This window comes from Telmatherina bonti (genome assembly GCF_933228915.1).
Source record: "Telmatherina bonti genome assembly, chromosome: 13".
NCBI lineage: Eukaryota > Metazoa > Chordata > Actinopteri > Atheriniformes > Telmatherinidae > Telmatherina > Telmatherina bonti.
Window position 1 is genome coordinate 16,550,272 of NC_136611.1, and position 106,038 is coordinate 16,656,309.

The following is a 106,038-nucleotide window of genomic DNA, read 5'->3' on the forward strand; positions in this document are numbered from 1 at the left end:
TAAATGTGTGGAGTGTCTTATAGGCAGTTTTTTTTTTTTATGTCTGTTTGGATAGTTAGGCTTCTCTCCCAACAGGTTGAGAAGGTAAAAGAGAAGGAAATCAGGTCATGGATAGGTACAGTAATATTTATGCAAAGTGCTACAATTAGAGGGATTAATGAAAAGGAGAGACGCTGTACAGAGGAAAGACCCATGAGTCACTTAATGTAATGAACTGGGTGTTATGTTGTTATTGTCATTTGTCCATGAGAAAATTAGTGAATGGTTACAGGGTTTTGGGTTTTTTTTTTTTTATAGTTTGTCTGTAATTTTTGCCGTGGATTTTTTTTTTTTTTTACCTGGTAGTCCCATGGGCTCAAATATCCTATTTTATGAGACACCTGGACCAAGGAGCAGCATTACAAACTCACTGCACATACCTGGGAACAATAATAATAGTCTATATGTACATAATATGCTTTAATTCACATCAAAATGAAACCAAAACAACTGCAGGCATTGATCCCCAGTCTTTATTATGTCCTTACACACTAGCTATGCTCCTGGTTTAAGATTTTTTCTCCAAAGCTAACACTTGCACATTTACTAGTAAGCACTTGGAGGGGTGTAGCTGGTAAATTTGTAAACATTGTATCACTTTATAGACCAAAAATACAACATTTCATTAGTCTGAAAAAGTTAATGACATCCTATAAAGCAGTTAACGAAGAAGATTGTGTTGAGTAAAACATTTGGAGTTTCTAGAGATATGAGAGAGATGAAACTATATAGAGCTGTGGTTGTGAATTACATGCAGACAGCGGGCCTACACATTAGTTTTTGATAAAGGACAACCCAAATATTAGCGTTAAATATGTCCCTCTGATGCCTCCACTAAAATGTATTTGAAACATAAATATTGTGATTACAAACATGATCATTAGGTCTTTGTGGTCACAACTTTTACTTTTTATTATTCTGATTTATAGGAAACCTTTTTTGCTTAACGTGTGCCACACTGACCTGATGAATAATTTGCTAAATGCTTGCCTGTATGTGATGGGTCAGTGGGTTCTTTGTTGAAGGCAGAGGGGAGAAGTGAAATCAGAGAACTGGTGCTGGAGCAGAAATGAGTGAGGCAGAGACCTGTTCAGCCTTTTACAAACAACAACTGTAGCTCTTGAATACTCTTCTCAAACCAAGGCTTGCCAGATCAAACGAGTTTTTCAAATCCACATTTTACAGGTGTATACCTTCCCCTGGTCTTGTGTGTTGGCAGGATAACACAAGATCGGTTTACAATAGGAATGTAGTGGAAAAATTGCCAATAGCTTTTTACTGCAATTGGTCCTGACTCAGATGTTGTTTTGCAACAAAAAAATCCACCAAGAAAAAAAAAAAAAAGAAAAAAAAAATTGATAATCCAAGATTATCTAAGTTATATTTCTTTTGGCATTGTCTGAATTATTTATTGATTCAGTGTTTATTTGCTGATTCATAGATTTAAGAAAAGAAGAGCTCCTTTAAAGGTTTGCTCAACTCCCCAGACAATCACAGTGCTGTGCTTCAAAAGTTCTGTGTACTTTAAAAGACTTGAAACATTTTCGACTGTCTTGTACATCTTTTTATTTTATCGCACCAGCACAGTCTTCCTTCCTTTACAGCTGAGGATAAACCGAGCAGGAATTCAAATTGTGATGTATCACCGAAGTGAAACACAATATTTGTTCAGCCTTTAGAGCCCTCTGAGAAGTCTTGAGTGTTTCAAAGCAATGACAGACAGAAGTGCAGAAATAAACTGGTTGACACTGGAGTTCAGACAAAAACTGGATCTACATGGTAACTTTATATAACAGCATTTCAAAAGCAATGCAAATGTTGCAAAAAAAAAAAAAAAAAAAAGATAAAGCAAAAAGAAAAACAAAAGGGAGAGAAAAGAAGCACAAAGTGTGACACAAGCATCTCTTACGTGGAGATTAAGTTTGGACTTTAATAGATAAATGGAAAATGCTGTAATACTGCTGCTCATGTGGTCCATTTCAGTCTTTCAGTGTCTGTGATGTATTTATGGTCCTGTTTTCTGGCTGTCCTTTCTAATTAACACTGATAGTGTCTGACAAATGGAGACATCACAGTTTCAGCTGCTATTTTCAGCAGCAGTCATTGTATATTACCAGAGGCACCTGCTCCCAGTCTTGACAATGCATGATCATTACTTTGCTGAGTGCTCAAAAAGGTTAAGGTGATGTAATTCACATAAATCTTTACACCATATTTATTCACTTTATTTTCTTCAGTTTTGTTTTTTTTAAAGCACCCTTTTCATCAATGTTCTCTACAATGTGATCCTCTGCTATGGAGAGCTCATGGTGACCTGTTTGATGTCAAGCTGGCAGATAAGCAACAAAACCAGCAGTTATGAAAGTAATACAGAGGAGACACTTTATATACTTGTGCATGTTATGAAGGAATTCTCTGAGAAAGCATACTCAGATCCATCATCCTGCCCCTTTGTCCAGCTCTCTTCAGTACAAAGTGAGCAGCAGCACAGTGTGTGTGCCCTCCTCAGGTTACCTCCCTTCAGAGAATCCCAGTCTAAGTAAGAAGGGAAATAAATAAATTAGAGATCATTGATGGCATCTGGCTTAGTCAGCCCACCCTGCGTGTGTTTATGATGAGTAGTTTTCCAGTAAGCTGATGGTCCATAGATGAGGAAGAGAGAGAGACATGGGGCACATCTGTACTATCTGTATAGGTGTACAAAAATTATTCATGGAAGAATAGAAAATGTTTTATTGCCATATAAACAATTTCAGCATGTCTGTAACTTGTGTACAGGCAACTGTTGCCTTAATGCATAACTTTTTTTTTTTGTTTCTGTCTTTGATGTGTAGAAATGGAAGACTGGACATTATCAATCCTCATTATATCAAAGTTTTGTGATTTCCTGCATAAGACTGCAATGGTTCACTGTTTTCAGGCATCAGAAAAATGTTTAGATGAAAACTGAGAGAAGACAAGACAAGAGAAGAGCTTCAAGAAATAATATAGTTGCGTTTTGGGAAATGCAGGATCCAGTGTCCTTAAAATTTGACCCTACTGCACCACCTGCAACTGTTAGTCTGAGTGATCAATGGCAAGCTGCCAATGTTTAAGCTTTTTAATAAAAAGCAGAAAAACGTCTAGTTTTTGCCATTGTGATATGTATGACTTGCCATACAGCTGTATGAGTGAGAAATGACACTTGGTGGAAGGAATGAGAGATGCAACCATGACAAGAAAAGAAAAACACGCAGAGAATGAACTGACAGTACCGTCAAAGCATGACAGGAGAAAAGGACAGTTTGAACAACAAGTCAGAAAAGCAGGTCTCATAGTTGACAAGGTTATCAGGCTGTGTCTGTGCCAACAGTTGTCTCTGTAAGAGGACAGTCTGTTTAAATGTCAACACAGCCTGGGGGCAGCACGGATGTGCACTGAATAAGATATGCAGTCAGGAGATATGAGACAGGAACTGATGCAGGGCAGCGGGGTCATTTACATCATTAATATGGCAGCATATGCAGAAATACTTCTGTCACATGGAGAGAGATACAGTGCAACTCCAATACAAGTAACAAGTGATGCCATAGTTTTGCAAATAAAGAGATACATTACTGTAAATAAATTATTTCAGTGCATCCCTTTGAGGTAAACAATGTTTGGGAATTATCTTCATAATGTTCCCAAAGTTTAATGAATTAGTTTTCCACTTAATTTAACCCATTTGCTTGAAAAAAGTTTTTTTAAATGCACAAATAAATATTATTAATTTAATTGTGTCCTGATATTTAAAATGTATGTGTGTCAAATGGATTACATTTACATATATAGAAATCTACTTGTTGCAGACAGCTGTAACTTTTTCTATCACAAACACTCCTACACTGATGGCATACAGTTGTGGATTTAAGCATCATGCCCAGGTACACGTGCACAATCCGTAACTACAGGCCCAAAATATAAACTCATACATTTTGCTGTCTGTGGCAAACACACAATTTGGGTTGTTTGTATCTCGTCGCCGTATGATTGGTTCAAGGGGTTTTTTGCGCCCCCTGCTGGATTTTCATTGATACTACAACTAAACGCTCAACGAGCAAAATGAATAATCTAATCTTGCAGCTGAACATTTATGTTGACAGTTTGAAGTTTATTGCAAAGACTAGGAATAGGTATAAGTGATGCAAAAACGTCATGACTATTATTTTGTGACATTAAGTGACAATTAATCGTTAAATTCAATTTGAAATAAATTTGGCTGATTTCTCTTCCATCTTACGACCTCATTTATGGGTGAACTTAATCATTCCATCTGTGCTTTCTTGTGATGGAAGGCCACACACACACATATGAAGATACGAGGTTGTGTTTTTATTTATCTTTTCAAACATTGACAGAGCTTATGCAAGATGAATAGTCCTATCATCTGTATGTGCCACACTAGGGCCTCTTTATCAGCAGTCAGGAGGGAACAGATAACCACAGTGGGTCACATTTCAATAAGATGCCAAGACTGTACACACTGTCACAGTGGCCTCATTTTTTTCTTTTCTTCAATAAGAGGAAACTAATACAGCACATAAATTACAACAGGAAATGACCTAAAATAAATGTCCGTTTTCCATGTCATTTCATACTTTAGCAACACATTATGATTTGTGTAAGATTGTGTACTCCATACCAACATAGAATGGTTTGATGGTATGACCTCAAAACGAAAGCAACAAAAAGGTGTTAGATAACAGCCCCAAAATCAATATGATTGTGAAATAATCACAATTTTAACAGAGAAATATAATGAAACACAAACACCAAACTAGAAGTGAAATTTGATAGAATAAAAGCAACTGACCATAAAATGACACGTCATTTGTGCAGCTTGCTATAAATACTCACCCCCAAATAAGGCCATATAATACTGTCCTTTTTGTTCACACTCACAAACAACTTAAAATATTATTTGAAGTAATTCATTAAAGTACACTTAGAGTATGACATCCTTTAAAAAGGGTTTCTAAATGATGCAGCAGTGTGAGAAAGTTCAGAAAGAATAAAATATAGATGTTTTTCCCAGTGGTATTTCTCTCCTTTGACGTAAACGTAACTGGACTCAGATCACTACACTGAAAAAAAAAAAAAGCTTCATCAGAAGAATAAGGTTTTCAGCAAACACAATCCAAGCAGGATCAACATTTGAGACCATTTTATTACTTTGGTCTTTGATGTTATCCCAAGGTAAGGCCATAGCTTACAGAAACTTTGTAAACTGCATAATAAAAGTTTGAAAGGCAGAAAATTTACACAGCATCTAAAAACTGAAAGTCCTGGCCGATTTCACAAAGATAATATACCAAAGTAAGAGGTACAGTTAGAATGATTACATCTGTGGATTCATGCTACAATATGATTTAAATAAACCTTTGATTACTACGATGAATGAAAGCTTCTTTACATTGCAGAGTAAACACATCCAAAATGATGGGGAGGGCGTGGAGGTGTTTCAAGCATAGAGAGGCTGGTAGCCGCTCCTTTGGCTGCCAGATTTACAGGTTATCACACATACGCTCAGCATCCCAAAGAACTGCAAAAGGAGAAATGAAAGTCAGACACAAGCTTTGAAATGTGCTTCTTCTGCGATCTTGCGTTCCATGAAGAGATTATCTCCAGGACTTAAGTAACCAGAAACGCTAAATGCCACAAGCATGTTTTGCTATAATTTGAAGAGTAGACCACTGGACAACTAGAAAACCATGTCATTCAGAAATGTTTCTGTCTTTAAACCCATCTGAGTTCAGCTTTCTTAGAAAAAATTCTTTGAAACCCTTAATTGAATAAGTGGAGTGAGTAAATGCTGACATGTCTGAGAGGATGCTACACTGACCCTCTTTTGTTTCTTTAGGCAGAACTATGTCTACACATGAATGGATACATTACACATGCAACCCTGCAGTGCTTCAAGTTGGTTTTCCACACTTACAGGCTGACATATAACAGTTAGGCTTAGAAAGCACTTAGGAGTGACTAGATTGTATACATAGGACTACATCCTATCCTTTCTCTTACAGTATGAACCATCTGGTACACTGGCTAATGTGTTTTGTAATGTGTTTCAGGATAAACAGTGAAGCTTATTCAGCAGCTTGACTGTACCTTGATGATGGCAAAACCAAGAATGACCAGCATGCCATAAGTCATCACATCCCGTAGGAGGTGGTCCAGCTTGGCCTCACAACCCTAAAATACAAATAGATTGAAAGTCATTGTGCATTTTTGTTCCCATGAAGAGATTCTTTGAGGCACACCAGCAATTTTATGTAGTAAAGATAAATAAAAAGAATATTCAGTCTAACATCATGGCTTAAAATGAGTGTTCTCAACACAGCATTTCTATAAAATTATGAAATGAAAAAGTTTTTAAAGCTGAAAGAAGAAAGAATATACAAATTTAACCAGAATATGTCAAAAAGGGCAAGATTCTGTATGTTTTACCTCTACATTCAGCAGGCTCAGCTGATCCAGTCTGCCAGTGCACAGGGTTGTATTTTTACAGCAGGATGAAGGCACTGTGTTGTTGTGGGTTTTGAACCAGGTAGTGTTGGTCCAGCTGGTGTAATTGGAGACACCACAACACTGCAACTGTATAGACACAAACAAAATGACACGTTAAATATGTTTTGATGACATATTTATATTAAACATAAAAAATTGAACAAAAAGATGAACAACAACAACAAACACTTCATTTGTCTGTAACTGAATTTATAAACATCCTTTGGATATAACATAACTTTTGTCACGAATGAGCAAAGTTAGCAGTGTGCATGAGGGTGGACCAATCATATTTTGAGCTTGTGTTGCAGCCAGTGGTGCAAGGAATATTTTACAGTAAGAGGAATGGATCTGGTGACCTGTCCAGGCTGTACCCTGCCTCTCACCTCCTAATTGCTGGTATACGCTTCAGTTTCCCTGCAACCCCTAAACTGGACTAAGTGGTATAGAAAGTGAATGAATGAACAAATCCAGTTTCAATACAATCAAATTCAATATCAAACCATGCGTAAAGAGGCTTAAGAACAGAAGAGAAAGTGGCCTGCTGGGTCAATGATCTGAGACACACCTCAAGATCAAGATCAACATATGAAGTCACAAGATGGCAACATTACAATAGCCATTCCAGTCCCCAGACACCACCAAAAATCTATTGACAGAGCAGAGCTTGCAAAACAACCCAATCATTTCACAGAGCTAGAGGAATGAGGGTGATAAAATTACTCCCCAACAAGAACCAAGATACCTGTCTGTTTGGTTCAGATATTTTTTTTTACATCTGGTGGTGCTAGCCAAAGTTAAATGAAGTACATCAGAGTTTTGATGTAGGCTCTCTTTTGTGTTAGTCATTTTGCACCAGAAAAACTAAGAAAAAAGTCATCTTATTTGAAACATATTTGAAACAAGAAGCACTCATGGGGTCATCATTCAAATAATCATATCAATCAACACATAAACTAATATCACTATGTTTCCATCATCAGGATAGATACCACATCTTATGTAGTCCTTCACCATGGAAATATACTCTAAAACGCCAAGATGAAGCAAATGACTATATTAGTCTGGAAGTTATTAATGTAAATTGAATTTTCTGTAATTGCGGCTGTCCAGGTTAGGTGTTAGAGTATTTAACATCAACCATGATGTCATCTTGTATTTTTTTTTGTCATTGATTCTGTGCACTGTCTGTTGAGTTAGACACCATAATGGCAAAATTTTTCCAATCTGATAGTAATAAAAATTCATTTTAAATCCAGTCAGTGATGTGGCTCACTCCCAAAATATAAGACAGACAGTTCATAAAAATCTGAACAAAATCCATCCACTTTTTTTTTTTTTTTTTTAAGATATGTTGCCAACAGACAGACAGACAAACAGAAAGACCAACATTGCTGAAAACATAACCTCTGCTTTGGTGGAGATAATGAGTTATCTTTTACATTGAGAGTCAAAGTTTAAAGTAACGGGAATTGTGTCCAACTTGCTCAAACTTTTGCATGGCAGCTATCTAAGCAGGATGTAAATGACTGAACAACAATACAAAGGTTTTTCTGGGCTGAGTGAAGTCATGTTTATTGTTTGACCCATGGACATTGACTGTGATTCACATTTGACTAAAGTAAGTAAGTTCTGCATTCCTGACACCTACTACTGACAGACTCGGAGGAGGAAACGTGAGACATTCTGGTCATATACTCATGAAGAGCAGGGTAGTTTTTTAATGGACATGATTTAACTTGATACTATCAGACTGAAGAGTTAAACTAATAAAAAAAAAAAAATCAAGACGAGGAACTGCAACCAGGCAGGTGAGAGAGTGCAGGAAAAGCAGAAGAAGTTGATAAGTGTGAAAGTAGAAGTGAGAAACAAAGGTATCTATACACAGTAAACACACCACCAACCTGAGTCTGCAGCAGGTCCACAGCTGAGGCGTCAGCATCCTGTCCATCATACTTTGAAAATATTTTATTCATAGGGTCACTCAGGCTTGCATTTACCTGCACAGGTTCATGGTCACAGAAAAAAAACAAAAAACAATTACAATCGTTCATGTTTTTGTTATCAAATATAAAGCATAGCAAAATGTTGACGTCTAGCTGTGACTCACCTTGCCCTGGTAGATGAAGGTAAAAACCAAAGCAGCCACTTCAGCTGCAAAGATCACCATGATAATCAGGAAGAACTGAAAAAAAAAAAGGATGAAAAATCAGAGCTAGCTAGAAACAAAAATGATGCAAATGTATTAACTTCCTTTTTCATCATAAAGCAGACCATACCCTATTCCTCCACACAGATACACACACACAGACACACATATACACACACATATGCTTACAAAGCTGAGGCCAAATTTGGACTCGCGGAGTGTGGCACAACATCCCACCAGACCGAAAATGAACATCACCACACTGATGCCAATGATGATAGCTGCTGGGATGAGCGTGTGTTTGTCCTGAATGAAACTTTCAAAGGTGTCATAGCTCTTGATCATATAAGCACCAACGTAGGCCAATGCTGCTCCCGCCGCCTGCACAGGGAAAAGACATCATGTCAAATATCCAAGCGTTTTAATGTGTCAAGTCAGTGTATAATGTTGCTGACCATAAGTGATGGAAATCAGAAATGGAGGAGGAAATTCTCTAAATGGAGGATAAAAATGAACAAACAAAAAAACAGAAACATTGTCAACGGGAGCAGGCCTCCTTTTAAAACCGGATGTGTATTTCAGAGCAATCGAAGCATCAAAGCTCATTCTGTCATTAAATATTCATGTGATAAATGTGCAACAAAGACAAAACAGAAAACGGTATATACAGCCTGTACATATGGAAGTCGACAGCGTGTTAATGCACAGCCTGGAAGATCAGCAGCTGATTCAGTAACTTTATTCCTTTGTTTACATCATTGTTTGGCAACAACACCACCCAACCTACACTGTGGTCAAGGTGGGATTATAAGATCCTGCAACCGAACAGGAAATAAGGTACATGTACCTACTGATATACCATAAAACTACAGTTGTGATGTCATGGCAACAGTCTGAAACATACCAAACTAGCCACCAGGCCAGTGTTTCTCAATCAAGGTCCACAGGACCCCTCCTCGTCCTGCATATTTTATAGGTAACCCTACTTTACCACACCTGAATGAAATAAGGGGCTGCAAAGAACTTGATATGGAAATAATCTGACTGAGGTGATTTAGAGGAGGATCATGGGTAAAACATACAGGTCCTGGGGGTCCTGAAGACCTGGATGATGAAATACTGCAAAAGGTAGACATACCAACGTACAGAATATTAAGTGAACAAGTGACGAAAGAAAAAGCTGGTAGATCGGGAGCAATCTAGCAGAATAACCGTATTGGACATGGACTCTGGACTTTGTAACTTGATAGACTGTTTACATACACTAAAAGCTTTATAACAGAGTTAATGAAAGGGGAAAAACCCAGACAGTACAATATGACCTCTTTAAAATCATAGGGAAATATAATGTTATTTCCTTTTTTTCTGTCTGACAGAGATCCTGTATCAAACCTAAAACAAAAATAAAGATACAGATACAGATACAATGGAAACAACAAAAGAGTAAAAACTTTCTTTATGAGGAAATTTAATTGAAGTGGGTTCTAAGTAATTATCCAAATGGAACATTTTTTATATCATAAGGTTAAAGCCATTTGTTTAATTATAAAAAGGGAACGAAGTTGACTGTTTAAACACTACAAGATAAATCACAAACAGAATTTCTTTTATCGTATTATCTGATGTGCTCTCATGTGATTACCTCAAGGTGTGAAGGTAGATCGAGTCACACCCTCATCATGACTTTTCTGCAAGTCATTCTTCAGTAGTGACATCACTAATCATAAGACCGCATGCATATGAACCAGCCCAGTGCAAATTTACAATTATTCCGATTGTTAAACCACAGCTCTGCTTCTCTATGTTCTGTATTTCTTCAGCCAAGTCAAGAGAACATGAGCTGAATTTCCAAAACAGGGACAGCTGTTGATAAAACTAAGTCTGTCAAGTATTCATCCAACTATCAGCAGTCCTGACTTCCCTTTGCCCTTTGAAACTCACTGCATAGGACTTGATTTGAACTCCAATCTGTGTTTAAAAAAAAAACAAACAAAAAAAAAAAAAAACAGAAGCCAAACAGTAAAAAGCAGAAAAACAAACACTATAAACACCTCTGCAATGTTGTGTAAGTAAATCCTGGTCTGTTTTTTAAGTTTTTGGTAGCACACTGTGAGCACAGCAATGACTAAACTTGTCACAACAGATGGAATACTTTTGTCAAAAACATAACACAGCTATCTTCTTAGAAAAAACCCCCCAGAGAAATCCCCCTATCTTCTGTTCCTGCAGATTGGGTTTTCTGTATCACTTCCCCTGTAGCTGTAAGAGATATATATGATTGGCTTGGTCTTGTTCATATGTAAAGATGTGTGTTATGTGAGGGTTAATCATTTGCCCTGCAGTTCAGCCTCATGACTCCCTTCTCTAATCACTCCACAGTCACGGGATCCCTGTGGGGTTGTCCTTCTACACCTCCTCCACAGCTCACCCCCTAATCTTACCAGAAAATCTGGTTTTGTGCCTCGGAGGCAGCACAAAGAAGCTTACACAACATATAGTGTTCACATACACACTGCCACTTCTCTGGAATGTGATTAAACCCCCTGAGGTCATGTATCTTCATCTCTGGGAATGATTTGTGTTAGCGCTGTGTCTTTGACTGTGGTCCAGACCCAGAGATGTGCCAAGTTGTGCAAACTTGAGAGAAAGTGATAATGACGTTTTCTTTTTTTTTTTTTTTTTTTTGCTCATGTGCTTTGAAGCCTTCAGAGCAAATTAAATGTTTAACTTCTGATTTCCCCGTTGATTTACCCAATTTATTTAAATTAAAAAAACACACAAACATACAGCCAACAATCAACTCATAATAGAGATGATTCATTATATTCATGGCATGCAACACTTGGCTTGTTAGGTGGATTGTTTAATTAACACTTTTAATACAAACAAATTCAACTTTTGGAGGTTTACGGTAATTTTTATATTTTGGGTGAACATTTGGTGGTACTTGACAACTTGGCTAAACTAAACAACACCAGTAACCCTCCTTAATATATTTAAGAACAGTGAAACTAAAAACTCAGCTTCTCCTGTCATTTGTTAAGAAAGTCCCAATTGTTTGATGCTCTAGTTATAATAAATTTGCACAAAAGCAGAGATAAGCAAACTTGGACACTTTATACAGCCATGATACTCAATCAGAAAGTTTGACGGACATCACTGACCTGGAAAACAATAAATCCAAATAACAAAACTTTCTATGTTATTTGCTTAACACACCAGGTGAAAAGTAGGCTGCCTCTAATGCCTGTCAGGAAAACAAGCAGATTGTGAAATATATAGTGGGAGGCCGAAAGCTTTAAGACTGAACAATTTCCTCAGCATGGACTCAGAAGTTACTTATATCTATCAAAAATGAAAGATTATCAGAACAAAAAGCATTACACTAGGGCAGAGAGAAAAAAGGAAGAGCTAAAAAAAAAAAAATGGGGATGTGGATATTCAGATTTAACATTTGTGTTTTGTGTTCCCCACCCTCTTCTTTCCAGTGTTTACACAGACAATATTTCTAACAAACTGTAATGTAATTATACAGCCATCAGTCATAGACGGGGAGTAGAATTTATTTTGTCCCTTAAAAACCCATTTCCTCATACAAACACTTGGGTCATACACTGACCTCAAGCAGTGTGGCTGACAACGCTGCAACAGAGTTTAAATAAATACATAAATAAATAAATGAATGAATAAATAAATAGACTATACATGGTCTATACAAACTATACAATGGTACAGTGAAAATAAGGAGGTAGCAGGCTGGCCAGTAAACTGGGGCAAGAAGGATGTTTATCAAGTCCCAATTTTGATTTGTATGATCTCAATATTAACGCTCAAGCACAATAAAGATCCTTTTTTTTTTTTTTTTTTTTACTGATTATTTAGAAAAAATAAAAGATTGCTATCGTGTTGTCTCCAGGCACGGAATTAGATCTCAGTTCTACTTCCTATAAAGCAGTCCGTCGCAATACAAATCTCTGCAGGTGAAATATAAACAACAACACGGCGACTTACCCAAAATGTCAAGCTGAGGAAAAGAAGGATGGACTTAGACGTGGCGATCCCGCAGTCCATGTTGTCAGACGGAGCTAAAGAGATTGAAGGAAATTGTGGGATAACTGCAGTCCAGCTTATATCTCGCAGATCGCCGAGCTCCTACTGTCTCCAGTCACAAGTTTCCTCTATCTGTCTGTCTGACTGACTGCATGGACTGTGATCACATGGTCACGTGCTTTTTTTTTTTTTTTTTTTTTTTTTTTTTTTTGGGAGGGGGCGGGGGTGATGGGAGCATTACGAGCAGAACAGGTCCCGGCTTCCTCCACCCTGACCTAGAGGCAGGCTGACTGACCTCTTTTATACAATCTCACTGTTTTTACCCCTTTTTAAAAAAAAAAAAAAAAAAAAACCAAGCTGATCCAGTAGTTTCTGTGTCATCGTATTTCCTTTTTTCCCCCACTAAGGAAGCCTACACATGTAATATCATCAGAAAAAAAGCCTCACTCAAAATATACCTCCCCCAGCAATTAGTTTTGAAATACTCTTTGTACCTGATTGGTTCCGACAAACAATCTGAATACCAGGACGCCACGAATTCAGATAGATTATTTAAAACTTAAAGTTAAACACCTCAATGGGTTTCACCCACTCCTCTGATGGTAAGATGAATGACATCACCAACATTTCAGACCAGAAGTGAGTAGAGCCTGAGAGGATTTCTTCCAAGTGCTACATGTCTCTTTACAGTAGAATAAGACTAGCTCAAAATGCCACAAGGTTAAGTGAATAGAGGACTGATAGATCCTAAGAACACATCAGATACAACAACAGAACCCAAATTGTGTGATGATAAAGAAGGAACTCTGAAATATTTATAGTTTTCTTTTAACTAATGCAGGAATCTTTTTCAATTATATACAATTTGAATTGATCCTAAAGTAATCATCCATAGAGTCTTATTTGATTTTCAATTTCACTGCTTGCTTTAACTAACTAAAGGTCAACTTTCAAACAATAAAGTTTTCAGTTGGCTATTAACTTTTAATGTGTATTAGAAAACCAAGAATATCGCTGACTGTGCAATTTTGCAAGCGTTGTCTTGAATTTAGTAACCCACCCAAGCAGCAACGCCCCATGACACATTTCCTGTAGTTGCATTTTAGACTTGCACAGTCATAAAGAAGAATTGTGGACTGTTTCAGTAAAACATTCATTCTAATGAAATTTTTATCAAACAGCTCACAACCAGGAAGGATAAGACAAATATTTCTGTTGACAAATAGGGGAAGTGAACAGATTAGGAGGATGTACCTAAATCTGGATTCAAACTATGAGTGATGATAGAGAAGGAACTAAAAATCGGAGGTTCCTTCTCTAGCACAGAACATAAGAGCTTCATCTGACTGATGGAGGAACTTTCAGGAATTTCTTGAAATTCCGAATTACAGACAGCACAACCCAACTAGACAAAAAGCATCCATCTATTTTTCCATTTTCTGTAATAGCTTAGTCCAAGTCACTGTTGTGGGCATTAACAATGTTAATTATAGACTGAATAATTAAAGCTTTCGTGGCTATGAGGCACCAAAATGAGTATTCACAGCACAGACTGGAAACATTTGGAATACTCTTAGTAAACCCTTGAGATGCAGCTGAAAAGCAACACTTCATGAGACATTTCCTTTCATTGCTTATGAGACTCACACAATCATATTGAATCAGATAATCATTGCTTAACAGCCCTCAACTGGGAGAGATCAAAACTCTGACCTGACCTTACAGGGAAAAAAAACATTTTCTTAGTTACAGTTCTGCTGTTATTGGCCCATTTCACAAGCTTGTGAAGCCTTTGTAACTTCTAATGCTGGATTATTGACTGTAGATCTGACTTCTAACCATAAAATTTCACGATTCAAGAATGAATCTACTGTTTTCACAGCGATCGCCCTGAGCTGCTAAAATGGTACCAAAGCGTGCTTTCTCCACAGTGCTCCACAGGTGGGATGATGCTTTGCTGTTGGAGCCATTAGTTTATCATTGTGCATGTGTGAGAAAAAACCTAAACTTTTTCCCATAAAACATTTTTCCAAGACTAAAGAAGAAGAAAAAGAGGAAGAATAGAAGAAGAGAAGGAAAGAAGGCATTGTCAGTACGACTCTTCCATGATTACATTTCCCAGTTTGTACACTTTTGATTCTTAAACTCAACTCCTTTATGTGTGTCTCTTTCCCTATCAGCCCAGATGTAGGCAGAGGAGTGGAGGACAAACATGAGGAGAGGAGAGGTGAGGTAACAAGTACTCAAAGCAAAGTAAAATACAGGAAACAAAGCAAAACAAGTTTATTTATAAAGTGCATTTCCTACACAAAGGCAATTCAATGTGCTTAACATAAATAACAGAAATAATACAAAGAAAAATAAAAAAAGAGACAATTAAAATTTGATCAAAAGCCTTACCATACTTACTGTGCATAAAATATCAGTTGAGTGGAAGAAATATGTTTTTAAACCTGATTTGAAATCTTTACTTAACCACTATTAGGAGTTTGTTCCAGTCTTTACAGCATAACAGGTAAATGCTATGTATTCTGGTTACTCTGGGTTCTACCTGCTGACCTAAACCAATAGATCTGAGCGTTCACCTCTCACTGTAGTTTAGCAAATATTCTTGACCAAAACCATTTAGTGATTTGTAGATGAGTAGCAGCACCTTAAAATCAATTCTGTAGTTAACTGGAAACCAGTGTGGAGACTTCAGGACTGGGGTAATTCACTCTCTCCTCTTTGTCTGTTAAAACTCTTACAGCAGCATATTGAATAAGCTGAAGTTGTTTAATGCTCTTTTTGGGAAGTTCCACAAAACCACAAAACAAATTGTTGAGCCACTAGAGAAAAACATGTTAATAAGCTTCTCTTGGTCTTTTTCAGACACAAACCGTTTGACTCAACTGATGTTGTTTCACTGATACAAGGATGTTTTTGTAATTGAAAGAGTATAACTTCAAACAAATGTCAGCTATGTAGATATGGCATAAATGCATAACTGAACAACCAATCAGAAAGTTTGACAGACATCACTGACCTGGAGAAAATAAATCCAAATAACAAAAATCTTAAGGTTATTTGCTCAACACACCGGGTGATAAGTCGGCTGCCTCTAATGCCTGTTAGAAAAACAAGCCATTACAGATAATATATGATGGAAGGGCCCAAAGCTGTTTCCTCAGCATGGACTCAGAAGTTACTCATGTCTATCAAAGATGAAGAATTATCAGACAAGAAGCATTAGACTAGCGCAGAGAGAACAAAGGAAGAGCTAAAAGAAAAGGGGATGTGGATATTCAGATTTAACAACAAACATGGATGCTTATGTCTTGTCCCCCATCCTCTTCTTTCCAATGTTTACACAGACAATATTTCTAACAAACTGTCATGTGATTATACAGCCGTCAGTCATAGATGAGGAGTAGAATTTATTTAGTCCCTTAAAAACCCATTTCCTGGCTGACAATACTGCAACAGAGTTTAGATGAATAAATAAATAAATAAGTAAATATGAATAAAAATATCAAATATACTCTGCATGGTTTATACAAACTATACAATGGTAGAGTAAAAATAAGGAAGTAGCAGAACGGCCAGTGAACTGGGGAAGAAGGATGTTTATCAAGTCCCAATTTTGATTTGTATGATCTCAATATTAATGCTCAAGCACAGTAAAGATCCATTTTTTTACTGATCATTTAGAGAAAATCCAAGTAAGATTGCTACCATGTTGCCTCGAGACACATAGACAGCTGGAGCTGACTTTTGAGAATAGAAAGCTGCATGAGATGCTGAATATAATGGACGATGTTCACATCCTCTACACACCGAGACAGAGACAGAGACAGAGAGGTACTGGACATTATTCCTGCAAGCAGCCGTTGACCTTCAGCATAGGGCCTTATAATTTTCTTTTAACTAGTTATTAGGGCCCGAGCTATACAAAGCTATTTTTTGGCCAGACTGAGTGCATGTGTTCATGGGGTGGGAAAGGAGCACCAATGAGCTTTGGTAAAGTGATCCGCTTCAGGTCCTGAACCAAACTGAGGGCCAAATGTCTGAACCTTCAGTGCTCTGTCAACCATGCTGTCTTTCTAAATCAGTTGTTGAAGTTACAGCATGGAGATCTGCTCTGTACAGAGGAACTTTTTGATGGGTTGGTGCCAATGGTCAAGGAGGGAATGCAACAGACAGAGCTTTGGCTGATTTAGGAAAGTCTCATCTCTCCGGGCAGAATTACAAAAGTTGTCACACCCAAAGACACATTGCTGCAGTCTTCTTAAAGTCAAACACCTGACTCCTCGAAGCTTTTTCAAAACATATTATGCACAGTAATCCAGTCTGGACTAAGTGACATGAAAGTTCCCTGATAAAACAAATTTTCAAGGTAAAAAAGTAAAACGTTATTGCTCACATTTGTAGTTTGGGCAAGAAACACACTGGTGTGACCTTATGTGGCCACTTTTACAAGCAGTCACAGAAGACACTGGCTCACCGCTGCAGGCTTTAAACAGAACTACAGTTCTTTTAAAAGTAAACACAATGTTGTAATTTTTGTGTTTGTATCTGCAAGCAACTGGAGAAGCCGCTATCAGTGCACCACAGAGGGCAAGACTGCATCGTTTGGCAGTCTTCTCCCTTACACACAGAATAATTAATTTTATATATATATATATATATATATATATAAATGCCCACACAGCATTTGGTGAAGAAGGTGAAGAAAAGTTACTGAATACCTTTCTTGTAAGAGCTTGCAAGCATAATAACAGCAAATGTGTAAATTGTGTCAAGTAACAGAAAAGCTTTACAGATGATTTAAACTAAATACTTGTTTTTTATCAATCTGAAATGAGATATAATGTACCTGTTTGCTTATGTTGTTTATGAGTGTTCCATCGTGTAAGGCAGTGGATGAATAATTGGAGAAATATGTTGCCTATATCATTCTTTCACATTTGATCAGTGCACATTTGTATGTAATTTATAAACATCCAAAGTTACATAAAAGTTGATAAAAGAACTTTGATGTTTTAAATAATTCTAAGTTTGTTTTTTTTCCACACACCCCTCCTTACTGGCTGATAACTCTCATTCTGGCTCAGGTCCATCTCTTTGGAAACTTTGGGTATACTCAGTGTTGTGGCTTCTGTGCAAAATTTTATTATATAAACCCTCATTTACTGACAGCAATTTTTTTTCACATGACACACTTGAAAATCGCCTTTGGTCATTCTTTTCCTCGGTACTCTCAGTCTATAAATAATACTCACTACTTTAACTTTGCAAGAGGACAACTGTGTTTCTTCGTGGGGTTTGTAAGAAAATTATTAAGCATAAATGGCTGAAATAGATCTAAATTTTGACCTCAGTTTATTATAAACTTTTCTCTGTTTAACTTTGTTTAATTATAAGTCTATACACTCGATTACTTAGACGATGTAACCTTTTAAGATGTCCAAAACACACATCTCAAATTACATTCGGCATCTGCCAACTTGTAAGTAAGCAATATACTTTTATATATTTGATAAATCCTTAAATAAGAAATGTAAATATAGGCAGGGGAGATTGTAAGTATTTTTATTATGAGGTTTTTATGTAAATATTGCACTTTTTACGCAGAATTTTCACGGTTTGATCCATTTGGAGAAAACACAAACGTATTTGTGATAAGGGAGAAGAGGCGCACTTTGGTGTTGGGGCTGCCTCTACACGGTTCTCATGGGGGTTTCATAAAGCCTGACCCTGTCAAGAAGGACAAGCAGAGACATCACTCTGTCCTGTCTGTGACCTTCTCTGACCTGACCCTGCTCTTCCAACTTGACCATGTCTTCTGCTGCGATTGCGTTGCCCTCCGCACCTGCGGCTAAATCACCCAAAAAGAAAGCTAAGAGGAAGACAGCTCCTGCGGTGTCCAGCCTGATCCTCAAAGCTGTGGCCGGGTCCCAGCAGCGCGGTGGAGTGTCCTCGGCTGCCCTCAAAAAGATTCTGAAGGCTGGAGGATATGATGTGGAGAAGAACAAAGCCAGAATCCGCATCGCCCTCAGGCGTTTGGTGGCCAAAAAAGCTCTGGTCAAGACCAAGGGTGCTGGGGCGTCTGGGTCCTTCAAACTTAACAAAAAGCCCCCTAAACCCCGAAAGAGGAAGGTGGTGAAAAAGAAGAAGCCAAAGGCAAAAAAGGTGAAGAAGGCCAAGAAGAAGGCAGCCGCAAAAGCCAAGAAATCACCCAAGAAGAAGAGAAAGACAAAGAGCCCCAAAAAAGCCAAGAAAGCTGTTGCGGCCAAGAAGCCCAAAAAGCCAAAGAGCCCCAGGAAGACCAAACGCAAGGTGGCCAGGTCTGCCAAAACCAGGGCAGCCAAGAAGTGAGGACTGCTCTTCCACGAAACCCTGAATGCAACTCAAAGGTGTTTGTTCAGGCCTTTGACTTTGTGTGGACTATTATGAGCTGAGTTGCTTTATTTATTTGATTTTAGTAGAAAAGTCTCAACCTGCTGTTTTACTGCACTCCCTTTCTCCTTTTGTTGTGGACTGTGATCGACAGAAATGCATTGTTGGAAATAAAATCATTTTAATTTCCAGAGAGTGAGATGTTGCCTTTTTTTTATTTTATTTATTCGTCTATTTATTTATTTATTTATTTATTTATCTATTAATTTATTTGAGACACTGACAACTTAATGATGTCTTATAGGCTAGCCAACTTCTCGGTTTCTTTGCGCGTCTGTGTGTAAAAGCCCTCCAAAAAGTTATCTGCGCCATTGTAAGATCTTGTTAAAAGAATCGATAGTTTAGATGAAAAGTCAGTGATGCAGGATTCAAAGTTATCCTTTAGCCTGGGTTTTTTGTCGGTGTTTAACAGTTACGACTCCACCTAAAAAATGTATTTATGGATAAAGTATACGCTTTTGGATGCTTTATTTATGCATATGCGACAGATTTATGCTCGTTTACATTTGGTTTCCAGTTTGGTTCAGCTGTTTGGTTCTTTGGATTGTTCTAATTTTTAGCAAATGACAAGCAACAAGAGATATTCTTAATTTGGCTGATACTGTAATTCAAGAGAATTACGCACACCATTTGCCAGTAACTGAGTAGTTTTGTCATGAGAAATGTCATGACTCCACGCAGAGGAATGACTTGATGTTGATCTTTAAGCATAAACAAATGTTTATTTAACAAAAGAATTATACTTAACAAAAGAATTATATTTAACAAAAGAATTATACTGACTAAAGTCCAAAAATACAGATAACTCACCACAAGAACAGTTGTTATAGCGGACTGGAGAAGAATGACGGGAAAAACCAACGTAGCTTTAAATAAAAACGTCAACCAATAGACTGTAGAAGTAAAAACAGGATTTTATTCCCATACCGCAGGTGTGCAATAATCCCATTAAGTGTTGAGTACAGAGGACCCAACAGAGGAAGGAGAAACAGAAAAACCAGGAAGAGCAGGAGAAGTCAGGCAAGGAATGCCATTAAATAGCCTATATCAGGTGAACTAGATGATAAATAAAATTATTAAATAAATATAGTATCCTTATTAATGTAATCTTTGTGTAATGCTGTTGCTTTAAAACGCTGAATAAAAATTAATTTAAACCAGCTTTAGTGGTTCACCTGGTGTCGTGGCGCCATCTACTGGTAAGAAAAATAATTGTCGCTAGATGGCAAACAATGTCGATGAAGATCCTGTCATCCAGTTCAGTTTCTTAGAAGAGTTATAAAACAAGGCAACTGGACTTGTAGAGTTTTGTTGTACTTGTCTTTTCTTGTGTTATAATAATAACGCTGTCGCTTTAAGAGAGTGTGTTTCTGGTGAGAAAGGCAGGATGGCAGACGTGTCGAAACCTATAGTTTATGGGCTTTACGCACGAGAGTGAGCTGCTAACTTTGGTAGAGTGTAACGTTTTGGGAAAAACTGTTCGGTTTTGTACCTCATCTGGATAATAAACACTAAAGTTTCAAGTTACAAGCTGTGGCCAGTACGTGAGCCGGGGGGGGGGGGGGGGGGGGGGGGGGAGCTTCATCGTCCGGAGACCGTTCAGGAAGGGTGAACACTTGTATAGCGGGCATCCAAACACTAAGCCTTAGTGTTTAGTGACTAAGGTCTTCAAGCAGAGGAAGCGCAAAAAATGTGGAACCTATGCGAATCTGTGACGTCAGAGTTAGTCTACATTTCTCTGCATAAAAGCCTATGTGTGTTAGAAGAAGAGCGAAGTATTATAAACACTGTTTATGAAAACAATGACTAGAAAAAGAAAACCTTTATCAGACAAACGATTTGTAGGCTACAACATGCTTCCAACGAACTTCCCCAACAACACGTTTGATATAACTCCTTTACATGTTTGATTAAGTTCTACTTCTGTACTTCCCCCATAACAAAATGTTTTTACCCGACTGCGTGTTTGTGCAGAATGTACAAGGGCAGACTTGAATGTTGGACAGGGACATGAATATCTAGATATTTCAAATGACACACACTCATGTGATGATGCTTCATACACAGCTGGAAAAACAAAGCCACTTCCTCCAATCAGAAACCCTACACGTTTACTTTCAGTTCCTTTGGGAGAATCTAATGGGGCTTTTCTTGATCAACAGGTTTTAGATAAACTGTAAATTCCCCTTTTAATTACCCACCCATCCTTTAAAGTAAATTCAAGAACCCATTCTTTGACTTATTAGTTTATTTTAAATAGTTTCAGTATGTTTGGTGGGTAGATTTCTAAACAGATTTATGACATGGTGTAGGCACTGTTTACTGCATACACCCAGATATGTTTTTATAGAAATAGCTGAAATGTTTACACAGATGATCAGGGTTTGTTTTTCATTTAACTAGATGTCTTAGAAAATATAAAGTGAAGAAAAAGGCAGAAAGGAAAGTGAAAGCAAAATACCTCTTCTGTTTCTGTTCTGTCATGTGATGGCAAGCTGGTATAAAAGGAGGTGTGATGTGATGCAGTTCTCATTTATGACAAAGCCATCATGAAGACAGAGCTTGTATTACTGGCTCTCCTTTCTTTTCCTGTCTGTTTCTCTGTCCCTCTGAGCCGCCCAACCAACTGGCTCAGACAATGCCGTGCCTCCACCAACTTCTCCCTCACAGCACTGGAGGTGCTGCCAGGTGGAGGCTGGGATAATCTCCGGAACATGGATATGGGTCGAGTCATGAATCTCAGCTACTTCCAGTGCCAGACCACTGAGGATGGGCTCTACCTCATCCCAGATGAGGTGTTTGTCATCCCCAACAAGGAGACGGGTGTGGAGACCAACTCAGAGATCATCAGTACTTGGCTGGAACAGAAAAGTTCCACATCTCAAACCATAAATGCTGATGTATCCTTCCTATCAGTGCTGAATGCTAAGTTTTCTTCTGAGAACACAAGGATGAAAACTCATCAGGTCAAAGACTCATCAACTACAGCCAGAGTGCAGGTAAAGTTTTTCTTTTTAAATAATTGTTTCAATAGTTTTTCATGTAAAACATATAAATAAGGTTTTTTGCAATCAAAAGAGAAAATATTTTCTGATTTTTTTGTCCATGCAAATAGAAAAAAATCCTTCTCTCCTATAGACTAAGCAAAATATAGTAGATAAAAAATGTTATTTAGACTCAAATATCCTTAACTCTTTAAAGGTCTTTTATGCAATGTGTGTTTTTATATACTGTCCTAGAGTTTAATTTGAGCCAAGAAGAACATAAAAAGAAGTTTTCTGTAAATATGTAAAAAGAAGAGTTTAAACATTTATAACATTATAATCCCTTTTCTTCAAAAGGTTCGTAACTTCATCTACTCAGTGAAGGCGTACCCAGACTTCAATCTGGATTCACGCTTTGCTCAGCAAGTCAAAGAAATAGCTGATGCAGTGGAAAACAACCAGACAAGGAATGCTGCATATCTGTCCGAGAAGATGGTGCTGGACTATGGGACTCATGTTATAACTAGTATCGATGCTGGGGCTTCTTTGGTGCAGGAAGACTACCTTCGTTCTTCATATGTGTCAACCAGTGCATCAGACACCTCCACCATCAAAGCGCAAGCTGGACTAAACTTTTTTGATAAACTCAAGTTTGACATAAGTAGTCAAAACACCCAACAGAGTTCATCGCTTCAAACTTATCAGTCCAACATTCAGTATTCCCTCATACAAAGCCATGGAGGTGTACCTTTCTATCCTGGCATCGGTTTGCAAAAGTGGCAGGAAAGTACCAGAAATAATCTGGTTGCTATCGACCGATCCGGATTTCCGCTCCACAACTTCATAAACACCAACACTTTGCCTGATCTGCCGCCACCCACAATTGGCAAAGTGGCTCTGTCAGTGAGTCAGGCCATAGATCGCTACTACAAGATAAATACCCGCCCTGGCTGTGTAGACGTCGGCTCTAAAAACTTTAATTTCCAAGCAAACGTTGATGATAACTCGTGTGAGGGCCCTGCCACAAATCTTAGCTTTGGGGGTGTGTACCAGGCGTGTGAAAAACTCACCCCAGATGCAGATCCACTTTGTGCTGCAATGGAGCAGAAAAACCCTGACACAGGAGATTTCTCCTGCCGTTCACCTTATTATCCAACTTTACTGCGATCAGAAGTGAGACAAAAAGATTACACAACATATGACTGTTATGAGGAAAGTTATTCCTGTTGGCTGATTTTAACTTGCCACAGAACACAGTGTCAGCATAACTATCACGTTCGCTCTGCTCGCATTAATACCTACTGGTGTTCTGTGAATGGAAAAGCCCCCGACAACTCAGGATATCTGTTTGGAGGCATTTATAGCCCTTCCTCCCAGAACCCCATCACGAGAGCCAAAAGTTGCCCCCCAAACTTCATTCCAGTGAAGTTTCTCTCAGATGGCGAAATGATTTGTATTAGTAACGACTATGAGACTAGCACCAGATACTCGGTACCATTTGGAGGCCTTTTTAGCTGTCAGTCAAACAACCCGTTGGCTGGGCAGCAACGCAGGTGCCCTCCCAAGTTCAGTCAGCACCTTGCTACAGTCAGCGACGGTTGTGAAATCCTTTACTGTGTCCAGTCTGGACTCTTCACAGGTGGGCAGCTGCTTCCAATCCATCTGCCTCCCTTCACTAAACGTCCACTGGTCAGCATGCAAGCCACTAACACAGTGATGGTGATGACTGAAGGAGAGATGAGCTGGGTCAGAGTTGGGCAGACTAAAGCATGGAAACTTGCCAAACCAGAGGAAATCAAGGAAATTGTTCGAAAGCTTAACCCAGACTTGAATTCGATGTCTGGTGGGGAAAAGGCAGGGGTTGCGTTTGGTGTGATGGGTTTGATGCTGCTGGTGATTGTTGTGGCAGTTATCCTGGTGAAGAAGAGGAGGAGGATGTCTGGGTTTAGGGAAAGAAGAGGCTATGAAGAAATACGTCATGAGGCTGAGAGGCAGACAGAACAAGGCGAGGAATGATAAAGGTAGAACTTAGAGGATTAGCACGTGAAAACAAGATATGAAAGGTTTTGGTTTTAACTTCCTTGTTTGTCTCAGACGTACTGATGCTTAAAATGGTTAATTACTGATCTCGGGAAAAATGACTGGTTACAAATAAACACTTCTTGTACTTTCTCCCGCTCGGAAGAACGGAGAGGTAGAAGGCTTCTAATGAAATAAAAAAAAAAAAAAAGAAAACTAAGAAAGGAAAAATAGGGAGCGTGAAAAACAGAGGGAAGCAGACAAAGGAAAAACTAAAAGAAAAAAATGAACAAAAAGGAGTGAACCGAAAAAGGAATGAGGAAGTCAGGCTGCAAGTTTAATTTAAACAGACCCGCCTTTCGAACTTCCAGCCAATCACGAGTTGCTTCTGTCAGAGGCTGACCAACCTTATCCAATCAGGTCAGCTTTGGTTCCTTCCCTCTGCGCCTCATTAATGTGAACATGATACTCAAATTCTTTACTTTGTTTCGACTCCAATACACATCAAATCACATTCTTAAGAGTTATGCAGACTCCTCGTTTGCTGGGAAGAAAAGCATTAATTTATAGTATTACTTTCACACATGAAAACAAGATTGGCTACATGTATTTCTTATTAAAGGTGATTTAATTAATTGTACTCAGTCTTATTGGGTGATGAATCCTGAAAAGGAAACATATTTTATTCGTTCACATTAGTAGCTTAAGAGAGGTCTGAAGCTTTGAAAACATAATCAACAATTATTTAATACAGTATTCATGATTATTAGTGGTGGGTGATCAGTTCAAAGAATTAAATTACATATCAAGATAAAATAATGAAAAAGAAGAAATTCAATAAAAACAATTAACCAAAGTCATTTAGACTAAGTTAAATCGGTTACAGACAAACTTTAAAATAAGATCAATGAAGTTGAGCATCTGAAGTTTTCCTTTAATTGGGAGGAGAAGTTTGAAGCTCTTTCCAGTCCCCTCTCAGTCAGGGGAGGGGGTTGTTCTGGCATCATGAAGTCTGGTATTTTGATGAAAGGTGTAATTTTTGACAAGAACCAGCATTTGGTCAGATGTGACTCTCAGTATCTCGTGCCCTGTAAAACTATAAGTTGCGTTAGGTGTTTCACATAGAAAATATCGTTTGTTGATCCAGCTGTATTCTGTGGAGAGGAGCTGGTTGTAAATCTCTGAGTTTGTCATCCTCCTTTGGGTCAAATGGTCACCCTTCTGTCCTGTGTGGACCAGTCTTACTGCAGAGAGAGGGAGAGAGGAACTATTGTTTAATCCAGTTCAAATGTCTTTTAATCCTGGAAGACCAAGATCATTACACATTTTAGCATCCATCTTTCGTCTGGGTCCTTCAAACTTAACAAAAAGCCTCTTAAACCGCGAAAGAGGAAGGTGGTGAAAAGAAACAAGCCAACGACGAAAAAGGTGAAGGCCAAGTATACTTCTATATACTTGGCCTTCTATAGAAGGCAACAGCAACCTCAAAAGCCAAAAATTCAGCCAAGAAGAAGAGAAAGACAAAGATCCCCAAAAGATTCAAGAAAGCCGTTGCGGCCAAGAAGCCCAACAAGCCAAAGAGCTCCAGGAAGACCAAACGCAAGGTGGCCAGGTCTGCCAAAACCAAGGCAGCCAAGAAGTGAGGATTGCTCTTCCAAGAAACCTTGAATCCGACTCAAACGTGCTTATTCAGGCCTTTGACTTTGAGGAGACTGTTATGACCTGAGTTTGCTTCATTTATTTGTTTTGAGTAGGAAAGTCTCAACCTGCTGTTTTAATGCACTCCCTTTCTCCTTTTGTTATGGACTGTGAGTAGACAGAAATGCATTGTTGAAAATAATAAAATCATTTGATTTTCCAGAGAATGAGATGTTGTCTGTTTTAAGATGTCCTAATATGTCCTTTATTTATTTATGTATTTATTTGATCAGAATAATGACAACATATTTATGTCTTATAGGCTGAAGGACAACTCATAATTCCGCATTACTGCATTTTTATCTCAACTCTTAATTCATTTGGCAAAGTGTTATATGCACATATGTGCACAGAAACCAAGAAGAAGCCAACATGAGATATTTTTTTAACCTTTTTTTTAATCATAATAACTAGGGCTGTGACAATATGCTTTTGTCTCAATTCGATTCGATTCAATTCCGATTTTTTTGGGTGCAGATTCGATTTGAATTGCGATTCTCACAATTCTTTGATATCGCCGATCTTTTTAAATTAAAAACAAAATAATGTACAAAACCTTTTTTTGCTCTTTATTTTTCTTGACTTCAATGAGGAGAAACAACACAGTAGACAGACCATCATTCTGTTGCTATAATGCCCAAGATGACCAGTAAAATAATCAATAAAAACAATAAAAATGACAAAAATTTTATAATGGATTATGTTTTATTTTTTGAAAAAAAAAAAAAAAAAACCAAAAAAAACCCCCAACAATTTCTTAACAAAAAAAAAAAATCGATTTTAAAATTGTGAAGTAAAAAAATCCAGATTTTTGATTTTTTGATTTGATTTTCCCACCCCTATAACACACCTTCAATAGGTTATCTTTTTCATGATAAGGATTTGAATGCTTTATTTATGCATATGACACAGAGATTTATACTCATTTACACTTGGTTTCCAGTTTGGTTTAACTGTTGGTTCCTTAGGCTCTTCTCATTCCCAGCAAATGAAAAACAACAAGGGATATTTGTAATTTGGCTGATATTGTAATTCAAGGGAATGGCATACACCACTTGCCAATAGAGTATTTTTGTTGTAAGAAATGCCATTGTTCCATGAAGAGGAAGGACTGGGGGGGTCACGTGATGCAGCGGAGCTAGGTGGACGCTGGTTTGGAGCGCTCTCCTGTAATTTATCCTTGGAATCACTCTTAAACTCGCTGAAGCAATAAAATCTGCAGATATTCTGATTAATAACCTGCACCATGGACTTACGATCTAAAAATAAGCAAGGCAACTCGACAAATGAGCATGTTTTGTCGTGTCAAGAAGAGAGCTCACAGGAAGAAGCTAGCAAGATGGCGCTCGAACATTTAGATGTGGACATGGCCCTTGTACTTCGAGAGATACGAGCTGGAAACCAAGCCCTCTCCAATAAGATGGACACACGAATGGCAGAGGTTCACAAGTCAATTTCTGGACTGAGGGGCTTGCTTGATGGTCTGACATCCCGTGTCACGGAAACGGAGGAGCGCATCGGGTTAGCGGAGGACCACCTTGCTACTATGAGCACTCAGCTAGCCCAGCTAACGAAAGATAACAAGTTTTTACTGGACAAAGTTGAGTCACTAGAGAATTACAGCAGGCGTAACAACATTCGTATTGTGAATCTACGTGAAGGCTGTGAAGGAAATGATCCAGTAACATTTTTTGCTGAGTGGCTGCCAAATATGCTGGGGCGTGAGCACTTCGCCGAGCCTTTGGTGATAGAACGAGCTCATAGGGCACTTGCCGCGAGACCATCCGCTCAGGAGAGGCCGAGAGCCGTCTTGATACGCCTGCTGAAATACCAGGACCGGGAGAAGATTCTGCGGATCGCCGCTAAGCTGTCCAGGGCAAACAAAGGTTCAATCATGTTTGAGAATAAGCCAGTGATGTTTTTCCCTGACCTCAGCGCCACTCTGGTAAAAAGACGCAAGGAATACGACCAGGTGAAAAAGAAACTACGCTCCATGGGCATCGAATACTCACTACTGCACCCTGCTACTTTGAGAATAATGCTCCCGGATGGAAAAGGCAAATTCTTCAAAACACCGAAGGATGCCGAAGTGTTTGTGGACAACACACTTGGAAAATGAAAAAAAAAAACTGTGGCTCGAGTTTGCACTTAATCAGCGCAGTGAGTTATTATTGTTCTAAGCCCTGCTTTTCATATGTTTAATGTTTCTATTGATATTTTTCCATTCATTAGGGCATTATCCTTTTATTTGTGCCCCCATAACTCCCACACTAGAATTGATTTATTTTTATTATCCAGACAGTTATTTCATAGAGTGCTGGAATCTGAGTATTTATCTAGAATTTTGTCTGACCACTCACCATTAACCTTATCTATTTCTTTCCCTAATGTACTCAGAGGGCCCTACAGATGGCGCCTGAACCCTACTTTGCTTCACAGAGCTGATTTTTGTATATTTATAAGAGACCAAATTAGGTTTTTCTGTGAAACAAACAGTGCTTCCTCTCCCAATTGTTTTATCTTATGGGACACCCTAAAAGCTTATTTAAGAGGGCAAATTATTTCCTATACAAAGGGTCTTAAAAAGAAATACTAATAGGATATTGAAAAACTAGAAAAAGAAATTCTACAATTAGAAAAGGATTTTCAAAGAAATGGTTCTAATGACACTTATCAATCTTTAGTTAAGAAAAAACTTCAATACAATACACTAAATACTTATAAAACTGAAAGAGACATTTTGAAAACTAAAAAGAGGTACTAGGAGTTGGGAGAGAAAGCACACAAAATTTTGTCATGGCAACTGAAGACTGAGGAAAGTAATAGGACGATTAATGCTATCCACACCGAAAAAGGTACAGTTTCATATAACCCAACAGAGATAAATGACACTTTTAAAACCTTTTATACCAAGTTATATAAATCAGAACTTCCAGATGATTCTACCCACATTGACAATTTTTTTATCTACAATCGAATTATTAACAATTAATGAAGAAGACAGAAAGAACCTTGATCTCCCTTTTAGTCAAGTAGAAATTATTAAAGCATTATATTCACTTCAATCGAACAAAGCACCAGGACAGGATGGTTTCCCTCCTGAATTTTATAAAGAATTCAAAGATCTTCTCATCCCTCTAATCACTGATGTAATAAATTTATCTGCTAAAACACATACATTACCGGAATCCTTTACAACTGCCATAATTACAGTTATACATAAGAAGAATAAAGACCCACTGAAATGTGCCTCATACCGGCCAATTTCATTACTGAACACGGATTATAAATTGATTTCTAAATTACTAGCAAATAGACTTAGTGCCGTACTTCCAAAAATAATAAATCCCGACCAAAGTGGATTTATTCAAAAACGTGTATCTGCCAATAACTTGTGTAGACTATTTAATGTAATCCACTTGGCAAAGTCAAGGTCTGACCCATCCATAGCAGTGGCGTTAGACGCTGAGAAAGCTTTTGATAGGCTGGAATGGCTCTATTTATTTAAGGTCTTGACAAAATTTGGTTTTGGTCAAAATTTCATTGATTGGGTAAGAACTCTGTACTACAAGCCTAAAGCAAGGATCACTACTAATGGGCAGATGTCCTCCACATTCCCTCTTGAGTAGATCGTCCCGCCAAGGTTGTCCACTCTCGCCAAGTCTATTTGTACTGGCTATTGAGCCTCTGGCGGAGGCGATTCGACGAGATTCTGACATCAAGGGCTTTGTGGTTGGTCAGACAGCTCATAAAATTAATTTATTTGCCGACGATGTTATGTTATATATAACAGATCCTTCAAAATCCCTTACTCGACTACAACATCTGCTTGATTTATATGGTACTGTCTCTGGCTATAAAGTAAATTATGATAAAAGTGAAATAATTCCACTTACAACATTTAATCACTCTGGATATCAAAACACTTTTGCATTTAAATGGACTACAACAGGTGTAAAATATCTTGGCATAACTGTGGATAATAATCTTAAAAATCTTTATAAATTGAATTACAGCCCACTAATTAAAAATATTGAGGAAGACTTGCACAAGTGGTCTAGTCTACCCATTACTTTGATTGGAAGAATCAACTGCATCAAAATGAACATTCTGCCAAGGTTGCAATATCTCTTTCAATCACTTCCTATACCTCTTCCTCAAGATTTTTTTAAATCTCTAAATAAAACTGTAAGGAAATTCATTTGGAATGGTAAAGTGGCAAGGAGGTCTTTAGAAATGTTATCATGGGATTATAAGTCAGGAGGGCTCCAGCTGCCTCATTTCAAAAAATATTATTTTGCAGCTCAAATGCGATTTATTTTTTCCATGTTTGAGGGTGACACAGTTCCATCCTGGATATGCATCGCTTTTCATTCCTTGAGAGATAATGGTTATAAAGATTTTATATACAAGTACAACTCTATAATATTGTCTAAACTAACAGGTAATCCAATTCTATTTCACCTCAGTAAGTTATGGTATGAAATACATAAAAGCATTGGACAAAAAATCGAACTGTCATCGAAGTCTCCTTTAAAGCAAAACCATCTCATCCCATTGACTCTAAACAATAAGATTCTGGAAACTTGGAATCAACATGGAATTCATAAACTGGAGGACTGCTTTGAGAAAGGATCTTTGATGACTTTTGAACAACTGAAAGGAAAATTCAGTTTGCCAAACAAAACCTTTTTTTGTTACCTTCAGTTACGATCATTTTTAAGTAGCAAACTGGGCAAGAACTTTGTTTTACCTATTCTAACGGATCTTGAAAAATTATTGCATAATGGTGACCCATGTAAATTTGTTTCCAAAGTGTACTCTGTTTTGATAAAAGAATGTCCTAAACCAAAAATCTATAAATCCAAAGAGAGGTGGGAATCAGACTTAAATATCACAATTGACGACACCCTTTGGTCTGATTTGTGTAAGGACAGCATATCTGCCACTATAAACTCACGATACAGACTTATCCATTATAATTTTCTACATCAGTTGTATCTGACTCCAGAAAAAATCCATAGATCTAAGCCAGAACTCTCTGATGTATGTTTTCGATGTTCAATAGAAGTTGGCTCATTTGTACATTGTACTTGGTCATGTGTAAAATTCAGAGATTTTTGGCTGGACTTGTGTAACACTTTATCCAAAATTATAAAGATCTCTATACCCTTGGATCCTGAAATTTTTCTAATCGGAAATTTTATAAAAATTAATGAACCATTAAACAAATACCAAACAAAATTCCTAGTAATTGCCCTGGCAGTGGCTAGAAAGATTATTGCTGTTACATGGAAGTCTGTTTCCCCCCTTCTTCTTACCAAATGGTACGCAGAAATGAACAGTTGTGTTCCTTTAGAAAAGATTACATACAGCCTAAGACAATCATATAAAACTTTTGTTAAAATTTGGCAAGCTTACTTAGACTATGTAGGTGCAATCGCACTTTAATCGGCTTTATCGTGGTATATATATACATATATATTTTGTTCCTTTGAACAATATGCAATTATAACAGGAGCAATTTTTTTTTTTTCTCTTTGAGTGAGCATGGGAGGGAGGGAGGGAGGGGGGCAATATTTTTTGTTGCAATTGTTTTGACCCATTGGGCTATTTCTTCATTTGTAAAATTAAAATTTGAAAATTAAAATAAAATATTTCAAAAAAGAGGAAGGACTGGGAGGCTAATCTTCAAGCATAAATACATGTTTATTTAACATAAAAGTAACAGTGATGAAGGCAAAGTTAAAAAAATACAAATGACTAGAGTGAGCTCAATATCACAGGAGAGTTGTTATGGACTGGTGAAGAATGACTGGAAAACCACTCATGTTATTCATTACTTGTCATTTGTCAGTCGCTTTGGATAAAAGTGTCTGGAAAAGGACTGTAAGTAACCAGATTTTATGCCCATCCCACAGGTGTGCAATAATCCCATTAAGTGCAGAGGAATAAAGAAGAGCCATATATATATATATATATATATATACATACACTACTCACAAAAAGTTAGGGATATTTGGCTTTCAGGTGAAATTTATGGAAAATGCAATATGTTCATGCTACAGTGATATAATATTATAAAAGTAAGACATTTAAGTAGAAGGATGCACTACTGATTTCCTCATCTCAAAAAATTCATTCAACACAAAAGGTAACAACAATGGTAGTTACACCACAACAAAAAATTTGAACGTCTCAATATCTCGTCATGTGCCCTTGAGCATCAATTACAGCTTGACAATGACGTCTCATGCTGTTCACAAGACAACTTATTGCCTGCTGAGGCATGGCATCCCACTCTTCTTGAAGGGCAGCTCTCAGGTCATTGAGGTTCTGGGGTGCAGGGTCTCGAGCCTCTACACGACGGCTCAGCTGATCCCACAGGTTTTCAATGGGATTCAGGTCTGGAGAGAGTGCAGGCCATTCCATTTGAGGTACACCAGTCTCCAACAGCCGTTCCCTGATGATGCGGCCTCGATGAGCAGGAGCATTGTCGTCCATGAAGATGAAATTAGGCCTGTGCTGTTCATGTAGGGGCACAATCACTGGATTAATGATGTTATTCAGGTAGTATGGACTTGTCACTGTACCATTCACAAAGTGTAGGGCAGTTCTGTACCAAGTGGACACCCCTGCCCACACTGTAACACCGCCACCACCAAAAGCTCGCCTGGTGACAACAGTGGCTGATGCATAGCGCTCTCCCTGACGTCTCCAACATCGTTGCCGGCCATCATTTCTGCTCAGTGTGAATCGACTTTCATCAGAGAACAGCACTGAGGCCCACTGGTTCCTCGTCCAGCGTAAATGCTCCCTGGCCCATGCAAGACGATGATGCCTGTGCCTGGTGGTGTGGTCAGGTACCCGTGCAGGTCGTCTAGCACGCAGACCACGCTGATGGAAACGGTTTGGAATGGTCTGACGTGACACTTGGGTGCCTCTCACCTCTCTTAAACGTGCCTGGAGTTGAGTGGCATTCATCATCCGGTTTCTCAGGGCCGTGTTCACAATGTAGCGGTCATCAGCACGGGATGTGACCAAAGGACGTCCACTTCTAGGCCTTTCTGTGACTCTTCCAGTCTATCGATATCTCTGTTGCAACCTGCTGATGACACTCTGTGACACTCCAAGCTCAGTGGCCACTTCTGTCTGAGAACGTCCTGTTTGAAGCATCGCAATGGCAAGGGACTGTTGTTCCATTGTTAGGTGTCGTCTTGGTCTCATGATGTCAAAATGTGAACAGCATGATGAGGACAACTGTTTAAACACCAGCTCTAATTGAACCAGGACATTTATTGGTCAATTCAAGGATCACACACCTGCCGTGATTTTTGCTGTTAAGCTCCTTGTTAGAGAACAGCAACTTGTGCAAAATTTATTGAAACATTTAACAGTTGGACATGTGCATTTAAAAGCTTAGAGAAGATCACATTAAGTTCACCTGTACAGGTTTGAATGCATTTTAGGCTTGTTGTGAAATTTCACCCAAAAGCTGAATATCCCTAACTTTTTGTGAATAGTGTATATACATATATATATATATATATATATATATATATATATATATATATATATATATATATATATATATATATATATATATATATATATATATATATACATACATACATACATACATACATAGATATAGATATATATATATACATACATACATACATACATACATACATACATACATACATACATATATATATATATATATATATATATATATATATATATATATATATATATATATATATATATATATATATATATATATATATATATATATATATATATATATATATATCCATCCATCCATCTTCTGCCGCTTATCCGGGGTCGGGTCGCAGGGGCAGCAGCCTAAACAGGGAAGCCCAGACTTCCCTCTCCCCAGCCACATTTGCCAACTCTGCGGGGGGGATCCCGAGGCGTTCCCAGGCCAGCCGAGAGATGTAATCCCTCCAGCGTTTCCTGGAGAGCACAGAGCCCGCATTACTGCAGACGCCGGACCAATCCGTCTGTTGATCTCGCGCTCCATCCTTCCCTCACTCGTGAACAAGACCCCGAGATATTTAAACTCCTCCACTTGAGGCAGGACCTCACTCCCGACCCGGAGAGGGCAATTCACCCTATCCCGGCTGAGGACCATGGTCTCATCCCAGCCGCTTCACACTCGGCCGCGAATCGCTCAAGCGAGAGCTGGAGATCACGACCAGATGAAGCCAACAGGACCACGTCATCCGCAAAAAGCAGGGACCCAATCCTGAGGCCACCAAGTCGGATCCCCTCAACACCTCGGCTGCGCCTAGAAATTCTGTCCATATAAGTTATGAACAGAATCGGTGATAAAGGGCAGCCTTAGCTGAGTCCAACCCTCACCAGAAACGAATCCAACTTACTACTGGCAATGCGGCCAAGCTCTGACACCTGTCGTACAGGGACCTGACAGCTCATAAAAGGGGGTCCGGTACCCCATACTCCTGGAGTACCCCCCACAGGAGCCCCCGGGGGACACGGTCTAATGCATTCTCCAGGTCCACAAAGCACATGTAGACTGGTTTGGCAAACTCCCATGCCCCCTCCAGGACCCCAAAGAGGGTATAGAGCTGGTCCACTGTTCCGCGACCAGGACGAAAACCACAGTGCTCCTCCTCAATCCGGGATTCGACTATCCGGCAGACCCTCCTCTCCAGGACCCCTGAATAGACCTTACCAGGGAGGCTGAGGAGTGTGATTCCCCTGTAATTGGAACACACCCTCCGGTCCCCTTTCTTAAAAAGGGGGACCACCACCCCAGTCAATCCAGCGGTACTGCCCCCGATGTCCACGCGATGCTGCAGAGGCGTGTCAGCCAGGACAGCCCCACAGCATCCAGAGCCTTAAGGAACTCCGGGCGGATCTCATCCACCCCCGGGGCTTTGCCGCCAAGGAGCTTTTTGACCACCTCAGCGACTTCAGCCCCAGAGATAGGAGAGTCCACCCCTGAGTCCACCAGCTCTGCTTCCTCATCAGAAGACGTGTTGGTAGGATTGAGGAGGTCTTCGAAGTATTCCCTCTACCGACCCACAACGTCCCGAGTGGAGGTCAGCAGCTCCCCATCTCCACTGTACACAGTATTGATGGAGCACTGCTTCCCCCTCCTGAGCCGCCGGATGGTGGACCAGAATCTCCTCGAAGCCGTCCGGAAGTCTTTCTCCATGGCCTCACCAAACTCCTCCCATGCCCGAGTTTTTGCCTCGGCAACAGCTGAAGCCGCATGCCGCTTAGCCCGCCGGTACCCATCAGCTGCCTCCAGAGTCCCAAAGGCCAAGAAGGCCAGATAGGACTCCTTCTTCAGCTTGACGGCATCCCTCACTGCTGGTGTCCACCAACGAGTCCTGGGATTATCGCCACGACAGGCACCAACGACCTTACAGCCACAGCTCTGGCTGGCTGCCTCAGCAATAGAGGCATGGAACACAGCCCATTCGGACTCAATGTCCCCCGCCTCACTCGGGACATGTTCGAAGCTCTGCTGAAGGTGGGAGTTGAAGCTCGCTCTGACAGGGGACTCAGCCAGACGTTCCCAGCAGACCCTCACAACACGTTTGGGCCTGCCAGATCTGACCGGCTTCCTCCCCCACCATCTGAGCCAACTCACCACCAGGTGGTGATCAGTTGACAGCTCCGCCCCCCTCTTCACCCGAGTGTCCAAGGCATGTGGCCGCAGGTCCGACGATACAACTACAAAATCGATCATCAAACTGCGGCCCAGGGAATCCTGATGCCAGGTGTACATATGGACACTCTTATGCTGGAACATGGTGTTCGTTATGGACAATCCATGACAAGCACAGAAGTCCAATAACAAAACACCATTTGAGTTCAGAGGGGGGGGGACCATGTCTCCCAATCACTCCCCTCCAGGTCTCACTGTCATTGCCCATGTGAGCATTGAAGTCCCCCAGCAGAACAATGGAGTCCCCAGAAGGAGCACCCTCCAGCACTCCTTCCAAGGACCCCAGAAAGGATGGGTACTCTGAACTGCTGTTCGGCGCATAAGCACAGACAACAGTCAGGATCCGTCCCCCCACCCGGAGGCGGAGGGAAACTACCCTTTCATCCACCGGGGTAAACCCCAACGTGCAGGCACCAAGCTGGAGGCTGATGAGAATGCCCACACCTGCTCGGCGCCTCTCACCATGAGCAACTCCAGAGTGGAAGGAGGTCCAGCCCCTCTCGAGGGTACTGGTTCCAGAGCCCAAGCCATGCGTCGAGGTGAGTCCAACTATATCTAGTCGGAACCACTCAACCTCGCGCACAAGCTCAGGCTCCTTCCCCACCAGAGAGGTGACGTTCCACGTCCCTAGAGCCAGCTTCTGCAGCCGGGGATCGGACCGCCAGAGTCCCCGCCCCTTGCTGCCGCCCAGCTCACATTGCACCCGACCCCTACGGCTCCTCCCGCAGATGGTGAGCCCACGGGAGGTGGGGCCCATGTAACCCTTTCGGGCTGAGCCCGACCGGGCCCCATGGGCGAAGGCCCGGCCACCAGATGCTCGCTCTCGTACCCCACCTCCAGGCCTGGCTCCAGAGGGGGGTCCCGGTAACCCACGTCCGGGCAAGGGAACATTCATGCCCAGATTGGTCGTCATCATAGAAGTCGATGAGCCGTGCTTGGCCTGGTCCCTCCCCTAGACACCTGTTTGCCATGGGTGACCCTACCAGGGCCATAAAGCCCCCGACAACATAGCTGCTAGGATCTTCGGGACGCACAAACCGCTCCACCACGATAAGGTGACGGCTCAGGGAGGGGTATATATACAACATATATATATATATATATATATATATATATATATATATATATATATATATATATATATATATATATATATATATATATATTTATATATATATATTGTAGTAAAACTATGCCTCTATCAATTACTACTTATTAAATTTTAATTACCTCGGAGCACCACTCATCACTTTTACTTAACTTAAGATTCAGGAGGATGAGAAAAACCTGAAATATACTTAATTCAATAAACACAGTCTCACTTAAAGTAGTAAATTCTCAGAACGAATGAACCAGAAATTGTACATTCAGAAATTATGACAAGAACGGATGAATTGATTATACCTATTTATTACAATGATGGTAAACATACAGCAGTGAAAATGAGCAATGATGGAGAGGTTATTGGTGAGATGGTCAAGTGAATTTGTTTACAGGGATTTTCATTTATGATAGTAATAATGAGAGGTAAAAATGAATTGAATGAAATGGGGCAGAAAGGAACTGGTTGGAATTGAAGCAATTAAATCGGTATCGTTATTTCACTTAAATCTTTGTTAAAATTATACTTAGTGTTTGGATGAGAATTCAAATTTATACTTTGGTTAAATTTGATGTACTGTTGAACACCACAAGTGATATCAAAGCGCTATGAAGATCCTACTTTTTCCCGCTGGGTCAGTTGATGGAGCCGGCGGACCGGGTGGTTCTGTCCTGGACTGCAAGTCTCCGGGAAATGGACCTTCTGGCGTTGGGAGAAGTAGGTCTGGAGCTGCTCTGATGAACGGGTTGGGATCTCTGTCCAGCAGAATCCCAGAGCCAAGGGCGGTGTTTCTCGTACTCAAATTATTCCAAAGGTTGTGTTCCACGCGTACTGTCTGAGGGTAGGCAGTACTTGTACAGACGCAAAAATTAGTGGAACTGCTGTTCTGGTGAATTACTGATCTCAAAAAGGAAAAATAAAAATATTCGCTGGGTAAACTTAAACAAGGCTTGTTTCGCCTTCAACACAAATATTACTTTTCTGTTCGAACTTATCTCGTTAAGATCTTACGCGCACAAAAGAAGAGAGATGGAGTAAACTTCTGAGAACAAAGAAACAGCTGCGTACAGCGGAAAGTTGCGAGAGGGCAACGAAATTAAGTCAAAGTACAAGAATCACGGCGATCGAGAGTCAAGGGCCGAGACAGAAGAACAAGCTAGGACAAACAAAAAGAAGAGAAGACTAAGTCCAGAGCGCGGGTCCATTTAACTGGACCCTTCCTCCTAGGTCCTGACCAATCGCAAACCACTAATAGTCAGAAGGCTGGTCAGTCTTACCCAATCAGGTCAGCTTTGATTGTTAACCAAGAGGGTAGGAGTGATTCAGGTCTTATTTCACTGCGGGCCCTGGTTCCTTTCTCCCATTTCATTAACATGATCATGATAATCAAATTATTAACTTTGTTTCTTAGCTTTAAGCATGGCAATCAACATTCTGGGGACTCATGCAGATGTTTTGTTTGCTTGAAAAGGGAACATTTACCAATAGTAATACTTTTACACATGAGACCCAATTGTTGTATATTTCACATATTTCTTATCAAGTGTGGATTAATCCATTGGCATGACTTGTCTTCCTCAGCCGATGAATCCTGAAAGAGAGTTACATTCTTATCCATTCCTATTATTTGCTTAACAGGGGTTCCAAACTTGGAAAGATATATCCAACATTATGTAGTAAAGTGTTCATGATTGATTCTGATATGTGATCAGTTCAAGGATTTAAATCACATATGAGAATGAATAAAAAGGGAAACTTCAGTCAAATCTATCAACAAAAATCATGTAGGCTACATTAAACCAGTTAGTGAAAGGAGATTTAAGACACAAAGAAGTGCATCTGGAGTTTCTTCCTGTGGGAAGAGGGGTGGATCTGTCACCCAGAATGTATATTCGGGGAGGATCAAAGCAGAGTTGCCGGGTCTCTCTCCTGGCGCCGTTGAGTCTTATCTGGAGGTGTAAAGGTGTCATTTTGACAAGAGCCAGTTGCTTAGTTCGATGTGACATTCTGTATCTATTGACCTAAGGGACTGTAAATTGTGTTAGAGGTTTTGTTCAGACCATCTGGTTTGGGGTCTGCAGGAGGTCCTGAAAGAGAAATCTGGAGGTAAATGTGAATTGTGTGTTTATCTGGGGGGAAAAAGAAAAGAAAACTAATACACCCAAAGCCGTCCTCCTCTTTCGGGTCACAAAAGGTCATTTTCTCCAGTCCTCTAGGATGACACCCCCCTGACTGCAAGGGGAGATCAAGAGCCCATAATTTAATCCTGTCAAGGAGAAAAAGAAAGGAAAATAAAAGTTGTTTTATTCCTCCTGGAAGAGCTATATGTGATAATTGGATGGTTTATTTCCAAAGTAACCAGCAGGCTTTTCTTTGTGTTCAAGATGAAATGTCCTCAATTGGTGTTCTTACTTGTTTAGCTTCATACTTCATAATATCAGATGATTATATTGTAATACAATCTTCATTAACCACCATTGATTAATACTATTACTTAATCATTACCTATTCAAGCCCAGAGGCAGATATGCTCCATCAGATTTTCTTTGCTTTACTTTTAGTACTTGAAGTTTGTTTTGTTGATTCATCTTTGTTTCCCATTGATACTTTCACAAATTTGTCATGTGCCGAAACCTCAAGTTTTATTTAGCCTTGCTTCCCATCCGTCATAACTTGGAGACCTCTCTGGTGGTGCCCCCTAGTTTGGGAACCACTGGATAAAACAAATGTGTTCAGTTTTAGTGAGTTTTAAGCATTTATTGGTGCATAGACCTAATTAGTTTTTTTTTTTAAAATTAAAATGGAAATAGCTAAAGAATTTACACAGATGATCTGGGTTCTTTTACATTTAAATAGAGTAGATGTCTTGTAAAATGAAGTAAAAATAAACAGTAGAAACGCAAGTGAAAATAAATTACCTCTGTTGATCAAAATGTTTCTGTTCTGTCATGTGATGGCAAGCTGGTATAAGAGGAGGATGTGAGGCAATTCTCATTTATGACAAAGCCATCATGAAGACAGAGGTTATATTTCTGGCTCTCCTTTCTTTTCCTGTCTGTTTCTCTGTCCCTCTGAGCCGCCCAACCAACTGGCTCAGACAATGCCGTGCCTCCACCAACTTCTCCCTCACAGCACTGGAGGTGCTGCCAGGTGGAGGCTGGGATAATCTCCGGAACATGGATATGGGTCGAGTCATGAATCTCAGCTACTTCCAGTGCCAGACCACTGAGGATGGGCTCTACCTCATCCCAGATGAGGTGTTTGTCATCCCCAACAAGGAGACGGGTGTGGAGACCAACTCAGAGATCATCAGTACTTGGCTGGAACAGAAAAGTTCCACATCTCAAACCATAAATGCTGATGTATCCTTCCTATCAGTGCTGAATGCTAAGTTTTCTTCTGAGAACACAAGGATGAAAACTCATCAGGTCAAAGACTCATCAACTACAGCCAGAGTGCAGGTAAAGTTTTTCTTTTTAAATAATTGTTTCAATAGTTTTTCATGTAAAACATATAAATAAGGTTTTTTGCAATCAAAAGAGAAAATATTTTCAGATTTTTTTGTCCATGCAAATAGAAAAAAATCCTTCTCTCCTATAGACTAAGCAAAATATAGTAGATAAAAAATGTTATTTAGACTCAAATATCCTTAACTCTTTAAAGGTCTTTTATGCAATGTGTGTTTTTATATACTGTCCTAGAGTTTAATTTGAGCCAAGAAGAACATAAAAAGAAGTTTTCTGTAAATATGTAAAAAGAAGAGTTTAAACATTTATAACATTATAATCCCTTTTCTTCAAAAGGTTCGTAACTTCATCTACTCAGTGAAGGCGTACCCAGACTTCAATCTGGATTCACGCTTTGCTCAGCAAGTCAAAGAAATAGCTGATGCAGTGGAAAACAACCAGACAAGGAATGCTGCATATCTGTCCGAGAAGATGGTGCTGGACTATGGGACTCATGTTATAACTAGTATCGATGCTGGGGCTTCTTTGGTGCAGGAAGACTACCTTCGTTCTTCATATGTGTCAACCAGTGCATCAGACACCTCCACCATCAAAGCGCAAGCTGGACTAAACTTTTTTGATAAACTCAAGTTTGACATAAGTAGTCAAAACACCCAACAGAGTTCATCGCTTCAAACTTATCAGTCCAACATTCAGTATTCCCTCATACAAAGCCATGGAGGTGTACCTTTCTATCCTGGCATCGGTTTGCAAAAGTGGCAGGAAAGTACCAGAAATAATCTGGTTGCTATCGACCGATCCGGATTTCCGCTCCACAACTTCATAAACACCAACACTTTGCCTGATCTGCCGCCACCCACAATTGGCAAAGTGGCTCTGTCAGTGAGTCAGGCCATAGATCGCTACTACAAGATAAATACCCGCCCTGGCTGTGTAGACGTCGGCTCTAAAAACTTTAATTTCCAAGCAAACGTTGATGATAACTCGTGTGAGGGCCCTGCCACAAATCTTAGCTTTGGGGGTGTGTACCAGGCGTGTGAAAAACTCACCCCAGATGCAGATCCACTTTGTGCTGCAATGGAGCAGAAAAACCCTGACACAGGAGATTTCTCCTGCCGTTCACCTTATTATCCAACTTTACTGCGATCAGAAGTGAGACAAAAAGATTACACAACATATGACTGTTATGAGGAAAGTTATTCCTGTTGGCTGATTTTAACTTGCCACAGAACACAGTGTCAGCATAACTATCACGTTCGCTCTGCTCGCATTAATACCTACTGGTGTTCTGTGAATGGAAAAGCCCCTGACAACTCAGGATATCTGTTTGGAGGCATTTATAGCCCTTCCTCCCAGAACCCCATCACGAGAGCCAAAAGTTGCCCCCCAAACTTCATTCCAGTGAAGTTTCTCTCAGATGGCGAAATGATTTGTATTAGTAACGACTATGAGACTAGCACCAGATACTCGGTACCATTTGGAGGCCTTTTTAGCTGTCAGTCAAACAACCCGTTGGCTGGGCAGCAACGCAGGTGCCCTCCCAAGTTCAGTCAGCACCTTGCTACAGTCAGCGACGGTTGTGAAATCCTTTACTGTGTCCAGTCTGGACTCTTCACAGGTGGGCAGCTGCTTCCAATCCATCTGCCTCCCTTCACTAAACGTCCACTGGTCAGCATGCAAGCCACTAACACAGTGATGGTGATGACTGAAGGAGAGATGAGCTGGGTCAGAGTTGGGCAGACTAAAGCATGGAAACTTGCCAAACCAGAGGAAATCAAGGAAATTGTTCGAAAGCTTAACCCAGACTTGAATTCGATGTCTGGTGGGGAAAAGGCAGGGGTTGCGTTTGGTGTGATGGGTTTGATGCTGCTGGTGATTGTTGTGGCAGTTATCCTGGTGAAGAAGAGGAGGAGGATGTCTGGGTTTAGGGAAAGAAGAGGCTATGAAGAAATACGTCATGAGGCTGAGAGGCAGACAGAACAAGGCGAGGAATGATAAAGGTAGAACTTAGAGGATTAGCACGTGAAAACAAGATATGAAAGGTTTTGGTTTTAACTTCCTTGTTTGTCTCAGACGTACTGATGCTTAAAATGGAACCGCTTTCACACGTCTAACAGCTTTAGTTATGAATCATTAAATGCATTATTAACACTAATAATTCTGCATTATGTAACCAAAAATATTTTACTATATTTAGTAGTTTATTAGAAGTGGGACATAAGACATTACACACACCTGCGTGTTACAACACAGAGGACTTAGAAGGAATTTTCAGTGTGGAGCAAACCTCTACTGCCCTCGTGAAGACAAGATGCACAGGACTATGCACAATATGCTGTTTATTTTTAATGATGTCTGATTTGAAAAACTGTGTATTGATTTAAATTAGAAAAAATGACATTAAAATGATTCTTTAGATAATGAGTATTTTTTTCTATGAGCATAAAAAGCATCAGATTGAGAATTTGTGATATTTTTTTTTTGCAATCTTTTATACAAATAAAAATTTGTAAGTGTACTTCAGTTATTTGGTCATGTAAAATACAGAAATAAATAAACCTGATTTTTTTCAAACATCTGACTGATTGTTGTTGAAATGGGATCCTTTGGCCTCATTGAAGGATTGTTCTCTACACTTTAGCATCCCTCTTTCCCTCCATCCTGACTTGTTATGTAGACCTTTGTGCAGTAAAACAATCCCCCATAGAATGACACTGCCGTATGCAGGTTCTTGTCTCTTGGCAAGGGCGAAGATGGCACTAGGCAGTGTTGTGGTCCAGGGTATATGCAGGTATACGGAGTATACCCACTTCTTTTTTAATCAGCATTGAGTATATCCACTTCTAAACTTCTAGAGTCATTTCATAACTCTTCCTCCCTGAAACTGAAGAGCAGAAATTATGTGAAAATGAGTAAACATCCTGATGGATTTTAGGGGTGAACTAAATAGAGTTGTCTTACATGTCACTTTTTATCAAACAGCTGGGCTATTTTTTTTATTTTTATTTTTTTTGTTTTTAAAACAAGGGCAAAAAGTTTAGAGTATACCTACTTTTCCAGGGACCACTACACCACTGGCACTAGGGATGGGTGGACTGGGACACATCTCACTCAGATTCACAGTGACACCTATCCATCCCCCCACTTTCCCAGGGTAAGACGGCAAACTTTGCTGGTAAAACAGGGGATCAACGTCATTGCAGCCCACACTGAGAGCCTGGCATTTTTTGACTAATAGGGCCTTTATTTAGTTCCACAGGGACAACCCTAAAAACAGACCAACAAAGCCTAAGTTTTACTGGCGAGTAAACGAGTGAAAACACACATTGCGAGAAGCTATTTTTGCACTGTGAGGGAATTACAGTATTTGCAAGCAGACAATCATCCTCATGAGGGCCAGTTAGTCCACTGTGGACAGATGTGTACCAATATCCCAGCAGCAGAGACTAGCATGCTCTCAGCTCTGCCTGTTTGCTGGACTGCTGGAGTTGTGAGACTCTGGTGAAGACTGTGGCTGATGTGTCATCTTCTCTGATTGGTCTTCAAATGACAACAGAACTAAAGTTTGTAATTGATAATGAAATTGAGGAGACAACAGATTTATCCTGAATGAATTATAAATTATATAGAAATAAACTTGGACCAAACAGGATGCTTTCATTATATACAGAGCTACAGCATTTACTACAGGTAAAACTGTAGTGCATCTAATTTATAGATGCACTTGGATACAAAAGAAGCTGCTATTTAATTGGAGTGAAGACGGTCTGGACACAGATGGAGGTCAGGAATGAGCAGGATAGGAAGAGCCGGTGCTGAAGTAATGGAACACATTAATAGGAAGATAAGTCAGGGGACAGACATGCACAAAAAATATGAAGATGGATATCAAGTACAGACCAAATTATCTCCAGATAAAAAATAAAAACCTTTATAGGAATCTGAATTGAAATATGTTTGGTCTGAAACAGGTGATACTACAGGCTCCGGAGGAGAAAAGCAGCAAGACATGGCTGTGGCAGGTTGACCAGAGGCAGATAGAAACTACATTACAGGAAAAAATAGTCATGATTTCTGGAAAAAACTTAATTACAAGATAAAAACATTTATGAGAAACTTAAAGAAGTGGAACTGGAAAAGATTTTCCATCCGTGAAAAACCAGAGGGTCAAAAACTAGCTGTTACAACTGTTGCATGTGAAAAGAGGCCAGTTTCTGCACATCTGAGCAGGAAAGTCTGCACACAACAGGCAGAAAACAGAGCTTGCTGTAAATCCGTGATTTCCAAATAAGAATTTACGGATAGTTTTTTAGTGCATCTACTTGCCCATAGACTATTACAAAAATAACTGCTTAAGCACAAGTTAAAGCCCAAATACACAAAAACACAAAAACAAATAAATATATTTGCTGACATCTTCATCAGCATCCCTGTCTCTTAGTAATTTCCCAGCAGATTTTCATGCATCTTTTTAGTGATAAGTAGCTTTAGTTTCACTTAAACAAGAAAATCTGCTTCAGAATGCTACATTAATACCCACCCTTGCATAAGATTGTATTTTCTTCAAGAACTGTGGATCTCTTTCATTTCTTTGATCAGCCTGTTGCTTACAAATCTGAACAGCATATAATATAACCTTTTATTCACTTTGTCTGGAAAACCATATTCATGACCTCTGTGTAGCAGGGCTGACCTACTTGCTTTGGACCTCTGACTTCTTTGCACTCAACACATGCATGTCAGCAAGCAAAAGGCTTGAAACCAATTCTTCTTTTGGTGTTTTAATAGTGAAAAAAAAAATAAAACCAAAAGTCACACAAAAAAGAAACTTAAATTGAGACTTTTCTATAAAACTAACTGAAATGTGGCGTACGTCAATAGACTGTGTTGCTCCGAGGTTCTGTGGCTTCTGATCATCTTCTCATGTGATATTTGCATCTCAGTTCAATAACCAATCAAAAATCAACAGTCGCTTCGCATCATCAGTCACTGGTAAAGAGATTTACATTTCTACTGCAACACAGAACTATACCGACATATGAAAATAAAATATCAGGAAAAAAAAGGATAGATGAAAATTAAATTCCAGGAATAGATAAAGGACTACAACAACTCAAAACTTTTCCCAATGGAGATGGAACTTTGCAGACATGTAAAGTGAGATATTTTAGCCAGAAATACACAAAACACAGCAGAAATGAGACTTTGCTTTGTCACTATGAGTAGATAGTAGAACAAATGAAAGGATAAAAGTACATATGTTTCTAACTTTATAAAATGTGGAAAACACTTTAAATGACAAGTTTTGTATGCAAAGCAGTTGTAGCCACTTTAGCTTAGCAGACCGTGAAGGGTATTCATTCGGAAATGCAGCTCTAAAGTACACGGTGGTTTTGTTGTTGTTTCAATGTTATGATAAAAACTAGGACAGAATATTGAATGTCTTGGTGCTGGATTTGAAGAAAGTTTCTTGTGCCAAAAGACACTTCTTTTCCTTGCTCTTGCTGAGAAAACCACTAACATTCCACCCACAGACATAAATAGACTAAGGCAAAGCTGACCTCATGGTTTTGTAAGGCTATCAGCATAGAGACAAGCCAGCTCAGATGTTATATAGACATAAATACACATCAGTCTGACAGACATGAACTGTACACGCATGCATCTACACAAAGACACACACTTCCCATAAAAGTGCCCAGACCACTGTCTTTTTTTCCTTGTGACTACACAAAAACCTCCCTCCCCCACATATACACGTGAATAAACACATACTGTAAAGAGCTGTGAGGGATTTACAGAACTGGGACTCGAGCGTTAAAAACAAAACCACTCAGGCTGAGGAAATGGTATCAGGCCTGAGGGAGAGGGAGGAGAGAGAGAGAGAGAGAGAGAGAGAGAGAGAGAGAGAGAGAGAGAGAGGCAGAGAGAAGGAGAGAGAGAGGGCTGTGGATACACAGCTTCAAAACAGGAAAACTCCTTCCTTTTCAAAAGGCGGAGGACAGACCAAAGAGTGCACCCTGCAGGCTTTCCAGCACAGCGTGCCAGCTAGGCCAAAAGCTTTCTCAACCGTCACTTCATTTCCAGCAGGACCAAGAGTTCTGTCCGTTTTCACTTTGTCTACAATCAGCAGTGCCATTGATGGGGAACATACAAAGCAAGACATAAAATCAAGAGTGCCAGTCTAATCAGAAAACACGGTAACTGCTTGAGAAATCCAGAAAGAAGAGAATCTGAAGGGCAAAAAAAATCCTTTTGAAGGTAAGAGTGCATGTATTTTAGTAGTGCATCTCTTGTTGCATCCCATTTGTAGCAGGATTACACAGTACAGAGGATTAAAACTAATCTGCATTTACAGTCTGACAAACAAAACTAAAGCATGTTTGGAAAATATTCCAAACTGACACGTCTGACAAGGAGTCGGCTGCTTGAAGGGAAAATATGTAATTTTTCCCAGCTCCCTGTCTGTGTTTTCATTTAGGTAACCATGCAAGCAGGATACCAATGGAGAAGCTTGCTACCATTTCTAGTGGCTTTTGTAGTTGTGCTGGAGGTCTGCAGGGTCCGTGGCTGTCGAACTGGCACAGGAGCAGAGTGTGAGAAAGCTCCTTTCGTCCCAGGCCACAACCTGGCAGGGGAGGGTTTTGATGTGGTGCGCCTGCATCGGACAGGAGCATATGTCATCAATGTTAAAGCTCACCTGGCGAACAACCACACCTGTACACTGTGTCCAAACCGCTTCCAGAAAGGACAGGTGAAAACTGTACAACTGCTGCAAAGTCTTCATAGTTTTCTCCTCAAATTTTCATTTTCATTTCAAAACTGTTTTAATTTGTTCTTCCCTCTGTTATTTCCAACTCTTTACCTCTTTTCTTCCCACCACCTGACTCCCACTCAACATCCTGCCTTTCCTCTCCTCACCAGACCCAGAAGCTTCCAGCTGCTGTGCTCGACTGGCGTCCCTTCAGCCGGTGCAGCAAGCAGCTTTCCAGCGCACTCCACCACTCTGTGGACTCCCTTCTGCGCAGCTCCAGCTCACTTGTTAACAACAACTGGGGACTGGGTTTGAGCCTCGACAACGTTGGCCAGGCAGTGCTGGGGGGAAGCCGCTCAGATTTGGCCAAGTTTGCTCGTTCGCAACACAGTGTAGACAAAGCCACGTTCGCCATTCATGAAATCAGTTGCACGCATTACAGGTAAAAGGAAGTGGAATGATAAAATAAGAGTTTGATTTTGATGTAGTGCATTAATATATACCATCATGACATAGTGAAGCATTGTTAGACAAAACTATGCACCTACATATAAGAGCTCGACAATAGGAGTCACATGTAACCCAGCTGCCAAAGCTGTTGCGAGATTGCTTTTTAAGGATGCAAGTGTACAACTAAATAAATAGAAAATTACATTTTATTACATGGTTTAACATTTAACAGCTGGCAAGGGTGCTGTGTTTCCAAAGCAGGCATAATTTTTAACTTTTAAAATCTGTTTTAAGGAACAAGTTCATAAGATTTCAAAGAAAATACAAGATAACTTTTTCAGGGAACAAAGTATATGGGTAAAATGTTTCCTGTGGTTCATATCTGTCATCTGTCGTCACACTCACACACTTTGCCACATATTTATCTTGATAAGCAGCTATCTATTATCAATGTTACAAAAATGTCTAAATTATGTGGTTGGACTCTACATGCCTTCTGTTTTTGTAGCTACAGGCTGGCCGATCATCCCCAGCTGAGTGCAGAGTTCACAAAGCATTTGAAGAGACTCCCACAGAGTTTGACCACAGCCCAGAACAGAGCCTTATACAGACGGCTGATAGACACCTATGGAACGCATTATATCCACCAGGTCAGAGAAAGTTTCTTGGTCCTTTATATTGCACAAGAGATGGAGCAGAATATATATATATATATATATATATATATATATATATATATATATACACTACTCACAAAAAGTTAGGGATATTTGGCTTTCAGGTGAAATTTATGGAAAATGCAATATGTTCATGCTACAGTGATATAATATCATAAAAGTAAGACATTTAAGTAGAAGGATGCACTACTGATTTCCTCATCTCAAAAAATTCATTCAACACAAAAGGTAACAACAATGGTAGTTACACCACAACAAAAAATTTGAACGTCTCAATATCTCGTCATGTGCCCTTGAGCATCAATTACAGCTTGACAACGACGTCTCATGCTGTTCACAAGGCAACTTATTGCCTGCTGAGGCATGGCATCCCACACTTCTTGAAGGGCAGCCCTCAGGTCATTGAGGTTCTGGGGTGCAGGGTCTCGAGCCTCTACACGACGGCTCAGCTGATCCCACAGGTTTTCAATGGGATTCAGGTCTGGAGAGAGTGCAGGCCATTCCATTTGAGGTACACCAGTCTCCAACAGCCGTTCCCTGATGATGCGGCCTCGATGAGCAGGAGCATTGTCGTCCATGAAGATGAAATTAGGCCTGTGCTGTTCATGTAGGGGCACAATCACTGGATTAATGATGTTATTCAGGTAGTATGGGCTTGTCACTGTACCATTCACAAAGTGTAGGGCAGTTCTGTACCAAGTGGACACCCCTGCCCACACTGTAACACCGCCACCACCAAAAGCTCGCCTGGTGACAACAGTGGCTGATGCATAGCGCTCTCCCTGACGTCTCCAACATCGTTGCCGGCCATCATTTCTGCTCAGTGTGAATCGACTTTCATCAGAGAACAGCACTGAGGCCCACTGGTTCCTCGTCCAGCGTAAATGCTCCCTGGCCCATGTAAGACGATGATGCCTGTGCCTGGTGGTGTGGTCAGGTACCCGTGCAGGTCGTCTAGCACGCAGACCACGCTGATGGAAACGGTTTCGAATGGTCTGACGTGACACTTGGGTGCCTCTCACCTCTCTTAAACGTGCCTGGAGTTGAGTGGCATTCATCATCCGGTTTCTCAGGGCAGTGTTCACAATGTAGCGGTCATCAGCACGGGATGTGGCCAAAGGACGTCCACTTCTAGGCCTTTCTGTGACTCTTCCAGTCTCTCCATATCTCTGTTGCAACCTGCTGATGACACTCTGTGACACTCCAAGCTCAGTGGCCACTTCCGTCTGAGAACGTCCTGTTTGAAGCATCGCAATGGCAAGGGACTGTTGTTCCATTGTTAGGTGTCGTCTTGGTCTCATGATGTCAAAATGTGAACAGCATGATGAGGACAACTGTTTAAACACCAGCTCTAATTGAACCAGGACATTTATTGGTCAATTCAAGGATCACACACCTGCCGTTATTTTTTTGGCGTTAAGCTCCTTGTTAGAGAACAGCAACTTGTGCAAAATTTATTGAAACATTTAACAGTTGGACATGTGCATTTAAAAGCTTAGAGAAGATCACATTAAGTTCACCTGTACAGGTTTGAATGCATTTTAGGCTTGTTGTGAAATTTCACCCAAAAGCTGAATATCCCTAACTTTTTGTGAATAGTGTATATAAAATATGGTACACTTAAGATGAACTAATTTCTATAATTTGTGTTTGCTAGGTACAGCTTGGTGGCAAGGTGAGGCGAATTACTGCCTTTAGGACCTGCCTGGCCACACTGAAGGGATATTCAGAGTCAGAGATCAAGAATTGTCTAAATCTTGAACTCCGTATGGCCCTGGGCTTCGTCCCTTCCAATGCATCCTTCTCTAACAAGTGTGATAACTTTTTGAAGGGCAATATGAGCATGGGCTTCTATCAGGGCTTTATGACACATAAGATTGAGATAATTGGAGGAGAGAGGTACTTCCCTGACATCCTCTACCAGCAGGACCCTGCAGAAGCATACCAAAGCTGGCTCAGCAGCCTATATGACAACCCCGATGTGGTCTCATATGCCATCTTTCCTTTGCATCATTTGGTAGAGGATCCACAGATCAGCGATAATCTGAGAACAACAGTCACAGAGTATATCAAAGAGAATCAGCTGAAAGAGGACCACCTGGGATTAAAGAACTGCTCCCCAGGTCCCAACCTGGATCATAATTGCTGTCCTTTAAGGGCTGGCAGAGGAACTCTGACTGTCGAGATCCACAGAGCAGCAGGGCTGAGGGCTGATACTTTCACAAAAACTGATGCTTACGTAAAAATCTTCTACGGTGGCATGTATGAGGAGACTGACACGGTGATGGATAACAACGACCCAGAGTGGAACGCGACTTATGATTTTGGCTCAGTGGAGCTGGGTCAAGTGCTGAGGCTTGAAGTCTGGGATAGGGATGTGCTCTACAACGATGTCGCAGGAATGTGCGTCATCTACCCTGAGAGAGGAGCACATTCTCTTAGCTGCCAGCTGCGCAAAGGAGTTCTCTACTTGACCTATGCCATTAGATGTGATGCGCATTTGACAGGGTTCCGGTGTGGACGGTACTCCCCACACGCTGAGTAGACTTTCCCAATACATTATGAATGACTTTTGATTTTTTTTTTTTTTGTTTTGTTTTTAAAGTACTTGCCATCTGTAATTTTCCTTGCAGTGTCGGCATTGCTTTTCACATTTTCTTATGTAGTATTTTACATTCCCATGACACTAATACAACTGCAGAACGCTACAGAAAAATTGTCACTTTTTTATGTACGTCTTGTAATGGCTCCATATTATCGAACCAATGTCAAAGATGTTGTGCATTCTTGGTACATACTGGAATAAAGACATTAAGATTCAGGATCCTAATGTTTTGGTTTTATTTCAGTGGCCACGTGTTCTCTTAAGGCCATATGTAGATAAATAAGTGGAACAGGATGCAGATGAAAGACCTGAAGAAGAACTAATAAATGCATCCCACAGGATGCTGACTCTGCAGTGAGCGGTTTTTATGGTAGCAGTGGCTAAAAGCAGGTGATATTAAGGATTATTTAAATAGTCTTAAGCCTTCCCAGGATATTGTATAAAGATTAAACCTTTATTCCAAAGAAAGAAGTATGCATACACTTTTTGAAATGGCACATATCTGATTAGAGAACTGAAGGTACTTCAAATATTTTGAGTCACATTACTGATATGTAATTTTACAGGTTAGACATTTAGATCTTTAGAATATTTGGTCAATCTATGTGAGAATTATCAATTAAATATAATGTATGAATAGTTATATGAATAAAGAGATGTTTTCTTTTGAGAAGCTTTTGCAGCTGAATCACGAGGCACAACAGAATTCATTCCAACATTTATTTAAGTTTAAAACTTGAATCTGAAAAACGTACAAAGACCTTAATAAAACCATTAACGATACCACCTAAACACTTGTAACACATTGGCCACATACAGTTTACTCAGGCAGCTGCCTTCTAAATGAATGCATTTCTTGGCTCAAGGTATTTAAAAGAGTACAAAAGGACTATGAAGCAAGCACCATAGTTTCAAATTTTTCTGTTCTACATTTTATTTTCTTGTTTTATACTCTGGAAAAGAGAAAAAGTATAGAATATTTCTAAATGAAATGAAATACATCGACTACACCTATAAAGCCATAGCCAGATAAAGTTGACCGGTTTTTGTGGATAAACTCACTTAAAATATGACACCAGGATGAAACTAAACATCAAGTACATGGGATGCTTTCTGATGCAACAAGCTTTGAAAAATATTTTCTTCGAAATTAAATGCATTTCTGATGATGCAACAGATTATAAGTAGGCCAAAACTATTTGATGGAAGCAAATATTTGTATTTAATAACTGGAACGAATGAGTGGCAAGATGCAATGCTGAAATGGATAGCCCAAGAACAATAACTGTTGAAACTATACCTTAATGACTAAATGTTAAAGAATTTGTGGGATTAAATTTATTTAGGACTTGCAGGAGGGCATAATTTTCCTTGGCAGGATAGGCCACCTTCATCTTAGTGAGTGAAATAGAATTGCACGGATTCTGTCAACTTCACAAAGTACATTACAAGACATTTGCTCCAAGTATCCAAACAGCTGCTTTTTCATATTTCCACAACTTGTAAATCTCATACAACTTCTGGGCCAAATAAACTTTAGAAGGCAGGCTCTCTTTATTTGGTCATTGGATTCCTACTACTTTTTTATCTGAAGACTGTCAGCATGTGAAAATGGTTTTAGGCACAGTTGCCATGCTAGTTTTTTCTTTTTTCTTCATGGCAGTGTATGGTTTGCAGCAGTCCTCCAGTAAAGCTACACAGATTCAGTCAGAACACTCAAAGAACACTGCCCAGAATGAAGTGAGTGCCATTTAAACCCCGTCTATCCAGCTTCAGGTTTGATGAATCACAGTCCCAATGAAGCTTTGAGTAAAGATGCCATGTCTTCAGGTATGGTCCCCTCTCCACCTACAGAGCAATTCATGAACAAATCAGTAACTTTTCTAATTATCTGGTTTAGACAAAGCAAAACTACTGATAGGCGCCCCTGCCATTGAAATTCTTCATTCTTAAATCTTGATATGCTGTTTTGTTGAGGCAACTCTTTTGAATTATTTTCCATATTTTTTTATCTGTATACAAAACCTACTCCCAATTGACTGTTCTTTCTGAACTGATGATGAAAAGTATCTATTATAACCTCCCTCTTTTGCTCCATTTTCTATTCACCATCCTGAATAAAAGATAAAGAATTTTGTGATCAAATTGTTTGAGTTTTGCTATAGTTTTTTAAAATTAGGAGCCATTTCAAGTAAGAGAGTAATCATTGTGTTATAATAAATACCAAAAACAACCAGACTGACAGAAAAATACTATAAAAGAAGAAAAAAACAAAAAAGACCAGAGAAGTTACAGAATTCACACGTACACATCTCCTCACCTTGTTCAGCAGTAGTCATGTCCTGCTCTAGTTTCAGCTTTTTGTGGCCAAGGCGCAGGATGCAGTCCTCAATACTGTCCTTACTGATCAGCTTAATCACATTCACAGTCCTGATACACACAACAACACACATCATCACTGACATCAAACCATTTTAATAGGCACTGAAAATGGGGTGAAGGTTATGAAAATGAACAGTTTTGATTGAGATATCCTGTAATTGAAATGAACACTAGCTGTGTTAAACTAAGTTTTATGTGCATTCACATCCTACATGCATTTAGTTGCAATGGCTCCCATTAAACCACTGACACAAAAGAGCAAATTACAATTCCAAGCCCTCGCCATGTACAAGGGAAATCCATTAACATCACATCTAACCTTGTCTGGCCCACACGGTGACATCTGTCCTCTGCCTGCTTGTCGTTGTAGGGATTGCAGTCAATGTCGTGAAGGATAACAACATTTGCTGAGGTGAGGTTGATACCGAGCCCCCCAGCACGAGTTGATAACAGGAACACAAATATGTCCGGATCTGTGTTGTACTCATCAATTAACACAATCCTGAAAAGCAAATGTGAAAGCTTTGAAGACATGACATATGAAGGTAAGCTGAACAACAAACTGCATTTTTTTGGTTTGATATCTTTTGTTGTATCCTAATGCATGCAAAATGAAACATTTGTGTAATACTCATATCACCATAAACTTCACTATTATATGACCTGATGTTGAGACAAATCCCTGTTTATGGTCATTTTTTTATGTTAGGTCATGGACAAACCCATAAAATACTGAAAGTTTATTTCTGGGAATGACTAATCAGTTTCCAGTGTGTGAATTAAACAAGAAGCTGACCTGTCAGCTATTGGTGTTGATCCATCCAGCCTGACATAACGATGACCAAGATGTTTCAGCAGCACTTCCACAATGTCAAGCATCATGGTGAACTGACTGAACAACACGACTCGATCTCCCTGCAGAATCAAAGCTAAGTTAGAATCTTCAGTATAAATATGAGGTAATATGTACTTCTTGATACACCATAAAAATGTTTTTAGGATCATTATTTACTTTATTTTTAAGTGAGGCCAGAAGTTCTGTAAGGTGGTGGAACTTCCCAGAGTCAAGCAGAAGATCCTTATCAAGCTGATAGGAATTTATGGAGGAGTACTGCTGACAGAGACGATGCAGCTCGAAGTCAGACATAACCTCCATGTCCTCTTGAATGAGAACAGGATCTGCATCAAAGTGTGTTGGTTCCTGCCGGGGTGCGAGAAGGAATCAAGAATTTAACATGGTACCATGAAAAAAAATCTACTCTTAAATTTTACAAAAGTAAAATCTGCAGAGCAAAGTAATGAAAAGTTGGTCCAGCAGACTTTAGGGCACTTAGGAAGACAACATTGAATAGTTTCTTAGTAAGAAGATTTAGGGTGCATTCATATCAGGATAGTCCGCTGGACTCGGTCCGATTGGGGACTTGGCTCAGACCAAGATCGTGATCACACGGCACTTCGGTCAAATGAGCCAATCCCTTAAAATAATATATCCCCATTCTCACCAAAGGTGGCGCTGCACTAATATTTTGCAAAGAGGACAAGACCCATGTGAAGAAGAAAACTGTTTCCTCCACTTACATGGAGATGAAACTTACCTGTTTTGGGTTTTTTATTTTGTCTTATGCAAATACTGCATAAGATACTATCCTGAAATACACTGCAACAATGGCCGCAGTCTGAACAACAGACGAGGCAGAAGACAACGCGGTGGCTGTGTACCCACAGTGCAATGCTATGCTAAACGCAGGAAGTGAGTTTTTTTTTTTTAACGTCTGCTTCCTGTATTTGGTCCGTTTAAAACGGGCCAAGACCTGCGGACCAGGTCTACTTCTTTGGTTTGAATCAGAATTTCTTTGGCGTATTCACAGTTCCCCAAATGAAGCGGACTTTCTTAGCAGGATTCGAATCCAAAAGGCTGATGTGAACATGCCCTTAAAATAAAAATTCAATTCAATTCAGCTTTGTTTTCATAGCACTACTTCACAACAACGTCATCTCAGGGCACTTTACATATACATCAGCTCCAGCCTAGTTCAAGAAAACCAGCAGCACGTCTTGACTTTGATAAAACCCCACACCCTAAATGCGGACGAGGTGAAATGAAAAAGAAAATTTAAAAAAAGAGCTGGAGAGGAAGTAGAAGTAACCTTGAGCATGAGCTTGCTCATGGCTTTGAGCTTCTCTGTGGTATAGTACTGTCGATGAAGCAGAGGATGGTTTGCCATCTTCCTCAGCTGCATCATCACATTACACAACTCGCGCTCTGAAGAGGAGCACATGAAAGAAATGTCAGCACTGCATCATATGCAAATATGTACTGTGAAACGGATCAAAGATTTTAGCCATTTAAATGAGGCTTACTTTCAGCATTTTTGGCAGTCTTGAACTTTTTAAAGAGGTTTTGGTAGAGAACCTGTTGTTTCTCACTCATGGGGCAGAACTCTATCTTCTCTTCTTTTTCTGGCAGCTGTTTGAGAACCTGAAAAAAAGAAACACCATTACTTATCTAAGACACACTGTGTTCACTCTTTTTCATTATTCAAAGGTTTATGATAATACACTGAATTTATAGTTATGTAAGACTTCTTCGGCATTATACTAAGTTATTCCCAACTGGGAAGCATGGACAAGTTTGTGAAAGTAGCTGGCAGACAAATGATAAAAAAATCAACAACAGACATTTTGACAACCAAATGGGGTTGCTGGACATTATTGTTGTCAATGAAAAGGGGGCTCTGCAGAAAAAAAATAAGAACCACTACTGTAACAAATTCAGAAATTTGTTCAGTATTTTTATGGAAACAGATTATTAAATGAATCATTATAATTGTGCCTCATACTTTTACACAACTTCTGCAGTATCATGCAAAGAAAGAAGTTGCTTTAAAGGTACTAAGAGCACTGAGTGCAAAAGGTCTGTCTCTCCTTCAGTGCAACTCACCTCACTCTTGATTCTTCGCAGAATAAAAGGCTTCATGATGAGTTTGGCCTGAGAAATGCGATCCCTCTCAAAACGGCTTTGCTCCTCATGGGATTTCTGAAATAAAAAAGTGGCATTAAACACTTGAGTCAGATAAAAAAAAAGATCACTTTAATGCAACTGCTTGGAGGCGTTTGAGCTAAAGTAAGTAATTTTTCTTTCAAAATCAAGGAATTTGAAATAAACCCACAATGATTTAAACTGGTTTTGTCATAAAACAATAAAATACAAACAAGCTGCATAGTTTTATATCTAAATATGCTTTTATGTTAATTATGGTATTTATTAACCTTGTGAAAGGGGTCTGTAGAAGTTGACTGTCAAAAAACAAGAAGTGAAACAAAGGTATAAATAAAACAAGAAGTGAAATAAAGTTGTAAAACACTGCCACAAGTTTGCAAAGCCCCAATGAAAAGAGGTCATAGAAGTTCAATGCATTGGGCCAAGTCAATATTAGGATGCCCTCTGCTGGATAACAAAGCAAACAGCCGTTTACAAGCTGACAAATTCATCTTTACAGCCTATGATCTCAAGCACTTGTAGATCTTTTTTTTCCTTTTTTTTTTCTAAAATTAAGCAACTTATTGATGCGTCTTTCCCCACATTGGAACGTATGTCTGAACTTTGGAAAAATATACTGTTTACACTGCTTGCCTTTTTATCATGTCTTTATAAAAGATCAGAATATTTTTTTCCAGAAAAAAATGAACAGATGTGGATAATAATGATCAGAGTAATCCTGCAAATCAGATTCAAGATGTTTTTCCACAACATGTTATTTCATAAGGCAACAGTAGTGCATTTCTGTTTTTCTGAATGAACATAAAAAGGAAGAGGATTTAGTTATTTGTTGCTGTCCAGATTAGAAAGGCATTGCTGTCCAAAGAATTCTGAAATGAACCAAAGACAAACTTACCATCGAAAACATTTTGGAGAGCTGTGTTGTAGAGCTGGAAAACATAGAAGGCATGATGAAGTTCAGGAGAGACATCAACTCCAGGAGGTTGTTCTGTAACGGAGTTCCAGTCAGCAGCAGGCGATGCTCTGCCTGATGGGAAAGATGACATACTGTAAACTGATACATGCAATTTGTCACAATGTAAAGAACAGGAAAGAAAGAATTCATGAATGTCTTTATACGTGGATCTCTGTAGGGATTACCTATAGGGCAAGCTAATTCCAACCAACCTATCAATCTATATCTATTCATGCAACACATAACTGAGAAGATGTGGAAGAATGTCTACATATGAATAAGTGGGTCAACTAACATTAATAGACATAAGGTGGCGGTAGCGCAGAGAATTCATGTTCTTCAACATGTGGCCTTCGTCAAACACGGCGTACTTCAGATGTAGTTTCCGAAAAAGGCTGCGATCATTATCGTTGCCTATGGCCAGGTTATACCTGCAAATTAAAAAACACAAGTTTTGTCCCAATGAGAAGTTGTTTAAGGTTCTACCATGCATTTGTACTCAACACTCCTTTAGTTTCCCAGCGTTTGAAGAACAGTAGAATATGAATAGTTTTAGGTGTCTGCGTTTGCTTACGTGGTCACAATCACGTTGAAATCAACAGCTTTATTAAGGATGTCGTGTTTGAGGTAGCAACGCTCTTCCACAGATCCTACAGAAAGAGAACACATTTACATGTACACACATTTACATTGAAAACAAATATGTGTTGTTAAAAACTAAAACAGTCACCATTAACACTATAAATCAATCATATCTAAAACAATCCTAAGAAGCATCTTGGAGGATTTCTCTGTAAAGCTGTAAAGCTAATGATAGCTACTGTAGATGAAGGTAGTCTTACCGTAATAGATTAGAACCTTTAAGCTTGGACACCACAGTTTGAGCTCTCTAACCCAGTTATCTACAACAGAAGGAGGAAACAGCATGAATTACAAAGAATGATGTATTTTGGGACAAATTTGAAAAATCAAGACAAAATTTAAGCTTGAAAGGTATGGGGGGAAAAATATAATTACAATTTTACAATCCAAATACTTCATAGTTATTTGGAGTAAGATTTAATCTTTTAAATTCCAACTTCTGTTCAATGTTCAAAACAATATATTCTATATAGAGAGATTGAGTATAAGCATTTGATAGGACATCAATAGATGAACCGCTCCATATTCTATGTTGAGATATGAATAGTTTAACTTGCCGAGTACAAAATGCCAAAACCCTGAACTTTGAAAGTTACATTTCCTCTTGAACACATGTATTTGCAGTCTTTGCAGTAAAAACTAAATGGTCTTCATGATTTTTGTACTGCATAAAAGTTTAATCCAAATACCACACGGACAGATGCAGGCAGGCATGCTCCAGCCGGCAGAGATGCAAAATAGACAATAACTCTATGGCTTCAGTCACATAGTATCAGACAGAAATCATCATTTTCAAACTTTCCAAGGAAAGTAAAGATGGAAACACTCATGTTTTAAGGACTGCATGTGATTAAGGGAGATGAAGTGTAACAATTTTAATCTAATGTCACTGCAACCATTATTGAGTTGGCTTAAGATGGATCCAATATTCTTTTGAGGTTTTTTTTAAGGTCAACACAATTTCAGATATCTGAACTTTATGAATATTTAGAGGAACTCCACTCAGTATTCGTTTCATCAGAAGCTTGTTTTCTGTTCTGAGTGTTTTTTCTAAAACATAGTGCCTGATGAGACATAAAAATAAGATGTGACTTTACGGCGGAGTGTAACTGGGATCTAGGAGTCACTTGCACTTTCTCCCAGTGTTTTTTGCAAATATTCACTTTGTCCTGTCTGTACTGCTGCCGCCTCCCCTCCCTGACACTGGCTGTAAAAGGTGGATAACTACCGTATTTTCACGACCATAAGGCGCACATAAAAGTCTTAGATTTTCTTCAAAATGTGCAGCGCGCCCTATAGTGCAGTGCGCCCCTTGTGTGCGTGTTGTTGTTGTTGTTGTAATCGGACATTTTAGAGAACACCATGAGAACGTTAAAGGGTGAGGCGTGGGCGTTGATCGCATATAAAAGAACAGGTATGTGCGTTATGCAGAACACCTTTTTCTAACAACCCTGAAAATGGCAAAAAGACACGCTTATGAAGCACAGTTTAAACTGAAGGCCATCAACTACGCCAAGCAACATGGAAATCGAGCAGCCGAGAGAGAATTTAAGATTAATGAATCGATGGTTCGCAAGTGGAGGAAGATGGAAAACGCGCTCCGACAGGTAAAGAAGACGCAGCTGAGTTTCCGTGGACATAAGGCAAGGTGGCCCGAGTTGGAGGAAAGACGCTTGGGAAACAACGTGTCTGCTGGCACTGTTGTCCGCGCTTTCGCAAAAGCCGGCATCATTTCCGAGGAGCCGCACGGCACGGAAAGTGACTCTGACAGTGAAGAAAGTGAAGCTCGCATGTTTGCTGGAGATTTAGCGCAGCCGTTCAATTCAGAAACAGAGGATGAGGACTTTGATGGGTTTGACTGATGACGATTACCGGTAAAAAAAATGTGAGTACCAAACTCAGTTTTGGTCCCGGCTTATTGTTAAATACGCACACTTGTGTGCTTGTTTTATCCGTGTGTTTTACCATGCCCGCGCCTATTGATGATTGATGATTAAAAAATGTTAGTACTTTGTAATCAATACTCAAATAAAGCACAACCAAACTCGGTTTTGCTCCCGCTCTATTTTTAAAAAGGCATACTTGTATGTAAGGGGGAAGTGTGGGCGTGGATTGTACCGGTATATAAAACCCGCGCCCTATGGTCAGGTGCGCCTTATGTATGTGTTAAATACAGAAAGGACGCACATAACTGAAACTGCGCCTTTTAGTACGGTGCGCCTTATGGTCGTGAAAATACGGTAAGTAAAAGTGGCTAATGAATGACAATGTCAATCTGACAAACATCTGAGGCTGTAATTAACAAAAAATCCAGATTTTTTAAAAAACCAAAGCCAAATCCTTTTGTTAACTCTAAAAAAAAAAAAAAAAACAGGACTTTTGCTTATCCTTGTTTAAATAATTGTTGCACCAAAAATATGACAGGAATTATGACTGAAGCAGTGGTTTGTAAAACTGTGACCCCGCCTTAATGATATGATTATCGCAAAGTCTTAATTTGCGATTTCTATTTAAAAACTTTGTTTTTCTTTTTAGCCCTTACAAAAATAAATTTGAAAACGTTCATAGACAACAGATACATATATTTTATATGTTAATATTCCTGCTATTCATGAAGAAAAAGTGGTAGAGTGTTATTTGTGAAGATACCATACCAAGTGTAGATGAAGGCACAACGATGAGGTGAGGACCATCTATTCCATTCTCGAATAGCTGGGCCAAAAATGCTATTGCCTGGATAGTTTTCCCCAAACCCTAAAGAACAGGTGGATTACAGAACATAAGAAGGGCCACAAACTAAATAGAGGATAAAGTGATTTATAACACATACACACACACAAGAACAAAAACATTAGAATGTCAGCTTTTAGATGACATGTCTTATGAATAAATCCTAAAAACATAATGGCATAAAACAAATTTACATCAGTGTTCATGTCAAATTCTAAGAATGATGTGAAAAAATTAATTGGACTATTTTATGTCGACTGGGCATCTTGTTACCAATTTAAGGACTCACCTGCAAGATTGCAGCTCACACAAACTATACCATGTTTTAATGCGGAAACAGTGACAATTAGTAAACGAACTAATTTAGACTTGATGCAAATAATGATCATAAAACTAATATTTACCAAAAAGCTTCATCTCCAATATATTTTATCTGGGGCGTCTCATTTTGTCAGAGACTCTGACATCAAGTGGTTCAATGGACATTTTAGAAGGATTCTTTTTTTTTTTTAACACATTGTGTCTGAAGAAGTTAAGGAAGCTTCAGGGTAATTTATGTTTTTCACAAGTGGATTGTCAACTTCTTCCAAAAGCTGGAAGTGCAGTATTTCACCCAAGTCCTCAGCTGGTTGTCTCACCATTTCATCAGCAAGGATGCCACTCAGTTTGTGTTCATGCAGAAGCAGCAACCACTTTAGACCAATCAGCTGATAGGGTTTGAGCTCGAACCTGAAAGCAAGAGGAATAGTTGGATTCCTTTATTTCCTTCATAGGAAAATGGAATTTGTCCTTAAACATAAAGACAGGTTTTCCTCCAACTCCTGGTATTTGTATCAATAAACTAATTCAACCAACCTGCCTGTCATTTATGGAGTTGTGGTGAGGAATGAAACCAGGCAGCGTTCTGGTAGAAATGTTTTTAGTTGTCCTCTTAAATAAGATTAAGCTGAATAAATTTAAAAGCTTCTTGTAGCATTAAAATTGTCTCAGCAGGTAACTAAAGAAAAATAAATAAGCATAAGGGTGTGTATTTAATATGGAAAGTAAAAAAATGTTTTGTTTGAATATCCCCGAATTTACACACTTTGCATATGCCCTAATGACCGGCTCCACCAACCACTATGACACTGCAACCCTCACCGGCACCAGTAGAGCACCACCAGCTGCTACCTGGTCTGTGGGAAACTGTACAATATACAGTAAATGTGCAGCAGAGTATTTTACTTACTGGTTGTTGAGCACACTGGGTGGTTTCATGGAACCTGTTCCAGTATCCATCACCTCTGTGACCTGCTTGACCATTTTTGAAGAAATTTTCTCACATTTGGACATCAACCCCAGGACAACCTTCCGCTCTTTGAGAACAACTTTGCAGCCAATCACCAAGTCATCTGAAAGTCCGTTTCCCTTATGGAAGACATCCCACTGAGAGAAACCAACAAAATGTTACAATTCATACATTATTCGCTATGCAGCTATTTCTGTTTTATCTACTGGTGAATATTATACATGTGTCTACAGAAGACATGGCAGTACACAGAAGTACACACGATAACCTTAGCAAATAACTCCCATTGGTGGCATCAAAGCACACACAAAAAATCACCACCTTGCCTTGACAAGTTTTCTATGTTTAGTAAGTGAAAAATGATTAAAAACTGTTTTAAAGGCATCCTGAAAATAAGTAGCAAAAGCCAATAACAATGCCATATTATTGTGCAATATTAAAAATATTTCTCTGACCAATAATTGCAACATCTTTATAATTGTTAAGCTCCATTGCCATATGTATCCATCTTATTTAGTAGATCAAATATACCAGACAGTTAAAAAGCTGCTGTTCAGTAACTGCAGGGTGCTTCATTGTCCTACAGAGGATTTACTGTATATACTGCATGAAAATGGATAAAATATTGTCACTTTGGTGACATTTCTTTCCTCAAAATTTAAGAAATGTATAAACAGATATTCTCTCACCAGGCTTGACCAGGTATCAAAGGGTCTCAGCTCCACAATCTTCAGGGCCTTCTTAACGGAACACCCAGCAATCAATGACAGCTCATCTATCGATGCATTCTGGAAGAAATCTACTATCTCCTTCTTTGACTCCGTCATGCCATCTTCACGATCCAACTCCTCGTCTGAATCGTCAAACTCACTTGTTATGGAGTCTTCCTCGTCGTCGGTTTCACCTTCAGAACTGACAACTTCTTCTGAGGCACGCGCCTTCATCTTCCTCTCAGCTGCCTGTTTCTTAGCTAAGCTAGTCTCACTGGTAAATCTGGATAAAGTCTGGGATATTGAGGATGTAGAGGCTGTCTTAGGCGAGCAAGAGGTAGTTGTCAGTTTCACAGAGGATGAAGACACGGAAACAGGTTTTTTTGTAATCCATGAAGAAAGAGTGGAGCTAACATCTTTTGTTTTGGAATGTTTTTTCTCAGATTCTGACTCGTCTTCACTGTCAATGGTACAATCTGTGTCTTCTGAGCTGTCCTCTGCTGATTCACTTACATTTCTATGGTCTTCAGAATCCTTAGGATTTCTGCTATTCCCACCTTCTTCATGACTTTTGTGGTCTTGACTTAATTTATTTTTTTCTAACTCAGCTGAGCTGAAACTTGAATTATCTGATGACAGATATAAAAAATAAATTAGTGAATTTGTTCTAGTAAACATATTTTACGGGTTGTGTATTCAAATACATGTGCACAAACCTGTGTCTGAGAACATCTGTAGAACCTGCAAAGCTTCTTTGACATTCCAGTCATGTTCCTGTAGCACAGACCGCAGCTCCTACAGCAAACGAATCACATCAGCATCAGAACTAAATTTAAATACCCTCGTTTACAAGAAACATACTTAAATATTGCAATAATCTTTGTCTCATTCTTTACTTATTTAGTCCGTGTGCAATTTTGTTAAAACCAATAAATATATTCCATCTTATATGTATCTTTTCCTTTTTTTTTTTTTTATTTAACATGTTGAAACAGCTTATATAATAGATAAGTTACCTTCAACAAAGTTATACAATATAAACGCTTTTTTTCCCCCTTCTTTTGACTACCGTTTCTTTTTTGTTTTTTTTTTTAAAGAAAAGAGTAATACCCCATTACTACCAACAGTTCCAGTTTGAGTCAGTATGCAATTTTTTTTTACATTTCTAATCGACAAAAACTGGGAAGGAAGGTTACCAGATTTTTCATCTCAAACCGTCCTCCTATTTTGTTCAATCTGAACAAATAGTTTGATCAATCAGACTAAGCGGTACAGAAAAAGAGAGACACACAGACAGAGAGAGACAGAGACAGAGAGAGAGAGAGAGAGAGAGAGAAAGACAGAAAAAAAAGAGTCCCACCCCTAAAATGTACCAAACCAACCAGGACACGCTGGTTAAAAAGGGGCTTATAACACTTTGCTTTTTCTGGGTGAAAGACAATTATATTATATTAAATGTGACAACACAAACGCAGACTCTCTCATTATGTTATAGAGAATTAACTGAACCAGTTTAGCCACAAATTACCCACATAAAAAGATTACAGACTCTTCTTATCCTCACCTCCTTATCCTGGTCAGGAAACCTTTTTTGTAGTTTTCCGACCATGGTTTCTTGCTTCTCCCAACTAGGTGCTGTCCCCTCATTTTCTTCCTCATCATCAGATACCTTTCAATTTCAATGAAAGAGTCAAGATCGCCTTAATTCACAATTTCCTGCTAAGATTAGCATTTAAAAAAACATTAAATAAAACCATTTAAAACCATTAAAGTAGAATTGGCGATCTTACCGCTGATGGCCTTCTCTTTTTGCTCAATTGAATGTCACCGCTATCTTGCGAACAGCTGGATTCATCCTGCTTTCTTTTTCTGCCATTGTTTGGAGCTGAGTGGACAAAAACAGGGACAATTCTCAAAAGACACTAAGAAATTAGTCTGAGAACATACACAGTTAGCATAGTCATTATGTGCTTTAAAAAACTGTATTATGTACGTACCTTCTTTATCATCAAATTGTATAAGAATGGCAGCTATAGCTCCTTCCAGTGTACTAGTTCTCCCAATGACCTGGCAGCAGAGAACTCAGTGTCTTGAACAAGACAATATCAGGAGCTAAAAATACCAACGTCTACCAGAATGATAGGTTAATTATATGATCTATTGTCACAAGACATTTAATCTACAGTGGAATCAATTCACATTTCACAATGGCCAACATTTTAAAGTAAATCTCACCAAATGGCTAGTGTAATCTTTTGTGGTCATTTTCTTGGTCTCTTTGCTAAGTTGCACAGCATTTGTATTATCACATCTCACCTCTACTAGCTCAGTTCTTGTCAAAAGAGGAAACATCTCCAATAGCCTGTTAACTTTGTCTTCAAGTTCATTTTCATCCTCTGTACAGGCTGATGCTCTGTGTTTGGATGCCTTTTGTGGTGGACTCCTTCAAGAGAAAAAAAACATGAAAAAAATAAGTCTGTAAGAAAGTCTTAATCTGCATGAAAATAAAAACAAGTTAAGATGTTATGTCATTAAGATGTTATATCGTTCATCATAATAAACATAATACCAAATGCTTAAAAGATAAAATATTAGGTATTAGCATGTTTTGTATGACTGACAATTTACACATGAAAATACCTACTTGGACTTCTTAGTTAATAATACTTTGGTGTTTGGTTCAGACAGGACGTCATCCTCATCCAAATCGATAGACGAGACATCTTCAAAAACCACTCCCCGTGTATGAGACTTTGATAAGGCCTTTACAGGATTCATCTTGGCTGGAAAATATGTTAGAAGACACGTCAATATAAGAGAGGAAGATTTTTGTCAAGACATGTTGTCTAGCATACATACAAACGTTAATTTAACTTGCTTAATACATTTTGAATAAATATTTAGTTGTTTGGCTCTAGTATATAATACAAAGCATATTGACATACAGAGCAGGACCACTTTGAGTCTCAGTATTGATTTTTCTTTTGGAGTTATAGGAAGTTTTCTGTGCCCCAAGGGCTGCAGGTAAAATCACTATGGCCTCTTCAAAACATAAAGAGATTTCAGAGGACAGGTGTGCAATGGTACAAGACCATAAAAGCAGGTGGCTTTTTGTCTCCATTTAAACAGACTAGGTCTGCAGAGACCCCAAGTCGCATTACATTATTAACTGTAATCCTGGATTGATGTAAAGCGAAGACTACATAAAAAATATTGCTGCTGACAGACTGCCAGTGGTTTCTTTGTGTAATTTAGATGAACCACCGAAGCATAATTTTACTACTGAAATATTTTAATGTCACCGCTTTTCTCAGTTGTGGGGAGTAGTCACACTCAGCTGCACCAAAGTTCAGCATGTAAACATCACCTTTGCTCCCGCACAAACGACACAGCCTGTCTGACACCTGGCTAAAAGCAAAGCAAGTTAGCTTACATTGTTGCTACTTATTACCTGGTTTGTTCTCCTTTTCAGACTCGGGACTTTTGGACCCGCAAACCTGGTCTTTGTTCACGGTTTTCTTCTCGAAACGAAAACGGTCTAAATTAAACAGACTCATTTCAGCTAGTGCTCTTTGTGACAAACAAAAGGCAGTCCTTTGTCTGCCTTAGCCGGTAGTATTTTTTCCTGTATTATGTAGTCGCATGCCTGTTAGCCAACGTGACAATCCAGCTAACTAACGTAACGTCAGATGTTAGCATAGGGGCCGGGAACACAATGCTGCACACAGACGTCAGTTCTAATATATATCACTGGTCCGTTTTAAATAGAAGTAGCGTAAAACAGGACTGACATCTCACAACTTCAACGAAGAAGGAGAGGATTATTACATGCCCAATTGTATGTTCGGTTTATCCCGACAGCGGGCCGGTTTCCCGCTAACTCTAGCAACCCCCGAGAGTATGCTTTCCTAGGTGTTGTGTCAAGAATGGATGGTATGCTAGAAACGAAAAGGCTGCGGGAGCGCGCCCGTTGCACACGCTCAACCCTCTTTTTTTTTTATATACAGTGTTACTAAATGGCACTTATACAGTCTATGGCCCGACATGAAGCTCTCTCGGTGTCACCGGGCTGCAGTTTATCCCCTCGGTAATCAAAGCAACGTGAGAGATAAATAACAGTTGAAATTAGGTCCGATGTAACGTAAAGAAAAAAGTTAATTTTGAAGGATTTATTACAAATGCAGGCGAAGAGGTGCACTGCAATACGAGACGATTTATGGTTTTGTCAATATGTACAGTTCAGTTTATCTAAACTAAACAAAGTCTAATTTCCATTGATGTTTATGACTTTGAACTATTAAAAAATATTATTGTATGATTTTTGTTATGGAGACGTTGAATCTACTTTAAAGTGACCTGACTCCATTCAAAAGTCATACTGTACAGAGTGTAGGCTACCTTACATCACTCCAGTGATGTGGAATAACGTATTTACTGACAAAAAAACAAAATACGTATTGCCTCTGTATTTGTCAATATTTCAATGTCACTTTTTCTAAACAAAATGTATAGCGTGCATTCTATATAATCTTAATATTCAGAAGTAGTTGTACCTTGGTAACATGCATCTAAGATAGATTGCCAATAATTCCTTGAATGAACTGCAGCCATTAGCCATTTAGAGATATTTTTTGTTGTATTTATTGACTATTAAACTGTTATTGACAGGGGCCATAACTAGTTTTTGGCAAGTTTCAACGATACCAAACTGAGGCTTAATTCCACTTTAAGAGTACCGTTGTGGATGTAATATAGTTGATCAGTTATTTGTACAATATGCCTTTTGAAAGAAACCAGGCCACTTAAAGGAATATTTAACATTTCTAACAAGAAGCATAAATTACTAAATCCAGTAATTTATTCAAAGTCATCAACACTAACCAGAAACACTTTGTTTAGTAAACATAAACCAAATTAATTTACCATTACATTCTAATCATAAACAAGCATAGGCCTACGGCAAATACATCAAAACCGTAAAACAGGAACATGCCTGATTATAATTTTGGATTACAGCGCTTTAACAGACTGCGAGCGCTCCCGTGGCTGTTTAGTTTCTGGCAGAGGATCAGTTCTTGGCACAACACCTGTGCTGCTGATTGGTCAGAAGAAGAAGTGGGCGGGAACTTCTCCGCATCAGACAAGATAGTAAACTGTGGAGTACTTCCGTTTTCGCTCACTTAGTAGCAATCAGATTAATTGCTTCTAAACAAAAACTCAAGATACCCACGTGATACATTAAACATGATACACTGTCTAGTACTAAATCTTAAAGTTGGTATAGACAAGAGAATGTTGTGCTGCAGGGTGAAAAACAGTGATAATTAGCTTACGTTAAAAATAATAGGAGGGCATTTATCTTGACCGTAGTATTGCTTATGAAAGCAGTGAGTGATGTAAAGCTATTGCTTCGGTACAATGATGTAACCACATAGTTTCAGTATTTGAATGAACTTTTCGTTTCCAAACGATCTTTTAACATTTGAGAGCTAAGAAAATAGTTTGTGTCATTTCCGTCCTTTCTATTATTGTCAAAAACTTTCATTGTGTCATGGGTCTGCTGCCACCTATCATTTCTTCATATTTTGCTTTAGATGACCCTGACTTCTGTTAAATAATTTAAAGTGGTACTTAAAAGACATTTTGCCAGGCTTTCTGAAGGTTTTTCTTTTTTTTAATTTATTTTGTTTTCCCCGTTTGGACTGGATATTGTAGCTTTGCAAATTAACAGCGACCTCTTGAGAAAGTGCTCTTCAAGATCATTCCTGCCAGCAGCCATCAGCCTCCGGAACAAGACCTCCTCAAGTTAATTATATACTACAGTATTGAATTTCCCTTTGGGGATTAATAAAGTATTTTTTATTTTATTTAATTTCACTCAAAATGAACAAGTTCTGTGTCGTTTTAATTGGTTGTCACCATAGACCGTATATGTATATATTTCTATATACAGTCTCTGGTTGTCACACAACTGACAAATTAGCATAGAGAATGTTTTAAATATTATATTTTGGCATTGTTACCAGCAGCTAGTCATACAGATTCATAATGTCTAGATGCATTTTATTTATTTATTTTTAAATTTTATTTATTAAAAGAATCTTATTTTTCTCCAATACTTGTAATTTAAATTTCACTTTTAGCTCTCTCTGTGTACCTCAGGGGTGTACAATTTCAGTCCTTGGGGGCCAGTGTCCTGCAGGTTTTCCATGTATCTCTTTTCCAACAGACCTGTCTCACATTAAATGGATCCAGCAGCCTGTAAAGTTCTGCACAATGACTGATTAATTTGAGTCAGTTGTATTAGAGCAGAGATACATGGAAAACCTGCAGGACACTGGCCCTTGAGGATCAAATCAGGAGACTGCTGGTGTACCCAATCTGTACCACTACACCTCCTGTCTTCAAAGAGGCCCTTTCTTCTTTACATAATGACAGAAGAAAACAGGCTTAAAAAAAGAACAGGAACAAATGGCACTCAAAATCCAAAGAGGAACTTTGAAATATACTTTAAGAAGGGTGGAAAACTATTCCTGTCTAGACCACTTAAATAAATAAAAAAAAAAAAAACAGCTTTCTATTTCAGGGTTCAGGCTGTATTGAAGAATAAAAGTATTCATTTCAAATAAAGACTATTAAGCTTGTTAAAATGGTCAAACTCAATTTCCCCCCCTTTTTGTGTTTACTTATATTACTTTTATTGATTTTCTTTTTCAGCTTCATAAATATATTATGTATCTTTACATTGCAACAATGCACTTATCTATATTGTGTCAGTAAGATTCTCCTGTTGCACTGCTGCTCGCTAGATGCCAGACAAGACAGCCATAAGGAAGATACTGCTATACATTGTCTCGTCAAAAGGGGGCATCAGATTGAATCTGATGGGATGAAGTGCAGTTATTCAGTTTACCTGCAAATGTGTGTGACTACCACTTTTACATCTGGAGAGTCCGTTTTAGGACAAACAGTGTAATTTTTACTTAAAAGTTTGAAGTGATAACCTGAACTCATGGAGAAGTTCATCTGTATGAATTCTTTGTGCCATAAAATTAAATTCACTGTAATATAGAGAATAACACTTAAACCATTCTCTCTGGAAAATAACAGTAGACATGCAAAGCTAAAATTAAACATAAACAAACAAACAAACAAAATATAGAACTGACATGAACTAAACTGATGCACTTGTAAAATAGAAAAGATAGAGAATTGGTTTAAGACTATTTTAATTGTAATGCAGGAAAATGAGACAATAACTGCTAGACAGTGATCAAACATAATTTTCAGTACAATGAAAAAATATGTTTAACAATTTTTTTCACCTACTAAGCTAGTTTAACCTTGTGCTGTTCATATTTACTTTGAGGAACTGTAGAATGAATTCTGTTTTCTGAAAATGCACACTGTACAATCTGAAGTTGAACTTTTACTACAGATGCTTTCCTCAGTGACCATTAAAGAAGTGGTAAAACTCACCCTCATTTACTCTTGATGGTCAAAGTCAATGGCAACCCCCCCTCCCGTCTTCCCAAACACACACCCATTCACACAAAACTTAAAACAACAATAATAACAATGAACTGTATGCATGCTTTTGATTGTGTTAGTAGATAAAGCTGAACCCCTACCCGACACATTGAGTCTGTTATGATTATTAGGTTATGCTGTTTAATCAGAACACCTAAACAGCCAATACAGCGCCATACAGCCGTCTTACTGTCGCCCCCACCATCGTCATGGAGACCATGTAAGTTATAGCATTGCGTGTGTGTGTTTGTGCTCAACCCAGTGCACAATAGGCAGACTGACACAGAGTCTGATAGGGGTCATGACCCCTCACAGCAGGAATCACAAACTGTGGCTCCTTGCCTCTCCTGTCTCCTGGTTAAGTTTTGTGTGTGTGTTTGCATTTATGTGCATGTACACGCACATTTTACATCTGAATTTGAAGTGCTTTTTTCCCCTTTTGATAGACTTGCCTAGCATGTGTTTGTCTGACATGTTCTGTAGGTGTCTCTGTTTAGACACATCCACATGCACATAGGCAAGTATTGTTGGTGTGTATCCAACAATACAGATGTGTAAATCAGCAGACTGTCCCAGAACCACAGCAAGTCATTAACATGCACTTACACACACATGCATGCATCCACATCCTTAGAGTTTCAACAAAATTAGATGAGCACTGTGTGTGTTTTGACTGGTGGTGAAATCTTTGATAGAATGATTAAATCTTTTATTTAATTCAGAAGTGAAGTGAGGGTGATGCCTCGCTGATTTAGAAAACTGTCAGTGTAATATAAACTTGAAATCCCTTGACATACAGTATGCACTTGCATACATGAGCAAAAGCAAATCCAGACTTGGAGCTGTGTGTGGATGCTGCATGTATGTCTATATTTGGCACTTTTCATGTAGATATGGTACGTATATGCACATTCTTTAAAAAGAAAAAAAAAATGCTTGTGCAAATCAAGTCAATACTTTCGTGCTTACATTTTGAATACTTGTTGCCCGTGTCACGTGCACATGCCAATGTCTGCACTGCATTCATGTCAGTGCATGCATGCATTTTTAACTTTGACCCATCCATGGTGTCTCAGTGGACTCGTCACAAAGTCTGTCACCACGCAGCCACCATGGCGCCCAACTTGGCCGAGACCCGACGGCGGCAGGGAGCACCTTGTCACCGTGGTAACAAGTCTGGGATGTAGCATCCCTCCCACTTCCCCTTCCCCATCATAAGAAATGCACAGAGACATACATACACTATCTCAAAGAAAGGCTTCTTTTAAGAATAGAGGTCATTTATGTTTAAAATGAAGAAAAGAGTTAAAAATAATCAAACCTGACTGATTTGACTAAAAGCAGGTCAAGATATTAACAGTACGATTAAAAAGACAAGTATTTTGTTGCATTAAACCCTGAAATTATTTTGAATACTATTGGGGTGTCATCGGGTTGGGACGGCGTGTTTCAACCAAGCAAAAAGTGACAAAAAGAGAAAAAAGAATGCAACCAATTTTAGCATGTGTACTGTAGGTTTTCACCTGCCAAAATGAGCACTTTCGTGTGCTTTATTTTGAGGCAATTACAGTTGAAGTATCTTGGGATATGTCACAATAAATTTGACACACCTAACCTCTGAGATTTTTGCCCATTCCTCAAGAGACGACCAGCACTGTTGCACAGCCGTGCTGTAGACATTTAATCAGACTGATGCTTTGACAGTGATCGTATCTTTCTAAGACAGTTAAATCCTCATCCAAACCAGTGGATAGCTTTAATATCATTCAATCTCATGCTGATGGGTAGACCTCCATACCTGTATCAATTCTCTGTAAGATAGAAACAAGATTTTCTGAAGAATTTGCTTGATGCTATTTATTAAACCTTGCTAATGAGAACATCTTCACAGTATGGTGCTTCTACCACCATGCTTTACTGTGGTCTTTGTGTTATTGTGGTGAGTTGAAGTTTAGTTTTAATTTCATCTGAAATTTACAATAATTAGTAATATGTTTGAGGAGCCTCCCAAATGCCTCTTTACTAAGTCAATAAACATTTTCTTTTCTTTTTTCCCTTTTTTTTTTTAGACACAATGTTGCAACAGACCAACTGCAGTTACTTCAGATCACAGCTCTGCTCCCACAGGCTGCACTGTAGCCACAAGGTATGATGACTGCAACGCTTCATCCACCTCTCTCTTCTGACCCTAATGTGCCCATCATTCTGGCACAGGGCAAATCTGGAGTCATCAGACCACATAATCGTCTTCCATCACTTCCATCGAGTTTAGTCTTTATGCTCCTTGTCAAACTGAAGCCTTTTTCTCCGGTTAGCTTCACTGAATAATGGTTTTCTTGTGACTACACAGCTCTTCACTCCCAATCCCTTGAGTTCCCCTCACACTGTACATGCGGACATGCTCTTACATTCACTATTAAATATAGCCTGAGTTCTGCTGTTGTTTTTCTTTGATTTCTTTAAATGTTTAAGTGATTGCTGATCTAGAATTATTATTATTATTATTATCTGATTTAGAATTTTTTTTTTTTTTTACCACATTTCTTAAAGATGATGATTCCCCAGTATCCTCCCAATTATGTGATGGACAGTTCTTAACCCAATTTTGGTAGTTTCTGCGATCTACATAAAAGTTATCTCTGCCTGATGTATGCGAATGTGTTCACCCTTTATAACCAGACTAAGATCTTTTTCACAACAGTGGGATGTGTCTCTTTACATGATTGTTGAAAAAATAAAAAGTCACTGAAAGCATCAGTTGGGATAAAATAACTTGTTGGAAACGGAAAGATAATCAACTATACAGTAATTAGGCAATGGTAATAGTAATTTGTTTACTTAGTTCCAGGTGGCTAATCTTTGTTTGGCCAGACAGTGTATAAGAATTATTTTATCCACCCATGTAACTTCAGTCTGTTCACTTTTACAAACATGATCTGTTTCAGTTACATGTAAATAAACACATTAGCATCAGGATCATAGACTGTAAACCGACCTGAAGATAATATCCAATAGTTTGTCATCAGTAATACATCGAACAGGAACAAGTTAACATAGAAAGCTTGACATTTTATGGGGGCTATCTTCATGTTAATTATCTGAAACCCTACAATTCCACTTTAAATCCTGCTCTTAGAAAACTTATCAAACACTCGTTTGAATTCTTTTGTGCTGCTTTTGTTTAGTCATCACTCATATATCCACACTCTCTCTCTACAAGCAAAGAGGAACAGCAGCAGGGGAGAATTCCCTTGTTGCTGGAGGTGATGGCACAGAGCAGCCCAGACAACACACCAATCACGGGTAGACAATGACCGATCCTCCTGGCTGCCTCACAGAACATCGGTCAAATGGAGCTTTGTTGATGCTGCATTCCACTGTGTTTTCCTCCTATTTATACTCCTTAATCAAACAAAGTTAATTGCATTTATATTAGCTGTGGCACTTTCACTTTCTTTCATGCTGTTATATTTTGCTGCTGTTTATTTTTCATCCTCATCTCTAATTGTAGCTCGTCATTGTTTACAGTCACAGCAGAAGAAAAGGTTTGCATTTGCTTCTAGTCGTTTTCAACATGAAGGTTTTTGATTTGTACTGCAGTCCACTGTGCTGGATTTGTCACAGTATTTCAGTATTTTAATTAAGCTGAAGGAGACATGCAGAAAGACAGCGAGACAATGACTGATCTCCAGGCTGCCGTATAGAACGTTAGTCAGACACAGCTTTGTTGGCTCTGCATGCCTTTGCATTGTCCTCCTGTCTGCAACTTTTTGAATGAATTAATGTCAATAATATCTTTGTCATTTACACACTTAATATTATCATTTCTATATGATTTATTATTCTAATTTATTACTTTAGCTAAGCAATCATCTTGTCTGGATTCATGGTAAATAATACATCATAAATAGTACAACATTTTTCAATGTTTTATTACTTCATCACTTTTAATATGCCTTTAGACTTAGATGTGCATAATTTCTTTGAAAAATATGGAGTCAAGGACTGTGTTAAGGTACCTGCTGTTGTATATTTTTGTTAGTTATTTATCTTGGTTTAATTTTAAGGTTTTTTTGAGGCATCATAACCGTTTTACATTTGCTTGCAGCTGCATTTAAGACATAAGCTTGAGATAATTCTCTCAGATACACTTGAGCTTCATTTGGCAAATGCATTTAAAAAGTTTACAAAACTTTTTGAGTATTTGAAAACTTTTTTTGAGGAAAAAATACTCTGAACAGGAAAAGAAAAAAATCAAAACCGTTAAGCTGTTTTTTTCTTTGACAGATTACTTTTGATAACTCTGATGAAGTGTGTTTAGTGTGTGTGTGTGTGTGTTGGGTGTGTGCATGTCCGTGTGTGTGTCTTGGCCTCTCCATTCTGTGAAGTGGTAGGGAAGATGAAGCGACTGAGATGGGAATGTCAGCAGAGGATCAGCACCCCTGCTGGTGGACACCAGTTGGGGGTCGGATCCTCTGTGTGTGTGTTTGATGAAGCTTATGTGTGTATTCTTACGTGTGTGTGCATCATAAATATGTTTGTGTCTGTATAAATGTTAGAGGCCAGAGTCTGGGCCTTTTCGGGGGGAAGGGAGGTTAGTGCGGTGACAGCCTCAGCTGTGTTGAACTGTGGGAGAAAAAGAGCTGACGCGACGGGAGCTGATGTCTGACATGACCTCTCTCAGTAGGCACGCTGCAGGGAGCTGGGAGCTGCCACTGATTGTGTCCGCTTGTGTCTCTCTGTCTTAAAGTGAGAGAAATTTGGTTGGAAAGTGAAGAACGAAAACAGCAGCTATATAAAAGAAGTACTTTTCTTTCACTGTCCACACGGTTTCTCTCAAGATAGACTTATTCTTTGGGAAATGCTAGCTTGATATACAAGGGTCTGGACATGTCCTGCTGTGTAACTGTATCTCCTCTGGTTCCTTCCTACCTCAGCTTTCCTTTTTCTCTCTGCATATTGTATACCTGCCTTGACCTTCACTCTGGTGTCACCAAGCTCCCTTCTTCTTGCATCCCTTCCTTGCTCTGTCTTCCCTGTTGTGTGTCAACCTGCTTTGCTCCTCACAGTTTTCACGTGTCATCTCTATTTTGGATCATCCCTCTAATCTTTCGTTGCTCATTCTGGTCCGTATCCCCAGTCCAACAAGCACACACAGAAACACACTAACACTCACACACCTATGTTCCTTTCTATTCACAGTCTCCCCTCTCTGGGTCCAGTGCTTTGCCATCAGTCTGATAAGTGCCAACAAAGCCCCCACTGTCTAATGTGACCCTCTATTCTTCCCCCAATCTACTCTCTCTCCTTCTCCCTCCATCCTGGAGCAGCCAAGCGTGAGGGAAAGAGGAGGGGAGATTTATCTTATGCATACACCCCAACTTGTTTTACTCTTACCCCCTCTTTTTTCCAGTCTTCTGCCCCTTTGTACTTTTTGTTTGTTAAGTAGTTTATGAACCAGTCACATTCTCTTTCTCTTTTCTCCTCCTATAACTTGTTTGGACCCTTTGCCCTATTTGCTCTCACAATGAATGCTGATGAATCTCGTATCAAACATTGAAAGACAAATTAACATTTAGCAAGCAAAGACTCTTCCTCAGGAGCTGGTGTGTCTTCTTTTCATAGACATGTATGCCTGCTTGTACTTTCTTCATGCCTTATTAATCCTTCTATTATTTTGAAATTCCCATTTCAAATGTTTAGACTAGTTTAACTGTTTTAGGGACAACATGTATTTAAGGATCAAAACTAAGAGATATTAAGTCAACATGAGCTTGCATAATAGCAGTACTTCTATCTTCTAGTTGGAATAACTGCCTTTGTTAGACTGAAGACCAAAAGACTATTTTAAAACATTAAAAGGTTGAACTAAGTACATCTTTTGCTGTACAAGTGAATTAATCTGGGAATAGCACAAGCAAATACACACAGAGACATTCTTAGTTAATTAACAGGTTAATATACGGTCATAGTATATCTCATAACTAATCACAATCCTGTTGAGCATCTTATGTTACATAAAACTCATAAAACAAAAGAAGAAAAGATATTGCCATCGGATAGGTAGTATATGCATTTAAAATGGAAACATAAATGTTATCCTAAATGTCCACAATGTCGGTCACAATGAAAGCTGCGTGGTGAGACAGGGAAACAGAAATATATTAAAAAAAAAAAAAAAATCAAATTTTCACAAAACTTTTCCTCAAATAAATTCCAAATATTTCTCGTTTCAATATGCACATTAACTCCCAGAAAAATCTGGGAGTTAATGTTTTTCCCCTTAATGACAGTTAAGGGGAAAAACAGTTTGACCCTCTTGCATAGCTGGAGAAGTAGATGTGAGAATCACTTTCAGAAAGGGGCAATTAAAAGTTGTTTTTTAAGTTCTGTATATCAGTGTTCTTTTGTCTGACACTTTAACAATCACCAAAATACAAATCTGAAACACAAACAACAAGAAGATATCTGACAGTGCACTACAAACAAAGAACATGTTCAGTTTCCAGGGAAACACATTTCCATTAAAGGCTTCTGGAAACCAGAATCATCTCAACGTAAGCCCAGTCAGTGGAGAATGCCACTTTTCTTACAGAATGAGACATAACAGAAAACTTCGTATTTATACTTATGAAGAAAGCATTTGTATAATTATTATAATTTTTTATTTTATTTTAATGCCATTCAACATAAGTATTTAAGTAGGCAGTTCAAAACCAGAAGTTCATGTTTCCAACACATTCCCTATGTTCCAGCAGAGGTGAGGATAATACTTTCTGGTAGACTGGCGAGCTGTCCAGGGTGTACCATGCCTTTAGCCCAAAGACCACTGGGATAGGCTCCAGCTACCCTGCGACCCATCACTGGATTAAGCATTTAGGATAATGAATGAATGAATGAATGAATGGTACTTGCCTAAATATCTTTATTACCAGTCTATTACCCCTTCATTCTTTAATTAGGCTATAATGTAAAATGTTACAATGAGTTTCTAAAGCGGACTGCCTTCCAGATTTTATCCTGCAGAAAATTAGGTCTATAAATGTCTATAAAGACTGCAGTATAAATTTCCTTTATAGGCACATTAAGTTGGGAATTCAGATTAAACCATGTGCTTGAATTACTCATTTCATCTGTGTCATTTCTCTCCCACACTTCTCATTTCTCTCCCACACTTCCACCATTCTTGTCAATCAGCAAGCTAGTCAGTCACTCAGCCTGTCTGCCAACCACCACTCAGAAAGTCAGAGTTGTACTAATGACTCTCGTTAGCCACTTAACTGCTTACCCTGCTCTCCCTCTTTCCAAGTATGAATAGAATGACTCTTATGGTGCTTGTTTGCCACTCCACCGCTCCCCCTTATCCTCATATGGCTTTATCTCAGCTGATCAGTGTGTCTACAGATGAGTCTCTGTGTGACTGTTCCATATCCTCTTCCTTGAGCTTTTATCAGTCCTGATCAGTGTATCTAGGGTTCTCTCTGTCTGAGAAAGGTCATGTTTTCATTCAGCCCCAATCGGCTTGCTGACCGATAAGACAATTTGTAAGGTTGAAATCAGAGAGGACTTTTTTTTTGTGATCAGGAGAAAACAGATGGAAGAAGGAGCCCCTACTAATGTATTTCAAGAATTTGTTTGGCATCTATATATGACTCAAAATATTTTAAAACTGACATACTGAGACAGTTTGTAAATTTTTTGCAAGTCTAAATGGGCTATAAACCTCACAACAACCAAAAATGTTGATGTCTACAATTGATGGGCATGTTTTGGACTTGAAGTTCTTTGGAAAAACTAGTGTATTGTTTGAGGATTATTTCACTTGACGTTTAACTTACTACTCAACCCTCCATCAGTTAATAGGTTGTCCAGTTATAGCTCAGCTTTACATTTTTTCACATCTCAAGCAAATGTGGCAGTGAAAATGGGACTTTGCAAATCAGACTTAGATTTTTATTTTCTCTTTTCTGAAAGCTTAAGATAAGACATCAGCCATAGACATGAGACATAAACAGCTGACAATGAAAAAGCCAGGGTTTCTTTCAGATATTATCCTTAAAAAAATAAGTCTGAAAAAGTCTCAAATTAGTCATTTTTACTCTCTGATGATTTAAAAATTAAATACATGGCAAAAAGTGCTTCTTTTCAGCCAGCTTCTTCTGGACCTTCTCATCAGCATTCACTGCCCTTCTCACACTAGTGCTCTCAAATATAATCATCTTCTCTGCAGTCTCACATAAAGCCTCCAACAGCCCAGCCAAGGCTCCCTAATCGACATGTTATTGCCCACAATCACATTTACTGCACAGAGGCAAATCTGCACAGATGTGATTGTGTCGGTTGCTAATCCAATCCGCCCTCCCTCATTTTTTCTTTCACTCGGCATCTTTCATCTTCGAAAGCAAGTTGACAGTGTTTTAATTTTCATTCTTAGGTTACTCTCCATCAATTTACCTCACAGTATGTGGAGGTGTTTATGGACTGGGACACATGTAGGTGCTGGTTATTGTACAAACTCTTATTTCTCTCCTGAGGGAAAACAAAATGCAGGCTTTTTGGTTTAGATGTCATTTAAACCAAAGCTCTCTGTTATTGTTTATTCAGAGGTGTAGTGTCTATTAGATCAGACTGTGAAGATTTGTTCCAGCTTGGTGGTTGTGTGCTGATTATTTGACACTGATAACCTGTTTTGTTCAGTGGGGTCAGTGTTGTGATTTTCGCACATCAAATACAAAAGGATAATATAAAACCTCAAACATCAAAGCACAAAGCACGGAGAACATACTGGGCACTGAAAACATAATGCCTTTTGGATTTGTAATTCTCATGAAATACAATATTCATACAGTGCATACTGGGTCAGTTAACCAGCCACCAGAACATCTTACACAGTGTTTTACGTAGTCTTATGTTCTGCTCCCCGACTCCACTGGTCTGACAGACAGGACCTGAGAAATTGTGTTTTCCTCAAGGCATCATTTGCCTCTTCCTCTACATGCATCAGACTAGGACCCCATCTTATTTTGCAAGCTACATAAATCGAACTAAAGCCCACATTCAAAACACATCTAGTCGTAAAATTTATTCTTGTGTTTGTAAATTAATCCAATGCATAAATAGGATTGAAGAAGAAAGCTTTATTATCTAGATCTCTCAGTACAGCCCATGTATTTTAAACATAGTTGTAGATCAAGTGGCATACCAATTTGTGTGATAGATGAAAATGGGTAATTTAGCTGACAACATCTTTGAAGTTAAGAGCAAAATGTACACTCCTGCCCCACTCTGGTTTTGAGAAAGTTTTCTCAAAGAGTCATACAAAAGTGAAATAGTGAGAATGAGCATGCATTTGTTCTGAGCCACAATGCAGCATGATAGATTGGATATAGTATTTAGAAAACTTTAAGATACATACAAGACTTCTCTAACAGACTGTCAAAATAGCTTTTAAAAGTAGGCTTAAAATCATATAAGTAACACTTTATATACATACAATATTAATTTTCAAAACAGAAGAATCATCTTGGTAAAGTCAGGTGGCAAATGGAGCATCCTGTATGGAGCTCTTTACTCTCAGGGAGAATATGTGTGTGCATGTGTGTGTGTGTCTGTGTGTTTGACTCAACCCCAGCTCTCCAGGTCAGAGTTCCTGACACAGACTCACACCCAGCGGGGTGACAAAATAATTAACTTCGTCTAAGATTGACAGACAGTTCATCACACTGACGCATGCACACAGAAACTGAGAGTTTTACTTTCCCATAATCAGCAGAAGTGACAAGACAGATTACTTTTTTGTGTTTCAAACAAAACGTTCAGCGATGATAAAATAAATGAGACACATACAAGACAGCTTATAGATCTAATTCTGACCACATGTTCATTCCAAAAGACATGAATTTTTTTTCTCTCTGGGAACTTTCCCATCACAGTCTGCCATAGACATTTATAGAATTAATAATCCCTGAATTTTTGCAGAAAATGGCTGAGTAATCACTTAAAAATGTCTGTGCCATACTTTGCTCATCTTGTAGAATGACTAATAATATTGTCATCAATCTTCCATACAAATGTTGTGTGGTCACTTTTCCATACACCATTTACTTTTATACTTCTTTTACAAATGGTGTTGAAGTTACACATTTTAAAATATTAAAATAACTACTAAATTCTGCATCACCCCTCCCAATATTTAGTTACAATAAGTCCACCACAGTTGCCTGCTGAAGTGGAATATTCTCTAAGACCTTTTGCCATTTGACCCTCTTCATTTGCATCCAAATACCTGAAAGAAAATTACACTTTAAAACCTAAAGTGGGAAAAGAGCAACTGAAAGTGCCTAAAAAGAGAGAAATGAGAGGAAAGAAAGGAAAGGAGTATCTTGGTCTTGGAGGTACTGTAACACAGACAGCTCTGTTTCAGATAGCATGTTCACCTTTGAAGGGTGCACTTAAAAGTGTGGGTGTATGTGGGGTGGAGAGGAGGTGGTAAAAGTGGGTCTGAGTGGGTGGACAGGGGGTAACCTGTGGATTGAAATGGTGTGCCTCCCCTTGCCCGCCCTCTATCCCCTTCATTCTGAGAAGCCGTTTTTCTCTATGTCCACAATGGAAGAGGGGTCGGATTGCGCCGGCACATTCACGGGCCCACTTTGTTTTCAAATGGTTTTGTTTAGTTGTGACACTGTAGACACCCAACACCTTCCAAGAATCTGAACTCGTCTATGAGGGGAGTACTGAGGGCAGGTAGGTGGTGTGGAGAGACGGGGGAGAAAAGAGAAGAAGACATATTTGTGGTTCGAAGAAATTTTACAAGATGTTGATCTAGCCACAGCATCCTCCCTTCTTTCATACCTGATGTCCAGTTCTTCTGTCATCTTCATGGTTTTATCTCTTGACTAAATAAAGATGTCTCTTTCCCAGCCTTTCCTTTCTAGCTTCTTTGCCCCACCCTTTTCTATACTTCTGTCTATGCTGCCTTTTCCATTCCTCCTTACTGTCTCTTGAGTCTTGAGGCACTGACAATGTTTAAGCATTTCCACCTCCGAGTGTTAAAGCAGCTTAACACAGCAGGATCTGGACTGCTCATCCTTCAGCTGACTGAACCTGCATGCATAATACGCTACTAATTCTAGGCTTAGGCCTTACTTTTACAAGGGAATGCTTGGCAGTTTTTTTTTTTACATTTGGGGCACCCATGCTTAAGCATGATCATGTAAACTCTTCCATATGTCCTTATCTCAGCTAAAAGACGTACTTAATAATGACAACAGACTGTTACAAACGTTGAGGTTTCTGTGATTTTGAAGAACATTTTTTGTAAAAAGTAATTTTCGGTGTCATCTTGTTTTTTCTTTTCTTTTCTGTGCTAGACAACATCAAGACAACAGAATGATGGTGTGGCTGGTGTTATGCTGAATTCGATTCTATACAACAGTCATTTAGCAGACGCTTTTATCCAAAGTGGCTTACATATGAGTGAGAAAAACACATAAATTAATTAATTTGCTTCACCAAGAAGAGTTTTTTGGATTTGATGTTCCCCTTGAATCTGAAATTTTATTCTTTATTACCTCTGCCACGGTAAAGGTCATGTATTCTGAGATATTAGTATGTCTGTCTCTTAGCAACATAGGTAAAAAAAAATGTTTTGGTCAGATTTTAATTAAGCTTTAAGGAAAAGTCGGAAATGGGCCTGGCAGTCTCCAGATCTAGTTATTATTTTAAATACAGTACAATCAAACCCAAACACCCAAAAAAAAAAAACAAAACAAAAAAAACAGATAACAAGCTGATGCACCTGTAAATAAACAGTAAACATCTTTAGACCCCTAAGAAAATACACCAGACAATCATCAGAAGCACTGTAAAAACCTGTCGGATAAAACACAGTAAAAATCATGAACAATGGACACAACAACAAGTATGATATGTGTGAGTGTTCGGAATATAAGTCGTGAGTTGTGTTAAAGGAGTCATAACCTGGTCTTTTTGTGTCTCCACTGTCCTCTCAGTGTTTCTAAATAATCGTTTAAAAACTTATCAAAACAAAAAATGTTTAAAAAGTGCTTGTTTTGACCATTTATTCATACAACTTTTCTCTGTGAGATATCATGCAAGATTTTGATAAACATAGATGTTAGTTTAAATAATGTTAATGAGGGTGAGTGATTGCTGAAAGTCCAGTGTCGGAAGGGGGCAGGCCCAGTACTCCGATGCTAAAAACAGCAGCTAGTCACGGCAGCTAACTGACAGCAGCAGCTTTCTGAATTCAACCAAATTAGTTTGAACTCGACTCTGAGCCTGACAAAGAAGATACCGAGATGGTGGAAGGAGCATGTTTACAACTGTTTCGAATTGTAAAGTCGTTCTTTTAATGTCTGCTCACCTTGCTGTTAAGTCAGATAGCATGTTGACAGTGAGGCATGTCGTTTATGTTAATACGTCTCAATTTTATTCTGTGTTAGACCGTTTTTTAAGCTATGAATGTAGTTTCTAAAAAAATCTGAAGTTAGATATGTAAAAAATTAAGTAGTGTTGACCGCTGTATCATATTTCCCTACCAAACTTACACACAGGCCACACCGACCTTACCAACGGCCAGAAAAGCACACACATTTTAACGACATGGAACTGCACAAAGCAGCGTATTTACTTTAGGTTTGATTTACCGTCAGTGTTTATTTTAATGAATTAATGATTTAGATGTGCTGTTTTAGCCAGGAGTTTGGAAAATGTTGTGATTTTCACATGACAGGTCTTAGATTTATTTTGCCATCGTCCAGCCATCTTACTGTACGGACAAATCACATGAAGTTAAAATATCCTGTATAAATAAAGCGTCATGGTTTGGCTGCAACATCCTGAGGAGGCTTCCTGCTAACCTATGTAGACCTGTGTTTCATATATGCATATATATATATATATCACCTACCATCTTTTATGTTGTTCTAATTGTCATCTCTGGTAAGCTGTGCATGTGGAAATTTTGCTAATAGAAAGAGAACAGGGACACAGAAAGATATTACTTATTACTGTGCTTAGAAAATAGAATGTCTCTTTTTCATTTCTCAGGTGCTCAGAAGGAAGGATGAAGCTCCAAACTCCCCTGTGTCTGATCCAACATCCTGGTGTGGAACCTGTCAGTTGAAATGCTTTTTCATCACAAAATGCAAGATACATTTATAAGCAGGACGATGTACATTTACTTATTGGAGGAAATGAGAGGGACGCTTCTCTTCTATACCCCCAAAAAATGTAGAAATAAAGCTAACCAAATGACAAATAGCTGCAAAAAATGATTATATATGTTCTTGCCACTTTATATAACAAATAGTAACTTAGCTGCAGTCACTTGGGGAAAAAAGTACTTGAATTAAAGTAAATACACAACTTTACCATATACACATTTCTGCATCTGATTTTTAAATGTGAAATGTATAGCTAAAGCAAAAAATAACAGCTCATTAAAACAATGTCTTTAATGATGTACATAAATAAAATCAATGCTCATTTTTAATGTAATAAAATAAAAATGATATTTTTCACTCTTCGTTATTGATTCTGTGAACACGGTCACTGAATTTTCTGGTTTAAATGTGGTGTCTTGTGGTTCTGGAGCCACTGAGCAAGCCTTCAAAGAAATCTTCCTCTTCCGTGATGGCTTTATTGGTGTAGAGTAGGGACCCCCAATCCTGGTCCTCGAGCACCAGTATCCTGCTGGTTTTCTGACTGTCCCTGCTGCACCACACCTGATTCAATTCAATCTGTATTTAGCAGACATGTGAATAGCTTGTCTGAGTCTGAGTCAGCTGTGGTACAGCAGGAACACTTGTAATACCAATAGATGAAATCAAACACTATAAAGCACTTTCATGCCAAAGGTAATACAAAGGGATGCTATTGGAAATGAAGAGATACTAAGATGTTACCTTTTTTTATATACATATACATAAACATATCCTTCCTGAGGAAATGATGCTAACATCAGACTACGTGATGGTCACCGTGTTTGATTAAATGATAACAACTGCCATGTCGTGGTCGGAAGAAAACAGGCATCATGACAAACCAACCATCATGAATACTGTACTTACTGTGTGGTAGCAGGCATGACGGCCATGGCACTGCATTGATGGTGAGCCGCTTGAAGTTTCAAATGCCCCTCTTTCCAGCCACAGCTGGGTTGATGCCGTTGCTGGTATTTTCCCAAATGTTTGCAAAATGCACAAGTAGGACGCAGCTGGCAGAGATGCAGGTTATCAACAAAAATAATGTAACCCATCTGTCTCTGGTAGTTTGGTCTGCTGATGAAGGGAGAGAAAAAATATTCTGGTGTTGGTTTTAGCAACTGACAACCATGCAGTGGAAATGGGACCACTGTTTCCACATCTTCTCACAGCTTGTTGATAACAATGACTGAGGCAGGCCCAGCAGGTGTATTTAGGTATAGAAGAGGGGCATGTTTAGGCCTAGAACAGAGATGGGTTTATGCAATTAGCTCCACGGGATGACGAAATCCCAGGAACAAAAAAACAAACAAACAAACAAACAAAAAACTTCAGCCTTGTGGACAGTTTTCCTGTGAAAAAAGCACCCAGATGGCAAAATTTGACCGTCTTCAAAAGGAATGCTTCCAGGGATGCTAATACACACCTTTTAACTTGAAAAGTGCAATTTCCCCTTTAAGCAATTATGAAAATGCAACCTCATCGTCTCCAAGGATCAGAAGCGTCCAGGGTCCCATGTACTGGGTAACTAGCCGCCACTACAGAACACAGAACCGGGTAGCCCACTGCAGGGACAGCCTTGCACCCACCAAGAGGGAAGCAGAGGAAGGCCACAGCTAGAGTCAGTGTTCCCATGGAATGTGGCCTTCAGGGGACCAGGGTCAGAAGCCTGACAGCCTTTCAAGGCGCTGGTCCACCAGAATGAGTCAGGGACAGGACCCAGGGCCTGTAAGCCAGAGAGCCAAAAACCCTTCAGGGAGGATTTTGAAAATACAGTTTTAGCTAAAGAGCTGCCAAATCCTATTGTAGCAGATGTGTCCTTTATACAGTGTCTCCAATCACCTGCAGGCACACTGTCTTCTTTGCATTTTCCACCTTTACTCTCTTCTTCTCTTTTGAACAGATTCTATGCTTATACCTGGCCTTCTGCACTACATCTGGAACATAATCCCTTGTTTGTGGATACTTTGGATACAATCATCACTAAATGGAAAAAACAAATATGACAAAGTGGTAATTTATTTGGGCTAATCTGCTTTAACCATATAATTCCACAAAAATTCAAGTCCCAAAGTCTTTGATTCCTGATAACTCCTGAAATATGCTGTTAATTTTCAGCAACAATCTGTCTGCACATAATGATTTATCCTAAATAATCTCCTGAATATTATATGTACTGCTGAGAAATACAATTTTGTGTGGTGAGATTCTAGAACAGTCTTTAGAAATGCTTCTTGACATGCTTGACAAGGCTGTTGTACCTGGGCTAACATTGGGCAATGGAGTCAATTGCTACACGTAGGCAGTGCACTTTGAAGGGCAGCGGTGTGCTCTATCCCTGGCCATGAGCGGCTCAAATGTGCATGATTGATTTCAAAACCATACACACCACATCCCAAAGGACGGCTGGTGCAGCAGCAGGTTACAAACTCAACTTTGCAACATATTATCCGACCAGAGAAAACGACATATTCCTGCCATGTTATTCACCCTCTCATCGAGACTCGAGTGTGTGCTTTTGAACAAATGAAAGGCAGCAAGATGGGAAGAGAGCTGAAAAAAGAGAAAGTGTGGGTGTCTGAGAAAAAGAATAAAGAGATGGAAAGCAAGGGAAAGACTATCTGCTGCATTAACCTTCCCCTCCACAGTGCCAGTAGAGTCTTTTTTGCACTCTTCTTTCAGCAGAGAGGACCCAGGGGACAGTAATGCTAAGCCCTGCTCCATTCTTCCACCAGAAACTTTGATTTCCTATTAGGTTCCTCCTGATGGGACTGATGGGGAGTGGTGGAGAGGAAAAGAAGGCAAAGGAAAGACAGACAAGTGGCTAAAAAGCTGAACAGGAAGAGAAAACTAGAGGAAGGGAGGCAAAAACAAAAACAAATTCAGCAAGTAAAGATGAATAGGGAGAGCTGGCCACACAAGTGGCAATGGCAGGACATCAGCTGTGGGACACTGGCTCTCCCTGTCCTGGGCACCAAAAGCATTGTTTACACTCAGCCCATTTAGTGCTGACCTTTCCTAGCTGGCAGACATACAGACTGAGAAGTAAAAAGACTCACTAAGAAACAGACAGGTTGGTATGCAGGCAGACAGGTGAGATGAGAGGAAGGTGCAAACAAGAAAACGGGAGAGGCTATTTTTCTTTGTCTTATTTTAATCTGATTAATGTTCATCCTTTCAAACCCAAAGTGCCATTCTGGATGAACATGAACAAAAAATATTGTAAATATTCTGTTTTGTTGTAATTGTCACAATAATAACCCAAAAAGAGAGAAAGAACAAGTTCTTGACATGACACAGACCCTTGTCATTGTACATTTAATATCATTTCACAATTTCCCGTGATGTCTTTTCTTCTCAATAATCATTCTGAATAAGGCAAATCATTTACTAACATCAGAAATATTTAGTTTATAATAAAATAACAAATGCTTCATAATTAAATGTACATTTAATTAAAAAAAAATATATATATATATCAGCTGTAGGTATAGTCAGGCATGCACATACTTGTTTTAGTGATTTACTCAGGTGAGTACCAGAAGATGGTGTTTGGCACTCAGTGTAAGAGATAGCTTAACCACCTTGTAAGCATCGGGGATACTTGTCTTTACTACTTAAACAAAGTCAAAGGCACTTATTAGTCATGGTTTTTATCACCTGACACAATGCTGCTCTATACAAAACAACAATACTAAAAGTCTTCTTATAAATTCTGCCCTTTGTGGATATTAAATTGTATTTAGCTCTTGTGAGACTGGGCTTTCCTTCCAGTGAAATTACTTGCAGTTTGGAAAAAAAAAATCATGCAATCAATAAAGAAAAATACAGTTAGAAAAATGATGAACAAGGAATTCCTCAACTTAGTAGCAACCTCAGTGACCTCTAAACAACACCTGAAATTCTAGAAATGGTTGTATTCATTTTTTGGTTGGACTAACATGTAGAGGCACTGAAAAGGCACATATCATTACCACAACACATGGGACAAACATACGGAACCTGCATTTTGTTTCACAGTACATGACCTCCCATGAGGGCAATGCATGAACAAAAACCCTTTGCAATACAGGGAGTGCAAGTTCAACCAATGTCTTTTGTCATCTGACTTCTTTTACAGATTTTACATAGTTGACCTCATTTTAAAGAAAAATCTCAAGTTTTTCTAGAAGAACGCAGGGAATAGGATTATGTTGGGCCAGCAGAGCACAGAAAGTTAGTTCAAGACTTTGAATAGAAGAGCATAAAACTGATATTTTCTATCTAAGAAGACTTTAAAGAAAATTTCTTACTTTAGAAATTCAGTTAGTTTTTAATTTTTGTCAAGTCTGTGAGGAAAATCCATGAAAAAATAATTATCCTTTAATGAAAATCTGTAAATTTGCAGCACCTTGTTCGATACAAGAACTACTCAAGATTGGACCTGTTGATAAATTAGTCAATAACTATGTGTTTTAATGAGAAGTAGTTCCCATGTCAGTGTGGGAAACCGGGATGAGACAGATATTAAAGCGGTGTAGGCGAGACAGAGAGATATGGAGACAGATACTTACAAAGAGACACAAAAGGAACCAGTAGAGGTAGTTGGAGGGAAAATGATTGATTGATGTGGTCAGTGAGGCGTCACTGATCTCCACGGGAGCCCACACCTCCTGCCCGAATGAAAAGGATGTTGGCTAGCCCTGAATGGTGTGAAAACAGGCAGACCACAACATTATATCTGTAAGGAGGAAGATCAGGATATATTAGTTAAAAGGGAGCAAACAGTAACTCAGACCATTGCCATGTGTGCAACAGTTTGATTTCCATCTCAGTGGTAGTTACTCTGTTTTCTGCTCTTCAAAAAGCATCTTGTTTTTAATGAAAAAACACAAATACACTAAAGAGACTGAAAAAATATTGCAGCTGAGCAATTACTAACTTTAAAAGACATGAAGGCATTGAGTTTAACAGGTGGAATAATACAAGCTTGATCTCATATAAACAACTTCTGTGTTTGATTCATTCTGCAGAGAAACCAGCTACTCCATTACAGTGTTATGAAAAGTCTAAGGGACATTGTGTCTTCACACTTAAAGAAGCCCCACAGGCATTACCAAACACCAAAAATGACAAATACTAGAAACTGATGGAGTTGACTTATTCTAAAAGTTTAACATCTGACCTGCATGCTCTACAAGAACTTAAATGAAAATTTATATTAGTTTGGTATGTTTGCATTCAGTTTCAAACTATGCCAAATGAACACTATGTGGAGCATTTGATAATAACAAAGCAGTTTTTGGTATTTAAACTATTTATGCGAGGGTTGGGGTTCAGAGACTCACAATTACATTTCCTGGGTGTCTGAAGAGGTCTGCGTTGATTCATTTCCTACTCTGTGGGAAGTGGGTTTCTGTTGTTTTATCTAGAAGGGGGCTTTTGTTTCAAAATGTGCCCTAAAACTATTGTTGTGTGTGTCTGTAAAAGAAACATTTTACAATGAATTGTACTGCTATGTTATTGAGTGGGTGATGTAAGAAACTGGGTGATATTTGAAGGTGCAAATAGTGTTGGTAAAAATTTTTAAAGTAACTGTTTCAATTATAAATCTTGACATAGTCTTCCATGCCATTGCTCCTGGAAAATATAAAAATGGGCAAAGAGGTAGACCTGAGAGGGAGACTGTAAGCATGGGGTGGATTATTGACATCTGTCAAACTCTAGCCTACCTGTAGCTAAGAGCTAACCAAACAAACAGGGCTAATGGGTGCTGACCACCTAACAGAGGTAGGTGCGCTAAAGCTAAGTCATGCTGTTGTCCAGCTAAAACCTACAGCTTTGCCACCCTCTGGCATCTTCCAGCCAGATATTGGGTACTGGTCAATAAATTTTTTTAAAAATAACTTCTAGTTATGTTATTAAAAAAAAGTCACGCCCCCCATAGTTGTCACAAAGGTAAATCTGACCTATTAAATCTAAAAAAAACCCAAAACGTTCAAACCAGGTTGTTAACCTATTAATTTCGGTTGTGACATTGGTCTTTTTAACACAGTGGTCTGTGGGCTCCCTTTTTCAGACAGCCTCTAGTGGATGAAGGGGGAACTGCAAATTTAGGTTCCTCTGCATTGGCTTCACTTTAAACCACTGGAGGTTGCCTCTTGGTTTTTTCCTTTGGTTCAGGTGTTTATTGTGATTACCCAGTGGGAAAAAAATGTATGTAAATAGTATGCACACCCTTTCTAATCTTTCTTTCAAGACACATTAGATCACTTTGGAAGATTTTCTTAGTGACATAGCTAATTTGGCATACATCTTGCTTCCAATAATCTGCAGACAGTTTACGACAGTTTTATGTTGACTCAAAATGGCCAGTGTGTTGATATCTGCTTATTTGTATGCAATGAGGTGCGTAAAGAGATATTAAGCTGAAACAGCAGGTAGAATCCGGTAAGCAAAAGTTGTGATATATGCATTCTCAGCTTTGGAAGGCTGTTGGGCAACCTCGGCTTTAGAAATGTACATCATAAATGTCTCTGTACCATCGAACAAATCACGAAAACAGAGTTGTTATCAGTGATGTAGTCCACGGTATACGCGATATATGGAATATACCCACTTCTTTTTCAGTCATCGTTGAGTATATCCACTTTGTACAGATTGTATGTGTTTCTAGCAGTGCAAGTGTCTTTGAATCAAGTTTTTATTCCAGTAAATACACTTGTGCCATTCTACATATAAACGCATGTGTCACTCTTAGTCACCAGATCTCAATTGCTTGCTTTTCAGTGCACAGAAATGGGTTTCCACAGCTTCATTGTGATCTGCTTCTTCCTGGATCGGTTGCTGAATAGACAGATTGAAAAGAGAGGGATGAAAACGATAGGATGTGCATCTCTAATTGGTAAGATGGGGGAAAAAGATGTGCATGTACCTGTGAGCTTGGACCAAACTATGTGTCTATGTGCACTTTAGAGATGTTGACATGCAAGGTGAAGGGGTGTACTATTAGTGTCTGTGCTCTCTGTGCTGTGTGAGTGCAGGAGGGAGGCTGTAAGTGATACCCTTGTCTGTTCCCTACTTGCCCCACTCTGAGGCCGCTCCACCCAGGCTAGCCCGGGAGAGAGTGGGAGCCCCCTGGGAACTGGTCAGGACAGGGAGGGAGAGGAGGGGGGGCAGCATGGAGGCCAGGCTTTCAGCCTCTCTGAAAAGGCGTGGAATCAAATACAAGCAAAATCTCCCTCAATATACTGTATCCCTCACCTGAGTAGGGCAACTACCTGAAAGGAGAGCTGTAAGGGCAACTGTACAATGGACTCAGGAAGGACAAGAGAGGAGATCAGAGAGAAGAGGAGATATAGTTAACCATGCCCATTCCATCACCTTAAACATATACTTGGTGCATATGACAAAGGAGGACTGAGAAAAGATTTCAAAATGATGAAGTCTATTTCAACTATCTGTTTATATTACATATTTTTATTTGTTGTCAAATAAAAAATTGCTTGTTTGACTGAGTCAAGTTACTATTTCTAAGAGTGTGAGAGACGAGATTGTCAATAGTTGTGCTAATAATGCACACTGGTGTTCAACCCCAAGTTGGGATGTTGTGTAAAACTTGACAAAAAAAAACAAACACACACAATACAATTATTTGCTGAATCTGTTTTAACCTATATTCAATTTAATAAACTACAATGAGAATAAATTCAATGTTCAAGCTAATAAACCTTATTGTTTTATTTGCAAACATTAACTCAGTTTGAATTTCATGTCTGCAACACATTTGAAAAAAGCTGAGAAGGGGCATGATTACCTCTGTGTTACAACACCTTTGGTGTTAATAACACTAAATAAGTGACTAGGAACTGAGGACACTAATTGTTGAAGCTTTGTAGGCTTGTAGCTTGATATAGAACTTCAGCAGCTCAACAGTCCAGGTCTCCGTTGTTGTATGTTAGACTTCAAAATGCACCACACTTTTTCCACACAGGTCTGGACTGGAGGACATGATGTTCATAATTTGCTAATATTCCTTGCAATTGTATGCTAAGAAACCTTCTGAACTGTTGGACTATTTGCTCACACAGGCTTTTGCAGATTGGTGAACCTCACCCCATCCTTGCTTGTGAATGATTGTGCACTTCAGACAGGCTCTTTTTTTTTTTATACCCAGTCATGACTCTCACCTGTTTACAAGGACCACCTGTTAAATGTTGCAAACTGAGCAGTTTTTTCAACTTTGTCAACTTCGCTGGCCTTTTATTGCCCATGGTCCACCTTCTTTCCACTGTTTTGCAGCAATCAAATTCAAAATTGTCTTGTCTAGTTTATTCAGTTGAATATATGTTAAAAAAGGATTAGCAAATATTTGTATTATGATTTTATTTACATTTTACATAAAGTTCACTATATTTTCTCTTGCTCAGTTCTAAATGTACGTGTCTTCTGGATTCGTGATGACAATTCCGGTAGCTAGCAGTGGCTAGTTAGTTAAGCTGACATACACGGTAGCTTAAATGGCCAGATGCAGCAGCTTAGTTGGGAAGAAACCAGACAAACTTAAAAGGTTGGATGGAGGAGCTTGCTTTTGTTTGTGGTTACTATGTTGAAGGTTGTCTGCTGCTCATGTAAGTGTGGGTTCTCTCTGAGTACACTGGTTTCCTCAGACCCTCAAGACATGCATGTTTGGTTAATTGTTAACTTCTCTCATGTAAGTCACTTTGGATAAAAGTGTTTACCAACTGTGTTCCAACTGTGTCATATAAAATACAACTATTCACCTATCCAGGATGGAGGATAGCATCCTTTCCTTTCCAGCCCAGTTTTGACAGTTTTGCTTTTGCATCAGACTGGGTGCATCGCACCTTTAGATGACAGTCTTAGTCATATTCACTGATTCTTTGCTCCTTATTTCCTTATCCAAACATTTCGTTAAGGAAACCATTATTGTCAAACCCTGTCTATGTGTCTTCCAGGTTTCATATTGCTCATAGAGCTACGATTAGGTAATACTTGAAGAAAATAAGATATTTTCAGCACATATGGTAAGTTTAGTAACCCTTTTATATCAATGCATTAAAATACACAAGTATCTTTGGCAGAGAGTTTAAGACATTGGACTGTAGCCAAAATAATTAAAGCCCCTGGATGAAAAAAAACCTTGTCCATGTTTGTTGGACAAACAAACATGGACAATATATATATATATATATATATATATATATATATATATATATATATATATATATATATATATATATATACATATATATATATATATATATATATATATATATATATATATATATATATATATATATATATATATATATATATATATATATACATATATATATACATATATATATATATATATATATAACCTTTGTGCGTTGTAACCTACGCTTGGACTTCTTTGTGTCCAAAGTTAGTCCATTGTATTTGAACAATAACTATATGTTCAAATTTTGTATAGATTTTTTAAATTGAATAACATTTGTATAAGCATTTACATGCATTTTATATGCAATACAAGAAATAAGAATAAAAAGAAATTAAATAACAAAAAATTCCATAAATCCAGTTCTCGAACCTTTATATGAAATACCCGCATCTGTCTAATAAAAAAAGGCACCAATTCAACACTGTAAGCTTTAAAAGGAATAAAATGGAAAAAATATACACTTGGAAAGGGGATGGTTGTAACACTGTTAAAATAAATGTTACAACCCACCCCAACCCTGTCAGCCATTGTTTCCCTGACTGTATTAGCATAGTGGTTTGAAATGAGCAGTTAGGTGATGGATCACATTTTTGTCTAAAAGACAACAATTTGATTTACTACAAGTCATATGGTTTTATCTTTAGTTACATGAGTGCTGAACAAAGTTTAGTGTTGGTAAAGAAAAACACTTTACCTCAAAATCAGTTTTTTGTCAATAAATTCCACATACACATGTTTTTAGCCTTGAACACTGCCATGTGAGATTGAGAAGGAAGTGGGTAAACACTGAAATGATCATTGAATACTTTTTCATTCCTAATTGGTGCCGTTTCAACTTTCCCCATGTTCCAACCATGCCCGGTCTCCCCTACACACACATTTCCATGGGACAAGAATAAGTTATTACTTTATCCAACTCTTTTTTTAGACATTATACTAAGTCTTATCTTTTAACTATTCTGTTATGTACTTTGTTTGAAATAAATTTAAAAAATTACAATTATTTATACAAATTATAAAAAGGGAGCAGGATGATGCTGGACAATAACATTTGCAAAACCTTAGATCTGGATTGAGGATACTCAGTTCTGTACTATGTGCACAACCTGTACTGAAGGTTTTCATTGTATTCCTGTTCCAACACACGTGAATCAAATTAATGTGTCATTGTGCAGAACTTCATAGGCCAGCCTTCATTGGTCAGTCTGAAGTGTTGGAGCAGGGATACAAGGACTGTGACCCTTGTGCGACAAAACAGAACAGCCCTGACCTAGACATACCACTCTGAATTTTCAGTTCATAAATAGTTTTGTTTATTGATTTCACATAGGTTGCTTTACTTTTACTTTCATTACGCTAATTTCCGCTTACAGACATAATTTCTCTTTTTTAGGTACTATAATTAGTCATGTTAAGGCATTTAAAACACTTTTTTTGGTTAAGGAAATACGCTAAGGACTGTTGTTCAACACTAGAACTTGTAACAATATCCCTGAGGTGGTGGGATTTGTTGTCATAGCCACCAAGGGGCAGAGATAATAACAAAGCAAATGTGTTGGCACCATCAGATGAGGATGAATTTTTTTTTTTTGCCTTGACAAGCAAACAGGCTTGGTCAAGACAGAACAGAACATGACTTCTTTACAGTTAACCCCTTAATGCCTGGTTTTGTAAAAATGTGACACAGCACTTCTGGCCTTGGTGTATTCTATTTCCTTTCATCAGTTTATTTACTTTAATATATTTCCTATCTACAGCCCCATTATATATAACATACACCATTAGTTACATAGAAATGACATATAGCTTCTCTGAAATCAACACCTATTTAATGGCAAAGTGTGTCTGGTGGGTAGGGTATTTATAGGCGGCTGCAACTCGGGTGGAAGAGCAGTCATCATCCAATTGGAAGGTTAGAGAATTAATTCCAGCGTCCCCTGACTACATGCATAAGTGTCCTTGGGCAAGACACTGAACCCTGTATCTCCCTTCGATGTGCCTATTGGGATGAGTGTTAATGTGTGGTTGTGCCATGTCATGTAAAGTGCTTTAAGTGGTCAATATAATTGGAAAAGTGTTAAACAAGTACAAGCCCATTTATCAATTATAAGCTTTAAAAAAATCCTACTTATGATTATCCAGATGGCAAAACAAGTGTATACATGAAGTGTTCATCTTTATTAAAGCACTGATACACATAACTGACCTGATAAACTCATAATCTTCATCATGTTATGATTCATTAAGTCTTGCACCATGGCTCTTTTTTTCACACATTCTCTTGTTTTCCTTTTACTTGTGTACAGCCTGCTTTTGAGGTGTTTCTTGATAGAATTTTGTACTTTTCTCTCTTTGCTGAGGGCGCACAGTATTGTAGAAATGTTGATACATTATTGGATGTGCAGAACCAGTTCTCCAAACCTAAGCCAGCATCATTAACTATGGACAGAAAATTCTCCACGCTGGTTATAACCCTTTCAGGTTGTGAGGGTAAGACAGTCAGAAATATATAAAAATGAACAAAATTAATGAAACTAAAACCACACCTTTCTTTTGGAGCATCTTCATCTTTGCCTTCTTTTCTTCTAAGATGGGTTTGGTCCGCGAGTTAACTTGATATAAGTTACTCAACGTGTGGCAGTCGGTGATGAATGACATTGTGTTTTTACATGCACACATGTTTGCAACATACACGTGATTGGGTCAGTCTGCCAGCGCAGGTTACATAGGCTGAAAATGACCGGTGTCAAGTGAACAGGCTCATGTGTGGCTAGTGGAGACACTAATTACCAAACGTGTCCATGAAAACATATATATGCACGCACATAGAAGAAGACGGTTACCACTCTCAATTCTCACCCTCTCACACGTCTCAAACGCTCCAAGGTGTGAAAAAAAGATGAAAAATCACTGAGCCAAATCACTTCCAGCACTTTCAAAGGTTTGTTTTAATGTGTACAGAGTCAGCTAGGGTGAAGGGTGCATGCTGTCTGTAACCTAACCATACTGGAGGTCATCGCATGTCAAAGGTTGTAAACAGCCTTGCATTTGAGCTGCTTCCTACTGTTTCTGACGAAAAATAGAGCAAAGTAACAGGCAGAATCAAACCTATGTATGATAAGGTCTAAAACAACATACACATACACATGCACACACACGATAAAGTGCATACACAGATTTATGTAGACTGATTTGTGGAAGGATACCTGCACATGCATCAAAGCTTTTCATCCTCAAACATGCAAATCTATGATACACGCTGTCTCACAGACACACACACACACATCGTGACACACAAATAACCATGTAACTGATTCCACAGGAGCATTGAGCACTGTGGATAATTGGTAGCACCATTGTGCTGCTCTTCAATGGGTTGGTTACCCAAGAAGCCTCATGTTCGTGTTCATGTACATTTGCTTTGAAGGTGGTGGACACAAAGAGCTGAACCCTGCCCAGAACAAAGCCCTGGGAGACCCTGCTTCACCCACAGAGATCTTTCATGGAGAGAACCACAGAGATAAATGATCTTCTTCCTTGTTACAGTGTGTATAAACCGTGTGTGACTGTGACAATGTGTTTATGTGCAGGTGTACATGCTCAAAGGGATGGACAACTTGTCATCACAGAAACCACAGGATGTCTTTTGTCAAAATAGTTCAACTCTTTTTTCTAAAGAGGATGTCAAGCCCAAAGCTATTAAACTCTGTTGGATAAAAAAAAGTCTGCATTTCTTTATGTCCTTTAAGTGAATGCTGTTGCAGTTCTGTTGACTGTAGTAAGACCCCCTCTAGATATTTTTTAATGACTGGTGCTATTTTTTTTGTCATTGCTGCAGAGTAGTTGAAAGCAAAACCATTAATTTTTTTATTTGTAGGCTTTTTTTTCCAGTGGTTTACTGTCACATGTGACATATGATTCTCTGAGTTTGGACTGTCTGCTTGACATGGGGTCTTTGTGTTGAGTCTGAATGTTCTCTCTGTGCTTGTGTGGGTGTCTTATGGTACTGCAGCTCCTTACACAGAGCCTGTTAAGTTTAACACTGTTTGTAAACTAGCCACGTGCAAGTGTAAGCGGATCTAATGTCTTCAGTTGTCTCCTTGTAACTCTTTGATAGATTGTCCATGACAGACTCCACCTCCTGTCCCCTGTCAGCCAAGATAGATTTTACCCACCGTAAATCATTTACATAATGAGAAACACATATTTAAACATGATGTTTCACTTTTGAAGAGAGGGCAGACACCAAAGTGTCATGGGCATAAAAACAAAACAAGCTTAAACTGGTGGACACATTAAAATCTAATGTATTTTTCATTAAAACCATAAGCAGGTAAATTATGCTTTATATATATATATATATATATATATATATATATATATATATATATATATATATATATATATATATATATATATATATATATGTATATATATATATATATATATGTGTGTGTGTGTGTGTGTGTGTGTGTGTGTGTGTGTGTGTGTGTGTGTATGTATATGAACTCCCTCACCCACCCCTCCCATCTCCCCAGGGTAGGGTGGGTGGCTGTTCATCTCTAAAGCTCGGGTTCTTTACCCAAGTCCTGGTATCCTAGCTGTTCCTAGGACAGCACTTTTCTGGACTTAAATGTCTAATGTTTCACCAGCTTTCTCTTGGAGCCACTTTTCCAGTGTGGCAGACACAGCCCCCAATGGAAACTATGGGTACTACTGTTGCTTTCAACCTCCAGGACTTCTCCAGTTCTTCCTTGAGGCCTTGGTACTTCTCCAGATTCTCATGCTCCTTTTACCTGATATTTCCATCATTGGGGATGGATACATCAATCACTACGCCTTTCCTCCGCTGCTTATCCATGATCACTACATCAGGTTGGTTGGCCACCACCATTTTATCTGACTGGATCTGGAAGTCCCAGAGGATATTTGTCCTCTCATTCTCCACCACCTTGGGGGGAGTTTCCAACTGGGACTTAGGGATCTCCAGTCCATATTCTGCACAGATGTTCCTGTACACTATGTCGGCTACTTGCGTATGACGCGCCATGTATTCTTTACCTGCCAGTATCTTGCATCCTGCTGTGAGGTGCTGGATTGTTTCAGGGGCTCCTTTGCATAGTCTGCACCTGGGATCCTGCCTTGTATGGTAGATCTAGACCTCGATTGCTCTGGTGCTCAGGGCCTGCTCCTGTGCTGCCATGATTAGTGCCTCTGTGCTGTCCTTCAGTCCAGCCCTCTCCAGCAATTGATAAGACTTGTTTATATCGGCCACTTTGGTGATCTGCCGGTGGTACGTCCTATGCAGGGGCTTTTCTTCCTGGGATGGTTCTTCCATCTCGTGTTCCTCCAACTCTATTGTCTGAGACATTCACTAAGTACTTCATCCCTTGGTGCCCTCTTCCTGATGTATTTGTGGAGCTTGGACGTTTCATCTTGGGCAGTGGCCTTGATGCTCACTAGTCCCCGGCCCCCTTCTTTGTGCTTTGTGTATAGTTGCTGGACACTGGACTTGGGGTGGAACCCTCCATGCATGGTGAGCAGCTTCCGTGTTTTGACATCCGTGGTCTGAGCTCCCTCCTTTGGCCACGGCATCCATGTCATGGAGAGGCAGGTTATTGGCCAGTAGTTGGATGGGACTGATCCCCTGTGGGGTCTTTCAGTATCAGGACTGTTCGTCTCTTGGTCAACTGTTCAGGGTGAGTTCCATCCCTCAGAAGCTGGTTCATTTGTACTGCCAGCCGTTCATGTGTTCACTAGCTAGTAGGCATGGATCATATCAGGGCCAGGCGCTGTCCAATTCTTCATACCTGAGAGTCTATGCTGGATATCTGCCACCATGATGGTAACTGGACCTTGTTCAGGGAGGGAGCTGTGGTCTGCTCTGAGGTCTTTTAACCACTGTGCTTGTTATGTGATGCTTCCTTCTCCCATATGCCTTTCCAATACTGTTCCATCTCCAGTCTTGGTGGATCAGCTTGTGTAGTATTACCCTGCCACTGGGAGTACACTTTAGCTGGGTTAGTTGAGAACAGCCAGTTTATTCTTCTGACCTCAACTTCTCCTGTGTTCCTCTTCAGTTGCACAGCCAATGCTTGGATTCTTTGTTTGGTCGTTTCCAGGGCCTCAGGCATGGACATCTGGCTGTACCTCCCTGTCACCCTTTTCATGGTTGTGCCCTTCTGGAGTTCTGACAGTTGATTAACTTTCCTTTGAGTTCCCTCGATCTTGGTTTCTAACCTCCTCTTCCATGATGCCGCCTTCTTGCCCTTGATGTTATGTCGGCCAAACTTCTCCAGGATCACTGTTGCTGTATTGTATATCAGCTCATTGGTTTCAGTGATGGTCGCGGTAGGGATTGTACTTATTGCTGCATTCACCTCAGTTAGAAGGCTTTCTGGTGGTTCATCACTAATTCTTGCCAGGGCATGCCGGTGCCGGTGTACCCTCATCTTGGCTTTGATGCTCACTCTGAGGCTGATTATTCCCTCACTTATCTCCATCTCTGGGGCTTGGTACCCAGTCTCAATGGAGGAGTTGATTTTATCCCCCCGCCAAGTGGTCCTCCTTGCAGTATTAGTGTGTTGTAGCTCCACAATCTCTAACTGTGATAGCCCCTGCCATTTGTGTATTTTGGAACATTGTGCTACAAGGTGTTTCAGTGTCATTGTGGACTGTGGGTATCAAAGTATCCATATGTCCCACAGCCTCTTCATATAGCCCCTCTCCCTGGGGTTACTTGCATAGTAACATTCCAACAGTACCTTATTCGCCTCTTGTGTCCAGTGTCGTCCACTTTGTGTTCCAGTAGCCCATTTGTCATCACAGCACCCTGGTTCCTCGGTGTGTGACGCAGACCTTGTTTGACTGGGCAACATCTGAGCCGGTATGTCAGCTTCATTATTTCCACTTATCATGATGTAGTTGGGCAGTAGCACTTGGGGACTTGCCCAAGGACCCAAGTGAATGATGTTACAATGGAGCTATGTAAATACCTGGCACCATGTTACCTGCAGGATTCGAACTTGGTTCACCCGCACCCCACACATTCCACTATCCATCCTGCTCAGGTTAAAGTGAACATCATGGCCTGTGTGTGTGTACTGCAACACCGAAAATAAATGGAGCCAAAAAAGACTATAAAAGTAAGAATAAATTTCATTTTTCACAAATGGTTGATATAACATTTGATAATATAACTTGAAACACCAGTTAGACAATAAGCACTAACAAACAGCAGTAGCCTTGGAAGGTTTACTTCCACAACTTTCAAATAAAATTCATTAACTGTTGCTCCATGGAGGCAGTTAATAGAGTGAATGTTAGAAAATGTGCTCAAAGCTTTGAATTTAAGAAATGTTTTAAACCTGATTTAAAAAAGGATTAATACACACAAAACATTAGAAAACTCAGACATGTTTTGACTTTTGTCATAAATATCAAAATTTGTGTAACTGTGTGTCCCCACTTCCACTGAGACTCATTAATAATTAATAGCTTGACGTGGAACATGCAATACAACAGGTGCTCATTGCATGAACTGCAATATATGTGTGTGTGGGTGGGTGGGATTGCTGTAGGATACCCTATAGTAAATGATAATACAGGGCTGCAGTGGCAAATGAGAAGACAGACCTTAAGGGTAATTTAAGGGTAAGATTCAACAAAAGGGTAACTATGGCTACACTTGTTTTACTTTAATGGAAATCAGCTGATCTCAGTGTTATCAATCTCTCTTATTCTTACTTGCTGTAACAACCCACCATGATCCCTTTTAAAACTGCCTCTTACTTGTTATTCTTTTTCTCTGCCAATGATGTCCACACTCACCACCCTCTCATCTATCCATTTCTCTCTCTCTTTCTGGGACAGCAGATGGAAACTATGGCCCAGTTCTGCCTTTTGTTCTGGGTCCCCAGAGAGACCTTTCTGGACACCACACAGTTCAGCTTCGCATATCTAATACAAAATGCAAGTGCCTGTCTTTTATTTAAAAAATACTAACACGAGCATGGCCACAATGCTTTGAAACATGTTGAATGCAATTCTGAATTTTGTGCTTCTTACCTAAACAAACAAAAGTGAATAAAACACACAGATGCCTCTTACTGTTACTGTGAACATTTTAAGGAGTTCATTTTCCTTAGTTTCAGAGCAGGTTATTCTATTTATTTGATTGTTTTTAAGGACATTTATTTTTTGAAAAAAAAAATTACCGTGGGACAGAGATAATCTAAACAGTTCAAAGATAATTGAAAGACTGCTATAACATAGAAACTAATTTTTTAAAAGGGGAGGTAAAGCTTAACATGACGCCAAAGTATTGCTTTCAGCCCCCCCCCCCCCTTTTCTGTTTTTACTTACAACACTATCCACGCGAATCAGTGTCTCGAGTTCTCCCGAACTCCACCACCTTGTTGTTATTTTTCATAACGTCCATGAGTAAATAATTAATGTGCGTGAAACACTGAAACCTTAACCTGCTCTGCATCCCACCTGTTGAAGACAAAACTTTTTTTTTTTTTTTTTACCTCCTCGCCTTCTGTGGGTTAAAAACTACAGTGAATTATCATCATTACCAGCCGACATTATGGTAAAACAAAAAGTCAGCTTGATGAAAAAAAATCTGAAATGCAAACTGATACAGATGCAATAGCTCATATATCGATGCAAAGATATACTTTTTTATTTTCAGTTTGCGTCCTATGTTTTTGCAGTGAAAATGAATTAAAATAAAAAAATATTTGTAGGCCTACAGCACAATTAAACGCTTTGACCCCCCCCCCCCCCCAAAAAAAGAAACATTTATTTTTCAGAAATTCAGGCACGTTTCGGTTATAACAAGACCAACATCAATGCCAAATAGTAATTAATTGTTCCTTGAGGCCTTTTCTGGAATTTTTTATTGGTTTTCCAGCAGATAGCGACATCAACCCCCAATAACCCCTTAGATGTTTATGGAAACTTGATCTCATTTCACCGCAAAACGAACTCGCCGTAGATGGCTGTCTGATCATTGCATGATAAAGCTCTGCCTGCATAAATTCTGTTAATAATTTAACATGGCATCCTTATTATATTCCCCTTGATACACCGACTTCAAGTGAAAAGCAGAGGAACGCGGATTGTGATTGGCTGAAAACAGAGAAAGAGACGTGACAGGCAGCGACAGGCAACAACGGTTGTTTACTTTCATGAATTATTTAAAAGTGTTTTGCTTTTCCGTAGCACGCACCTTTGTTTATAAAACTTGTTTGGTAGGCCACTTTGTGGTTATATTGTTAAATAGCAAGAAAATGGAAGGGGAACAAACTAAACTAAACTAAACTAACTAAACTCAAATTTCAGGCGAGTCATTGGCAAGGCCTGTGTGCGCGTGGTGCACGTTTGTTAGTTAACAGAGAGCAATAAAGGAGAAAGGGAGGTTGACGACGACATGTACACACGTGGACTTTTCTTTAGTTGAGAAAGTGTGTTCACTCTCGAGTTAGGTCCTCGGGGACACGGTGGGGACCCGCGAGCGCTCACCAGCTGACAGCGCGTGCTCCACTGAGGCCATCCAACACCTCGGCCCACGAGCCAACTAACAATAGGCCTGAAATTAATGCACACTCCCTATTAACAAATCTAGCATTCACCAAATGGAAGACATGGCATCAGTTCAGAAAGGAAAAGACAACAGTATCTCCAGCAATACAACAAATAATATAATAATAAAAACAACAACATTGCGACGACTTTTCTCGTATTGTTGCCAACAAACTGCAACAGAGCGCGTGCTGAGCATGTTTCACTTTGCTGTTGGTTTACTATGAGTAACAAGCTGATGGGATCCTGGAATAATTTCATTAGACAAAAAAGGGCTACTCCCTTAAGATAATTTAGCCCTCAGTTTTTTTCTCCAACTTGGCTCATATCCATATTGGAAACTTTGTTATATCTTTTCATGTTGTGACGCAACTGTCTGAGTTGCCGATGGTGCTAAGGAATTTCTAAAAGTATTGGCAATATGTATATATTTTTGTTTAACTTCCTTGGTTAAAAACTTCAGAGATGCAACAAGTTTAAACTTAGACAGTAAAGCATTCGTTCATCGTTATTATTGTTATTATTATTATAATTAATAATAATAATAACAATAATAATAATAGTAATAATAATAATAATAATAATAATAATAATGCATCAATAGGTCATCTTTATTTATTTTTATTAAGTTTGAGTTATTTAAGGGCTTATGGGGAACAGTCAGACACATGATCTTTTAATTAGCTTTTTTATTCCCAAAATCACATGAAAATAATAAAGAATGGCAAAATGATTATTAGCTTTTAAGCAACTTTAACTACGGAGATATACAAAGCAAAATAAAAAAAATATATCAGCAATAAATACATTACATCGATTCATCCAGTGAAAGAAAAAAGTCACATAAGCTCATTTGTGATAAAAAAAAGACTTTATTTATTTTAAACGGTTTTTTAAAAAGAAGGCAGGAATGATGGCTACATTAAATAGGCTATTTACGTGGAGTTGGCAGTACTACATCAGCAAACAAAACGGGAGCATTATTTGTGTTTTTGGGAGGTGGATAAAAAAAAATCACAATTCTGAAGCCTCTGGCCTGTTTATCTTAAAGTGCACGTCATAAACTTTTGAAGTTGCAAAATATAATACATTATACAAACAAATGATCAATTCAAAACATAAAACACAGCAAAGGTCGAATAAGATAGCTAAAGAAATGAACATACATCGGTCTAATCAAACACAGCTAAGCATTTATCAGTACAGTTTTGTGGAAGACAGCTTTTTGGATGGAGTGACGTGGGAAATGCCCATGGCGGTGCTGTGCGCAACATGGCAGAGGGGGTCTTCCAGCCACGTCTCCATGGAAACTAGAAATTGTAAGGATGTAGGTGCTTGTTGGCAGAACCCAATTAGGCCTATCACATAAAAAAATTAAAAGTTGAGAAAATAAAATTATTGTCATATTTCTTTTAATGTTTTTCTTTTGAAGAAAAATCCGTTAAAATGTCAGCTGCTGATTATTATTGACACGGTTTATGATCATTAGGCCAGTTTCGTTGCCTTGTGAAGCTTTTATGTGGTATGTTACAACTATTAATTGCTTAGAAAGAAACTGCGTGATGATGGTGGTGGTGGTTGGGGAGCTTGAGTTCTGAAAGATCATCTTCTTCACTTGAGTGAAGTTCCATCACTATTTCATCCGAATCACTAAAGTGGGAGTGCGGGGAAAACTCCCCGTCGCTTCGGGGGGACTCTTTCCGCCCGTTCCCGAACTGTGAAGTGCCTGCACGAGAGGATGATGAAGGAGAAGATGAACACATCGCTTTCTCAACTCTTGAGGAGAACGAACTCTCCTCAAAGGCAGAACGGAAAGGCATCCCGGCCATGTGAGCAGGCAAGCTGCCGCTTGGGACGGACGCGGCCGCCGCTGTCCTACAGGTCGTTGGGGACTGTGAAGGCATGTCCTTAACTCCATCAAAGCCACTGGCAGGTGGAAGTTTAATGTCACACTTTGGCGAATTGTCGTTATTAACGGAATCGTTGTTGTTATTGTTGGAGGTTACTGGACCTTGGAGCAGCTCAGCCAATGCATTGATGTAAATCTGCGCCATCTGTAAGGTTTCATATTTAGACAGCTTCTTGTCGTTGTCAAACGCTGGGATGACGCTGCGCAGCTCGTCGAAAGCGTGGTTAAGCCCGTGCATGCGCCGCCTCTCGCGCGCGTTGGCGGCCACTCTTCTTTGCCTCTGGATCCCGCTGACTGGTTTGCTGGACTGGGCTCTCTGCCGCATGGAAGCCTCTTCTTCGGGCCCCGGAGTCGTGCCTTTAAGCCGGCACAGGTCCCTGACTTTGAGTAAAGAAGAAGAGGAGCTCTTGGCAGATTTTCTGTGACTGAGGGGACTGGGATGACCTGAGGAGCCAGGGGAGTCACTTTCTGAAAAAAGAAAATAAATAAACACATGAATGAAGAAGTTGTCCAATAAAATGAAGAGAGTAAAACGTATATTAGCTAGTTAATGGTCAAATCTAAATGAACTGAGAATAAACTAAACTTAAACTGAAAAGTTTGATTGGCTACTTAATCACACAAACGTCCTGCGAGTGATGTTTCTCTGCAGGTTCTTATGACATTAAAATCTTGTCTAGTGTTGCTTTCTTACCTTGGTAGGAGCCGGTGCTCGGGCATGGCGAGTGCCGCAGGTAGTCGGGTGAAGTGGCGTGTGCCGCGCAGGTGCCAGAACCCGGAGCCTGCCAGGCGCGTGGGTCACTATCTCTCCCCACTAGCGTCAGTCCAGGTTCGTAGCAGGACTCCTCGAACTGCTGCTTCCCGCCCCTCTCCACTACTATTGGGCTGGCACAAGTCTGCTGCAGCGCGTCGAAGGCGGCCACCTCACGCGCGCTTTTACTCCAGTCTGCAGTTATTATATCCATGAGTAAAAAAAAAAAACCCTCAAACCCAAAACAAAAAAAAAACAAAACAAAAAAAACAAAACAAAACAAACAAAAACAAATAAACAAGCAAAATCGAGTAACAAAAATGAATTCTTTTAATCTTTATCAGAAAAAGTTATTGGAAGCACGCACTGATGTGATGCTGTATGACAGTCGCGTGCAGGACTCCTTCTATGGTGTCTCAAGGCGCGGCGTCGGTTTAAAAAGCGGCACGCGTCTGGAAGCCCCCCTCCTCGCGCTGGTCGCGTGTTGACGTCCAATGAAATGTCTCGGTAAAGCCCGAGAGAGGTGATTATGGCTCCCCAAAGCGGGGCTGTTTATGATAAAGTTACGAATTAGGGAGTGTTTAACGCAAGGGGGGTAAGGGGAACCTCCCACAGGACGCACGTGGAAGTGATGATGGTTTTAGGTGAGGAACGTGGAGAGCGCGAGAAGTGCGTGGACAAGAAAAACAAAAAAAAAAAATCCCCACCTGACCTGTCACTGCGTCTGCTTTACGTCTCGGTTTGAACTGGGGGGGGGGGGGGGGGGGGGTGGTTCAAAAAGGGTTAATTGACCATCCTGGTTTCTTTTTTTAAATGACCGTCAGCAGAATTGAAGAGATTAAACGTGCTTTAGAATAAATTGAAGGCCAGATTAACTAAATATCCTAAACTCCATCATTCAGCTGTAGCGCAAAGTTTAGGGTGAAGTCGGAGCTTAATATCTAAAGGGGTGCGTGAGAAGGGGGTGGGGTAATAAAAAAAGTGCTCCTTGAAAAAAAAAAAAAACAGAAAAGAGGGGAAAAAAGCGGTTCATGGGGCTCGCGCGCTCATTGTCAATTCACAATTCATTCATTCTATGATCATCTCCAGTTACCATTTTCCTTTTGTAACAAGTCTGAAACCTTTTGATCCAGCTCTCGGAACGCCCAGTCGGCAAGAAAAAGGCTTCACAGGGAACGGAAACATGAGCAGGGGTCTCGCGCTCAACACTGTTTCTGCTGACACGAGCTGAGTGACGCACAGCGAGAGGAGAGCACACGTACACCTTCACTACCATCTCAGTTAAAAGATATCCTGAACTTCATTAGGGACTAAAAAGCAGTGAAACAGGTCTGGAGGGAAAACTGTAAAACTGCAAACAAGAAAACGAAAAGTCACGAGGACGCACCTGCAGCCTTATCAATGCAACTTCCGGCCAAATGAACAATTGAA

At 39.2% G+C, this 106,038-nt stretch overlaps 7 protein-coding genes across 8 annotated transcripts; 4 read left to right on the top strand and 3 right to left on the bottom strand.

The window, feature by feature from the left end:
* Positions 1-4,771: 4,771 nt before the first annotated feature.
* On the bottom strand, positions 4,772-12,864 carry tspan36 (tetraspanin 36). 2 transcript variants are annotated; one of them, XM_079250657.1, is made up of 8 exons: positions 12,731-12,864; positions 8,909-9,100; positions 8,681-8,755; positions 8,475-8,570; positions 6,511-6,657; positions 6,172-6,255; positions 5,474-5,602; positions 4,772-5,144 (listed from the first exon to the last, which is right to left on the bottom strand). In XM_079250657.1, exons 1-7 carry the CDS (start codon positions 12,788-12,790, stop codon positions 5,522-5,524), a joined length of 735 nt encoding a protein of 244 aa, XP_079106783.1. In that variant the 5' UTR covers positions 12,791-12,864; the 3' UTR covers positions 4,772-5,144; positions 5,474-5,521. The 2 variants fall into 2 exon arrangements, with proteins under 2 accessions (XP_079106783.1, XP_079106782.1); XM_079250656.1 differs by having other exon boundaries at positions 4,772-5,602.
* A 5,669-nt stretch (positions 12,865-18,533) lies between these two features.
* LOC306763875 (histone H1.4) lies at positions 18,534-19,346 on the top strand. Its single transcript, XM_079250830.1, has one exon. The coding sequence runs from the start codon at positions 18,587-18,589 to the stop codon at positions 19,124-19,126; it is 540 nt and encodes a 179-aa protein (XP_079106956.1). The 5' UTR covers positions 18,534-18,586; the 3' UTR covers positions 19,127-19,346.
* Positions 19,347-21,756: 2,410 nt separating this feature from the next.
* Positions 21,757-24,207, top strand: LOC306764464 (macrophage-expressed gene 1 protein-like; the record flags this gene model as incomplete). Its single annotated transcript, XM_079251638.1, has 2 exons — positions 21,757-22,206; positions 22,549-24,207. 2 exons carry the CDS (start codon positions 21,757-21,759, stop codon positions 24,205-24,207), a joined length of 2,109 nt encoding a protein of 702 aa, XP_079107764.1.
* Positions 24,208-39,748: 15,541 nt separating this feature from the next.
* On the top strand, positions 39,749-42,199 carry mpeg1.1 (macrophage expressed 1, tandem duplicate 1; the record flags this gene model as incomplete). Its single annotated transcript, XM_079251639.1, has 2 exons — positions 39,749-40,198; positions 40,541-42,199. 2 exons carry the CDS (start codon positions 39,749-39,751, stop codon positions 42,197-42,199), a joined length of 2,109 nt encoding a protein of 702 aa, XP_079107765.1.
* Positions 42,200-46,215: 4,016 nt separating this feature from the next.
* prf1.5 (perforin 1.5) lies at positions 46,216-50,827 on the top strand. Its single transcript, XM_079250955.1, has 5 exons — positions 46,216-46,465; positions 46,686-46,958; positions 47,129-47,400; positions 47,917-48,058; positions 49,743-50,827. Exons 2-5 carry the CDS (start codon positions 46,692-46,694, stop codon positions 50,628-50,630), a joined length of 1,569 nt encoding a protein of 522 aa, XP_079107081.1. The 5' UTR covers positions 46,216-46,465; positions 46,686-46,691; the 3' UTR covers positions 50,631-50,827.
* A 656-nt stretch (positions 50,828-51,483) lies between these two features.
* Positions 51,484-66,279, bottom strand: smarcad1a (SNF2 related chromatin remodeling ATPase with DExD box 1a). Its single transcript, XM_079252152.1, has 23 exons — positions 65,850-66,279; positions 65,043-65,181; positions 64,715-64,841; positions 64,396-64,465; positions 64,189-64,283; positions 63,963-64,067; positions 63,115-63,193; positions 62,378-63,027; positions 61,629-61,825; positions 61,039-61,129; positions 60,325-60,424; positions 57,871-57,930; positions 57,603-57,678; positions 57,324-57,459; positions 56,969-57,100; positions 56,014-56,109; positions 55,434-55,551; positions 55,220-55,335; positions 54,085-54,273; positions 53,869-53,987; positions 53,392-53,574; positions 53,011-53,120; positions 51,484-52,538 (listed from the first exon to the last, which is right to left on the bottom strand). Exons 1-23 carry the CDS (start codon positions 65,953-65,955, stop codon positions 52,477-52,479), a joined length of 3,156 nt encoding a protein of 1,051 aa, XP_079108278.1. The 5' UTR covers positions 65,956-66,279; the 3' UTR covers positions 51,484-52,476.
* A 37,212-nt stretch (positions 66,280-103,491) lies between these two features.
* On the bottom strand, positions 103,492-104,821 carry atoh1a (atonal bHLH transcription factor 1a; the record flags this gene model as incomplete). The annotated part of the gene is made up of 2 exons (XM_079251640.1): positions 103,492-104,324; positions 104,551-104,821. The coding sequence occupies 2 exons, from the start codon at positions 104,819-104,821 to the stop codon at positions 103,492-103,494; spliced, it is 1,104 nt and encodes a 367-aa protein (XP_079107766.1).
* Positions 104,822-106,038: the final 1,217 nt, after the last annotated feature.

What these genes read in the sequence shown, in the direction of transcription:
- tspan36 (XM_079250657.1), bottom strand. Translation starts at nt 12,790, where the DNA reads ATGGACTGCGGGATCGCCACGTCTAAGTCCATCCTTCTTTTCCTCAGC. An exon ending in CCTTCATCTACCAGGGCAAG is followed by an intron (nt 8,571 to 8,680) that starts GTGAGTCACAGC and finishes GAACCTGTGCAG; the next exon opens with GTAAATGCAAGCCTGAGTGA. An exon ending in TGGACCTGCTGCAGACTCAG is followed by an intron (nt 6,658 to 8,474) that starts GTTGGTGGTGTG and finishes GTGTCTATACAG; the next exon opens with TTGCAGTGTTGTGGTGTCTC.
- LOC306763875 (XM_079250830.1), top strand. Translation starts at nt 18,587, where the DNA reads ATGTCTTCTGCTGCGATTGCGTTGCCCTCCGCACCTGCGGCTAAATCA.
- prf1.5 (XM_079250955.1), top strand. Translation starts at nt 46,692, where the DNA reads ATGCAAGCAGGATACCAATGGAGAAGCTTGCTACCATTTCTAGTGGCT. An exon ending in ACCGCTTCCAGAAAGGACAG is followed by an intron (nt 46,959 to 47,128) that starts GTGAAAACTGTA and finishes TCTCCTCACCAG; the next exon opens with ACCCAGAAGCTTCCAGCTGC. An exon ending in GAACGCATTATATCCACCAG is followed by an intron (nt 48,059 to 49,742) that starts GTCAGAGAAAGT and finishes TGTGTTTGCTAG; the next exon opens with GTACAGCTTGGTGGCAAGGT.
- smarcad1a (XM_079252152.1), bottom strand. Translation starts at nt 65,955, where the DNA reads ATGAGTCTGTTTAATTTAGACCGTTTTCGTTTCGAGAAGAAAACCGTG. An exon ending in TGAAAAGGAGAACAAACCAG is followed by an intron (nt 65,182 to 65,849) that starts GTAATAAGTAGC and finishes CATATTTTCCAG; the next exon opens with CCAAGATGAATCCTGTAAAG. An exon ending in CAAGAACTGAGCTAGTAGAG is followed by an intron (nt 64,466 to 64,714) that starts GTGAGATGTGAT and finishes CTCTGCTGCCAG; the next exon opens with GTCATTGGGAGAACTAGTAC.